Source organism: Rhopalosiphum maidis, chromosome 2 (assembly GCF_003676215.2).
Source record: "Rhopalosiphum maidis isolate BTI-1 chromosome 2, ASM367621v3, whole genome shotgun sequence".
Lineage (NCBI taxonomy): Eukaryota > Metazoa > Arthropoda > Insecta > Hemiptera > Aphididae > Rhopalosiphum > Rhopalosiphum maidis.
Window position 1 is genome coordinate 215555 of NC_040878.1, and position 144179 is coordinate 359733.

A 144179-nucleotide genomic window follows, 5' to 3' on the forward strand; every position below is an offset into this window, starting at 1 on the left:
AATTATCAAAAAAAAAACTACGTGGCACGTAGGGCAGTGGATATTTTGTTCCACATTAAAATTTAATATAAAAATATAATAAGTTAATCCATGTACTCTAATATTTTAAATCGCGGAATAAAATAATCCATTCAGAACGTAAAATTTGCTTTATTGTGCGTTAGACGTTAATAAGACGAGATAACACATGCGGTTATACCGTCCTTCTGACAAATAATATACTTAATTAAAATTGTAATACGTATCTAGGTTCTAAGTTTCTAACACATGTTATCAGACATCAAATAATTATGTTGTCGATCAGACCGATCTGTGTTCTCTGATATTCTCTAAAGGGTGTGACGGAGAAAAATATGAGCAACGAATACCACTAATAATAATAATTGATAATTTGGTCGATAACCACCATTACGAGTTACAATTATCATACATTCTGTACAACTTCTTTGCGTTACAGAATATATATAAGTTATCATCGTATTTTGCTGACCTCCGGGTATTTACTTTTATTATTTATAGTTTATACATATAGTATAATATATTAGGGGCATCTATATTATAATTTGTTTATCGATAAAGGTCATTACGGGTGCCATCGCCGATAAGATAATATTTTATATAATTAATGTTACCAAATTATATACCGAATATTATTATTATATAAGATTTATATAATAAGTTAAAATATGAAAAAGTATAGACAGTGTTGTATTACGCACGGTGAAATTTGTTATTTTATAATGTTATCTCTTTTTATTGCATCCGTATCATGGATGTGTTTATGATTTAGAAGTCATTGGGGCTATATCCCCGTTATTTAAAAAATGATAACAAAAAAATATGTTAGTAGTTAGTGTGTATAGTGTGATTAAATAATAATGTAAAAACTAAAAACAGTATGTTTATGTATAATTTCTAATTTGCCGATAAGTTGTGTACTTGTGTGATTACAGGAATGGCCTGTACATTTTCGAGTCTGTTGATTGTCGTGTACTTCCCAACCTTAGCCTAATTCCCATTTTTCGGGGATGTTAATAGGCGTCCTATATAGTATACGCGAAAAGTTGTTCTCTATCATGGCATCGTCATAATATACAAGTACAAATATACAGTAGGTAAACACGTGGTCAAATGATACACCGCCGCCGCCGCCACGTGTCAAATAATATAATAATTTGCTGCATGTATATCTATATATGATAAGTACATACCACGTTGACCGGTTGAAAAAGGTAATGGAAATCCTCTTAAATGGAATCCATTACATAAATATTCTATGTATTCCGGATAAGACATCGCCGTGTCACATTTGTCATTTCTTACGAACCGGTTGTTGTCGACGGATTGGTATTTTTAAAAATTTTTTTTTTGGGTGTACCGACTTATTAGGTTTTTCTTTGACATCATACACAAGATACCTGCAGGTATATATATATATTATTTTGATTTTAAACCATACATATTTATAGGCATGGTTAAACGATTTTAAAACGCCCACTTCTTTATTATACTTTATGGATGAAAATGTATACAAACCCACACGATTTAATGTCATATTATGACATAATTATACGTTATTAAACTATAGTATTAATCGGCGAAAAAAGTTTAACAAATTTACAATAACAAAATAATAACCAATTAGATGTAATTCAATTAGCACAAATTACCGAATGATTTGGTCGTCATCATATTATTACATTATACATATTATATGTATATGTATATAGCTATATATATCGCCGTTTAGCAGTTTAGTCGCTTTTTTGTGCACATTTCAATATTTCATATACAATAAGGATCGACATGCGATAAATTATTCGTTGATAGAAACGTTATCCGTTGTGTGAGATTATAATAATTGAGAGAATTTATTTACCTAAAACATCTCAGTTATGTAGTACTAAATATGCACATATTTTTTTTTTTAACGACGAGCTTAGCAGGTTATTTTGTAACAATATGAGTGAAGAAAATAAAGTTTTGAACTTTTGGTTTGATTAGTACAAAAGCACTTTTTAAATTATAATTATTTTTTCAACCGTATTTATCATTTACCACATCCTCCGTAATAATAATAATAATAATAATATAATTATTATTATTATAATTATAACTATTAGTGAAAAACAAGCAAAAAATTGTTTTTATTTACGATAATATTTTCAAAATATTTCCACTTTTTTTTAATTATCTATATAGGCATGAGAAATTTTCAATAATTTTTAGTCTCTTTTCTATAAATGTTAAAATAAATTATTCAATGTGTTAAAATCTTGAAAACTTAATACAAGATGTCAAGATCCCATAATATAGTTATTATTAAAGCCGAATAAAAATATTAAAAATATATAGACACAATTTTTTTTATATGCATTAGAGGTAAGAATTTTGACGAAATTCGTCGAAATCGTAAAAAATTACAAGCTATTTTGTAGTTAAAAATTTATAAAAACTTTTCTTTTTGTATCAAAGTTTTGAAAATTTAATGTACGATTCTTCATAAGTAATTTATACTGAAACTATAAAATCTAAAAAAATGTATACATAGACAATTATTTTTTATAGACATTTTAAGTTTAAATTTGGACAAAATTACTTATTTAAACGATGAATAACGATGTTATTTATTTTGTTACAATGTAAAAACATTATTTGTGGGAACTTAAACTTTTATTTAATTTATATTATTTTGAATTTTACTATACGTAATAACATTTTTGATTTATTTAAAAAAATTATCTATATACCTATTATGAATTTATTTTACTGTTTTGTGGACTTACTGTATTTACAGAGAGATGTAATTGTGGGTTAAATAAGTTGATAATTTTATATAACATAGTATATCGTATAAATATAAATTATAAATTATTATAAATTAAATACTTATAATAAATAAAATATTTTCGAAAACAAATTTGTTCAATAACCTAACTATAACTACTAAAAGTAAAAAAAATGACTTAAATAGCTATATTAAAAAAACATTATCAATCAGAATCGTTTTTCGTATATAATGATATATAACTAAATTCAAATTTAACAGACCTATAATAATGACCCATCTGATACTCAATGTACAGCAGAGCGGTACTTACTTACCTATTTATTTATTATTGACTTAAAAAAAATTGACTGCGACAGACTCTTCGCTCTATATCCATTCGTTGGACAACAGTTAACTTATTTTTTCTAGAGAGATAATGCTATGTAAAAAACTTGTATATTTTACAATATATATATATATATATGTGTAGGTGAAAAAACGATTTATACATGTAAACATTATTTCAAAACTCGATACCGGTTTTTAGGTGGCTGGATTGTGTAAGGATTTAATTTCGTGGTCAGCGGAAAAAGAAGTATAACTTCTATATTATGACCTTGAAACAAAGTTTTTATTATTTTATTTATGTTGGTAGTTGAACGCGAACGACAGCGAAAAAGTGTTGGGCCAACATAAATTATACATTTTTAAAATAATGTGGTTCTTGTTTTCGAACCGATTCAAAATTGTTTCGAAAGGACCGTCGACTATAGAGGTAAATAATTCAAGGCGCATTTTTAAAATACCAATGTACAAACAACTGGATATAACAATGACGACGATAACGGTTTTTGATTTTTAGTTGTGTAATCATGGGGGGATAACTGATAAGGCTATCGGGAAACCAGGATTTTCACGGTGGTCTACCTAATTTTTACGCATTTTTGGAAATGTGATATTTTCGTTGTTTGACACCTTGACGATTAAATATGCGCGGTCTTATTAATTAGTAATTACAGTGTTCGAATATTATATTACAATAGAAATTAAAAAATGTATTGTGTTTCTAAATATAGGTATGTTTTAAATTCTGAGCAGAACGATATAAGATATACATGCAAGTAATAATTAAAAATAAAAGTAATATTAAAATATGCAAAACATATTGGAACTAATATTTTAATATGTACTGATCAGGTTATGGATTTGGGAATCATATAATATACTCCGACACTATCCTTTGGGACTCATAATATTGATTTTATATCAGCCATCATCAGATAAAGCTCAGCGTGTACTTGATTTTGTGAGGCAGCATGCAGGGTCGGTTGTCTGGTAAATGTCTTCTAGCCTTATATTACTTGTTAGTTCGTTCTGTAATGGAATGTGGATTGATAGTGTTGAAATAGTTCAGGATAAATTACGAATCGAACGTGTACAGAGTTGCTTTTTTGGAATGATAGCTATAGCTCTACATATATATTATATAGAGCTATAGCTATATAATATAATATTAAAAATATATATACATTTAAGACATAAACCGCATGAATACGAACCCGTTATGTCCACTCTTAAACTATCAACATTATATGTAGAGTCGTAGGGATGATGTTGGACGTTGCTGTTAAATTTTCAAATAATATAGTTTCTGAATTCAATGATGTGCTAATGCTACTTTTTAGAATTGGATTTCGAATACCGCAGATGGTAGTGGGTACAATGGGAATTGTAAATTCCTACACGAGAGTAGTAGGTAAAAAATTACATACGCTAATTCCTACACATGTGATGTGTAAGTTCCTACACGGTAAAAAAGGCATGTACGTTAGTTCCTACACGGCGGAAGACAGGAGAGGTACGTATGTAAAAAGAATAAACATTTTTTTATATAATATAAATTATAAAACTGATGATATTGTCATAACCTAATTTACATATGTACCTATTTTTTACCATGTAGGAACTTACATATATGTACTTTATTCTTTAATGTATAAACTAGCAAATGCATTTTTTTTACCTGCTAGGTCTCTCGTAGGAACTTGCATTTATCCGGTACAAGAACTCAGGAGAGATACCCGGAATAAACTACCTATAGACTGATTTTTTAAGGAAAGCCGTGTCTCAGGCGAACCACCATGAACATTTTTTGTAAAATTGTATTTTTGTATTAAAATGTTTTTATGTTTTTATATATTAATGTCCTAGTATTTACTAAAAATTAAATCTGTATAGCGTTTATTAATTTAAATAAAGTAAAAATAATTAGTATATTAATTTTATAATAATATGTTTTTTGATTTTTTCTCGTATCTAATGTTACTTTTATTAGGAGAAAAAACGCTTCAATACTCAAATTTTTTCTGATAGAAAACTAAAAATGAATTAAATTAGTACTTTAGGAGGAGGTTAAATGTAAAAAATTCTCAGTATATTAGTCTTATCAATTGAAAATAACACAACAATAAAATTAGCCATGGATGAAGCTAATTATTCGTGTATAAAATGTTGGCGTGGGCCAATTGTCCATGTACTAAGTTTTTTTGTTTGGACCAAATGTCCAATTACTCATGTTATCAGCAACGAATAAATGAAGACTATTTGTGGATCCGATAAATAATGATATAAAAAGTTCACCACCTGACTGGTCATATTATATTTGCCAGTGGTTTCTAATAGTGTTGTACGTAGGTACTCTGTTTTACTTAAACGGTATTTAATATTCTCTATTGTTAATATAACTATAAGACGACTTGCGCATAGTTTTAGGTTAAAATTTCTGTGTATATAATATGCGTGTGCATAGGCATATCACGTTAAAAACGAAAATACCACACATAATATTAATAATATTACATTATAATCTTACCAAAATCACGCAGTCGAGTGTTATATAGTCATATAGACCTATATTTTAGTAGAATCCGTTTAATTGGGACACATTGGGGGGGAACTTATTTGTCCCCATTATCCGACTGTCCCGATTAACCGAATAACTAATAAACCGATACATTCGTTCGGGACTATGCGATCTGTCCCTATTAAGCGGTTATCTCCTTTATGTGGTGTCCCAAATAAGCAGATTGTACTGTATATTAATTTTGTTTACTTCAAAAGTCATAGTGAAATGTGGTTAAATTTCACTGTAAAATAACAAATAATATGTGAAATTGTGAAGTATAGCAACATCACGACTAAAATTTGTTCAGAAATATTTAATGAATTACTAAATACGATATACTTTATAATTACTATTATGTACATGACCGCAATTTATTAATAATTCATCAAGTATTTATAATACTTGGTGATATTTTTTAATATAAGTTTATTACAGTAAGAAATTGAACGTTTTGTTGAGTTGTTTGTGCACCATATAGTGTAGGTACAATCATGTTATAATTACAAGCAGTGCCATTATTACCCCATTGAAATATCTATTACCTATATTATTGTATTTCAAATCGATAATTTTTATAGACGTGTAAAAATGAGGATTTTAAAACTAGTTAGATTATGACTTAATTTAATTTTAATTGTTCTTTGTAATAGGCAACAGGTTTAGCAAATGAGAAAAAAATAATATAGGTATAGGACATAATAAGTGGTATACGTTTAAATATTTAATTTCTATTTCGACAATTTTTACTGGTTATTCTATTTGAAGATTTGCAGTAATTATACAGTAAGTTCAATATGTTTAATATTTATTAGTAAAAAAGATGTGCTAAACAGAAATGATTCTTGAAAAAAGTGCAATGTGACATTTCCTAAAGCGGCAGTATTCGGTGTTTAAAAATTGGTCGCATGGACGTTATGAAAATTGCGCTAAGTTCGAAAATATATCTTATTACCTATTTCTTGTAAACGTTATATGTCGGCATACAATTGTTCGACATAAACACACGAACCACACTGCGCCGATTGAAAATAACCAAACGGTCTTCGAAAAGGTCGTTTTAGCACTCGCTGTGACTGATACAGTTGGAATAAGTTTTTTCGTTCGCTTAAGGTCAGCAAACTACCGATAAGTGTACTTATCTTTGATGTCGAAGGTTGTGCCGTATTATGTTTTTTTATATTATACGTTCTGTCACGTACGGGGAAAATAATACCACGTAAAAAAAACTAACAGAACGGTCGGTGTTCTATTTTTTTTATTAATATTATCTTTATTATAAAAGGAATGATGACTAGTTTTCAGTTTGAATTAACAATATCCATAATTTGAATACAAGCAGAAATTAACAGCAGATAAATTTGTCGTCGGATCCACACGATGTATACCTATATTTTAATATCGTCGTCTGTAGTAACCTAACCTGACTTTCAAAAAAAAAAAAAAAATGTCGTTTTTCAAACCCGATTAGAAATCCGTCATCCAATTATGTAATATTATTTTGGACGTAGGTTATTTCATGTGACTCGTGGATTGCACGAAATAGTCGTTTTAGATGTTGTAGTATAAAATAATTAAATGTTATAATTGTAAATTGACTACAATTTCGAATGTGTATCATGTATGTATAATATTGTTACGTATCTATCGTTTTATTTAGTGATCAACGTACTTATATAAGTTATAATATACATTAGACAACGTAAAAGATAACGGAAGAAAACTTAGTATGATGCATTCAGGTACCTGAATAATAAATAGTAATAATAACGGGCAAAATATTATTCCGAGTGTTTGATGATGGTTATAAACTATAAGCAATAATAATAGTAATGACACGGTTACGCGATATTGTTATACTCTATAGTTTATACGATAATTATTTTCAATGAAATCTAATATTATATTTATCTATATAATACAAACACGGGGAAAAATAAAGTACTGTTCTGTGTGGCGGCCAGCAATAGTCGAATGAAAGAAACACATCATAATAATATTATACATATACACGCACACCAGTTGCATTTGCATTTCTCCGAGGTGGTTTTTCTGGATGACGGGTTTGCGGGCGAGCGGTGGCACACCAACACATGCACCGTGTAAGTATTGTAGCTGTGTATATTTGTGGAGGACGTTAGGGCCGGGCTCGTTTCGTATGCATATAATAAACCTGTGGCCAAGGCCAATAATAAACATTCATGGTCAAAACCCGTTGAGCTGGTATCCATCATCGTCACCGTTTAGCCTCACCGTACGTAGTACGTGTAATAATAATAATAATAACAACGATGACTAGAATCGTAAACCCCGTGCGAGTTCCTCTTGTACAATAATACGTATAATATACCTACAGGAATCACCATCGTCGGTTATGCGCGCTCAAAACTGGTAAGGTGGTGGTGGGGAAAAAAGAGAAGCTAAAAAATTCCTCAAGAGTCGACGACGATTCGTGTCGGATCGCTGTGTGGTTGCAAGACATCGTTTTGCATGTTTGGCCGCCGCACTCCGCTGCGGTATCCAGTGGTTTCCAACCACCGTCAAAGAAACCCGTGTTGAAACGAAAACTATACGAGTATAACTGCACGTCTCTCAGCTTATAACTATAAATGCTTGTGACGATCGTATATTATTCGTGTCGTCGCAGCGTTCGTCTCATTTCTTATCATAATACTAATAATATTATAGTTTCATTTTTTTCTTTGGCACTTCATTTTCAGTCTCGTTTGATGGCAGAGTGTATATAATAATAATAATAATAATAATAATATTTACGATATTGTTTCGTCTTGAGTGCGAGTATAAGGTGGTTTATGTGTCTTTGAATTATAGTAGTTCAACATTTTTTTAGCGATACGCATTTCGTCTTGCCATTTTTTTTTAGTCGAAATTTGGCGATTTTTGAGTACGTTTTACACAATAATACAATGTTGATACTACGCTGTCTAAGTTAACAATACTGTTTTATTGAATTTAATGCCTCTAGAAACGTATTAACGACCATCGTTACAGTTGTATAGTATACTAAAGTCTAAAATACAGTAATATTGGCTAGGTTATGTGGTTTTATCTTTGAAAAAAATAAAACAATTTATTTTATCATCAAAGTTAAACATTTCATATATTATCGGGTATTTATAATATAGGAATACATATTATTTTTTGAAGTATTCATTAGTTTACGAATACCTATGAGAATATATTATTCGAACGATAACCTTTATATTATTGTAAAGAACGATCATCATAGATATATTTAAACATAGGTTTTTAGCTAAAAAAATAACTTAAATAGTTTCATATAATATATATTTTTAGTATTTCACATTTTTACTCAATAAAATATTGTATCGGTAATTTATTTTTAACGCGTCATTGCAAAGGTATTGTGGACAAAAATAAAACGTCGTTTGAAAGTCACAAATTCCTATTAGGTACTATATGCATGTTAAAATAGTAATTTCGGTTTATATGTGTAGTAGTCTACATGATATAATGTATTATAACTAACGTCTATACTTATGTTGACGAGCGACATTATATACGTTGCGTCTCAAAATTCGATAATCGAATATACATAATACTATAATAGGGTAATATAGAGGACCATGAGGTCATTTTTGTGTTCGAATTTCGTGTGTATAGTTTTTATACAACTGTATACAGGGTGTCCGACAAGGATTTACCCATTGCGATATCCCCCGAAATAATGGAGTTATCATAATTCTGGTTTTTTAATAAGATTCACAGGAACAAGAACTACAAATACTTCATGTTTTAATTTATTTATATGTTTTGGTAAAAAAGTTAAAAAATGTATTTTTTCATTTAATTATTTAAAAAAAAATTGAGGATAACCATTTTGTAGAGTTTTTTTTTCTGAAAATATTGACGTTTTAACATTTTAGTTTCATCAATTTCCTGAATTTTAATATTTTATCCAGCCACACTGAAACCCGTTCGCCAGCTGTACGGGCACGCGGGCCACAGTTTTTTTCGAAATTAGAAAAAATATTAAATTGATGAAATTAAAATGTTAAAATGTCAATATTTTTAGAAAAAAAAACTTTACAAAATGGCTATCTTCAATTTTTTTTTAAATAATTAAATAAAAAAATACATTTTTTAACTTTTTTACCAAAACATAAAAATAAATTAAAACATGAAGTATTTGTAGTTCTTGTTCCTGTGAATTTTATTAAAAAACCAGAATTATGATATTTCCATTATTTCAGGGGATATCGCAATGGGTAAATCCTCGCCGGACACCCTGTATAGTCACTCATATTTACGAGGAGTTTGTTATGAAAAAAAGTAAAAGACTTCATTGTAGACTGTCTTCGATCAAAACAGGTTATCATTTATTATTATATTGATGTGCTCAAGGCGATTTTACATACAAGGTCAATAGAAATAATTTGTGTTCAACGGGATTTAATATATTATATTATAGTGCATATAGTAGAATAACGTATTTTATACATTACAGAAGATGTAGGTATTTGCTGCTTATTATACTCGTACGTTAATATTTAATATTATATTTCAAATATATTATGTAGAATAATTGTATACATAGTATAATTGAATGTTTAATAGGTATATAACGAATGTTAAGAAAATATTAATTTGTTGTTTTTTAAAGATAAATTAGTTTGTAATAGAATCATGTAGTAAACGCTTTATAGTTTTTTGTATATAATATAATTTAGTATAGTTATGATATAAATACTGAAGTCTTAGATATTTAGAGAAACAAATTTTAAAAGTATTTTATAATTTCTGTAAATGATTTTTTTTTTGATTTGTATTGATTTGATGAGCATTTCTGTTACCCTCTAAAAAACAGTTATAAATTATAACTATGTATAAATATTATAACTTATAATATTTATACATAGCCTAGCTTGTTTTCGCTAAAATATGATATTTTTATAAAAATATTTAAAAGAAATATTTTTTAATAACCATATGCAAAAAACCGTAGCAAAAATATAACAAAATGCGTATAGTAAGTAAATAACAATTAACAATAAAACATGTTCTAATCATTATATTATAATTGCTTATCACAATTAATAGAAATGAATTTTATTATTAAATATAAATTGGATTAAAAAAAAAAATACATATTATCACATTAAAGTTAGTTTAAAGTATTATACACTATAGTTAACAGTAAAAATATCAATTTTTAAAGTAGGTTTTATTTGAAGAATTTCATAAAAATAAAAGTCATATAATATGTAAATTATTATTTTTAAAAATCACACATCGACAATAACATTAATATTAACTAATTAAAAACTAATGTTAAAAGTGGGCAAGTGAATATCGCTCTGCTCTATGGTATATCATATATACTCGTAAGTAACAAGTTGGTCACTGTTGTAGTGATCTCAGGTCCTCAGGAACTTTTCATTATGGTTATAAGTTTCTGAGAGTACTAGTCGATCTTATGTTTGGATTTTAGGAGTTGGTATGGGCGAAGAAATGAATAGTTGATTGTAGAGTTTTCAGTATAATATATAAATATTAAATTTAAATTATACACTTATAGTGACTATGTTAGGTGGTTAGGTCGCAGTCAAAAACTCAACTAAGTCCAGCAAGCTAGGAGTTCAAACTAATTCTTATTCTGTAGCGTGAACCTGTATATGTACGAAGTATTTTACATCGATATTCGATATATTGTAAATACAAAGAAGGCGGATATAAAAAGGAGCTAAAAATGTGTTGTCACTGAACTTAATATAACATGGGACGCTCAATAAGTCTGCTAATTTATCTTTCCATAATTTTTCATATTATCTTCTACTAAATACCGCTGATATCACAGAATAATTCACAGAAAATAGGCAATAGATAACCTGGTTTATGATATACCTTTGCAGTGTTGATTAATTTATAATTATTACCTAATTACACATTTACACGTGCTCGTAATTACTATAGTTATAAGCTTATAAACGTCTGCGTGGAATAATTATAATAGTAAATACTAAATAGTAATTCATGATTTATTATGTATAATTTTTATTGATATAATATTAATACATTGAAAAGTAATTAAATTAGAAACATAAAACATATTAATGTATTTGTAACCACGTTGGACGTGGGTAATTATATTTTATTTTACTATTATATTATCGCATAATATTTATTATTGTATATAATATGTTATTTTTATAATTATTACAATAAAATTGAATATAAACTAAATTTTAAAGATTTCAAATTATGGCTATTCTTGTTAAAATTATACGTTTGTTTTTGCCTGTCATATATTGTTGGTATATTATTATTCTTTGGAAAATGAAAATTTCCGATTTTTATGTAACATAATGATATTGTTTTGGTGTGGGGTTTTCTTTTGAATCAAAGTAATAAAAGTAAAGCTGAATAAATACATTTTTTTGACTTGGTAGTACTAAATATTATGATAAATCATGTTCACTTATTTCTGAAATGTCATTCAATATTTGACTATATAAGAGTACTGTCACGTGGCACTAAGTTATGACATCACTTGATGGGATATAAGACCATCTCAACTTTTTTGAATATAAGAAGTACATGATTTTAAAGTAAGACTATGAGAAATATCTGAATTTCACTACAATCACGACAAAATTGTCAATGAATATATTGATTTTACAATAATGTGTGATGTGTGATGTTTTATTTTTGTGTTTATATGCACGATAAGTAATCGAAAAATGTTCAAGTTTCAACTTTGAGGATGATTTCAATTTGGATTTAATTGGTACTTTGAAGGGTTAAATACATGTTATATTTTTATATTTTGGCGCAAATTACATACGTACTTTAATTTACCCATTGGTGGCGCAAATTATAGGTAATAAAATTGGCGCAAAATACCATCTTCCAAGATTCCTCATAAGTAGTTCATTCTAAAATCTATAAAATTCAAAAAATATATAAAGTCAATTATTTTTATAGACATTTCAAGTTAAAAATTTGGACAAAATTACTTATTTAAACGATTAATAATATATTAATTATTTTTTTATTATTTAAAAATATTGTTCGTGGAGACTTGAAACTTGTATAATTATTATATTATTCATATTATGAATATTACTATACTCAATGACATTTTTGATATATTTTAAGATTTTACTTACTTATCCTTTTTTATTGTATTTACAGAAAAGTTTTATTACTCGTACATTTTTAGTTATATAAGTAGATATAATATGGTAAAAAATAAATCTTATTATAATAATTAAATATTAATAATAAAATAAATGCAATGTTTTCGATAAAAATTATTACAACCCCACGTAATATTTAAAATAAAATAAATTATTTTAATAGTTGTACCAAAAAAAATAATATCATGAAAATCAGAAAATATAATATAGTTTGTGATATAGGCTGGCAGATCATCTCCGATCAGAATCATTTTTCGTAAATAATGATGTATTATTGAATTCAAATTTAACACATCCATAATAGTAACCAACTCGACACTTAATGAACAGCAGAATAGTACCTACTTATCTACCTTATTTATATTATCTATAGCTACTTATTTTTTAGTCGTTTGTGTTTCACCTAATAGGCAATAATAAAGCAATATGCAAGACAACAGTGATTATTACTTATAAGTAGTGTTGATATTGAGAATAAATATTATTTAATATTATAATTAATCAATGTAGAGGCAGTGAAATAGTATTATCATGATAGTGATGTGGGTTGAGGCTGTTACTTATTGTTTATGTAATTTTTTTATAAAGACTAAAATACCTATATATATAATTATATTTAAAAAAAATAATAGAAAACGTAGGATATATCCCTTCACTCCGCTTGAACATTCCTGTACCTATAACAGAAGCTGAAAAATATATATTTTTTACACAATTCAATCATAGTTTATTTGCCAATTATTATATGAGTTAGCATAATATCACATTTGTGAATTTTGAATACATTTTTATTCATCGTCGGATATTTTAAAAATATTTCAAATAGTAGGTGTGTGTTTTTTTTAATTGAATATGTCATTATGGTTAGGTACGCATATTATATATTTATTATACGTAGCCATATAAGTATAATATATAATATATATAGTTGAATTGTAGGTATCACACGATGTGATATAATATAAAGGATAAGAATCGACAGAATTTGAATGCTTGTATGATAACTACGGGTGCACGAAAATGTGATAAGGCGGCTACTTACAAAATAGTATATTTGTATACTATATACATTATTATACGGTAATAATTAGTGTCGAGTACTCGAGTAATTAAAATAATATAATATCTGAAAATTTCGTTTTTTTTTTTTTGTTTTTGTCTTGTGATGATGTACCACAAAGCTGCCGACGACATGGTTAAAATATTAAACATTGGTTTCATAATAGATCTGAAGCCCGTTAACCGCGGTCCTGTTCTGACGGCAGAGATAAGTGGTAAGGCGTGGAGCTCGTTGAACCATAATTATTGTGTGGGTGTGTGTCTGTGAGAGAGTATGCAGATAAAATTCAAATGTTTACGGACTTAAGCCACGTGTGTTGATTATTCTGAGTTTTCTAATTAATTGCCATAGTCCTGTATTTGAAATTGTTATATGTATCTATATACCTATACATAGTATTATTATATAATACATAATGTTACACGTGATGTGGAATTATCATCTGATACGATTTGTATGCATACAGAAGGAAGAAAACGCCAAGCGCCGTGTTGACTGCAGACGCATCATGTCATAATAGACGTTTAATATAATAATACATAATATTATGTAGGTATAACACTGTAGTAGTTTTACCTCAACTCAATAATGTAATAAATGAAGTTACTATGTATACGTTTCAACAATACCCCAGTGGTATTTTTATTAATCTTAGACAACATTTCGAAAAATTACTCCTCAAAATTGTAGACATCGACATTGTACATTATTGTTCAGCAATTATTTTGCTACGTAAATCAGACAATACCTTAGGAAATACAATAGTTATTATAAATTGATTTTGTTTTAAACGTTATAAATAGTTAATATTTAACATATTTTTATAGTTATTAGTTTCTTAAAATTAAAAAAAAAACGTTTAAAAACTCCTTTCATTTTCTGATGCATTACTTGGTTCTTGATTCGTCTGAATTAAAATAAATTGTTTTAAAACGAGAAGAGGAAAAATAAACTGTTAAATCTTAATATTATTTAAACTCAGTGTTCTAATATGAATTAAAAATAATAAATTAGATATTTATAGTATTTTTTACTTCAAATTTAAGTGAAACTAAAAACTGAAACATAAGGTAATAAAGAAATTGAAAAGGGTAGGCACGTGGGTATCGTCTTGCTATGTAGTAGAGGTGAAGAGTAGGTCACTATAATGGTTGTGTTAAACTTGAATGCAATGACAGTTATTATTGTATACTTGTATACGAAAAACGATTCTGAACGGAGATGATTTGTAAGTCTAGGATATATTATATTATTACTTTTGTTTAAATTTTAATATATTTTTCTCAACTACTGGTGAAAGTTTCAAGTTTCTACGACTTATATTTTTTGAATAACAACAAATATTTTAAATCGTTTTAGGATATATTGTTAATTTTGTTCGTAAAAAATTACATTTTACACGCTCATCAATTTTTTTCAATATCGGCGCTGGAGTTTTTTTACAGTAATTTGAAGAAAAAGTTATGGAAAACTTTTTATTGGGTTTTTAACCTTAGATATTAATTACAACAATTCTATGAATTTTTAACTTCAAAATTACTTGCAAATGTTCGTGATTTTGATATATTTCGTAAACATTTGAACTTTAAATGCCTGTAAACAAAAATTGTAACTAACGATTTTTGATTTCTTTTTGCTACAATAAGTACTACTTATAATAAACCATTTATTAAATTTTAAAAAGTTTTTTGGAATGCCAAATTTGTTTTATCGGTATTTCAAAAAAAAAAAAATACTTAGAACAATCGAAAGTTTCAATTATCTATAAATAGCTTAAAAAATCCAAAAATATTCGGTAATATAAACATTTGGTGAAAATTTCAAGTATTTATAATGATTCCATTTTGAGTTACAGCATTATAAAAAAATAGATTTTATCAAAAACTGCTTATGCGTAAAAATTCCTATTTTTCTGTTATTTTTTTAGAGTTTTTCCTAACACTTTTGAAAACTACTGGACATTTTTTACTCTTAACCCCCTCCCCCCAAGTACCAACTAGGTGAATTTTCCTTTTCAAAGAGGGGCTGAAGTCAAAAATCAAAGTATTATTTCTACTCCAAAACGTGATGACAGACACACACACACACACACAAAAAAAAACAAACATCATTGTAAAATCAATACATTTCTCACTCCGTTCAGAATCTAAAATCAAAATGTATACATTAATATATAATGTGAATATTGAATGTAAGTTATAAAACAATAATCTAGCCGTTGATGCTGAAAAAATGTTGAAATGTATTTTGAACATTCATTTTATGAACCGATTAGGTTTGGTTGCGGGTGATCAAGATTGATAATTTACCCTTGGTTAATATATATATTATTTCCACTTTTCCAATGATAGTATTAATTGCAAACTATAGTGTTATCATTATTGATTTTTCTAAAAAAGTATAGATATCTTAGGCAAAGTACTAGTTTGATGAAGAAAATGTATATATGATATTTTAAACTTGCTTCGAATTCGACCTGGAATTAATATAACTCAATTTATATTCACGCCTCGATCATTCGGCCATGACGTATGGAATACAATTATAACTAACAAACACCTTTGCGAATAAGTATGTATCGTTCGTTGGCACTTGTACGTATATTTATAATATACCTAGTACGACTGTATGTATTTTCATACCTACTTTGAAAAATTTACACGAATGCTATCACTGTTAGGTGTTTAAATTTTTCATCACGAAATCGCATAATATCGTACAATAGTCGTAACTATTGCCGTCTTAAGAAACGCCTCGAGCACTCTGTATATACGTACCTAGTATATTTTTTTGTATTTGATAAAACTTTACGTCGGAGAATTTTCTTTTGAACGAGCTCGCGTTATGCTTGTATATTGTATAATATATAATATACCTTACGAGTGGTCGTGATTTAAAGACTATAATATTATAAAGATCCAAGCAATTAACATTGGTAAAATCATCACGTGCTTTGATAAGAATTTCTAGTAGGAATATATGTTATATATACGTATATATATATATTATATATATATCCTCTGGGGTCGTCACGAAGTATTCTGTAAATGGGATATACATATATGTTATTATTTTTAATATAATATACCTGTTTTGAGTACTGAAACAAGAATGTACCAATTTTATTTGAATATTGATAATAATATTAATACACAACAGGACCGTCTATCGGATACATTCTTCTTAGATCTATTTAAAACTTAGTCAGGAAATTGCATAGAGATTTTATACTAATATAAATCAAATATAAATATCACAAATAAAAATTACGATTCGTCAATGTACCCAAGACCTTTTTTTCTTTTTGTTTATGACATAGTAATTTTCAGTGGGCACTATATGAAGTACCTAATACCTATGAAGTTTTTTTTTTAGTCATTCATTCTAAAATGTCAAACAAATAGGTATAATAGTAATATAGGAGTCGACAACCTTTTGGAGATCCAAAAGTTACAATTTACATAATTTTTCAAATTTTAAAGAGCCATAAAAAAATGTTATTTCAATATTTTATTATTTCCTTATATGTATATAATTGATTTTTGATTTAAAATAAACAAATTTAAACATGAAATAATATTTATTTATTTACTTTATTACGATGATCTGTACAGGTATTTCATATTCTTAAAAGCAACAAAAATAGAATGTAAAATAATATGTAAGTATGTATATATTTTTGATACCTAATAAAATAATTATTTTTGCGTAAGGATTTAAAGAGCCGCATAATAGTTACATTTAATGTATAATATTATGTTCATTTAAAATGGTACCTATACTGTTACAATGTGGCGTCAGCGTGAGAATGGAGGTTTTAAACTTTTATATTAATTGCACCTGAATTTATTCTGTGCGCATTTGGTGAAGAATATTATAAATATAGTTTATATCAATTTACATGGCTTGCGTAGCAAATGAAAAACTCATACAAGGATAGCAAAGTTTGTACTTTTAAAAGAAGTAAGAACGATTTATATAACATTTTACATGATATATTGTTTTATTTGACATTATATCTCAGCAATTAAGAGCAAACTGGATTTAATTTAATTTAAATTATAATTACACATTTGATTTAAATACTATTGAATTAGCGTTGACAAATATTTATATCATTGCGTAGTATTATGACTTATATATAGTATACACTTATATATATGTATAGACTTATGAGTCAATTTAAATAACTATTAATAATAGTTGGATCGAGTATAAAGATATTATCATAATATAACATGTATGTTAAGCACATAGGATTGATTTAAGAAAAAGCAGCTTTATTTATCTAAATCATGTCAGTGAAAATTTATATAAAGTAAATGTATACTACTGAGGTATTGTACAATCCCGAGAATTTTAGAAGTGCAACTGGTACAAGAAGATTGATGTGAAAAACAATCAGTTTTACTTGTAAAAAGGTTATTATTTAATTTAAAACTGAAACGTAGATATTAAGTAATCTTTTTCTATATATATACAGACATGCAGTCGAGTCGCGACAACTCGAACCTTGATAACTCAATTTTTTTTGTTTATTCCCCTAGAAGTATAAAGTATGTATAAATTAATTAAATTCGAGTTAGATATCTTGAATAATACATATCTCAAATCGAATTTTTATCTTTATAAAATATAATAGATGCTTGATAAGCACTCAAAATTCGGTAAATCGAGTGTCCGAAAGTAGGCCAAACAATTATAAACTTTATAAGTTATAATTTGATATGAGTACATACACAGTTACGTATTATGGTTATCGTGTTTCTTTTTTTCCATCATGTTATTATTATTTTTTTTATCACATATTGGTACTGAATATATCGTTTAAAAAAAGAAAAAGGTTAGCATGATCGAAAAATCAATTTATATACATTGATTAGTTTCATTATTACGGGTTTAAAATGTTTAAATACAACAAAGACGTTCAAACAAGAATATGCAAAAATATTTCAAACTCAATATGTACCTATATGCAAAAACATGTTAAATAAAAATTATTCCTTTTCATCAGAATAATGTAAATCGTGGACATTACTGACTAAAACTTAATTTGGACGTACCAAAATAAGCAACTTGCTGTTACACTAACACCATAATTATAAGCAAATAAACATATTATGGTCAGCCTAAATCGCCAAAAAAATTTATGAATGTTGTAATTTATTTTTCATATTAATATCACATTGAAAGTAGATACTCCGTTATCACTTATCTTTTGAATTGATATAGTCACCCCTTGGTTGTATTCAAGTGTGATCAAATATCATATTAGTTATCACTTACCAATGTGGTAAATGCAATAACAATTTTGGTAGCCTCGTCAATATGATAATATTAATATTGAATAATAACTTAAAAATGGCAATATTGGAAATATTGTTATGGTTTTTACAATAATAAAAAAGAAATTGTGTTGAAATTAATTGAATACATACATTAAAATTGTATGCCGTTTAATGTCTCCATAAAATAAAATATTTTAGGATGGGGACTTCTATATTCTTTATTCAGCTTTGAATGGAACGATTCGTAAAAATGTGTAGCCCTATAAATATTTTTGTCAAATCTAGCCCAAACACAAACGAGAACCAATTCGGCTCAACCTAGTAAAATACCTTTTTTAAACGGGGACCAATTCGGCTCAACTTAATAAAATACCTTTTTCAAACGGGAACCAATTAGGTTACTCCCAAAATTATACAAGAATGTGTTCATATTATTGTTGTTTTAATATTTTATCAATTTATATATTTTAGTTTAATTATGCATCGGTACTAAAAGAGACTATAATATATGGATAAATATATAAGATATCACCGTATTTAGTAATATAATAACTGAATCAATTGACTAATTTTAACGTTAACCTAGGAAAATATATTCTTTAATGTATTGTTAGGTAGATATGTAGTATAAGCAAACAGTTTATAATTTTACATTAAAGTATTTTTGCCCAGTAATAATCGAAAAATATAATACATAATTTAATAATATAAAATATAATTTGATTTATGTTAGACTTATGTGTAATGCAGCGGCTAGCTCTAATATTTTATTTACGAATATATGATTTTAAATTATATTTATATTGACGATATACTATAAATAATATTAGTAAAAACTAAAAAGTGTTGTCAGTAATGGTCATTGTTTTATATTATATTATGTAGGTACTTTAACATCTGTTGGATATAGTCAATAATGTAATTTATGTGTATACTTCAAGCTATTGCGAATATTATATTATATGAAACAAATACTAGTCATTATTAACATTCTATAATGTTATCAACTTCAACTATAATTGATCATTCTAATAGTTACAATCTCTGAATATAATAATAATTGTTCTAAACCGATTCGGTTTAGGAAATTAATTTGTATGTTTATTCAGACACAATTACATCCATTATATCGGCATTTGTAGGTTTTTGTCTTATGAATCATAAGTTATGATTAATTAATATAACAAATACATACATAATATATATATTATATTATTATCTAAGAAAATTGAGATATAGTACATAGGATTTCTTTGAATTAAACATACATTTTTATTCGACATCAAGAACTGAACTTCTTCTGCTGATTATCGTTCCATTTAAAATGAAATTAATAAATTAATAGTTTATCTGATATTTCGATTTTTAATAAAATTATTTTATATTTCACAGTCTAGAATATACAATATTAAAAAAAAATGTTTAATAAAATTTAAGTTTTTTATACAAATATACATAATTGGCTTCAGATAAAACTAATAAAAATGTAATAATCGGAGGGGGGGATAAAGGATTTATATTTTTTTACGCTAAACCAGTTTTCGACAAAATTGTTCTCATTATTTTGTTATAATTCAAAAACGAATAACTATTTTAGTCTCTAGATACTAGATACTTATTTTTTTTACTAAGTGTTAACGTTTTCTACACATAATATAATTTTCGAAATATTTTGACTCTTTTTGAGCTATTTAAATATATTTTCCATTTAAAATAATTTTTGTGAATTTTAGTGCCTTTTTTATCCTATTTTTGTTATTTTTTTTAAAAATTTAATTGCATTTTGTTGTTTCTTCGGGCACTAGTCTTTAAATAAATGGAAGAATATATTTGTGTTTTCTGGTTGTTGGTTGTATTGATACATTTTGTAAAAATATTATAATTTACTGTAATAGGCATGTTGTAAAATTTGCATATTGATTTTTCTTCTTTTTTCATAAATTGGTTATACGTCGGTCATGTATGCCTTATACGATGTTTTATAATTATGATTTTAAGTGTTTATTTTCTGTTTAGGTTATTCATATTCTTAATTTGAATGATATTATTTAATTTTCTCCAAGTTTGTTTTAGATTCTGAGTCTATACGATGAATGGTTTTATTATGTCGATAGTTATTATGTTTCATTCAATATTAAGGGAGATTTCTAGTAGAAAATTGAGCTTATAGTTTAAATAATTCAGTAATTTTTAAAAGTAATCTGCCTAAACAAACATTAGATAAATCAAAACGCCTAACATAGCTTTTGAAATATATCAAATTTAATTATTGTTTATATTAATATTTAATGTTTAACATAATTTAAAACCTTTAAATAAAACACTTTTTGGTCAAAAACTTTATTCCAACGTGGTAATTGTATATTAATATTATGTTTAAATCTTGTTTCGTGTTCATGGAGAAAGAAGGAATTTAAGTGTTCAGATGTTCTTGTCTATAAAGTTCAATTACAGCAGATAGAATAGAATAGAATATACTTAATTTATCTTAAGTTTCTCATAGATCAAAGTGGTGTAGGTTTGCAGATAGATAGATTCAATGAATATTTAATAATGCAGTTTATAAAAGCTTATATAGAAAAATTATTATTGAAGGTTAATTTCCATATTGCAATACTATAAGAATATAATACACTGATTATACTAAATATATAGGTAAATTATTTTTTTATATGTTTTATTGAATATATATTTTACTTCTTTGATTACAAATAAGAATATACGTATACTACTGCAGTATTGTTTATATCGTTAATATAATTAATATGACTATCCCATTCAGGCTATAATCTATATAATAAGACCAAGGTATTTTAATTGTTTCCTATTTTAAAGTTCAACAAATTTTGGCTCACATGCATTATTCAAAATTGAACTGCATTTTAGAGAATAGACTGAAACAGTTTGTATTTAAAATAGTAGACTATATATTGTGTATACTCGTACTAACGTTTTAATTAGTTGTACAATAACAGATTAAATTGTTACAACAAGAGATAAAGATTATTAGAATAATAATAAGTAATAAGTATAGATATGAAGTATCAAGTAATAAATAATGTTTTAAATATTGTTTCATACGTCGCACATAGAAAAACACCGTTCGATTTTCGAGTGTAAGAGGTAGCCACTAAATAGGTATAAATAATTTAGTAAACAATTTTTCTACATAGATTAACTGATTGTCGTCTAAACGATCGGTCCCCATAATTATATTTCATAGTTACTTACATAAAAAAAGGCAAATGAATATTTACTCATCATGCATAGTACATTTCAATAATTTTATTGTATATTATAGAAAATAATATAATAATATGAACTTTTTATACTATCTGTCTTCCATATAACAGTTAAGTACACCACATATTATGTATTGACAATATCGATAATAATATAATAATAATTAATATAGGTATTAGGTACGTATTAAAATACATATTCAAAATGTAAAAACGATACAATTACTTAACATTTTTATCTTTTGATTACTTATAATTATGTAAAAGAAATATATTCAAAAACGTTAGTTGCTTTTGTAATAATGAGTGGTTTATCATAAATCAAATGGTATAATAATATTTTAATATATATAATGGTAAATTAACGTATACGGTATACATCATGTTAAAGTATGCATTCTTAGAATGGACGTTGTCATATTATGTGTGTGTAATTATAAGAGTTTGTAAATAGTTAATTTGTAGTTGATATTATATTATACCAAAAAAAAAAAAACCTTTTTTATAATATTTTATATATCACAAGCATGTTATTACTTACTATAGATATTAACATTAAAACATATAGTAAACACTCCCTACTCCCTAATTACTTGGATGTCCTAAAAGTTCCACATATTTAGGTGCACGTATATTATTATATCTTTTAATGTTGACCTAAAAAGTTGGCGGGACATTTCATAAAAAAAGTATTAAAATATTGTATCTGTATTTTATATAGGTAATATTATAAGTATTTTGTGGTACGAATAATAATTAAAAAATCAAACAAAACATTATAAACCAAACGCAAAATAATGTTAAAAAAATTGATAATATTAATTATAACATGGGCTTTATAAACTATATTTTTTAATCACATTTGCGGATTAATGAATGTATTGGTTTTACAATTATGTTTAATTTTTCTAACAAGTTTTTTTCATAATAGAAAAAAAAACTCCTGTCTTCAACTTTGAGAGTGGTTTCTGGTAGCATATTGGATCTATATAGTACTTTTTAGGGGGAAGGGGTTAATCGTAAAAAATTCCAAGTCATTTAAAATTAAACAGAGACAAATATGTCCATTGATAAGACATAAATATGTCATTTATATGTAATTTACAGCTCAGAATCGTTTTTTGTACTCAACAGCAAAGTTGTACCCACGAGATCATCTTTTTTTTTTATTATTTTTATGTAACGTCAATAATATCTCAAAATATTTAAAACATTTTTTAATTTTTAAATGCTGTACGTCTTAGTATATTGAAATCCCGAACCCTGATTATTATTGTATATATATATATATATATATATATGTGGTATATATGTAAATTTAATCATTAATCACATATAATATGATTCCGGAGAATGTGTTTACTGATTAGGTAGGAGGCGCTCGCTTTAGACTTTTAACGTTCCATAGAGGTCGCACGGACGACCTTGTGCAGTTTGGACTTTGACAACAATATTATATTCTAAATGGCTTATATACACAAAAACATGCTTGCTACGTGTACGGTAAAATACGATAATAGTTTTAATAGTATTCATATATAAAATGTTGGTTTTCTACTTTGCTCACCTTAACTTTAAATACTGATGTTAGATAAATTATAATCTAAGGTTAGGTTAGAACATGAAAAGTACGTTGTCATTTAAAAATGTTAACAATTAAAAGGATAAAAAATGTTAGGAATATGCATATATTTTTTTAAACAATTGTTTTTTTTTATTTTGTAAATCATTTTTAGAAAAATATTTTCAAAAACGTTAATAGTTTTTCTAGTAATGAATGTTTCACGATTAAAGAATTACCTTGTATACGTATGCGCATGTTCTCTGATAAGGTTCGAATGCAATGCATTTTAGTTTTTAAAGCGGTACACATACGTAATACATATTTTATACATGTAATACACTATGTTAATAATAATACCATAATATTATAATGACATATAAGATATGACATAATAGTATTTAATGCATAAATGTACGACTATTACGATTCACGGTTGTAATTCATAATAATATTTTCCGTGTACATAATATAATATATTGTAACATTTTAAGTATTTACTATTTATATGTTTATACAATATGTTTACGTATACTATGATATTGTGTTATTAACAGTTTTTTGGTTTGTATACATTGCAGTCGGATTTTGAAACATTATTAGAGTTATTACAGTTGTTTTTGTTCTTGTGTAGGTACATATATTTTGTATACAAACCGAGGTATCACCTATATGTATATTATATTTTTCCCAAGGAAAACGGAAATGCGTATGGTGGAGTATGCGTGTGGGAAATACGACGTTTTAGAATATATAATATTTTAATTGCTGATCGAGTTAAGTGAGCGGGGAGGGGAGCGACAGAACGTATGCGCGTGTAAGGCAAATTAACGAAACATAATAAACAATAGTAATTAAATTGCCAATTAACCGAACGCCTGTCGTTGTTCCCAAGAAGCTTCTTATTATTATAGTAATAGCTCCTATTTATGATACATAATATACACTATATATAAATAAATATACGACGTGTATATCATGGAGATTTGACATTTTCCATTAGGATTTGTACGTTAAATTGAATAACTGTCAAGTCTTCTTGAATCACGAAACACTCTGTATAGTCTGTATATAATATGCAATACATAATACCGATACACATATTGCACGATGATATGAGTAGTTCCGCTCGTTTATACTGCAGCCGTCAACAAGTAAAATATTTACCAAATTTAGACGAATTTCAACGTTTTGTAAATAGAATACATATTTAAATTTTATTTTTTAGTTATTGAAAGTGCATTGTCACTTAAATTAGGGATTGTTTTCACTATTGACAACGTATCTGTGTGTATCTGTATACCTACGTGTATTTGGTATTTAGGTCGCGTTCGGAGACGTGTATTTGCATTATGCATTTTATTTTAGCTGCTGTTTAGTGTTTACATATAGTTAGGCAAACGAACTGATATCGTGTCTAGAAGTTTTATTTTACTCTCTAATTTTGCGATCATCGTTAGTGTTATATTAGGATTAAGAATTTATAGAATCTAGTTCTCACCGTTCTCGGTTATATTTAAATTGATAAACACGTCAGAGGTGACTAATTTGCTGCTCACTGCTCACGTCTTATTCTTGCATTAAGGCGTAAAAACATTTTTTCTATAATATAAAAGTATCTATGCATTTAAAACTGTAATAGTTATGGAAATATAAAAATAAGAATATTATTTTATTTACAATTAATTAAAAAATGGTGGTTTTAAATTAAATTATAGGTATTTTGTTAAAAATGTAAACGTATTTTTTTGTGTTTAACTTTATTATTAGTATATTTTTTATTCTATGATGTACCTATTGCTCATGAGTTTTTTTTTGCTAGCCACCTTTGATATATAGGTAGATATATATTATATAGTAATCTTTAAAAAGTATTTACCTTATGGTTCAAAGTCAAAAGACAGTATATTAACAACTAAAAAGTACTAAAATGCGATATGTTGACCATAAATATTATACACCTTCCCCCTGAATTCGCTCACGGTAAGATTATAATGATATCATATTATAGCAAATAACGGCATACGGGTATAGGCCACGAATTCTTTGAGATGAAAAAATAATTTTCAAAAATTTTCAATAACTGACTTAGGTCTACGAATCGTTTATGAATTTTTACGACTTAATATTAAACTTTTTAAAAACTTTTTCTTCGAAAACTGCTTATGCGTAAAAATTCTCGTTTTTTCGTTATTTTTTTAGGGGTTTTCCTAATGATTTTGAAAACTACTGGACATTTTTTACTCTTGACCCCCCCCCCAAGTACCAACTAGGTGAATTTGCTGGAGTCAAAAATCAAAAACATTATTTCTACTCCAAAATATCATGACAGACATACACACAAAAAAAAACACACATCATTGTAAAATCAATACATTTCTCACTCCGTTCAGTATCTAAAATGTTAAATCTAATAATATAAATTATTACCAAAAATATGGTAATTTAAATTTTGCTTAAAGCTATATAATGAGTGAAAATAAAATAAATCTATGTTATATATTTTATTTTATTAGTTAGTTGCATAATACGGTCAATCGGACTAATCATCGCATAATTAGTTCGTTGGCTGGAGACATAGTATATAACATGAGATCTGGTGAAACGTTGCGAGACCGTTAAGAACAAACGGCATAGGACAATCAATATTTTTTATGAAAAACATTATACAAAAATTACGAATCAAATTTAATTTTACATAGTTCAAGAGAATCGAGAAAGAGAATATCCAAAATAGGAGCGTAAGAAGAGTGCGAAACACGGGGGATATTACAACGATAACAAAGAAAACCTAAAAATTTGTTTAGCACAGCTTTCAGTGACGATTTTTTATTGAAAGAGAATGATGACCATGTGATAGAACAATAATCAAGATGAATGGTGAAAGTCAACTTTTAGGAGAGGACTGGGTTCTTTAGAGACAACTGTACCTATTATCAGTGGTTGAAATAACATATACTAATATAACATGGTTTTGATTAGAAACAAAATTTAATTGAAGTAGATTAAGGTATGATAAATAGGAAATAAATTCAGATTCGATAAGACTAAGACATCGAGGAAAAAATCTGGAACAAGTTCATTATCAACAAATCGCTATCTCAATAGTCAATCTAGGCAAATTAAAATCACCCAATAAGAGCGTTTTGGCATTATTATGTGTGGATATTTAATTCTTCATGATCTTAAAATAAGTATTATAACGTGTAAGTTATTAAATAGTAATTAATTATATGTGTAAGTAATTTCAAACTCAAATGGAATTCAAAAAATTTTATCATTTTTATCACGTGCAGTATGTCTTAAAAGTGTTAAACTTAATTTTATAATTATCCAATCAATATAAAAAACAAAAAGTAAGAAACGATACTTACAAGGAGTGGTGTTAAAATGCTCCTTATTTATTCCACTGATATTCAAAACTATACTTAAGTGGTAGCCGGTAGGTGTAATGAAAACATTAGGAAACGTTTTATATTTCCTACATCAATATAGAAAATAAATAGATTTTTTTATTGAAACATTCCACTATGAACGTGCAAGACATAATTATTTAATTAATGAAATAAATACTATAGGTATACTTATTATATGCAACGTTGTATTTTTTTTATTATTCCTCTATTTACCTAGAAATAGTTTTATGCAATTCTTTTCTTTTTACTTACCTGGTAAACGATTTTACTCAACAATATTAATACACGTCAAAATAAATCATGACTAAAGCAGCGGCACGGGAATAAAATATATCATAATGCTGCAGTTGTTGCAACCGTTTATGCATACTTATATAGAATTTGTTATGTTTAAACAAAATATGTATTACATTAGTACACGTCATATTCGAAGTAATTTATGTATTTTTAGTATTGTATATTATAATGTATTTTATATATTGTAATTCATGTATAAAATATGTATTCTTCCAAGTATATAATATGCGAACACATTATGAAATAAATCATGTTTTTAACACTAAAAGTATTACAATGAAATAGCTAGTTATCATATAAATTATATATATATATATATATATATATATAAAAGCACAGACCTATAGACTATAATGTAGTTTTATAAACGGCTTTTCACTTTTATATTATATTCAATGAGAAAACGTTAAATTAATTTATTTTCCATATTGCCTGTAGTTGGTTGAGTCTTTATTCCCTTATATAATTCTTCATACTTATTTATATATAGGAAAATAATCAATATGATACAAATACATATAATTGGTTTTATAATAGCTAACTCTGTATTATAATATATAATATATTGTTATTTATACCATGTCTATGTAAGATACGTGTGAAATCAATGCTAATAGGAATTGGTTTGAAAATTGGAGGTTAATTATTTATAAATATAAAATGATTAAATAGTTAATATTATTATAACATTGATTGATTAATCACTCAAATTTATAAATATTTGTTCTTAGTTCAAAAATTATTTTTGGTAATTTTCTCTTCGCGCAATGATGATACAATATGGTGCAGACTGCAGATCAAATATTTTAAATATATACGTATCATCGTCATTGGCTGCTTTTTTATGTGTGCCTAGTCATAAAGAATACCCACTTACATTATTGTACTCATAATACTTAATTTCAGATTGTTTATTTTATAAATTAAGTAAATGATATAAATATAATATACACGTATAATAATATACTTTATAGTATATATCTACAACATCCCAAAGGTTACGCAACTGAAGGGTGAAGCTTTTGAAGTTTTGTAATTTGTTTTATTATAACGTGTTAACGTTTAGTGATAAAAGTCGACTTCAATTTTTCAGTAATCGTATTTAAATACATACAATAGTTTAGAAATATGCTATTTTATTAAAATAATGTTGAAGTAGTTTAGTGAGTGTAGGCAATACAGGTATGCACACAGAATACACTATATTGTATTTGCATTTAGGTTTTATTTTGCTTCATTAATTGTGGACGTAGAACATTGTGATGGTTTATATATATATATGTATATGGTTTATTTTATATGGTTCATTTCTACAGTAATCGTAGGTCACGACCGTCGCGAACCGATCGTGATATTTGCGTACACGTACGAATAAAATCAACTGAATATGTATAAAGATACTAATAGGTATACAATATGCAGATTGGATAGGTACTTGTATATTGTTCATTAATATGCTTTGTTTTTCACTGAACGAATAAACGATATGAAATTAATTTTATATATTTATTGCAGTGCTATTATTGAACTATAGACTATTATAGTATTATATAGGTTTAATCGGTTGGTTGTAGCTATGGGAGGCGGCATTCGAATTCTTAATATACAGTTTTATAGTTTATATAATAATATATCTTATTAAAATTATTTAACCGATGAAAATATATTAGGCAGATTATTGATAGACCATCGCGGGTAATAACTTTAATGAGACTCATATGGAAAAAAAATACCTAACACACCATATACATAGGAATATGAAATATGAATTGTCATCCCAATCAGTGACTTCACACATAATATTACGCAATAAAATATAAGAATACAATATTAATTAATGATGGAATTATAAACATCATTTGGACCAAGCAAACGATCTTATGAGAATTTATGAGATTTCTCCTTAAACTGAATACTCTTTATACTAATAGACAATATAAATAAAATTCTTGATACAGAGAAATATTAAACTTCTATATGAATTATTAACTGTGTTAAGCTTTCTTAAAACTGTTCCACCTTTACGAATCCATAGCGCCAGGGTAATATCATATGGTTCTAGGGTCTATAAAATTAGTGGATTTAAATGGTAAATGTATTCCATCGTGAGTATAAATACTTTCGCCAAAAAATGATCTTTTCGCTCATGCTTTCTTTTTGACCAAATATGATAAAGTAGTTTCCTCTTTTTGTCTTAACATAATATCATTATTTCACTCACAGTTTCACGTTAAATATTTTAGGATGTACTGTTTCAAAATGAATTCTATAAAGCCATTTAGTATAATCTAGAGATTATTACGAAAAGGCAACTTCTATTACTCTCTAAAAATGTATTGTGTTTGTGTATATTATTATATAACTAAACAAGTTATGTTTGTGTAGGTACATTAAAATTATTATTTTATAAGATAGGTAAGTATTTGTAACTTATTGTCATAACTAAAGACTGGGTTTTTATGCAGCTAAAATCTAAAAACGTGCAATTAAAATGAAGAACTGTGCAAAATCGTGTAAAAATAAGTTTTATTAGGAATTATATGATGACAAATTTTTCATTATACTCATTATAGGTAATTAAAATTTTATTTTTATAATATTACTATTGTTACATTGTTGACATTAAATATTGAGTATTATATTAAAATATACAATTAAAAAAAAATTTAATTTAATTTAAATAAAATAATAATAAACTAATTTACAATATTTGATTAAAATTTATGATCATGCACATTTCCAAGTTATTTTCTGTAATATTTTGTCATCTGTCACCTAATATGTATTCTAATTGTGAAATCACGAGTTAACTACGGCTGTTGCGGTCTGCGAATAGGCTGAATAATACTGTATATGTATATGTAATCGACAATTGCAGTAGTATCATTATCTTAATTACGTCGTACTATATATATATATATATAATATATAATTATACTATAAAAAATAAATGTCCTATAATTAATATTATAACAATTTAATATAGCAATGATAAAGTAGATATATGTTATAAAAGATTATAGAAGAAAAATATTTATACAAAAGTAATAGTTAATATATATACATTTTTATAAAAAAAACCTGAAACGTGAAATTTTGTGCGAAAACCCAAAAACTTGCAATTTTGTGCAAAGTAAAACTTTCTTTAAATTAATCTGCATCTCTTGATTTGATTTTGTAGCTTGTTTCTATAGAATTTAGAACACGCCATAAAAAGATGAAATTGTCCGGGAATCCGGTCTCTAGTAATAATACAGTATGTATATGTATGTATAGTTAAAACAATTTTTATGTGATGGATGTATCGTATTTGATTATTAATTAGAAGCCAATTCTTCCTCACCCTGGTGATCTACAGTTGGGTCATGGCTTACTTAGACTAATTTAAAACAGTATTTCCGAAAATATTTAACATAAAACGGTGGTTGAAAAAAATGTTGTGAAAAGAGATAACTATTTTATAATATCTGGTCAAAAAGATGATGAAGATGTGGGTGAAAAAAGTAACGTCTACCATCGTATTTCACCTTAAGTTAACAGCGCTGATCGAATTGAATTATACATGTAGGCTAATTAAAATGTACGAAGATGTGGCATTATAGGGTTTAGTCTTTATCACTCAACACAACTGACCTTTTTGACTTTCTGTAACGAATCCATCCGTTTATATTTTAATTCCACTATAATATACTAATACTACTTTCTAAATACAAACGTCCAGTGTTGATTTTTTAGATTTTTATATCTTATAAAAACAGTAGTAACTTTTTCCTCAGATTAAAATATAGGTTTACTGGTTTGTTGGTGGACGTTAATATATAATATAATTTATTATGTATTTATTATAATAATAATAATAATATATTGTTATCGATAATCGGTGCATACCTTTATTACGAGACAACGTATTTGGCATTTTCACACGGGTTTTCGCGTATTTGCATATAAACTGTGTGATCAAATTCTGATACAAACTATGTGTGCACTAGTATAATAATATATGTATACCATACGTGTATAGGTTATAGTCGCGCTCATCAGTCGCGGCGTATATAATGGGGTACGGCAGTGGCTGGTTCGATGATACGACGTGGGCATAATTTCATTCAAATTTGCATTTCAAAAGATCTGTACATAAAACTCGTGGGCCTACAAGAGTAGTGTATGTATTATAAGAAGGTATTTGCGTACACGTTTTAAAATTCAAATTAAAAAAACACGCGTACACATACATATCACATACCCGCGCGTATATATTATAATATTTGTATTTATAGTCATACACCTGGATATACGTATCATACTGTAAACACTATACAGCGTGAACCATCAAATTGTCTTCGTTTTGTACAGCGACACGTGGGAATACGGAAAAACTCGGCGCTCACATTGTATAATATAAATTATACATATTATATTTATAGAAGCGCGGGAACGGTGTATCGCGTGTGTCGGTAACGGAGGTCGCCGAAACTATCGGTTCGATTTAATCGTATCGTACACATTATAATAATGTACTGGACACCGCGGAGCAGACGTGCAATGTAGTATAGATTCGTCCAATCGGGCGTTCGCACGCAGGTCGCGGACCCTATGCAAATTCTTGGGCCACTTCCTTTTTCGTGACGCTGCCGCCACATTTGAAATTTGAATACGCATGACTCGGGTGCTCGTGACACACGTCATATCATATATTCATATATATTATGATACATAAATACGAGTCTATTATTATTATTTGTGAGTGTACTCGCATAATAATGTAATGTACCTATTACACTACAACCGCGAACCGTCGAACGTCCTACCATAAATGTCAATCAACAACTCATTCCAAATCGGAATTCGTTACCGATTCGTTATTGGCCATACAAACGTAATACGTAGCTACAGCTTTTGTAACCTTTATGAAATCTAAATGCACATTATGGTTAGTATAGCTAGTATAGTTGTATATACCTACTCACAAACTACTATAAGGTATTAAGGTGTATAATATAATGTATGTTGAAAAGTGCTGTAAATGATATATTATATCGATGTTAGTTTAAAAAAATTTTCTTTATAGATGTCACCTTTTGACTTAAAAAAAAACATTTATTTTTAGACATATGTGTTAATACATTCGGCTTATTTATTGATAATATTATATATTATATACATGGGAATCATTGGTATCAATAAAGTATAGTATCATGTTCTAATCTCTAAATCTTTTATTTCGGTAATTTTGCTTATACTTGCAATATTTATAAATATTATGTCGAATAAACTAGTGTCAATGTAAAGTTAGATTAAGTGAAGTAGAGGATGTATTAAATTTTAGTAAGAACGAAAAGCATCCTTAATTCATGTCTCATATGATACCTATTATAATATAATTAACATTTACTCATGAAAAAAGAAAAGAAAAATAATACGTTATCTATCGCGTAAATTACAAATTTATATTATATTCCTTATAATTTACAACAATAGCTAATACGGGCACTATATAATATAACTCGCAATAACATGCGTGTGGGCACAATGAGCGTGTGATGCCAGAGTGGTAAAGTTAAACGAATAAGTTATTCGCGTGTGGCAAATTGCCCGCCACTGTGCGTTCATTACGTCCTGACGTAGACGATGCCGACAACGGTAGCAGTAGTTTTATAATAATATTATACATAAATATACAACACAATATAAATTTAATAATACATAGTAATACAAATATTGTACAGTTATTATATGAGCACAATGTTTATTATTAAATGTTAATTGGGCCCGACAAAATCGATTTGGTTTGTTATGAAATACCAATAACTAAATTATTTCCATACCTACGTCCTCCATACAATATTTTTATCAACGATTGTCTTTAAAAACTATTTTTTCCATTCTGTACTCTGTAGTCTTATTGAAATCGAATCACATGACGCCTACTATATGATTAAATATACGTATTTCTGTTAGTAGTGTATTTAGAATTTATCTCAATGGGATGTACAATATTAATTTATAATACGTTTATAGTTGTAAATATTGTAATAGTTATAACAAAGTAATAACTAATAAGTAATAATTATTAACTATTAAATATTTTGCGGTGGGACTTATATTTGTTATTATATTATTATATTTCATGGCTCATACAAATTTAAAACTTAATACGTTTGAACACGAAGAGGTTTGATGAAATACTATGAGACTAGACAAATATTAGGCAGTACGAATTACAATATTTACTATAACAATCAATTTTTATCGTTATTATTATACGAATATATATACAGTATATATAAAAACAATACACATAACATAACATAATAATATTAACATGTTGAATTTTTAATTTTGAGATAAAAATTAATAATAATCGAGACATATAGAAAATATAAATATAAATTCAATATAATGTTATGTTTATTGTTTTTATTATTTTTTAATTTGCGCCGCATTTGACTTTATTTTTCAATGTGTCTGGGATCGCATGTCTGACATGCTTTTGTGCTTATATTCTATTTAAATATGCAATATAGGTAGTAACATATTATTATACGTCATATTACTCTTATTAAAATTTATCATCAATCTTTCGTTTGTATAATATTTAGCATAGGGGCTAATCGAAGTTGGTAAATTTTATAAACCTCTTAAAATATTCGGTGACTAAAAATGTTAGTTTTTCTAGAATTTCACATACACATAGTGCGAGAGAACGATTATTATATACACGTCTTATAAATAATTTCTTTTTTTCTCGTACTATGCACACATCGTAACACACAAACGTATACATACAAGCATACTACTGTTTTAGCTAAGTGGATTATTGTCCCCGCGCGTTCACACACACTCACACACATGCGCGAGAGCGAGAGTGGTTGCCGTGGCCGAGGGAAATCGTATAGGGCGTGTCGGGTGCGGGTCGTTGATCTTGGGCCAAGTGGCTGCTGCCGCTATATACAGGGTACACACACACATAAATACAAATAAACACGCGTTTGAGATTATTTATCTCTCTTCTCTCTACCACTGACTAACTGCAACTCAGTCGCTGCCTCTCTGCACGTCTCTCTTTCTCGACATTCGACATTTTATCTGCACCGAACACTTCACTAACAATATTATCATTCATACCTATATGAATAATTTAATAATATATATTATGTTCACGATAAGTCTACGAGCGTGATGGCATTGGTTTTTTAAACATCAAATTATATGGATGTCGGGTGTATACACATGCTATACTCGTGTGTGTATTAAAAAATAAATCTTCATAATAAATTCAGATGTTTATAATATATAATATATATACATACACGTATATTTAAGTAATATTATTATATTTTATCGCGTTTATGTTATCCCTTCTTTAGTTTAGGTCTTCCAAATATGAGAGATAATCACGCACGCAGACTTCAAGACCGGTTTTAACCGGCGCGGCGTGGTGTGCTTCCTCTCGACTATCTAATATAGGAATATATACTCTTAATATTAAAAGTATATCATACATCACGTTATTTTGTTTAATTGTAAACCTATTATAAAAATGCATTTGCGCGAGATCATATTTTTTTTAATAATGTACGTGACGAAAAATTGTAAAAAACCGAATGTGTTGCCCGACAATAAAGAATAGCCAATTAAAATTTAATATAATAATTTTATATTATTATCAATATTATCATACTATAATTATTATTAAGTGGGCAACCGGGCGTGATACTGTGTATCGTATGTGTATAGCTTACTCAGGTGTATATTTTTTGTTTCACTATACATGATTAATAATAATTATAATTATTTTTAAAATAGTTTAGTGAAACTGCGTGGATACCTGCGTACAAAATAATTTCGACTTACAAGTTCATCTGGAGTGCTGCTTGTCTACGTTAGATATCAATTATCAAAGTATAAAAGTATGAAAGGAATAATGAACACTATTTTAAAAATATTTTAGTAAAGCGTGTTGGTCACTTTTTATACATTGGCTATTTGTTTGGCCCAAAACCTATTAAAAATATATATGATATGTCCGCAAAAAATCAAATCTTGTTGATATTTTTTAATATTTTTAAATTGTTCAAAATATTTATTTTGCAATCGGTCGTTATAGTATTGTTAAAAGACCAAAGTAAATGTTGTTCGACAATAACGAATATCGCTTACTGTAATATGATGCGTATTTGTTTTTGATTACAATATAATATTTTATACGATATTATTATTAATTAGTTGAAATCGTTGAAATTAAATTGATTAACCTGTATAATGCCATAATAGCATTCAACATACAGTAACAATCTGTGGTTCATGCTGCACATAATATACTATTTCTCTTAAAATTAAATTGAAACACGTGTAGAAAAATGAGATATATTATATGTATATAATATACTTGTATGCTATATTATGGTAGGTACGTAGACGATATTATATGCATTTTGAATAATATAAAATATATTCTATACACAAAGAATGAAATTAAACGTGTTTTTCTTCAAATATATAATATAATAGGTAGGTATATCGTAAATAGTTATTGATCTCTGACATAACGTTAACGGTTTTGTACAAAGTACAAATCCCGCGATATATTATATTGATACTGTACAATATACGAGAGTGAGTTCACAAAGCTTAAACCTATAGTAGTATAATAGTATACCCAATAAAATAAATTTCGTTTCTTTGTATTAGGAAGTAAAAAAATCTACATTTAGTGATGAGTGATGACGTATTGGACTGTGAATTACCATGTCTAAATAAGAATAACATAATATTTAAAAAAATATATTTTTATATTATAGGTAGAATTTTATGTAATTTTAGATTCATTACTTTGCTCAGAATCTATTGTTTTTACAATGATGTATTCGTGTGTTTATTTTGTGCCTGTCGTCAGTTTATTGGTCAATAAAAATGATCTAATTTTAACTTTTAGAGGTAGTTTCTGGAAGTAAATTGGATATAGTCAGTATTTTTGGAAGGGAGGAGTTAAAATTAAAAACTCAGAACTTTTAATAATAAAAACCAAAAAAAAAAAAAAAAAATGCGTAAATGGATTGTTAGAAAAAACACACTTTTTTTTTTATCGCGAATGAGTGATTTTCATTTTTTATAAGCATTTAAGGTTAGGAATTTGACAAAATTCATTATAATTACAAACTATTTTGTAAAAAATGTTCTGCTTATACATAAAATTTTAAATCTTATTAAGTTTTCCTAACTATATTATACATAAATAAAAAAATTGTAATGGAAAGTCCAAATTAATTTTTTATGACTGTGTGGAGTTAAAATTGTTACGACATTAGATAACCTATCCGTATAATAACTATTTCTCTTCAAATAATTTTTTATTTTTGTTGTAATTTGTAAACGAATAACCATAGATACTTAATAGTTAATATATAATACTCTTGATTATACGCGGTCTCCACTGAGCTGAGTTATTTTAAGTGGACGATACGTATGTGTTTTCTCCGTATTACAAATGTAAAACATAGCAAAAACTTTTTTGTGTGGAATAGAACCATTCGGGCTGTAGTTTTAGTTACAACCAAATTGATATACAATATAGTTGAGAACATTATTTGTGATATATTGTTTCAATTTTTTTTTTTCTTAAGATAGGTTAAAATTAAAAATTTCCAATATTTAAAACTATATAGTTTTCGACAAAATCAATTTTTTTGAACTTAACTATAAAATGAATAGCTATAAATACTATAGATATTTGAAATGTTTTGCCAAATATTTATGTGATCATGTTTTTATATATGAAATAATTTTCATAATATTTTGACTTTTTTTTTGTTATTTATAAACATCTTAAATCTTTTATTGTTTTTAGTTTTATTTTTATAAATATCGCTTAAAAATATGTTTTGTTAGGTTGAAAAGCCTGAAAATTGAATACAAGATCACATATAAGTTATTTTCATAAATTGATAAAAATATTGAAAACACATAGATACAATATTTTAGCGACATTTTTCAAAATCACGACAATTTGTAAATTGCTTTGCAACTGAAAATGTATAAAATGTTCAATTTTTACAAGAATTTTAATAAAAGTTTTTCAAAAATTGTTCTACCTTTAATTTATTAAAAATAAATGTAACTGAAGCCATATTAATTTTTTATGAGCGTTCGGAATTCAAATTTTTACGACATTGCTGGATACTTACCAATATATAAATATATTTTTTATCTAAATAACTATTTTTCGTTTAACGATTTTTGATATTTTCTTGAAACTCGAAAATTAAATGATCGTAAATACTTGAAATTTTCGCTAAATGTTTATACTATGACCATTTGTCCAATATATTAAAATAATGTAGAGTAAACATTTAATATATACTCTACATATTCGCAATCGTTTTGTCGTAACAAGTGCATGTGAGTGTGTTCATGTGTGAATATAAACTGTAGGTATAGGTACTTACTAGTTTATGACAGTTCAATACAATATAATTACGTTTTGAATATGTAATTGGATTTTTTGTAAAAGGTTTGACGAAACGCTATACCTTCTCACGGTTGCGGTGGGTGCCGAGATTTGCATGTATGCCTACAATTACCCGATGGATACCCATTCGTCCAGAAAAATAGAATTTCCTCTTTTATTATTCCGATTAGAAAAATGTGCAACTGCAAACAAACGCCGCGGTCGATTTTCAAGTTTAACCGACTATATTATATACGTGTAATACATAGCCGTATTAAATCCCACCGTGAACCTACATACATAGTTTTGTGAAGCTATATTTGTAATAAATATATAATATATTCATTGGTCTGAAATAATTGCAATGATTTGCGCGTTATTCATTATTTGTATAAATTACTAAACGTTTAAAATCTCATAGTATCATGGTATCCCGTAGATACCAAAAATCAGTTGTCATTTAAATTTCAATAATAGCATAGTACCTATTACCTACATTAAATATTTACATGGCCGATGATAATAAGATAATTCGTTATAGAGAATGTTTTTCGCTGCTTATAATAATATATAATATTATACTATCAATGAGTTTTTGTATCACGACCAGTGATACTTTGATTCGTAATATTAGAAAAAAAATCATAATATTTAAATGTCAACGCATCACATTTTGGCTTTAATAAAAAACTACTATATTATAATAATAATTTATACGTTATACCTAGGTAAGTAGGTAAGCATCAAGTTGGAGCGTGTGTGTAAATATTCAAGTATTTAATGATGCATTATGTATAAATATTCAATTTGTAAAATCCGGAATAATGTACGACCATAGTTGTTTGTATACGTATATACAAACGTATAACGTATACGTATAAGCAATAATACCTATTAGGTATGTTTTTGGATAGCAGCTGCACGAGACGATAGTAATATTTGATTTGATATGCCAACTATTAGTTATAGGTAATATATTATATTAATATATTTGTGTGTTAACAATGTCTATACTTCTCTAAACGAATTGATGTGATTTTGAATTTCATTTATTTAATGTGCTATGTAAAAAGTAAAAATTAAACACGTTTAATGTGTTTTTATTAAATAGTAAACTCAATTATTACTATATAATGTTATAAAAACTCATGGTAAGTGCTCGGGACACGATCGGAAATTTGTGTTGCGAAAATGGTAAGAATTGTGTTAAATATAGAAACCAATAATACGCAAACCCCTCCGTATATTCTACAAGCATAATATAGAATCTTGATCTCTCCGCGCATAAAACGATTTCCTGTTGCAGATGACAATTTTGATATATACATTCTATTTATTGCTTTACGCGTGCGTTTATCAAATAATAAAACCACATAGTGAATTTAGACACACTATAAAAATATATTCTTATTAAAATTATACATCGTACAGTATTTATTAAATATCGAACATGCAATTTGTTTTTAAAATATGAGATTTTTGTTGATAACTTATAATGTAGAAAAAAATATTATAATTTCCTTACACCATTTTCTTTCGTTAAAGATTTTGAAACGTTCTGTAAGTATACATATGCTACTTAATATAAAAACAGTAAGTATAGATATACTACGTATATCCACGAAGTTTTCCATTGATTTCGTCCGTAACCGTGTAGGGGGTGTTCTGCTTTCTGCAAGTATAAATATATATACAAATATGTGTAAAAATAAAAATAAGTAAGGGTTCTTTAAGGAGTACGCGTTTTTCACGAGTCATTCTTGGTCTAAGGTTATCTGAGGTCTCTCCCTCTCTCTCTCTCTCTCTCTTAAACTATATTCCAACCCCTTCCCATCTCCTCATAATGCACAACTTTTCATCCCCTTCCGACGGGGGGTGAGATCTGGCACCACGCAGCAGCTACTCCACGCACGCATTTATATATATATATTATATTTGAATACAAAAAGGGTCGCACGTTCTCGTCTCCTCGTACGAGGCCGGTCCTTATATTATCATACTGCTATAAATATATATACGCTATCATCGGCATTGTCATAAAAAATAACGCTCATGAGTTATGGCGATAACAAAAATGCTGCAAAAGTCTCTTTCACGGAAAATATAAAATACTATACTTATAAGTTATAAATGATTTACAAAAAATGCGCGTATTATTTTATATTATTATATTTTATTTTCTTGAAATTGGGATGCGTCGTCACGTCGACCTTTATAATATTATTTTTTTACGGCACATTATGCATTTTTTAACCACAGGTAAAGCGAGAGTAGGGATAGAAAGGCTTTGGGTTCACATATACACCTTTCGTCCTAATAATATTATGTATTCTTATTATGCCACTCGCTTTATGTGCGCGCATAAACACAATGCTGTATTAGTGCGCGCTGCGACTGAGAAATATTACTCGTCGTCGTATAATCGTCGCGGGGGTATCGAGTATACTCACATGCATTATAATAATATCGGTAGACTGCATAGGTACCTGCATATGGTATAAATATATCCACGACGTACGTGAGAAACAAGCGTTCATTATTATTATTATTATTATTGCCGCCGGCTGCAGGGACGTGCATATATTTGCATGTCGAAGGGTCAAAAGACCGCGTCGTTGTCGTCATTTCGTGTGTATATATAATGAATTATAATATATTTATATACAATGTCTATGTATTATAAAGACGATACCTAGTTATAGGCTACAGTCGTCTACATGGAGCTCTGCGAGATTCAGTTTCGATTCGCGTTTCGGATAATAATATTATAACATCCTATAACGATAATAATAATAATATATTGTATAGGTCAGTAAAAAATATTTTATATTTATTGCTATATATCCGCTAATTCATGTTAAATGTAAGTATTTTGAAAACAGGGTATTTATAATATTATACTCTTATAATATTTATTTATAATAATTGTGACATTGTGAGTAACATAGTTTGTATTACTCTGTACATAGAAGCGCTCGCACCTACACGATATTACGTGCAGAGGTGCATGTTGTACAGGACTACTACATCTGACGTCGACACACCGTGTCATTTCAAAATATATTACAGGTACGCTAAGAATTTGTTTATATTGTATATATATATATGTGTGTGTGCGCGTGTGTGTTTGCGTGTGTATGTTTAAACGGTTCGTCCGAAGTTTGTGCACATTTAAAAGAAGTATTTTATAGATTTGTATACATAAGTTTGATCGTTATCATAAACTTGAAATACGTACGCCATATTATTCAATTATAGTTTTTCATTAAAACAATATTTACTAAATCTGAGCTAATAATCTGAAACATCATTAACTATTATTGACGTTTCCCAAATAATTAACTGTTTGTGGTTTACTGTATGTACTGTGTAGTTTTTAGTTTTCTATCAATTAAAAGAAATATTATTTTTTTTTGCCACACCAAATTTTATATAAATAGACAAACTCATTTAATGTTTGTTTATTACTATAAAAAAGAAACATCAGCATACTATGAGAGAAATATTCATTTAATATTATATTATTATGATAACCATTTTATTCCTTGTGAAGAGAGTATACTTTAAATTTGTACACATATTTTAATTCGAAATGTATATTTTAGTACATTTATTTATACTTATGTTTAACAATTTCACTTCCTTGTACAGAAATATGCATAGATAAACTTTAGATTTGATTTTTTAGAAGAGTTTTTTTCTTATACACAATTTATAAAAATAAACTTATATACCTATTATACTAGAATATTATTAGCTTTCGTACTGTAATCATTCTGTTTGCATCACGAATAGAAAATTTACTACAGGCAATGCGAAGTTTATACTGGTTTTGGATTAAAACTTAACTGTTAAACTGAAAGCCAACCGAAAGGGATAGATCACATGTTGGGGGAAGAAATAATGACCCTCGCATGCTCATTTATAATTCAGTCTATATAGTATATCTGGCCGATGGCGATGGCGATGGATATTTAAACATTTAAATACTTTCTAAATAGTAAAAATCATTGACGAAAAAATCGTCTCACGCATACAATTATCAATTGTTTTTATTAATCCATGAGTATGTTTGATATATATATATATATATTGTTATGTTATATAATATACACTCTACAGAAATTTTTGTAGATCAGTATGCTCATTTCATTGTCGTTACTTATGGACGAGGTGCATTGCGTGTCGGAATGAAATTAACTAATTTAATTGTTTATTCAGTGTAGATTACAATATTAAAATAATTAATAAAATTATACAGCATTAATTTTGGAATAGGTGCCTAATTATTTTTAATTTATTCAGATCTCAACAAGTCTTTCCGTTTTTAATTTATTTAACTCAGTACAGATTGGAATTTCGTTTTTGTTTTAAATTCTTGATTTTATAATGTATGTTTGTTCGAACAGAATATTAACAAAGTAGGTTGGCGAACAACGTATTTATTCAATACAAATGAGCATTTATTTATAGATTTACAATATTTCAATAATAATATTATATTTATGCACGTATAATATAGAAATTAAAAATATATCGGAAGTAAAGATTAGTTTATTCGCCTTTTTAATATAGGGAAGTCGGTTGAAACACAAGTTTAGATTTTGTTTTGTATGACTGGAAAGTTATCAATTTCTAGCAAATCTCAATGTGATTGTAAAGTATTCTTAAATTATAGCTTTTGAATTTATCTGGAAACTAAATAAAAACAATTAATCATATTTTTTTTTTATTTAAAAAAAAATAATATAATAATAAATAAATAAATGAATAAATTGTATTATGTTATAGTGTTGTTGTATAAAGATTTCAGTATTAAAGAATTAGTTGAAAACTTGTTGTTCTAAAATGTGTCACAGGTCAAGATAATAAAATTAGTTTTTTAAATTTAATATTATTATAATTAACTTATATATTTAACTAAGCGTTATGTAGAATTATCTGACGGATAATAAATTATTTTGTGCCGAGTCTCTCTATATACCTATACATGAATATATACCAAGGTTTTGCATCAAAACACTTAAATATATTGAAATGACAAATACAATTTTCACCGTCGTGAATAGCTCAGCGATAAATTTTTAATGATGTAAATTTATTTTATTATTATGTAACGTGGTATCTTTTATTTATTTTCTTAAAATATTTGTAATATGTATCTTAGTGGATGAAGCGAGAACAAATTAGATGTTTCAGTATTTATTTTTCGTTCATAGGTGGTTGCAATAATATCATCTTAAATTTTAGAGGGTGATAAGACTCTTAACTTAACCTAACCGTATGTTTATTTATAGGTATTATGTATATAGTGTATGTAAATAAAGTGTATAAGATAAAGTCATAATATAATTATAACTGTGTTATAAAAATGTATCATTATTCATCCTATATAATATTCTCAGGTATTATATGATATATTTATTATTTAGTTTAGAAAACTTAACATTTCATGTATTATTAATTTATTAAAATATAATAATATAGAAATTGTTATTAATTATTATTATGATAATCGTAAAATCATGTTAACTATAATATTATAATGTATTATAATATATATAATCAATACTTAGTAATTTAATTTCTAAAACATTTTTAATTGATTTATTAGCTCCATAATTTTTATATTTTTAATTTTTAAGACATTTCAAGATACTACAGATTAAATTATTTTAATTTCGAGTTTCGGTACGTCTTACAAAACTAATAATATTATACGTCTATACACCATACTATAACCATAACTAATTTGTAGCATTTATAAATATTGTAATTCTTATATAGATTTTATTAAATATAGAATTAGCCACGTGTGTAAAAAATTAGGAAACAATGGATGGAGTATGGGAGTATAATATAATATTATGTATATCGACGGCGAAAGACGGCAACGGCATTACAGGACCCTTGAAACGGGTGCGTTAATGAATCATTAAATTTTTTTTTAAAACAGTGCCCCTATGTTGAATGTTGATGTATAATATTATGCGTGCATGCACTCAGCACGTATTATAATACGACACGGACGTTTGCTTGCAGTTAATGAGTGGTGTTTATATTATTATATTATTATTATATACGAACACGGATTACAGTTACTGACGACGACGGGTGGTTAGCGTGGTGCGATCAGCTGGTCAATATATATATATATATTATTGTTATTATTATTGCTTGTGAACTAATAACGCATACTGGGCTATTATGCTATGTATATAGGTGCGCAGATTTAAATTATGAATATACGCACATTGTAGAGACTGTAAGTCTCGTAATATTGTTTCGGTCGAGTAGAGTGTAATACACGCAAAGAGATTCATTATACATCTTATTTTTTATACAATTTCGTGTGTTGTACTTAGGATTTGACATACGATTGAAGGAAGACAATACTGATTGGGTTTCTGTCAAATAATTGGTCTGTAGTTGAGTAACTGCAGCAATAAACTATTTATCATATCATTGTTCATAGACTTATACCTTCCAAGAGACTATAAACTGCAAAAAAAAGCTAATTAAAAAGTTAATATCTCTTACAGCATTGTTGGAATGTACGATAAAAATTCTCGAGGGTTATTATTGTTAAAAATTAAAATAACGTTTATAACCGCTTACAAGACCATATAGCTCAATTATCGAATTTATCTGTGTGGTTTTGGGTGCATGATGTTAACTTTAATATATAATATAATCTGTTAGGTTATCTAGATTATTAAGAAAAAACTAAATAAACTCGTCAATGAGTTGATTAAATAACTTATATAGATTCTACATATAGGTACTATTATTATATTAATAGATTGGTTTCAGTAAATAAATAGAAAATAAAAAAAAATCATTTAATAATATTAGAATATGAATAATATGATTACATATTGAACTACAACATAACAACTTTTTTTATACGAAGTAGATGGAATTGGAAAGGTTAATGTAACTTAAAATAACATGTTATTTTAATTGAATAATATTTAATTGAAAATACATAAAAATTAATAATTATACTGAAGACAATAGGTTAGGTATGATGGTAAGTGTATTAATTATTCGAAGAAATTGAATTTATGATTATTAATTATTGAATTGAATAATTCAAAATCTAATATTATAATAAATTAATAACTGTTAGTAATAGTTAGTAAATAGCTAAATAATATAACATAATTATTTTTATTTAAAAAAATATCGTAATATTAACTTCAGGAAAAATGTATATCTGAAACATTATGTTATATACTTATATGTATGTCAACCGTAGAGAATTGCAAAAGAAGGAAAGAAAAGAATAGAAACATTTGAAATGTGTTGCTATAAAAGGTTTCAAAAGTTGAATTAATAGGATCACTAAGGAAGAAGTTTTAGATAGGATTTTGGAGAGGAGATCAGTGGAAAAGTATATAATAAAAAGAGAATTGAATGGATAGGCCATGCTCTTAGATATGGTGTGTTGTTAAGACTAATTTTGGAAGGAATGGTTGAGAGATAAAAAACAGAAGAAGACCACGATTACAATATAAATATATATATATATATATATTAGCTAGATTATAGAAGACCCAGAATGTATGTAACTTATATCAAGACATAAATAAGAAGGACAGTGACAATGATGCACGGAAATTGCTGCAAACCAATCCTTGTAGATTTAAAACTGCAAAAAATGAACATAATTTTCTGTATAATAGTAAAGGCACATTATTTGTAGAATCACTGTAACTAAAACCATAATCTGTTTTTTCATAAAAATAACTATATGATGTTTAAATATTGGTGCTATAATCAGTAATATAATTTCATAAATCAACGCCAACATATATATATAAAATATATAATACTTGTATATTATATAGGCATAAGTTAAATTAATGTATGTGGGCGTTATATTTATTCTATATATATATATATAGTGTTGAATCATGGCGTCGGCATCACTAGCATTATTTATTAATATATTACAGATATATGTATAATGTATATATAATATGTACTTATTATATATTATGTAAGTTTGAGTCGTGTGCAGGGTTAGAAAATGTCTACATATAATATATATATTATGTATACATGATATGTAGGAAATTCGATTTTCGGGGAATGACTTTTGCGGTGTACCGTGCTACGATATACGGCGAGGGTGAAAATGCACACGCAAACACATGCGCGCGCACATGCACTACACATATCGTCGCAACGGCGACGGTCGTCACATGCACACAGTGGCGGAGGGTTTGTAAAAGTCCCAAGAGACTATATATATATGATAATATTATACTCACCGCCACCACATGATGGCCGGGCGGCTGGCGCGTCCCGCCCACGAAAGCGTCCCGCCGACGTCACACAAGATGGCCGCCGCAACCCCGAAATCATAATAATATTTTATAATATAAACACACAATATACGTGGTGGCGAAATTAAACTGACGTCACTAAAGCCGCCGACGATTATACATTTTTATGGATTTTTTTTTCGGTCGCACTAAACGAAAAACTATAACAATATTCTATAATAATAATTCGTATAAAACCACCAGTAGTGTGGTGTTATGTATAGGATATATCTGCCGCTGCTATAAATAACTTTGATTGGAAATTATAATGAAAAACAAAGATAAAAAAGAAGAGAGGGAGACAGAGATAGATAGATAGAGAGAGAGAGAGAGCAAAAGAAACCACTCACCGCCGTTGCGTGGAAATTAAACCGCACCCTTGACATAATTTTCGGCACCCCGCCGCCGCTCATATCCGCATCATCAGCGCAGACGTCATCCCATTAATATATATATATATATGTATATAATATGCGCCGTTGCACCCGCTCTCGTTCGACTCAAGTTCATTAAACCCTCAGGACCGTCTGCTGACCTTGGTCCTTGTTTTTACCCCACTGCCACAATCACATTCCTCGTCCATCGCCCCGTGATTATTATTATTATTACATCGCGCGCGTCGCTCATTGACCAACGCAACAATCATTTCCGTTACTATAATGAATAAACTACTCAATTGCTGCAATATACACTATTGTTCGTGTAGCACAACTTGTATATTAGGTACATAAATGTACACTGTAATCAGCATCATACCTTATGCATATTGTCCGCTTTTAATTAGTACCTATACCTAAACACCGTTTATATCATGTAATAAAATAGAATATAAATTTATCAGCTTAGTGCGTCACATGTTAATTATTGATGTCACAAATATGATATTAGATTCAGAAACAGTAAGTTTTGTTGTTTTTAAAAGTTAAATTGCACTTTATTGTATTGATAATTGTAATTTCAAAGTACTTGTATATAGAAAATAGATTAACCTTGATACATGGATATAACTTATTAATGAAGATAATTTAACACTTTATTTGATAGACTTGAGTAAAAAGTCTTCAATTTGGGATAAAATGGACTTACAATAAGTAATAACCGTGTAATGGTATATATGGTATCGTATGTATACTATATAATAATTTCACGTCACGATAATTATGTATACTGTGGCTTGGTTCGAAAATGTGTATAATACATTATATCCTATAAAAATCGTGTGACTGTGCGATTGGTTTAGATTAAAAGAACCGACAAAAGAATTGTATATTACTTGATTATTTACATATTTAAAAAGGTTAATTCCGTTATGTTAAATACAAATGCTAAGTAGGCCTTACCTTATATCGGATTTCGAACCATTGAATATTGATGTGATACAGAGACACGATGTTTATATATACCTATTATATAGTATGACTACACTACGTTTACTTACTATATTATGTAAATATATAATATTATTATTGTACTTTTATCGTCTATTGTATATTTGTATGCTTAATTTATCCTAATCATATTTAATTGCACCTGCGGGGGATGTAGATTTTTGTCTAAACGTATACAATTGACATTTTGATATACAGTAATAATTAAATTATTATATTATTGTAAAATTATGTTCTTTGTATAGGTACCTATAAATAGACAATCGACTTGAAGGTATAGCGATACAAGATATATATTATGTTTATATGCATGCAGTGAATATAATATTATAACTATATGATATATTATTTAAGTATATGTGTGAATATTGTTTATGTATATTATACTTAAACGTGATTTTTCATTTCCTCGCTACCAGGAAATATGGAAATGTAAATTATCCAGTATTAATGCACGTAATGACATTTAAAAAAAAAATAAGAAAAATAAGTAGTGTGTAGATATATATTATTATCAGAGCTCTGAACTTTACGCACAAAATATACACATTTGTTTTGGAAGTATAAAATACAAATAGAATAAATTTTATTCGATAAATTTACATTTGTTTAAAGTGTATCTGAATTCTAAATGTTAAATTTAAGTTTATAGCGCAAATAATTAAATTAGATTTAATAACATTTACAAATTAATTGTATTGAGTAGTAAACTTAGTAGGTATATATATTATATACTATGTATTGCAATATACTACATAATATTTATATAATATTATAGGCACCTAGATATTATCTACTATTTGTTATTTATAATAGCCAAGTACCTATATCGTCTAGAATTTCGTACGATTTGGTCTAGTCCCAAATATTAATATTATACGCCGTACAAATAAGTTCCAAATTTATTCTCGGTGGATGAAATTAATTTGTTTGATGACGATATATATCTATAGTCTAAACGAATTGTTTATCATTTACTGACTTCGTGTTAACATGTTTGGAGACCTGCAGTGTATGAGTTCATATATTAATTCTATATAATTTTATAATACAGTCTATTCGATACATTTATTATATTGCAGTCGTTATAAGAATAAATTATTCGCATTATATTATCGTTATAACACAGATAAATCTTTTTTTTTACCATGGGCGTAACGTTCTTTTCTATTTTTCGATTAGGTATGCATTTATAGTTATGGATCCAATAAGATCAAGCCAAATGACACTTCGCAATCGAATCGCGTTGACTAACGTCGTCAATAATGTTCTAATATTACAATATAAATATGACGCCTCGTCGATGTCGTCGTATTTCATCTATCATATTATTATCTAAATGCACGGAAAACAACACAAAAAGTCACTTCAGCCGTTGTTGGATCGCGATGCAATATGTATCTACTGTATATAATCTTATTGCTAACTAAATGTGTCTATGTATACTAACCACATAAAACGAAAACGCCACGAACTCAACATTATCATAAGAAATAAGTACTTACGGGCTACTTAATGTAGGATACGAGAGATGCGAAAAAATGGCATTTTGAGTTTCGGTGTAGTTCGCATTTTTAATGGATTTTTTGACGACGACGCAACGTTGCGACGTTCGGAAAACTAAATTATTATGAGGTATATATATATATATATATATTATATACACGTAAGCCTTTGATGGAGTTTTCGAGGAATACGTTTTATATATCAACAATATAAATATATATTCGTACATTGTATAACCCTTAACTACCTCATTCTTATTATATGGAAGTATATTTGATTTTGATTTTATGTTTAAACTACATACTTTATATATATATATATGCATATTTGTACTTTGTAGTGACTCGGGATAAAAGCGAAAACGCCTTCATCATGCGCCGAGTGTTGAATATAATATTTTTTGATGGTGTGCAAAAATATTGCTGTGAAAAACTTCAATGTAATAAAAATATTCTTTCGAGTTATTACATTCGTGTTTATCACACATAGAAAAAAAACAAATTGAAAATAATAAAATACTTGCCATCAAAATAATTTTATTCGTCATTATAATATAATATAATATTTTAATTTATAAACCTATATGAGTTATAGTACGTCGAATATCATCATATAAAAGCACAATTATTGTAAACTACGCTCAATTGCAGACTAATGGAATCGTCTAATGATCTAGATTCTAGACAATGTAAAATGGTATTTTAATATTATATAGGGTTTTATGTATGTCCAAGAAAAATATATTCAATTAAGAACTCGAATTGTTTAAGTGTTTTTAGTTTTTACGTCTAGTGTGTTTTGGATGTTTTAGTTACGGAAGCGAGACAACGCTTACAACTTCGAAACAGACTAAATAGAGCATACGTGAAAACAAGGATTTTGTGTATACAGATATATAAAAATATATATATATAAAAAATTATAGACTGTAGTTCTTAGAAACTATACATGGACTGTTGATATATAGTCATGAATCATCAGTAGAGTGATATAGATGCTTACATTTCATACAATTATTTTATACTCATAATATGTTTGCATCAAGTTATACTTACCATATCATGATGTTTTTTAAATAAAATTAGAATATAATAACATAAATGCATTTTAATTAAAAAAAGCCAATTTATGTATAACTTTGTCATTCTCCACAACCGCTATTTTTAAATTGATTATTGGTTTTCTATTAAGAATGTAAATTTTCTCGAAAAGTTTATTCTGTCACATTAATAAATAAATAAATTATAATAATATATTGTATTAAATATCATAAGTTTATTCAAGAAACGTATATAAATACATATTATATAATAATATACGTACATGTAAGAGTCGACATGTCTTATTTACATTACCTCCCTTTGTGCGTACTGTTCGTATAAGCTAAAATGGATACAGGAATATATATATATATCGTTATATAGATATCTATCTAAACTTAACACCATGTTTAGAAATAATTACTGGTTAATTTAAACAGTGATAAATTTGTTAAAGTGATCGTTTCTTAATAATAACTATATAGTACTCGTATACGCAGATCATCTTGTCTGTTTGTCCTCGTTCGATTATTCTCTTACTATAACCATGTACGTTCTATAATAATATATAGGTATATAGGTACACTTGCCATTACCTGCCTATTAAGTTAAAATTTATACTTAAATTTACATAAATTGTAGTTAAAGTTTAAAGGTCAATTTGACTTTGATTATTATTAATTACATCGGTTAATTCAAAATTAAAATTAATTTTTTTAATAAACGTTAACATTTAAATTGTTTGCATTTCAAGTTCAGGCGAATTAAAAAGTACTATAAACTGTTATTATTGATTATAATATTACTATAGTATTACACGGTCTATACAATAAAAAAAGTTTATATTAAAGAAAATTAATTTACTGGCACAAACATGGTGGAACCCCGTGTATATGATATATATTTTATTTTCACATGCATATAAAAATGTAATTATTTATACAATATACTATGTTATATAATATAATGAACCTACCTATATTATATTTTTACTAACGTGGGTAAATTATTATGGTTTTTATGTGAAAATGAATTATATCTGATTATATAATTATTACTTGTAAATAAAAAACACGAAAAAATATTATAAATTCCTTTTGTGAAGTTTTTCAAAAATTATTTTTTACACTTTTTTTAACAGAAAATATACATGTATAATGTATATATTATATTTTTATACTCGTCATATGCATATCCAAAACTAGGTATTATATTATTAGCTACTTAATGTAATAAAGTCTTGGGTTAAAAAAAACATTTATAAGAATCAAATAAAATGATGGTATAAAACTAAAGTGGCTTAAACAGTGGTTATTTGGAATAATGGATAAAAACTAAAAAAAATATATAATTTTTATGTTTAGTTGTCGGACAATCGCGATCGAATTTCAGTTTCAACATTAAATGCGTCTCGTTTACACAGAAACACTTTGCAGGGATATTCGTCGGTTATCGAATAACACAACTAAACTGCATGTAAGTATGTAACACATTTCAATACATAAAAACGTAACATACGAAGCGCATCGATAAGGTGATTATTGTTATTTGAACTCATTTCAATATTCCGAGATGATAATTATAATTTAATATCAATAATAGTTTATCAAAAATTTTCAGTATTGAAATAATTACAATTGTAAATGCATATCCCCCGAGCGGTAGGCATTGCAACTTGCGAGTCAGCGAAGAAGAATCATTGACAGAAAAAGAATAATTAATGAAAACGTATTGCAGTGGCAGCAACAACAAAATCATTGAGTATTACGTTAAATTATATATTTATATGTATCTACAGAGGTAATTTTATAGATTTTACTCGCCTTAATTGTTGACTGTTGTACATCATCTAGTATCATAATTACTAACCAAACAGCCATGTAACAAAAATTCAAAATTCGCATTGACATTAATTGGGAACCTTACGTCCATCAAAAACTCATTTAAGCCCCAATATAAATAATTGAAATCCAAGTTTCCTGAGATTGTCCTCGTCGTTAATGATTACGATAATAATATGACGTTACTATACACTTGTTATTAAATGTATATCTACTGTAGAAGAAGTTATAATATAGTAGTACCTATAACTGAAGTAGTGTTTAGTATTATGTTTGTGTATAGTATTATTAGTGATTGTATTAGCTGTAGTTTTTATAGAATCCTGTTCGTCGATGCGATACCAACTCTGACTCGTTTGAATAATTGTTTTAATTACTATAAAACCTAGCTCATATAATAATAATATACGACGTATGGTGTTGTCACACGCTCGCTAACGTTCGTCAGCTGCAACAGCCGCTCGTAATAAAAAATATGATATGATGTATTATTATTATAACTCTCGAGACACACGCAGAGCGGTCACATATTATACTGCGTAACACTATAATGCGACGAGCGCTTTTGATTTGGTAGGAAAAAATATTTGATTGGAGCGCAAGAAAGAAACTAATTTTTTGCCTTCCTTAAAAGATGCTCCTGCGACCACCGGAGAGATTGTCTTTGTCACCGCCACACATGTGTATCACAAATGTCAGCGGGAGAGCTGTACGGGTCTGTTTTTTTTTTTGATCTTGTCTTTTATTGTGATGGCATTTTTTTTAGACGATTAATCGTCATTGCTCTCACTCACGCAAAGAAAATACATGAGATATGTTGATGTTCTCGGTTCATGTTATATTGTTTGTGTATTTGTATGGTGATTTCTTTAAGGATGCTCGCTTCATGGTTCTATAATAATATACCTATTTATTCTCCGAATTCCGATTTTTTGAATTTTTTAGGACACTTTAAATATCTTATTTTCAACACTATTGTCTATTTAAGATTTGACCTAATATGATTATAAAACTACATATCACTAAACAAAAGCAAATATTTTTTGAAATGTCAATGTATTAAATTAAAACGAATTCCTGATTATTTTACTGTATATGTTAAGGTACAAAAGATAATATTGAATATTTAAGTTTAATATTATAAAAAAGTGTAATTCAAAAATGTCCACGAAAAACTTCATAAAGCAGCTGACGGAGCACTCCACTATAAAATTGGCAGAAGATCCACCAATCTAAGATTAAAACCATGGCTACCGCAGGATATTTTACTTGAATCTAAAGAAGACACTTAGGATTCAGATTAAGACCTAGACTTATAAGTCAACTAAAATTAATAACTATTGTAATTATCGTAAATATTGTTGTAAACATAATTGTGAACATATTAATCGTAAATTGTAATTATCATTATAAAAATACCTGGTGTAATGACACAATTAAATAAATAAATAAATAAATACATAAAAAAGTATAAATTTAGAACCTCTGGCTATAAATAAAATATATTATGTTAATCACTATTAAATATTTAATCAAGTTAATTATCTTAAAATTACCTATGTTTTATATTTTTTAACCATTAAACCAAAAGTTTTAAACATATAATATTCCTAATTATAATTTTAATTTATTTTAATTTTCAATAGATTTATATGTTTAAGTATTGCATAAAATAGATTGACTCGGATACTACACGCTTTAATTTTGATTTCAATATATTTAAATAAATTAAAAATTTAATTTAATTTTTTTTTAATTGCTTAAAAATTCGCAGAGAAGGGGAGGGGTTGGGGTTTTCGTTTAATAAGGATGATTGTCAATAAGGCCGTGAACAATCTAAGAGGCTACAAAAAAGAATCATCGAGGAGCGCATACTTAAGGTTAAGTTAGGTTAATTAAAATTCTAAAAATAATTTTCCAAAGTATTACTTATAATTTAATTGTGAAAACAGGGTGAGCTAAAAAAAAATCACGCTGTATAATATAGTTCGTCGAGCAGTAAAATTATTACGGCAGCGTTTCCGATTGTCCACCGAGTGGGTTCGAACACCTCTATTTTTAGAGGGATCACGCGAGATCGAAACAGAGCTGAGTGACTTTCACCACAAGTTTTGCGCGTGCACCATACTGTTTCTACCTATATACCATATTATTGGCCATCTTCCACGGAAAACCGCTGCAGTGGAGAACGGACACGTTCCAAAATTGGACTACGTACACGCACGTATACGTCGTGTGTTCACATATATGTATAATTTTATACGTGTTGAGAAGAATCAATTATATCTGTATACAGCATACATACATAAAAAGCATATGCTTTTTAGGTCAACCTCGACGTGCTCGTGCAGTAATCTTTAACAACGACAAAATATCCAATCGATAGATCACGTTGTGTCTATGTACCATATGCGTCCCTCCTTTATGGTTAAGAATGTCGATTTCGGTTCAATAAAAGAAAAAAAGGAAAGAAATAAAAATTAGAAGTGCAGGTAAAATGTATACGTTCTAAATTGCTAACATTTCATATATTTCATGATTTTGAAAATAAATTATATATTTGTATAGTATAGAAATTACTTATTTTTAATGTAAATGTCTTTATTAAACCTACAATTCGAAAAAATAAATTTTATTTGTTAATAAGCATTTCAATTTTAAGTTTATATGAGCAAAATAAAATGGCAAAGAGATGTTGCATTTTAAGTACTAAATTTATATTTGTGGTTCACTTAAATAGGTAACAATTGTAATAACTTTAAATTGTATTATTAATAAAAAAAAACCGTGTGCAATATTCGCGATATTTATACATCGACATCATTTATTTTTTTAAATTGTCTAACTTCTGATTACGATATAAAAATACCTAAAAAAACACCAAGAAATTACATTTTTTGGTAACATTGTAGTGATCATGAATAATTTTATAAGTATACTTTAACCGTACAAAAAAATCACTACTTTGCAATATTACGTATATAATATAATAAAGGCATTATTTCTGTCTAAAAAACCTTTTTAAATAATATCTACTAGCCTTGTGTAGTTTTAACTAACACCCGTGTTTCTCGCATTTGCGCCATTCAATATAGTGGTACTACGTCACGCATAAATACGCATAATCTATGCGCACATCATATCATAATAATATAATATATAAATCGTGTTTCCTATACAGTATACATAATAAATATTATGATATAAACTACACATAAAACAATATGTACCTGCACATTAGGTGATACAACGGTTAATAAATTATACTTATAGTAAATACGAGTAATGTAAAATAGGTATACGTGTTCGTGTATAGCCGTGTGTGATGAAGATGATCAACGAAATATGTCGATATAAAACCCAGACTTGTAAACGCCCCCTCCCCCCTATCCTCCACACCATCCAATTGCATCATGATTATTGTTTTGTCAATACTCACACCATGCGTGTACGAGCATATAACATTTAAAATGAGAGGATGCGACCAGAGAGAATAAAATTATTATTATTAATAAAAGGTCAGAATATATTATTTTATAAACGTGCGACGGTCGCGGTTGTCGTCTCGACTCTCGAGGGAATAGCGCGAGTCACACTGCAACGTCGTGCGCATGTGACTCGGAAATAATTGTAATAATAATTATCGTTCAATTGGCAACGGTTCTTTCTTAACTGGAGGGCACCCGCTGCTCTTAACGAAATGTCGCTTTTTAAGTATATTGTATAATATATGTATATTATATAGGCTAATTTAAAACTGCCGTGACCTCGAGTACTGGAAATATCACGGTCAATTCGTTTTCTGCGTATTATGTCGCACTATTATTATATGACGATGAATACAGAGTGGTTCGAGAATTTTTATTCGTGAACCAGGCAATATCTTAAAAATTTCAGGAATTTAATGTGTAGAAGTGCACCTATAAAATATTTAATTTGTAACAATTATCGGCGAAATAAATATATAATAAATTAGCCACGTGCTCATAATATTTTCATAAATAAATACATAATATAAAGTATCGTATATATTGATTTGTAACCGTTTTTTCGCAATGCACAGTGATTTATTCTTATATAACTTTTGAATCCATTATATCAACGCATAAGTAGGTTTTTATAACAATTCATCTTGTTAAATTTAAATTAATATAGTAAATGTATTCGTTAAAGCGTGTCCGTGATTTGGAAACAGTAATTATTTATACTTATAAAGTTATAAATAATAATAATAACACTACACACAAAGCATGTAAATATATTAAAAATATTATTTTATGTATAGAGTAAACATTTTTCAACGAAATCATTTTACGGTTTCTGAGCGCAATTATTACCGTATTATTATATAGAACCTGTGTATAGGTATAGTATGTTAATACAGTCATTAAAAACGACTCATAATATTATTATAGCTTATAATATAGCTATATATCGTATATCTAGCATAGTATAGTATCAAATTGTTTAATTATTGTTAGGAAATGAGAAAAGAAAACTAATACTATTTTGGTGAGATATGATATTGTTGTAAGGTGAACACACTGTATGCGCAACGACGAAAGGCGTTGCACATGCATGTTGCATATTATAATATATATATACGAGTAGGATCATTATAATTAGTATTATACAATGACGACTTAGATAGTAAAGTTTTACGAGGACTCGCCCTTGAATGATAATCCGTTGATTCTTACGTTTGTATCGCATATATTACACACTATAGAGTTTGATCATGGAGCGATAACGATTAAATATATTATGACATCTTTCAAGAAAACAGCAAATCTCGCGTTCCATGTACGTACATGTGTTTTCATTATACTTTAAACATTCATATTTTTACCGTTTCCGTTTAACCTTAAACATATTCGTTGCGCACATATACATGCATGATGCATAGGTATACACACCCAGAACGACAAGATTAGCAAGCATGCATACCATATTATTGTGTTGTGCTTTCTCGATAAATAATAAAAACAGTATTTTTCAATGAGGTTCTCAAATCGATTTTTGATGAAAAATCGAAAATAGCAATACATATAATATATAATTATAATATTAACATATATAATTTATATTCGTGATGATTGCAATTATACTACTATTATAGTTGTATATTATTTATTTTTTATACCTAACAGGTATTGTATTCAGTTGATTTTTGTACTCGGCACTTGTGGGTTGGAGTGGTGTAGGTGGTTTCTAATTGAAAGTAAATAAAGATACGCTTAATATAGATAAACTTGTACAAACGCAGACCGATTTCCGCAAACTAATGAGGGGTTTAAATTTTAACCTTTTTGAAAAACATCGCTTCTTGTATGCGGCCACGTGCGGACTGAATACGAAAATCGCAGATATGGGGTCTACATACATCTCTCACGCGTATATATTTAGAAGGTATATACTTAAATTGTTGCATTGACTAAAATAAATAATTAATTAAAACTAGTTTATGTGTACAGTTTTAGGTGCACAAAGTGTACTACTATCAACCTCAGATCACTCAGATCACCTATAAATTTTACTTTAGCCACGAATTATAACGTAATAAAAATAGGCACAATCTGCTAAAAATGTAGTAAGAAAAGTGCTGTATAATATTGAATAATTTAAAATTTTGCGAGTATAGGTAATTAAAAAAGTGGAACTTTCAATTTGTATTGTAGTAATAAATTGATGAAATTCGGTGACTAGGTAGGTGACTTCTTCATCCACGCTTTCTGACTCTTTTCCCTATTTTATTATCACATTTACTTATTGTACGTATTGCATTTTGTACAGATTGTACATTTTCATATTTAAAAAAAAATAAATAAAGTAATACATTGTGTAATTCTAGTTTAATTGTAAACAAATTACCAAATTGTTAAATTTAATTAAAATTTAATTTTTCGGAGCAGAACCATAATCTATGTTAAGATCTTTGAAAACTTGTAAGGGGTTCATTCAAAAGAAAAAGGAAAATGACCTACATAATATACGTGCTCAAACAAATTAATAATAGTGTCCCAAATGTTGGTAATACTATTTAATAGTTTAATCATAATATTGTGGTTCAATTATATTGTTGTTTTATCAACGATGGCTGTCGCAGGCTATAAAAATCGTGTTCATAATTACGTTTATAATTTATATATTTTATGTATACTATAAACAAATTATACTTTCGTCTTTAAAGTACTCATAGCACATATACTAATTCAAATATTCACAGTGGTATTAATGCGATGACTATATATTACAATTCAATATTATTGTTAGTATTATGTAAATCGTTATATAATTATTTTAATTCATACTTTATCACGTATTTAATGCAATCGTATTATAATATGTCATCGTAGTCGCCATCGAGGTCCACCCTTTTTCGTGTAATAATAAGACAGACAAAATCTATTTTCTCACGATCTGCCATTATCGCTTCGCGATGTATACGAACGCGTATATGTAACATAAATAATATATAGTACTATAACACAATAAAATCAGCACGTCCACAGCGGCCGAACAAAATCGTATACATATTAAAATATTATTCAAATTTGGCGACGGTGAGTAAAAAAAACAGCCGTCAGATGGGTGTTAAAACTTAAAAGGCACCATCATATAAGTATACCACACCTTTTTTCCATCTAATCCTTCTCATTTTTTCACCTTTATCACGCCGTGAGCGATGTTTGCAATATATGCAAATGTGCTACCTCGAATGTGTGTGACGACGACGCTAGAAGGTTCTCAGTTCCCACACGTATACGTACCAACCACGGAAGTACAAAGGCAATGTCACACACGTATAATATGTAAAATAGTATACCTTTTATAATGTGTATATGTATATAGTGTATACATATAATATTATACTGTGTATAATTGTGTGAATCGAGGTCTTTTTAATAACATTTTCGTTTTTATATTGCCACTCGATAGATGTATATAGATATTCGTGTATAATTATAACTCATAATATTATATTATTGCGGAACGCGGTGTACTCGCGGCTAATATATAATAATTAATATTATTATATATAGCTACAGATACCAATATGGAAATATATATGCAAATACTCGTCCTTGATACATTTCCAATTGCGGCTTATGTGTTCACGGTGCATTTATTAGAAATATTAATATTATTGTGTGTCTGTTTTTTCTTCCACTACACCTTAAACATTCAAAGAATGAGCTAAAATCGTGGACAACTATTAAAGATGTTAAATACTTAAATTTGTGTTTAATATAAATAGTATTAAAATTAATAATAGTATCCTGTATTTCTCCGAACTATACTATAAAGTATAAATAGTATAGCGTAATTACAAATTCTAAATTATATAATTTATAGATATAAATACAATAACGATAATTATTATTTTTACGTGGTGAGATCCTCACTGTCCAACGTATGATTGACTGCAGAATGTAACTACAGTGTCTTGTGAGGATTTACCCATTGAGTTCTCCTAGAATAAAAGATACATCATATTTTTTTTTTTAAGTGTCTCATAAGGACAGACCACAAGTATTCCATACTTTAGTTTAATTTAATGTTATGGTAAAAATTAAAAAAAAAAACCAAAGAGCTATTTTTTAGAATTTATTTTTCTGAAAATTTTGCCGTTTCAACATTTTATTTTCATTAATCTCATGGTTTTTTTAAATATTTTTTTTAGTTTTGAGAAATTATTTAACACCATGTATGTGCCAGAATAATTATACAAAAATATTCTCAAAACTAAAAAAAAAAAATATCAAAAACACGATGTTAATGAAAATGAAATGTCGAAACTTTAAAATTATTTTCAGAAAAAAAAACTATTAAATGGCTATTTATGATTTTTTTGAAATTAATTAAATAAAAAAATATTTTATGTTATTATCAAAACATAAAATTGTATAAAAATATTGATTATTTGTAGACCTTGTACCTGTAAATTTAAAAAAAAATATAATTTATGATATCTCTAATTTTTCAAGAGATATTGCAATGAGTAAATCCTCTTGGGACAGGCGGTGTATAAGTCAGATCTATCTTCAAAATTCATCTAATCATCACGGAATAATCTGACTTGACTTAGAGTATCCACCAAAAATCTATACTGGACTTATACTACATATTAATAATCTAATCTAGTCATACTATAAAAAAAAGTTAATATTAATCTTGTATGTATTAAATAGTTATAACTAATCGTAAGACTCGTAGTAAAAAATAACAGCCAATTTATAAAAAATATTATTAAATCCCAATCCTGGCATGGATGGTATATGCGACGATTGATTGCAGAATAATATAAAGAAACTTAATGATGTTTAGATTTATTAGGATGATAAAGTCACCCTGGCACCCTCACAGAGTCGGGCCTATGTATATTGTACAAAGGTAAACCGATCTAATATTATTACAGGCCCCGAGTACTTTAAAAGACGTTTGTACAATTTATATAGGTTATAATTAGCGCCCAGGCTTCAATACAAAATGCATTTTTTTTTGGTTGACCTTAAACAATACTTTCCGAGTACCTACATAACTCATTTCATGCAACGGGCGATTCAAATCGAAAACTTTTATTTCGCATTTTTTAGCATTATTAGGTCATTTTTTTGGGTTTAATGCATATTAAAATTTGTTCAATATAGTATACCTATACTATACAAATTTAGCCTATTCAAAATATTATCTAAAGATAAATTGTTTTATTTATATTTAAGTTGTTTTTAACGTTTTCGCTTAATAAAAGGTTTATCGGAGATTTCCATGCACATTGGCACATTATGAAAGTCAATCATTCAATTCAATTTTTATCTTATGTGTATTATTAACTACGGGGCATCACCCATACTCGAACAAATAACAAATAAATAGTCAGTTTTTTTTTTTAATAACATAATAATTATATCTTATTTATAAATTGTCGAATTGTATAGAGAAAAATTATGGGGCATTTTTTAAGGGTATTTTTGGCTAATTTTTAGAGCATATTTGTATGGTTTTGAAGACATTATTCAGGTCTTAGTTGTAATATATGAGGTGTTATATACGATTATCGGAGTATGTATTTAGACATGCATAAGTCATACTCAATTCCCGCTGAACGAATACATAATCCGTTCATCATCTTCTACAACGACGAAAGCTTTTATTTCGCATTATTTAATTATTACTATCTTTTATTTGATACTCGTGAAATGCGCGCATGTCGTTTACCTGTTTATTTAAATTATAATCTACAAAATACTACAACGAACAATCGAGTATTTTTTTTATGTCTAATAACATACTCACAGATATTGGTATAGGTATTATACGTCATAATATCATGTTCTGTATAATGTACATTAGATTGTAGACCGTCGATTGAAATAATAAAAAAAAACGGTTCCCTCCTTTTATCACGCGATCATTGGTTTCTCAATTATTTTAGGAAGTCTACGTTATATTTATCGCGTCATCTATATTTATGTATTATACATTAGTATATATTTTAGAACATAATTATTTTCTCCTATCGCAGGTAATATAAGCTTTATATAGGCTTACACAAATATTAAATACGAATGTTGTATAATATTAAGATAACATAATAGCCAAATTATTTTTTGGTTGAAACATCGCGCTATCTATGCATAATAGTATACGCAATCGATACATTATATTATTTATACTTCAAACTATTATATGATAATTCGGTGATGGATTTTATACATTATAATACACACGGTGTACAAACAAACTGTATAATAAGGTATATAGTATAATACATGTGTATACGCATAATTAGCTTCTCAATATTCGTTTTATTTAAATTATTCATTTGGTGTATATTATATTATATATTTGCCTGCATAATAATATGCGCTAAACCAAGCGCCGTCGAGTTTACAATATTATAATATAACTTCGTGCACGAGCACGACCATGACTTACATATTATTACTATATTTATAATATCACGTTTTTGATGCTCAATGATATTATTATTATTATTGTAATTGTATGAACGAATATAAAATAAAAGTGTTTTTTTTTCAAAAGGTTAGTAAAAATTCTGTAGGAAACCTAAACGTTTAGCTTGTGGTATAGATTGTTAAGCGTCTGTAATCCGCAACAGCACGGAGATGATTGTTATCTGTAGCGGTGAATATATGCTAATTTACTTATTCATCAGCGGACGCCGTATTATATATTTATTCTGTCAATTTTTCAAACATTCCGGTGAGTTTCGATTTACTTCCATCATAATTTTTCTTTTCATTTCCTTGTGTTAACGACTTCCGGACGATAACGACAACGCGCGACGTTTATAATAAACACCATCGTCGTTATTTTAGACACGCGATAATTCTGGGAAAATTTCTATACCATTTATGAAAAAACTCCTGCGTCACGTATATATTATATTTATACAGTGCGCAGACCAATGTGCGTCTCCACTGGAGATGATCTATACAAGAAGATTTTCAAGCAGTAGGGATGTGAGACTACGTGGGAAAAATGATCTAAAACACGGATCGTGCATTATACGACAATTTACTGGACTAGAATAATAAAAAAAAACACCCTCGAAATAATTTATGTATGCATACTTATATATCATATATAAGGGTTCTAGAAAAACGAACACCACCATCGGCATCCCTCGCCCGCTTATTGTTCATCGTGCCGACGGCAGCAGACTTAAGCGTTTTATTAATCCGTCGTAATGACATCGCGAAGATTTTTGTACGGCGACGAAAATATCATAACGCGCACTCGTTTCTGGGCGATGAAACTCGCTATAAAAATATATATATCTTATCGGTGGCAGCTATGAAACCTGCAGTAGTCCACGATTTATATCTGCACATTCGCACCCCAATGCGATCCAAAACATTACGGCCATAATGTAGATTTGTAGTCTTTATATTATATTATTATATTCACGCGCCAGCCCACACACACACACACACACACAAATATATACGTGTGTGTGTGTGTGTGTGTGTGTGTGTGTGTCGTATGTGTATAATATATATTTTTGGTCGTCCTCTCTGGAGGTGGTCTCCGCACGCGAGTACGACATTCCCCTATTACATCTAGACCTCACCCCTAACAGATAATTGATAAAACTTTTATTTTATAACTTATAACTCACAATATTATAATATATAGCACAAGGGCAACTAGGAAACATTTAGCTGGAAGATGCCGACGAGTACGATTGTGAAACTATTCACGATAATTTGGATTTTAATATTATTATATTATATGTGCGACGACATCTACTTTATCTCGTCTACTCAATGTGTTTTGGGGTTTTTTTAAGTTCATAGAATTTAATTATAGAAAATTGCATTTTTTTTCGAATCCTATTATTGATTTTTTGGTGACATTATTGATTTTGGAAAAAAAAATTGTTTATGATTTCAAGTTTGTATGTTAATTTATTTTGGTTGTAGATGTAAAAAATTATTAGATGGTTAGGTAAAAAATTAAGATCGCGCAGGATAAATTGTATATTAATTTCGTAACAGGGCAATTATTTCAGACGATCAAAGCCAAACAAATTTATTTAAATCTAATTGGCCTGATGTCAATGTATTGATTCCTATTCAATTACATACTCTATGGACTTTTCAGTTCGGTTACACTTTGTGCAAGACGACTAATGTGTGTTCGTCTCGTGACATCGTAGGTATATCGATTATTGTATATATTACGTTATAAATCCCGATCGGTGTATATGTGTTTAATACACGAAATTTATCGAAAACAAAACGCGTATCGTTTACCAACGATTCATACTATTGTTCGACTGATTATATTATTGCAATGTAATTACACATAATACTACAATACATGGACACGAGTCACAAGTGCGTATCGTTTCCAGATTTTCACCACAATACGATGTTCAATAATATATAAACTACATAATAGTATTAGGTACGCGAATACAGAAAGCAAAAAGACTCAAGATGCATGTAATAATAATAATAATAATAATAATAACAATAATATAAAACATAATACAGCCGACACGATATAACAATAGGTCTCTCGCGGGTATACCGAATATTGCGCTCGGGCACCTGCATCGCACGGTGCACATAATATATATAAATATAATAAAATATTATACTCGGGACTAGACACTTTAGAACGGCGCGCGCCGCTGTATATAATATAAATATTGTACACAATACCTTTCTATACAACTATACGTACGTATAATACGCGGGTAATAATAACAACAATAATAAAAAACGTAACACTACAACACTGTATAATATAATACAGCTATAAAGATATTAGTTTTGTACACATAATATAATAATAATATTAATAATGAAAAAACCCGCGACGGCACGCACACTCAAGCGGGAAGCAGAGACGGAACGAGCTAGCGAGCCGAGGTCAAGGATGTTTCGAAAAACAGTTATAACGTCGAAGTCTCCCTGCTGTGCTGTATGTACAATATAACAACATAATGCACACATATATAAATACTTTAAGACGTTGTGTAGAGCGTTTGTATGTGACACGCGAGTAGACAATGACACACAGTATACATATATTATACATAACATATATACACGATTATGGGGTAAATGAGAAAAAAATATGATGATAATAACAAGTAGAAGAAATTCGTAATAAGCTTATAAGCCCGCGTGTCTCGGTCTCGGGCACGCATTGGTCGGTCTGCAAAGCACACGCACTCCTCGTGTATAAATGTATAATATATGTATAATGTGCCACAGTGCGCGTATTCATTGTTATTGACGTTGATGGAATATAATATAAATTTCAGTTAAACTAATATGTATCTCACTAGCGCGTGCTATAGCTATATAATCTTATCACGATAAAGCCACTTATATCATAATATACGCGTAAATGCGATGGGCAGGACGTATGTAACCATTGTTAACTCGGCGAGAAGTTGAGTCTTTATAGTGGACCAAAGAAAAGATCGAATTTTTTATATACACACTCGTAGTTTAGTAGTACGTATATACAATACACGCGCGTGTGGTGAAATGATGATAAAGAATAAGGATGATACATACAATAATAACGACGTCGTCAGTTCAGGGTGAAGAAGTGTGATTTCCTGCGGTGGAGGACGGTGAAACACCGGCGGCGATAAATGCGGAGAGACGTACAATTATAGGTTACGACGAAGATCTGTATCACATTTACGTCTGTGATGGCTGTTATTATTATTGTTGTCAGGTGTAAGTAAAATACGGCAAAATAAATTGTATAATATAATCATACGTTTTGCGGAGTTGTGTATGTAATCAGCACCGTGTAAATTGGACGCTTTTCAATTATATACCAACAATATTTTGTGTATGCGGGTTGTGAATAGACTATGAGAATCGTCAACTTTAAATCCAAAATTATTTACTTCAACTACTTGGGAAAATAAACACCCAACCAGAATATTTGAAAATTTAAAATTTGTAATCCAAATCTCACTCTCCGAAAATAGATATTTTTATACAATTGTAGATTATAGCGCAGATTGCTATAAACTCACGAACTTATGGCATACCGACTGCTGGCTGTTTCGAAACCAGGGCAACACAGGTAATTGTTTATTACACCACAGATACAGTTTAATTTTGAATATTTATATGTAATATATTTTGCATTTTTAAACGTCCACGTACCCGTTAATAGAGTTTTATTAAACTGACGAATTAAAATTAAAAAATTTCAAGTTCGTGGTTTTTAATCTTAAAATTTATATAATTATTATATTATGATTAACAGTAAAATTGTTTTCATGTATATTTTTTAAACCTCAGTAATATAAAATATTATATGCAGTTTATACAGTATATGTATTAGGTAGGTATACTGTAAATTTCAACATTAATGACATGTAAGATATAACTCTTTACTTCTAATTTAAGCTCTGTCTAGGAATCAAACAAGTATAAAAAGATATTAAACTTATGTTTAATTAAAAAAAAAAAAAAAATTATCATGTATGTCTATAGGAATCCTTAGCTTGAAGTGAAGGAGACTCAAGTCGAATATTGCGAGTATATTACGAGTATATTGTAATCCATGTATATCTATATACTAGAAGTGTACGCGTGCATTTTTTTTACTGTATACATTTTTTGGCTCTTGTTATTACTATCGTATGAACAATAATAATGGTTATATTATAAATTATAATTAATCGGGAAATTCTCATATTATGTGTACGTCGGCGGTATTTGTATTTTTGTGCTACAGTCAGCCCCGCAGGCGTGAATTAACGTTTTTTTCCAAATGCAAAACGCCTATATCGACCTATACATATATTATACGATTAGGTACCGCAACTATCCTTAATAATAAAACCCTGCCACAGGGCGTTACCGGCTCGTCGGGTTATAATAATATATAATATTATGTAGACGGCAATAAATTGCGGACCCGCCAATAACAATATTTTATTATATTGGATATACGCGCATACAAACATACACACACACACACACACACACACATAGAATAATAATAATAATCACCTTTTCAATGATATTATTATCGACTCGTCCGCAAGTCACTACTATCACAGTACACAGTCGCTATTATTGCGGTGTGTGCGTATATTATATTATTTATATATATATGCTAATAGTATCGCACATAATATACGATCAATGTTAGTGTGTGTGTATATGTATAGATTATAAAGGAGGAGGCACTCACGTGCATAATAATGCACGTAGGTATACACCTTTGCACCTACCCGGGAACAATGCGATGGGTTTGAAGACGAAATCGTTGACAGTATACATTATACAGTATACTTATATAATATATATCTACCCGCGTGTCCAATTTTGGGACGCGTTTTATCTCGCTTAGTCGTAGTATTGTATTATAGGGGTAGCGTGTGTGACTTGTCGCTGTGTCGTTGTCGTGAAATATGCAAATCGGCCTCAGCTCTCGCACCTTTTTTATTTAAAAAAAAAACGACAATGTAAAAAACATTCAAGGCACTCGGGCGCTAGCACGGCGATAATAGAAGAGAACGTATATGCACACAGACCCAGACGATTCTCCGCAGTTAAAAGGGTTAAAACTCCCAACTCTACTACTACGCCCGGCTTCTATTATATATTTATGTAATATCTTTTGTAAACAAAACCACGCCAATGGTTGTGCGTACCTATACATTATTGTTACGCGTGTCTATAGTTTTGAATCTTCACGATTATCGTAATATATTATAATCGTTTCTGACGTATAGACGGGTGTACACTGTACATAATGCGACAGTGCTCCGTGGGGAGCCTTTACACATAGTATCGAAAACGCGTATTATTAATATTATTATATATAGGTACAGTGCAGAAATCAATAGGTTATCGGACGCATGTGTATAATATTAACATATTTTATTTTATCATGCATTTATGCATAATTATACAGTTATACCCATACACATCACACGCGTACAGTAATACACGTGGTTATATATGTAGTGTTTAATTGAAAAACAGTGGTATTAAGTATTTCGCCGAGAAAAACTCAAAACGTAAAGGTTTACAAAGATTGACTGTCCTCAAGAAGGTATACCTCTGTGGTAAAGGTGAGCTTATGTCCTTGATTTGACTCTCTTGACCCTTACGCAACTTCATAAACACTGTACAACCCATATTATCGATATTATTTTCTTGTATAATACGCTATATGGTGTAGTGTTATGTATCATACGGCATACCTATTTCACCCGTGTGTGTAATTTAAAACGATTGTTATTGAAATAAAAACATAACTTCAACCTAAATATATATAGTCTTATGATCGTAACGAAAATACTTACCCAAAATTTAAGACTCAGTGCTTAATCCTTTACGTTGGCCGTGGGATTAAAATCTGTAATCAAAATCCATATGATATAATTATGACACTACTATCACATCGATTTCCATCAAACTCGATTCCAATAAATAATTTAAAAATACAAGTACAATAATTTATTCCATTAAACACGTTAAAACAGAGTTTCTATTTATAAGGAGGCGGGTATAGAGTAATATAATATCACTTAAAGTTCTATGTCTATACATAATGGGTGGGCATATCGCATATGTACTTACATTTAACGAATAATTATTATGATCACAAGATGTATAAGTATAATGTGTACACGAATTTAATGTTATAATAACACGTAGGTACCCATATACTTTGTCTGTAGTTAGGAGGTGTACCTACCGCATACGTTATATTGTCGTCGTGCTGCCGAGTAACGACGAATTAAAATTCAATTACTATATTTACTATACTCTATACCTACTATATATTACGGTTTGATGACTATTTAATTTCCCGTCGTTAGTCAAACTATATAGTATATAAGTATATAGTTATACGTATAATAGAACGCCGCTCCGGCGCCAAATTTGAAAAGAACCTATCAACACACTAGTCGTTATAGAAGGCTATGTCATTTCATATAAAATATTACACTGAAACAGTTATCACCACGTTTTTAAAGACCTTAAATTGCAATAATCCCTTTGTTATAAGTGTTTATAACTTGTTTATAATTTTACTAGATATTTTGAACATTTTTCGATAAATTGCGTATAAACTAATTATAATATCTGTTTCTTTATATAGGTTAAAATTGCTTGACCAGCAGTAATAGTTATACAATCTACCCAAGTTATTGAAGTATGAAAATATACAATTAAATATAACTCTAATTGTTTTTAAAATATTGTTTATATATACTACTATTAAGTATTCACTGTTTGGGTAATCCCATAGGTACTCGTCGTTTTTTTGTTGTAAAAACAAAATTTTCGTTGTATTTTTCAGCCAAGTTTTAGCGCATATAAATCTATTGATAAGTCTTAAGTGCGTACTACATGGTTATAAGTCCTAAACATGATTTTTTTTGTCGTACACCACATCACGGTCTAGATGTTCTAAATATATAGCATTATTATACATTTTGTCGACGTCTTGTATATCACGGTATTAAAATATTATGTCAGACGATGTCGGTCACATTATTTTATATGTACATCGATGTGCTGATGATAATAATATTTATATTAACCTACAAAATTATCGTATACACAGACGTTCTGTAAGCGCACTAAAACTCTTATATGACATTATGTATATATACTTTAAACACTCAACGGGCTTCACGATTTGAATGTTTAATGTGCTTATAACAACTCGCATAGTTGTATTATATAGTTACTATGTATAGATAGTTATATGTATTTGTATATTTGCGTTTAATGTACACGCCGAGAGAGGAGAGAGGATGAGATAGTGAGAAAACAGAATAAAAAAACGTGATTTTTGTTGAAAATAATATGTGCCGAAATCCGCTGTTATATAAATAAATACCTATTAATCAATGGCCGATTAAAAAACACATGAACGTATGATGTCATTGACTTCTGCGTGTCTTCCCTTACATTATTCTTGCGAGCGTTCGCCTTACTCTTGAAAAAGTACACAAGGCCAAACGGAATAAATATATCTACGTATATAAAATGTACTATCTTCAAATTCGTTTTATTATTTTATTCCGTTTTTTTTTTTATACATGTGTAAAAGTATAGCCGTCCACTCTTCCCGACGGTGACAACATATTTTTCATATTGACAACATTCATTCATTTTCATTACTTAATTTTTTATTGTTACTTCTTTATGTGCGTGTATTTTGTATTGTGTGTAACGAAAGTTTTTATTTCGGCCCGCACAAGATGTAAGCTAAAGATAAAAAAACAAAATATATTAAATATTATCAGACTTTCGATATCCACGCATGTAGAAACGATTCGATTAAAAGTTCCTATATCATAAAAACATGTTTTAACGATAAACAAATAATTCTATTACTCGTATTTATTTTTGTTTCATAGTAAGCATTTGTCGTATAAATAAACAAAGGATTCTTTTATTAGTTGTTTGAACCGTTAATCAAATATCATTTAATTCGCGTTTACATAATTATGTTATATTATATATTTATATATATATATATATGGTATTTAATTTTAGTGAATTCATACTCTACACACTGCACTATTTACTATTCTTTTTTTATAGTTAAGAATGTAAGATATATAATAGGTAGGTAATAACATATTAGTCGTATTACTATACAGTCATAATGGATCGCAAGAAGATCACAGTGGTGAGTTTACTTGTTTTCATTAATTACCATAAAAAATGTATAAGCAAAACGTCTAATCTGTTGAATCCGTGTGTATTCATTATTTATATTTAGTGTTAAAAAAGATCCAATGGGGATAAGAACATAGTATATAATGATTAACATTTTCAAAATCCTGGTAAAATATTGGGAAGTTTTCCGATAAAAATGGTTTTTTAGGATTAATAATTATGTATATTTACCTGCAATTCGCAGACTACAATATGATTTAGTATAAATTAAAAATGTAAAATTAAAATGCTGGTGTTTTTGATAGAAGATTCGATTGTTTTTTGAGTTACCATGTGGGTTTCACTGAAAACATCAGAAAACGAGCTATAAACGTGCTCGATAAAACTTATTTGCGTATTCCAAATCGCTCATATTTATACCAAGGAGGAGTGCATCACGCACAACGATGGTTTTACATATCACATTATTATAATTATATTACACGCACACGCACACTACATATATTTTATGCACGCGTATATGTATATAATATTATGATGACAACAATGATGGCTCCCGTCCATCCATTTTTGCAGTTCGTTTATATTATTTGTTTTTCTACCCCGCGTTTCAGGCTTTCATTGTTACGTCATGTTATAGACCAACGTTTCATCGGTGCACCCCTACAATGCGGCCACCGCGGAAAGTCCGTCGTACGACCAATGCGTATTTACTGTGAATATATAATAATTATACCGTATACATATATGTTTTATACAGCATGTATGATTTGCATACAATGCGAACGGGACTCGTTGCAGTGTATTGCATAATATCCGCTGCATAAAAAAAAACGCGTGTATCGAATGTATACAGAGCGTTTACTATGTCTACATATCGTAACACGTAAGTACAGTCAAGTTGCACAATAAATAAAAAGATACCGATACTTAATAAATGATTTGGACAATACGATCGAGTACATCCGTCTCATTTCTATACAATATATATATATATATATATATATATAGGTGTGCGGATCGCTCTGTATATAAACGCACGCACACATGACATAATATGCATACAATATTAGCCGCCATTTTTGCACATGTTGTACAGCATGTGATACGTATTATATATATATGGGTTAGGCATACACGCGCGTACATATACTTAACCTATATTTTATAATATACAGTATATTATGTGCAGTATTGCACAGAGACTTTGGCCCTGTAGTATCGAAACACGTTACGAGCCTGCAGCAGGCGCGTCGTTTTATACGAGTGCATTTACAGTTTTACACTGCTGCAGTTAGTACTGTGATGCATCATGAATACAACATTGCAGCGGCACCTTAAGAATTAATTATAATATAGGCACGTTGAAAATACCGTTCGCGCCAGCGTTTAAGCGTACTATGTGAATATTATACCGGTGTGTATCAAAATGTCTCCCACGCTGGGAAAGCACTCTGCAGTCATTTTATATTATATAAATAGGTATGTGAAGGTATAATATGTAAGCGTAAATATTTAGGCACACATACTAAAATATGAACCTAGAAAAGTAAATTATTTTCAAGAAAATTTAAGGATTCCCGGTGAATGTTGTGTAGTTTTAGGTACCCACGTGGGCCGACAGACCGACAATGGGGTTGTCCAATTATGTATTTCATCGGTAAAGTTGTAATGTATATATATATTTTATATAATTCTATTTTATGCGTAAACAATAATTTGTGAGTATTAGATTAGGTTAGGTTATCTAATACCTATATTATATGGAGTTTAGCACTGTAATTCTGCAATAAAAACAATGAGAATAATTTAGTCTAAGAATAATGTCTATAAAATTTGCTTTTAAGATTAATCTTTAATTTTACCATTAAAGTTTTTTTTTGTCTTTAAATTTGAATGTGTATTTTTAAATTTTAACTTAATTCAAGTATTATTATTTCATAATTTATTCAGCTTATTGTTAATTAAAAATAATAATAATCCCCATATGAAAATTGGTAGATTCATTAATAATTTATGGCATACATTATTTTGAGTGGGATTACTGTTGATCTTTCATTATCGCAAAACGTTTAGACTGCTTACTATTTAATATGTACATCTATAATATTTTATATAATAACCAATTTGCAATATCATCCTATCAAACAGAAAATGTAGCTTAGTAATAATACAATAATACTTTCTCATTATAACAATGTAAGTCATAATTTATTCCTGATCGTGAATACATTTTTCTATTATTAATACATTTTTAAAAATCGTGAAGCTGCAGCGTTGCAACACACGATCACTCAATGTTGACATCGTCCATAAAGCATTAAATTGATAAAAATAACGAAAACGTATAATGGTCATTGGTCAATGAAATATACATATTATACTATAAGTATAGGTACTATGAATAGCTCAAGTAGGTATGCAATAATAATAAACATTAGACATTAGAAAAAAACTTATTCTCTTTCCCTCGTCATTCCGAGGGCTCGTCGTTTAGTACCCGATCTGCAGAAAAAATAATATTATATAACTCCTATTTTATTCACTATTGTTATCATTATCATTGTTGTACTGCTGTAGTAGTGCGCTGATCGAACATTGTTGCGGTCGGAAAAAAATACTGTATATTAGTTATAGGTACGCGTTTATTAATGCGATGGTTGGTAATTGGTATAATCATTTTTACCTGTAAATACAACAATATAATGTAATATTATTGTTATTGTTATATAAAAAGGGCGTTTTAAACTGACGTCGTCGACAAAAAATGATTTTCGTTCTTATCGTATTATTATACTTTATTATTATTATTAGCTGTTACGGAATGATATTTTACAAACATCTCGAACAGTTATCATCATTATTGTCATATATTATAATTGGATTTTCGTCTTCGGATAGTAGTATTCCGCAATTCTGTCCGTTTATTACGGGAAGGTAGGCAGGTGGGTATATATGCACATATAATATACCGTAGTTATCATTAAAATAATATATTATAATATATTATTATATACGTTTAAAATGCAAGTCATACGGTACGTTATAGCAATGACGGCGTAAGTGCAATATTATATATTATACGTCTTTTTTTCTCACAATTAAAACGTACAAATAAGCATTTCATTTAAATTACGGTGTAGTATTAATGTTACGACGTAGGTACCTCTATATGGTTGTGTTTGTTACTAAGAAAATGAGGTTTAGTAGAATACATATTATATTATATTTTATTATACTGTACGCGCGTTTAAAAAAAAATACTGGAAATTATTATCGATTATTTTTATAGTAATTATTATTACCTTGTCTGTCCATACGTTTAAGTACATACATATATTATACAATATCATATTATAATTTTACTGTAGCAAACGTACTCGACATGCAATTAACGATGCAGTCGTATTATGAAAAACGGCGATAAAGAGTGCAACATGAGTACATGACAGTCTACTGCATTTTTTGGTGTTCAGTAAAATATATTTGTACGATTGTACTGCAATAAAGTCAATACATTATGGGTATTATACGATACCTAGATATTATAAACGCGAATAAATTATGGATAACGTAAAAAAAAATAGATAAACATAATGATAATGTCATTCTTTTTCTGAAGCGTTCCTATACACTAATGTGCAATAATATATAATCAAATACATAATAAACTGGAACACTATGATTACTGTTCAATGATTACGTAGGGAAGTTAATGTATTAGGTGGATAGCTCATTTTCGATATGTGTTAGCCATCAGTAGATATTAAATTGTGAGCACGGCGACATTATCGGTTTAGCAGAGGAGGATGGGGTGTCTGCGATCAACTCCGTGGTCGATTTTTTTCATCGACGCAGCTTGATATATGCGTATTCTGATGATGGAAAATGAGTAGGTTAGTACGATGTGTATACACTATACATAGATGATACAGCGTGAGCTATAAGTGTATATAGTACCTAGTGTAAATACATATGTATAAGACAAGTATGTTATTATAATTAATTGGAGGTAGTACAAAAAAACGAATATTTATTAGATCATTTTGTTATCAATATGTATTATGAATTATAACAGAAGATCGACGACTATGACTACTGGTTATACAATATACATATATATGTTTGTTTATAGTGTGCATACTCATATGGTATATACACCCTGCAATTACTGTAGAAATGTTATTTTTACTAGCACTATTAGATACGTGACCGATTGTTGTTATGTAATAATGTAAATGAGTCTACAACAGTGGTTCTCAAGCTTAAAGAAATTTAGTTTAACGTGTGAAATCATAAAAACGATTTTGACGTGAAACAAAATTAGAATTTAAAATATGCTTAAACAACTCACAATGTTTATTATAGTTTATGGCGGAGTCATCAACTGATGAACCACAGACACATTTTTTGACGGACTCTGGTGATCACGTAATTATAATATATAAATTATAGTTTTTCGTTACATCTTTACAACATAATAATGAATAAAAATATTTATTTTGGATCTAGGAAAGTTTGATCCAAAAAGGACCCCCATATAGATCAAGTTTAGGGCTTTAGCCATACATACCAATGTACAACGTGAAAAGTACAATATGATCGATAAATATAATAGGTTTAGCGTACGGGTATAAGACGATGGCTCTACACTAAAATCGAAATTGATCGTTATTTAATACAATAATTACAATATACCTTCAATAGAATACTATACGTAAATCAGATAATATGTATAACGCATTTGTAGATAAATCACATGTATTTTGTGGTCTTAAGCGGCGTCTGTGTTAGGTGTTGGGCTACCTATACAGTAATTATTGATAACAAAAATTATTAAAGACGATCTGCCATATGAACTTCTCTTTAACACGTGAATCCCCGAATGAAAGTATATTTTTGGATTTCATTTCACCCATCGTCGTCTCGGGATTAATGCTGCGTGTAGCAAATCGGCAGTAGACCTCCTGAGCGCATCGAAAATAATTAAACGCCACACGCCACAAATATAATACACATACCTATATAATATATTTGCCGCAGTTGTATATAATATGCTTAAGTGTATAACGTTTATTATACGTATACATATATATATATATTCGTAGTTATTTAGTCAAACCTGACTGCGCAGGGAAAGGGTGATGGTGGCAGCAGCGGCGGTAGAATTAAAAATGCGGGTTGGGCCAAGTTCAACAAACTCTGTACCGGTGCCGAGCTGTTACGTGTGTGTGTATGTACGCTGTATTTAAGTCGGCCGACCGGTTTTCTCGAAGAAATTCTAATCGAACCGCACCGTCCCAGACCCGCACAGTATGCAGCGCAATATGTACACGATAGACGAGACTATAATAATATCGTACACGTCAAGTAGTAATATGTAGAAAAAGACGATGAAGACGCGTATATATAACCCGATATGCGTTTATATATTATACGAAAATAACAGTGAGAAAGAAGAAGACAAGGCAGAGTGTAGTAGTGGTGAAGCGTGTGGATGCTGCTGGTGAAGATAGTGGGGGGGGGAATCGGGATTGTCTCGTGTTTTGTTAGGACCGGTTCGTTGGAATTTCGACAGCTTTGACCCTCCGGGGGCCCCGAAACCGAACGATATTTATGTGTGCCTTAAAACATTAACGAACCGTCGTCGTATAGTCATAGTCGCCCTATCCTCTACACACATCTCCGATGCTGCAGTCGCCAACTCGTTTAATATTTTCCTTTCGTCTTCCTCGACATTCATTTATGTACATATATATGTACATAATCGTGCATATTATATCCCTCACCGGACGCATCTCTACATATCGTCTCGTTTTTCGTATAAATAATACACGTATGTAATACGCTTGTTCTTATGCACATAGACGCATATTTCTTTATCCTATTCTTATAGGTACGAAGTCACTTTGGGGTGGAGTCGATTGGTTCGCTGTTGAAAATTAGTAATAAAAGAATAATAGAAGTTCAGGATTCGTGGTTAGTGAATTTAATACGTCATTAATCTATAATCGATATATTTCATTATTTATTGAACTTTTTTAGTGTATTTGAGACTTTTTCATTATCATTTGCATTTCTTTAATATTTTCTAATTCATAAAATATATTATTAAACTTAAACGCCCCCCCCCAAAAAAAAAAAAAATATATAAACCACAATTGGATTGATTATTAAATACATGCCAAGTCACTTATCGTCTACCGAACTAACACGCATATGCAACGTTGAACATTCATAAACGAGGACTTGGAATTTTCTTTTTAATCTGATTGTTTTTTACTAAAGATTTATCAGTATTCATTATCAATTTTACCGTCTATGTTATAGACTCTAAGATTTATGAGCTACTGCTCTACTTAATATAGTATAGATTGGACTAAAAAACATTGCCGGTATACTACTTATGTGCAGGGTATACCGATAAAATAAGTCTTCAATCATAAATTATATAATACACAACTTTCTGTACCACCACTGTGTGTCATGTATATAGTCACACAATCACAGACCTTTCAAGTGTTTCGGACGTTATTGTTTTATCTATCGGTTTTCCACTGAAAGTTAACATATTATGCATTCACGCATTTAAGTATAATATATTATAAGCGCGCTCCTGTTCTATAACATAATATTATAATATGTTTTACGTGCTTATATTAATTACGTCACGTCGTACAGCTGCCGCGCACGTTATATCGCGACCATGGCGGCGTCGCGCACGATCATTTTGCGTATACACATTACAATATACATCACATAATATAACGTGTTATTGATCGCATATAGTCGTGACCGTTATGAGTTTTTACGTTTTTTTTTTTTATTTTATTTATTTTGAAGTGCGTGCACAAAAGGCCTTTTCAACCTTTTGTTTTAATATACATTCGGGAGAGAAAAAATGTGTACAAAAGAAAAAGACCCGCCAGTGGCAGAACTCTTGAACCGGAGGTGGGGAAGGGGGTTCGTGTTCGTAAAAACAATGCTATGCTGTTGTCGCCGCCGAATGTACCTACCGACGACGTGTTCTATACATTATGTACGACGATATAAGCGTATATTGCCATTGTGTCACACATAATTATCTGATCACAGTCCTCGCGCGCGCGTCGCACAGCTGCTGCTGTTGGGTAAAGAGTCGCAATTTGGGTGGCGATCGCGTTATTGCGATACGAGTTTTTTTAGCCGTGAATTGAGCGTGGTTGGACTGAAAAAAACCTACGGGGCTTACTGCCAGCTCAAAGACAGAGGATGGGGGGAGAACTGATGAGGAAAAAAATTCGTCGAAAATTAATGCATTCACGCGATGGATGAAAAAAACGAATTTTAACGAAGTTTTATTCACATTCGAAGGGCGGCTAGAATTTAGCAGCGGCCACGATGTCTAGGAATAATAATAATAAAAAAAAAACTATCACGACTTTTGACACTGACGAGGGTGAACTGGTATTTTTTTTTATTTCGATTTCAATTTTTTTCTTCTCGAGGTGTTGGACCATAAAAGCGTCTCCCACTGAGAATAGTTGAAAAAATAATTATAATAATAAAAAAAGTCCGAGAAACAATGGAAAAAAATTAATAATACTGAAAATAATAATGCGCGACCCCGACGACGACCCCCCCGTTTTAAACGTCTCTTTGTCGCGTATCGTCGTATATAGTCGTCGTCGTCGTTAAAAAAAACTAGGGAAAAAAGGGTTACCGATTTTCGGGCTTAAAAAAAATTCTTTGAGCAGATGTGTATAACGCGCGCATGGGTCACATGATTTGCATATATCCGAGAAGTCGACCGAAGTAAAAAAAAAATGTTAAAAAAAAAACCAAAAAAACATAAACAGGAAAACAACAATAGATTAGATCGCGTGCGTGCTGCAGTCGGGCAGACAGACGCGCACACGTCGCATTATATACGCGTTATACGCGCATAGGTTATAATACGTATACTATGGTGTATATAAACACATATATAGGACCTGGTAGTGTGGAACCTATATAGTATATATACCCTGGTCGTGTTTAGATTTTCTTTTCTTTAGGCTTACAATTTACGCCACCCCTGAACGCATATAGCTTACATATACGTTTTTTTTATAGCTACATACATGATCAAGCTATACGATAAATTACGTTAGTACTTATATATATATATATATTATAGGGGACAGAAAGATCCATCAAATTCTATTATTCTAAAATTTTTTTTTGAAAACGACATCATTCTAATGATAAGTACCTAATCAATGGATTAAAATTCATTATATTAAGTCTTTTTTTTTAACATTTATTTAATATATTATAAAATCGGTAAAAACGTTTGATGATAACACTCCAATAATTCTTTTTTTTATTCGCTTGAATTTTAGTAATAATATGTTATAACTATGCATAGGTACTCTAACAGCTAAGCCCTCAGTGCTATATGTGTGTTTGCTTTTTCATAATGATCTATCAATTAACTGTAATAGTTGTATATAAAGCTGTAACTATACAAATATATGATTTATACAAACATTTGATAAATACTAAATAGGTATATAATATATAAAATAATTAGTTTTAATTTCATTGACAACTTATTATTAAATATATATTAGATATAATCTAGATGTATAGTTACACAAATGATAAATTTTAAACTTATGAGTAGGTTTTTGAAATAAGAATATTCAATATTAATACTTATATTTATATATCGTAATGAAATAGTATGCTTGAATAGGTTTCAATATTTCATAGATATTAAGTTTTGTAATAATATGCTTAGTATATCTTACCCGAATTTTGTTTTTCATTCAATTAAAACGGAATTTTGCTTAAATATGCTAACAAATCGATTGATTCGACATTAATTTGACTACAAAGATCCAGCTTAAACCAATAATACTACTGTACTTTCAATTCAATCCACTAAAAAACATGTATACATACTATGCAGTTACTACTAGTTTTTATTGTAATAAACTAATAAAATTATAAGTAATACTTGTAATGGATGACTAAATTATTTCCAATCAAAGTTTTAATTTATTATCATTAATTTATGGATATTTAACAAAGATTATATTTTGTTAATGTTCTTGTGAATTATTTATATAAATGTTTTTTTTCTAACCGTAGATGATGGGCTCAAACACAAATAATAACAATTGTATAATCAAAATGTCATAAGCTATGTTTTGAATAATATCATTGAGTACCCCCTAAAATCAATGATACTAATATTTATAATTTAATAATCATTTTATTTTATTTTTAGCCAGGAAAATAAATAGCTTCACGGTTCTTATAGTTTGCAAATTTTTGTTATTTCAATTTTTCGCTTACAAATCATACAGCCAGTTTCTTCTTGTCATGTCGGTATACAGCCAGCTAAGAGAAAGATACTAAGATGAACGTATTAGTCTTATATTGTATTTATTGCGAAACAAACCTAAAGGTAGGTAGGTACGTGGCAACTGGTGAACACTTTTAAGTTTTCACATATATAATATTACGTCTTATACTAAGTCGATATAGGTAATATTATTAGAAAATTGCTACCCTTAATTTCATTGCTCAGAGTAATTATTTTGTAAGTATGAAATATTTCCTGATATAACTTATTTTTCTTGACTTATAATAACAATAATTTGATTTATTTGTGAAATTATTTGATTGTAAGTTAAAATTATCATATGGTGCAACAGTATAAACGTTAATAAATAATTGTTTTTTTTTCAATTGTAATCTGACGTTTTTAGCTTTGATATTACTATAGATTAATAAAACTATAAAACCGTTTTAACTAAGTTTTCAAATTTATAGATTGATCGGTAATATACGCAGTATTGCACGTATCGACTTATTTAACGACCGGACCATAATAAACTTTACGTGTGTGCATTCATAATAATTATATTCGCATTAATAGATCGTCAAAAATCTCTTTACAGATGTGTACAATAATGATATTATCAATGTACACATATAAAATATAAAATGCGCGCGTGCGAACGTTTACTAAAAATAATATTGTCGATAACGTAATGCCAACTAAGCAGACCTCTATAATATATATAATATATGACGTGTGATATTATTGGAGTGTTGTTAGGGCTATTCGAAATGAATTCCCACGGTTTATCGTCGCCACACAGTCCTTCGCTGATGTGATTAAAATATTGATAGTATGCTAAGATTTTATGACGGAAAGACTGTTAGCACGAATTAGGCGACGAGAAGCTAGGAAAAAATTGAAAATTAGAGTTTTATAGTCACTGTTAGTAATACAAGTGTGTTTGATTAGGTTTGATCTCTCATCCATCACGCACCCTATCTAGCAGCTAGCCCTTTCATAATAAATAATATTGTATTATGAACTACCGTTTTCACCTGCGTGGACAAGACGATGACGTAATAATAATTATTTCCCTACTCATGCATGCACGTCATATTAAAGAGTACAGTAACATTGCTGCACAGCATTGTCCCCACACAGTTTTAAATTTTAATTGAACCCGACGCCACGTCTGCGTTAATAACAATTTAATTTTCGCCGCTCACCCGTTGCAATAAACAGCCTAATCGTCTTGGCGGCGATAATTTGTATGCGCCAGATGTAATAGCACAACAAATGAACCCGGACACTTCGCCGCACTCACCACCCAACATTTTGCATGCATTCGTCTCTGATTGACACACTTTCAGTTGTGAAACATCAATTTTGATATGTTCCTCAATTTAAATCAAGTACTTTTTATCACCCCAACGCGGGAATTTGCAGCTTTAAGTTCCATTTGTACACAAATGGGCAGGGTATAGGTGTGCGCATGGGATATGCAGCTATGCAGTATTCCATACTCTGGGGCAGACGAATTTTTCAGAGGGCATAATATGAAAAAAATCTCGCGAAACAACATTTTTGGCAAAGAAAAAAATAACAATATATTTTGTAAGTACGATCTATGTTTACGGCTTAATATTTTGTTAATTATGAAATTATTATATGTTTTTAATTTTCAATATGGAAAAAAAATTTGAAAAATGTATAAATTTTATAGATAATAAAAATGGATATCATAAATATTTTAAGGCAACACTATGACTCCTAAGCATTAATTATATTTTTGAGAAGTACATTTTATTAGCCATGGATAAAAGACTAACAGTCTACTAGAGTCTGTTAGTCTGTCTGTCTGTATGGTACACCTACATTGTAAAGTTATATCTTAAACTAATTTTTAGAACGGGATAGCCCATCCCCTGTTGGTGGTTTATAATTACATCTATAAATGTGTATAATAATCTGACCGTTTAATGTAATTATTAGTTCGTAATATTTAGCTTTGTTGAACATGGCTCATATTATTTTATAACCTATGATCTGTAGTACTGACGTTCAAATGTCTGTAGGTCCAAATCCAAAATTAAACTTTATTCATGTTTGCTACATAATTACTTTCACGTAAGAAAATAAGTACTATTCACTACTAAATCACTACGGCTAAATAAATTGTGCAGAACTATGCACATAATAAATTTATGCTATAAAGTCAAAATAAAAGATGCAAAAGTGCAAACATAATATTAGAAAAAAATATTAAATAATAATAGTTAGTGCCTACTCTGGAATTCTAAATGATCACTGTCAAACCATCGATTATTTACATAATGAATTATTAATTATAAATACAAAATAATTATTTTATGGTTATGTATAGTAAATAATGGTATACGGACAATTGGTCGCTGTCATAATTTTATACTCGGACAATTAGTCCCCTGCTTAAAAGTTAAATACAAAATATTTTTTAATCATTAAACGTTCTTTAAAATATATTTTCAATAATATAATACTTTTGAATAACCTTGCATTTAATTTTTAATCTTTGAAGCAATATAAAATTTAAACAATTTGGGTATTTTTAACAACAAAATAATTTTAAAATATTTGTCATTTTGATGTATTTTGTCAAAGTTTGGACTTCAAGCGTTTTGGAACTCAATTATTTTCTCGATATTGTATTCAAGCTAATATTATAATAGTTTGACTTGATTATTTTAACGCGTTCGAGACTAAGTTTTACAGTTATTTTTTTGTATTTTTTCTTTTTAGTTTTTATTTATTTCATTGTTGATATAGTTAAAAATCATTAAACAGTGATATATTATAAGTATTGTATGATGTATGATACCATGGTTAATGGGTCACCAAATAAATCATAGATACAACTTGCCTATGTTGTATGCTGGTTATTACAAGGAGTCTTAATTTTATGTATTAATCAATTTTAAATTTGAATAATAATTAATTATGTGATAGTCAATGGTTTAACAATTATCATTTAAAATTCCAGAGTAGGTACTAGTTATTATTATTTATTATTTTTTCTAATATGTTAATACTTTTTAATCTTCTATTTTGATTTTGTAGCATATTATAGTTTATTACAGGGGTCACCAATTAATATTTTTTAAGAGTCACACATTAGGAATCTGAAAATTGTTCGCGGGCTATCAAGATTCTAAGTACATATTCACATTTTTTAAAAACCAATAATATTTAACAAAAATAATAATTTACAATAATAACACATATAATGTTGTAGTATGTGTTATTTAGTCTTTGTCTGCGGGCTGGATAAAATGTGTTCGCGGGCCGCTATTTGGTGATCCATGGTTTATTATGTGCATTGTGCATAGATCTGCACAATTCATAAACAGTGAATTGGTCATGGTGAATTGTCTTGAACCAGGAGTCGGCAAACTTGCGGCTCTTATGATCTTAAATCGCGGTTTTCTAGTCTTTTAAGTCCATACACAAATATAATAATTATTTTATTAGGTATCAAAAAAAAAAAAAAAAAATGTATTATATAAAAAAAATATACATTATTTTAAATTATATTTTTGTTGCTTTTTAAGAATATAAAATATTCTGCCAGGCCATCGTAATCAACAAAAATTAAAAATGTTTAACAAACTTTCCAAATGCATACAAAGGGAATGCTTCCATTGATGTAACTATATAACTATATCTATTATTTGATAACTATATTATTTATTATTATTATAAATAATAATAAATACTCGTAAAATAATTTTTATGCTAAAAATATTTATATGTTTTTACATGAATTAATATTATTTCGTGTATAAATTCTTTTATTTTAGATCGAAAATCAATTATATATAAGCAAATACTAAAATATTTAAACAAACATTTTTTGTGTTTCTTTAAAAACTGGTAATTAAGTAAATTGTAACTTTTGACTCTGCTATGTCAAAAGGTTGCCGACCCCTGTCCTAGACCCTCAAATTACTATACATTTTTATTACCCACCTGTCTCATTTTAAATCATTATTGATCACAATGACGACAATTTATTATTATTCTTTGTATTTCTGTATTATAAACACGTCAATCAGATTGCTGTATTGGTATACTGTTGCATTTTAATATTTTATTATAGTTTTATTACATTAATTCCCACTTTATCTATAATATGCTGTATCAATTCGCCGGCAATTAGTCGTTCGGCCAAGCATCACGTTTATCATATGTTGTCTCCCTGACAAGTAGATTTAATTTCATAATCTAGTTCCATAACTCATCTAAGGTTGGAGAGAGGTGGTTTAGGGTGAACAAACGTTACTTATGGATAAGGGATTATATATATTAATATTTAAATATATATAGACATTCATATCAATTCATATATATATATATATATTATATTTTCATAATACAAGATTTGAATATTTGATATATGTGTACCATGTACATAGTGCAGATGTATATGTAGTATTACATTGCATCACTGCATACATATAACACAGGACCAGAGTATTTATAGATTATACATAATCATATTTAGGATAAATTACAATATATTCAGAACGACAGAACTATTGAACACATAATATCTGTAAATACCTACTTATACCTACCAATATCTGCTACGACATTTCAATTGACAATTTCTACTTCTACTTGTCAGTATCTGTTTTCACTTGTTGATACTTAGCAATATATTCCATCACTTATTGCCTTTTGGTGTTAAGATGAAGTGTGAGCATGAGTTCATGTCATTTTTTCGAGTATAGTCTAAAATTGAAAAAAAGTTACGTGACATATTATTTTGAAAGTGGACTCACTAGGGAATATTATAAAATTATTATATTTTTATTATTTTAAGAAATGAAACAAGATGTAACAAAATATAATAATTAACAGATATACTTAAGTTATTATATTTTCGTATACAATTCTACATATTATACGATTCTAATTCTGGCAACACATTTTCTTTATACACCTCTTTACTTTTTATTTTTTTGATACCTCAAAAGATTTTCTGTTCATTACGTCTTTTTTCTGTATATATCTAACCCCGTATACAAAAAGTACTATAACACTGCACCCGTTTCTTCGTACCTGCTATCGCATCCCCTTGTGCGTCAACCCTTATATTATATTTATTTACTGCCTTCGAAGTTAAGTTATTATTGTTTGCTTACGCCCGAGACAACATTCGCGTTTTCGTCAGCCACCGTATATATTTTCTGTATACAATGGTATAATACACGGTTTTCAGTGAAATTATACTGTCGTCGTCGGAGAAATACAACAAAATAATATATATAATATACTATTCAACTATTGATACAATTTTTTTCTGTTACGTGGACTGCATTATGATTGCAATCACCACGCTTTTCGTGTATACGTATACTGTATGTCGGATGGGGTTTCACAAACAAATCGTTTCTCGTCATACAACGATGACACAATTGTTACAAAATACTATACTTATACTGCATGTAGACATAATCTTTTCTTTATTTTCTTCTCTCGGCGTGTTGATACACCCATGGATTTGGTCGTGTAATAAGAAGTTATGATACGGATGTTGTAAAACAGTAATACCATATGGCATGTACATTATCAGCTGAAGTTCTATAACGAAGTACTAATATTTTTTTTTTATAATGATATACATACACGCAGCATATTATATTACCTCGTAATAATAATAAAAACCAGGTAATATCTCGGGAATTATATGAGAAATTGAGAAATTATTATTTTTAACGCCCAATTCATTATATTATTGTAATTTATGTTATTATAATTTATTATATTGTCTGGTTCAATGATAAAATAATCACCCACTGTACGACACGATCTGTATCTTAAAAAGCACGTATCGATGTTTAATTATAGTTTAATATAATATACTCTTTGGCTCTTATAGGCTATAATAAGTATATATTTTTCGTAGTTTAAATACTTATATATAGTACGCGAAACCATTATTGTCGGGATGAAAACGGTGCATAAAGTTTCAACGATTTTCGAGTTAAACGTATTACGTAACATAATTGATAATATATTATACTTTTGAGAAAATTGAACGAATAACGTCAATTTAGCGAGAGTGATGGAAGGCAAACTGCAGCATTATAAACGAGCTTCGTATATCCCCAAACCTTGGATCAGAAGTCATCGTTCGTCGGTATTACAACAGCAGCAGAAGGAGTAATTGAACGCACATATATGTATGTATAAAATAATATAATATATTATATAGTGTATGGATGCTAGCGGGAGTCGTCGTACTACGCTTGTATACGGTCTATTAGTATGTATACGTATTACATGTAATAAGTGTACACGTGTTGAACGGTTTTATACAATATATTATGGGAGGACTATGCATGCGCGTGTATACATTTTTTAATTAAAATCAACTCGGTCGACTTCGTACCGGGTGCGTTAATGAATAGCATATATATATATATAATAATAATAATAATAATTATATACGAATATTTTATTTTTTATTCCTGCTCACCGCTACAGTAGGACTTTGGATATTATAATATTATTATCATATTATACACGCGCCGCGCGCTCGCGCCTACCTCCTGTTTATTATTATTATTTAGATTCCCAGACACATTGTAACACAATGCGGCTGTACACCGTGTCCGACTATACATACATATATACAATATTAAATATCTTTATATAGGTACACGTCGTCGTTGTCGTTCTATTAAATAGTATACACGTCCTCGTCGTATATGATGCTTTACGTTTACGACTAAAATAATAGGTATTATATATAATATTATACTTTGTTACTGTTCATCTGCTAATACGCGTTTATTTTATATAATAATAATATATTGTATGTGATAATGTATAATACACGTGCGCGTGTATATTTTTCTGTCTAAACTCTTTTGTTTCGACTACCGCCTTCGATATAGCATCGTCGTATACTATAAAGTAAATACAATGTTGGACGCGATATATACATACTACATAGTGTATCATGGATATATGACATTTTTATATTAAAATTACATTTGAATTTTTCAGATTAACGTGATACACTCTGTATACATACCACCAGATAATAAATTATTAATTATTATTACGTACGAGCGCCTTTTGTATAACGTGATTCGGCAGGATGGTAGAGTGCAGGATGCTATATTATAATAGCTAGTATACGTTTCACGTTCTTATACACAAGAAATTACATGTATAATACAAGTACACACACGTGTACGTTTTCTTACCCTTTATGGTCAACATTTAGTTAATTCTATCAAATGTTTACTTTATAAAAACATTTTAATATTTTGTTTTTACTTGCATTTTTTTTTACCTAACCTTGTTCGGTTTTTTAAATAACATTTTTCAAAATAAATATACTATATTTTTATGTCACATAACTGCAATTAGTGCTGTTGCAACGAAACTATTAAGCAGTAGGTACCCTCAAAGAGCCTATTTTACCATAATTTCTACTAATAATACCTACTGTTGATAAATTGCAACTGCATTTTATTATTTGATCTGCATAGACTTGTGTAACACATATCATAATAAACACTATACAGTGACACGCGTCAGAAGGTACACTTGGTCAACGCAATAAGAATTCCAACGAATTAATAACTATTAATGCTGGAGAATGGCTTACTATAGAACGTGAAAACTTAAGGCACGAATATGATTGCAAATTGTCCGATAACGACTCTGTGCAATGATACACCATTGAAGTTTCATTATTGGACTGTTTTTATTAATAATTATATAATACTAGAAATTACTTAGCTTCAATAAAAATTATTATTGTTACGTAATGGCCATTCAATTGTTCTTTAGAATTAACTAAAAAAAAAGACGATCACAGATTAAACGCTTAAGTTTATATTTTTATTAAACTCTCTAACGCCGTTGTCCGCGGGGAATTAGAAATCCTATTTCAAAATAAAATAACGTTCACGCAACCCGATAGGAATATAGGTATAATTTATTTTTGAAATCGTGTCTATATCGCTGTTAAAACGATGACTACGGAGCTGGTTTCAAAATACGACATTTGTTGCGTACAAAATTAACGACGATGCGCGCGTTGTGTATGGTATAATATTGTAGAAACGGTTTCGAAAATATTTATTAGACACGCACGTGTTGACCATAAACCCATAACTTTGTAGTATATAAAGTACACACCACATCACAACGCACTGTATTTAAATGGTATTCTCAATGTGTTTAACTTGTCTTTGTATCTATCCATGTGGTACTTTTATATATCCGTATACAATAGCGTGATCGTTCTGTACATCATCGGGTCGACAAAACATATGTCCGTTCAAACCAAAATATTGTAATACTAACAATATTTCTATAAAGCCTGCGAGTTCGAAATTCGTGTTCGGTTTGTTTATAGTGTTTATACACAGTTCCGCTACAAGGTTCAGCAATTAATCTGATGTTTCGTCAAAATCGCGATATCACGATCACTCTGCCGTTTTGTTTTTAAATGCGCGCAAAGAATCCTTATATTATGCATATATTTATTTTTCGTTTAGTTGTATGTGTAAGTTAATCGCTTCAGTTATATCATGATTTCAAAGAATTCACTTATACTAACCTGACACGGTATGTGTGTGAAACTGATTAAAAATCTTTTTTTAATGTTTGTTTATAATATAGTATGACTTTATGATAGGTGTCGCAGTTGCTAAACAATCCAATTCGTCCTTCCCAACGACCGAAGTAGGAAAATTTTTTCCACACATTGTGTCTTTAAGAAGTTAAGATTTTATACACTGTTATTATACATAGGTACATCAACTATGGTCACTATATAAATGTAATTACATACATTTACGAGTTGGCGACTATCGACTAAACTAACAACTATATATTTATTTTATTAAATTTTCAACATAAATCACTATGTTATTTCAACTATACGGCTTAATAAGAAATAAATTAATACAAAACGAAGAATAATATTATTTAAAGTTTATAGATTTTAATGTTGAAATCGGTATTCTATTATATGGAAATAAGAGCCAATGTAATATGATAATATAGTTGTATTTATTATTTTTATTTTCCTAATTACTTTACATTTAAAGAAAACTACTCAATTGAAAAAGTTATACACTTAAATGTTATTGCTATAGCTGTTTAGTCTTCTCAATATTGATCATGTTATAAAATGATCTAACCTATTTATTTTATATTTACTTATACTTATTATTAAACTGCAAATTAAATCTAAATAACAGGAAAATCGTAGTTTTATTTACGATTGTTAGGGGAGCTTTTTGGATCTGCAGTACCTAATATAATGTATTTTGTACTACAAAAATGTTACCACAGTAGTGTCATATAATATAATAAAATAAAATAATTCCCTGCAGTGATTTTATAAAACGAGGTTGATAAACTAAATAATGGTCAACCAGTTTTTGTCTGGTTTATTAATCGGTTTTACGAACGTCGTTATCATCGTAATATATATTTTATATGTTTTTTTATGTATACGTCGTGCACGTATTATTGAAAAAAAAATAATATATAATCGATTATTAGGCCTATGTATAATATATAAAATACAGGTATGTACTTACCAATCTACCAGTTTATATACCTACCCACAGTACTACTTATCTACCTGCAGCGTATATTATCCCGTACCCGGCATGACAAGTGTATAATAATATTATACTAGTTTTTACGATGTGCATCTCTCGTAGTTTCGTCTATCATTATATAAAATAAATATATCAGGTGAGAATTTTTAATTTATAGGTATAGATAAAATAATAATGATATAATTATCGCGTGAAAATCAAAAACCAATTTGTTGCATGCGTTTTATGAGTGTAATACGCACCACCCTACCTACTTGATAATATGGCTCTAATACACGCGTTATTTAAAAACGAAATGTAAAAAGTAAAATAAATAACGAATACTAAGTTGTTAAGCCGTCATGCAAGTACACGTTGTTCATATATAAATTAATATTATACATGTGTATGTGTGTATTTTAATTTCGCCAACATTGTGACGGGGTTCTCGTGGGACACATATAATTGTTATCACATGTCTTAAGATAGAGGGATACCTACTTGAGTGTAATTCTCACATTATTTTTTATACTATTAAGTTTTACTATGCTGGTACTCTTATTTCGATCACTACGTTATAAACTCCTACATTTAATAATTATATTTATACAGGTATCGTGTTATACACTTATATTTTCACGATTAATATCCATTGAAGATTATAGACATCTATCTACTTAAAAGATGTATACACGGCAGTATTTTGAAAAGCCACTAGAATTAAAGAAATTTTAATCATAGTGTATTGTTACGATAAAAATGTTATAATTGCTTATATAGTTTTTAAACTTTGGTAATATACAGTATTATTAATAATATCATTACTGATATAAATCTATCAAGATAATATTGTTCGAGTCGCAAATGAAGAGTAATCGCGAAAATTATCATGTTATTATTTAAATTTAATTGACACAATATGAGAAAGCGCCAGTGGCCTACGGTCAAGGTAAATTAGGTGAACTGCAAATATCCGGCCAAAAAGGAAGAAAAAAAGTTTATTTTTTATTATGTTAATTGATAATGTGACTTATACATTGAATTACTATTCACTAATTCTTATATGAGTATTCAATTTAAAACAATTTTTCAGATTTCTTTGAAAAATATTAAATTAATTTTTTTTTGTAAAGGTAATTTCTTTACATAAATGCTCGTATTTTAAATTTGTTCAGCCCGTAACGTTATGATAGGATGACTGGTTGCAGTAGACGGGGATATCCACAATTTTATATTATGGTGGTTGAAAGCGCTGTCGATATTTTTAAAAACGTATTTCCAATGTTTTGCCATTGTAGGATATCGAATAATTATCGTTATCAATACACTTTAATTATATTACACAATTACTACATTAGCTAATTTTTTTTGGATTTAAACGAGTATTATCTTTCTTACACCAGAGGTAACAAAATTATAATATATTTACAACATTATTTTGTCTATTTTTTTATGATTTAACTCTAAGTTTGATTTTAGCGTTTATTCTTACTCAATTTAAAATATCACCGCACTCCATACATACTCGAAAATTACACAATACCCAACTCTCGTCGTGAATTATTTTTATTTTAAATTAATTGTTCCAGTTATAATACTTTTTTATTTTATCAAATAGAATATTTTTGAATGTCAACAAGCCATTCATTAGTATTTGTTTTATTCTAACTTTCCTAGCCTGTATTGATGATAAGTTATAACTTATAACTTATAACGTATAGTATAAAGTAACGTAAAACTTTTCTGTATGATATATTCGAATGCAATTTGGCAGCTATACCACCATACGCGTACATACACAAAATACGTATTTAACCGGCCTACAATAACCTAACCTTCGTTAACACAACGTATATGCATTCATCTTACACGCAATGATTGAGAAAACAACTCTAATATCCTGCATCCCCGCACCACTGAGCATACCTGGACCGTACAAGCGTAAATTAATTTTACTTTACGTCCGATTGCTCTAATGTTTGTAATATAGTATAATATATTATATTATAATTTATAATTATTGGTGTTTCTCTAGTGAATTTTTCTTAATTCGAGCACTGAACTTAATCGTGATATAGAAAAATTCAGGAATAAATTAGGCTTATCCAATGTCTATTAAAATAATTAAACAGAAGTGGCTAAACCATACTTTGGATTGTCATTTCTTTTTTCAAATGAGGTTAATGACTGTTTTATTAATGATTTTACGTTATTAATTCATAATTATATAAGATTTAAAAAATATTTAATAGACATATATATCAGCGAAGAGGCTAAATTTCCGCCAATTATTTACGTCACTAGCTTTCACTACAAATGCTTGCGAATCATAACATTCACGATTTAATACTGAGGTCTATCACTCATATCCTAATATTTATCGCTTTTTGGACGTACCTACTGAAAGGATTTAAAACAAAAATGTTAATTAAAATTAAAAGTATACATTTCAAATAACGGAATTCTACTATAAATAAAAATCGGTTCGAACAAATATAATAAGATGATTACAAACAAAAAATGTATTAAAAAACTTAGTTTCATTTTTAAGTTACTAGTATAAAAAAAATATGAGTAAGTATTATAAGTATATTATTGGTGTAATAATTAATAGGTATAGGTATTATTAAAAATGTATAATGAACTTGAATGATCAATGATTTAAAATACAATATGTTAATTTGTAAAAAAAAATACTATTTACTTATTTAAAAGTGGCGCAGATGACATAATGCCTTGTTATTTATATTTTTGTGATGCAAACTACAACCTTAAAATGTGGCACAAATTACCAAAATTAATTTTTTAGATGTGATGGCGTAAATTAGACCGAAGACAGTCTGTTCATTTACCTACTATATGTTTATTTTTATCATATATTTTTACTGTTATTAAAGTAATTTGTTCTACTGATAGTAATAAAATGATAGGAGTTAAACACTATCAATATAAGCAATAGTTTAAAATGAATCTAAATATTTAAGCACCCGATAACCTCCAACAGTACAAAAGACGTTTATCTTGTTATCTCTTACATTAATAATTTAACAACTTTTGAAGGGTTTTATCAATAGATAGTCTCCCTCATAAAATTAAAATCTGTTGTCATATTTGTGTGTACACAATCATAAATATTTATGAGTTTTCTACACACAATAAAATTTTTAAATATTTTGACTCTTTTTGAGCTATTTATAGACATTTAAAATTAAAATTTTTGTTTTGCTTTTATAAAATCAACCTATGTTTAGTATTGTTTTTGGTATACAATGATAAATCATTAAATTCAAATTTAACTCGTCTATTTTTTTTCAAAGACCCACTCAACACCTAATATACAGTAAAGCGGTAATCACTTGTAATAAGTCCACCTTTTAGATTTAGATTGATCTTATTGATTTATAATCATAGATTAAAATTATGTGTGTGTTTTTTTGTATCTATTTTGAACGTTGAGGGTGGTTATAAATAGCAATAAGTTGGATCTAGTTTGTTATTTTTTCCTACTTATGATATAATTTTAAAATATTTAAATTCTTTTTAAGTTATTTTTAGACATTTGAAATTTTGAATTTTTTTTTTATAAATGCCAATAAAAAATGTATTGCTAAATAAAATGCTTGAAAATTTAACTTGAAATTCCTCATAAGATATTAATTTAGATACCAATTAAAAAATATCAAAATTTATAGCCACATTATTTTTTTTATGTCTTAAAAGTCAACAAAATTTAGACATTTACCGAAAATTCACATTCAATTTTATGACTATTGGGTTATTTTTACAACATTCGCCCCTAATATAATAACTATTTCTAAAATGCTTATTATTATTTTCTTTTTTTTTCTTTTTATTATATATCTTGTGACATGTATAGTATACTTTTATTGTATTTAAATATAATTTACTAGCTGAATAACCCGGCTTCGCCCATATGCAGTTTTTTCGGTAAGTATTTTATCTTTTTCATAATACGATTGCGCACGTCTTAACGGGACATTATAACATACATTTTGGGTAAGATATATTATGTACGATTGCGTGTAAAACTTATTGCGACATTGCCAAATTAGGCATAATGGTATCATTTAATTTTTAACCCATAAAGTTTAATTTAGTTATAACTAGTTAGTACTAATAAATATATATAACATTAAAAAAAAATACAAAGTCATTTATGACTCGAACTAAGAGTTATTTATTCTTAATGCTCTAAAATGTTATCCCTACAATGTTAATTAATGTATATTAATACTATCAACTTATAATAAATAAATAAATAAATTTTATTTTAATGAACTTACTTTACGCCATAAACATTGACCGTAATGAAAACGACAACCAATGTAACTCTTAAAAATACATTGATAACTGCTTTGTGTGCACTTTTCTTAATTTCGCGCGTGAAATTATTATACAGTTAAAGATTAACACAATTTATTCAACGTATAAATTATTTAAAACTCTCCAAATGGCCTCATAAGTGTTTTTAGTTTTGTTTAAAAGAAAAAAATATAAACCAAAGGTAAATAAAAATCATTTTTTTATTATTACAGCAGATATTAGTAGATAACTTAACTACATATATGTGAGTGTATATATATATATATAGGTGAGAAATTCAAAATTACAATAAAAAAATTAGGTAAATATGACATTAATTATCTTAGAATTTATATTATCGTGTTATTTGACAACATTGCACAATCGTGTAATCGCGTGTAACACGCGCAATAATATTGTACCTGTTTTTTAGTATTTAAAATATTTTATTGCCTTAGAGGCTGCCTTTAAATCATTTTATTTATTTTATTATTATTATTAATTCGATTACACAAAAATCTTTGTATTTGGATACTCATAAAAAAAATGTTTAGGTCTTAGGAGGTCGTTATAACAATAGTATTACGAAATGGCGAAATAAAAACTCACTAACGTCTAAATTGATTAATAATAAATTTCTTATAAATTGTATAACATTTTAATCCTGAGACATTATACAAATTGGTAGAATAAAAATTTATCTATAATATCTTTATGATACAGTTTTTATCAATCACTATTAGATGGCTGTTACCAAGGTTCATGCCCACGTCGCTGAATCTAAATTCACCGATATCTCAGTTCGCCTAACAGATAGGTAAACTGGTTTTATATTATTTTGAAAACTTTCCCATTTCGCCGACGTTTTCGTTTGTCGATATCTTAGTTCGTCGAAGAATATACTGGTTTTATTAACTTTTAATAATATTCTTAATTCGCCGACAAGAGCCAGGGTGAATGTAAGTTCTTAGACATATTGTTTTGTAATTATGTAAATTATGGTACCAATAGTAATTATAACACATACCTATTTATTATTTAAGTATGCTTTACACGATCAATGTTACATTTATTTTTAATTCTTTATTTCAAAATATAACTTCGTGATTCGATTTTTATACATATAAATTCTTCAAATAATATTCTGCTTAGTAATGTGCAATTAAAAATGTATTTTATCATTCAAAATATTGTATAATGTATAATATGTACTACTCATTATATAGGTACACATAATCATATGTATATTCACATAAAAATATATAATATAATCGTATACTCATAGATTTATTTATATTTAGGTAATGTTCTTTTACCAAATAAAAATATCAATACTTATGGAAGATATTCAATATAATTAAGGAAGCTACCTTGAGAAATAATTTGACTTTTAAACCAAAAAATTTCAAATTTATTTTAAAGTAGGAATGATTGTTACCATTAGAGACTCATTTGGATATTAAGTAGAAATACAAAAACGCGGCCCTTTTTATTTTCGTCAAATAATATAGTACCAAGTACAACAATTTGGACTAGTACACGATTACAACGACGAAATAAACTATTCGAAGATTTTATATCTTAGCACTGACGCCTATATCGAAAGAATACATGAGTGTTAGTCAATTATTCACGACGAAGCACCAGTAAATAAAAGTAATAAATTTAAAACAATTTAATACTATTTTTATAAATATAATAAAATTAATAATTATCTTAATATTTAATTTTTAATTTTAGACTATTAACTGCAAAACTTGTGTCTATCATCACGTTTTGAAGTAGTAATAGTGCTTTGATTTTTGACATCAGCCACTCTTTGAAAAGGAAATTGAATCTAGTTGGTACTTTTGGTAAAGTAGTTGGTAAAAAATTTCCATTAGTTTTCAAAAGCGCCAAGAAAAACCCTGAAAAAATAACGGAAAACGGGGATTTTTATGCATAACTACTTTTCGACAAAATCGATTTTTTGATTTTGCTGTAACTCAAAAACGAATCATTGTAATTTGACCATGAAATTTTCACCAAATGTTTATATTTGCGTTATCTATTTACGATTAAATTTTCGAAATATTTAGAACTTTTTAAACTACTTATAGACTATTGAAATTTTCGATTTTTCTAAGTTTTTTTTTTTTGAAATGCCTATAAAAAAAAATTGGCAAACCCAAAAATCTTTAAAATTGTATATAAGGTTTATTATAAGCTGTACTTATAGTAGTAAAAAAAAATCAATATTAAATATCGGTTCATTTATTTATGATAATATTACTTAGTACTTAGTATTTATTTACTACTGTTAAATGTCAGTAGAAGTAATAGTCTTAGAAGTGCAGTGTAGTTTAATATTTAATTTAATATTGAATTTACAACAATATTTAGCCAGAATGGCAAACGATTTATTGTATTAAACAATTTTAAATTTTAATTTAAATATGAATCAAAAATAAGTGGTTATAAAAAATGGAAATCCTCAAAATAAATATACAGGGCCAAATTGGATTTAAACAATAACAATATTACTTTACAAGAAAAATCATTTTTTGTAAATATAATCATGAATCATACTCTATGATTGAACGTCAAGCCGTAAGTAATAATATCAAACGAAAAATATCCGAAGTCAATATTAAAGAAACGCCATCTAAAATAATTAGAAAAGAATTTCGTAATTTAGGAAATTATACATGATTACTGATTAATGATATTTCATATATTCGTAGACATTTATATAATAAAAAAAAAAAAACTAAATATCAGCCACCGTTTCCCAAGAATATTAATGAAGTACATGAACTTCATATGCTTATGTATTTATGAATATAATACATAATGGTCTTACACAGGCACGGATACAAGGGGAGGGCCATGGGAGCGATGCCCCCCCCAAATCACGAAAAAAAAATCAATTTACTTAATTAATATGTCAAACGATGAAAAAAATTAAATTTTTTTATGGTTTAGGATCTTATATTTAGTTTTTGTTTACATTAAATAATAATAAATACGTTGTTTAGCAGATAGTTTTATTTATAATTCTGTAATTTCCAATTGTGCCGACTGACGATGCTACGGATGCCGAACGAAGTATCAATTTTTTTTTTTTAATAACCCTAAGTATGTGCTTAAGAAGATGGTGTGATTTAAAATTAAATATATCTTGTTGTTGAATATATATTATAAATTATAATTTAGTAAAATTATTGAATTCTCGACTCACGTTGTATTGCCGCGCAAACCAAGTTTTTTCATTATTATTTAAAGTCTGCATTTCTTTGAATAATTAGTGATTAAGTGCGAGACCCACAACATTTTATAAATAATAGATGTATTTTAGTCAACTTTTTTCACACACAAACACAATAATAATTTATTGATACAGAGACAATTGTATAGATAACATTTACAATGAAAATTTCTTCAAACAAACATTGAATATTTCGAATCAATAAATACAAATTTAACAAAATATGTCGAATATTTTTCATAAATAAAAAGAAAATTAGATTTTGCTTTATAATTATTGTTGGTTTATTAATATTCAATAGATTTTTAATAGTTTTTACTAATTGTTCTTAAATAAAGAGTGTTCTTTTTAATGCACCTACCTAGGTTTTTTTATTAATTTTTAGTTATAAGTTAATTCCTTTAAAAATTAAAGAAATATTTATAGTAAAAGCATTGATTATGTATATAATAAAATTAAAATAATACATATATGATATATATATTGTACATAATCGATGGTAATAACTATAATATAATAATATAATTATTGTACAATATATAATTCAGGGGTGGCTAAAGTGCGGCTCTCTTCATCGACGTATGCGGCTCGCGGTCTTATTTACAAAAACCAAAATTTTAATTTTTTTTGCATACATTAATAAAAAAAAATGTTTTATTATTATCATTATTAATATTATTTTATAATTTCATATTTCGTAATTTGATATGTTTATCGGATGTTAGCTATCTTTATTAATTTTGTGGTATAAAAGTACAGATTAGATAATTTGGCTCTTGATATAATTGCATTAATATATGTGGCTCGCGTACATAGTCATGTTGGCCACCCCTATTATATATAAATGCCCCCCCTAATAATTACTCTGGATCCGCGCCTGGTCTTACAACGTAATATATAATATAAAAACATAAATTTTTTAATTCTACAATCTACATATATTTAACATATTCTCTCTCTAATTAGGTACCACTTGGAGATTGTTTAAAAGTAAAAATTGTTTTTTCTATTGTCTAAAGGTGTAGTTAATTTTATTGTTTTACTCAGACATATTTATTACAAGTGTATAGAATATGTATAATCACTATAATATACAACGATCTGCGGAGGTACTCTAGTTGAATGTTTTCATTATTATTATTTAAAATGTATTTTATATAGTGAAAAAAAATAATTTAATACAGTTTACAGCATTAAAATTATAAATGCATGTCTGGTTTCAAAATTATAAAAAACAATAAAACGTTTTAATGTTTGTCACCTTGTTTCCCATTGATGTTCTTAAAATCACCAGCTTATTATTATTTTTTAATATTCAACAATAAAATATTTGATGCTATACTTGTATAGCTCATACATTTTACTAAAAGTATTTCAACCTACCTATTAATATTCGAAGTACTATTATAACTCTGTCATGATTGGTTATGCACGGTAAATTGTTGGAAGTACAAATAAATGCAATGGTTAAAGTTTAAAAGCTGTTAGTGAATTAAACTATAGTAGTATACTTGTAGTTCTACACTTAGCAGTATGGTATACAAAGTACATTATTGTTAACTTGGATATTACTGTAACTTTTTATTTAGTTTTTATCCAGTTTTACAATATAACCAATTTATATAAACTGAGCGTAAAAATAATACCTTAAAATATGCTGTTACAATATTATGAAATTGATTACCTGATTTTACATAACTATTGAAATACCTACATTATACATTGATTTTAATATTGTATAACAAAACGTCAAAAAATTAACTTATGAATAATACATGGACCAGAGTGTCAAAATTACGTTAAACGCACAAAATGTAAAAATAAATTTCATTTTTCTTAGGTTTATATATATAATAATACGCATTATGTGACTGAGTTATTTAAAAATGTTGAACAGTTATTGGTTGCCTTATTATTCACATTTCAATGTTACCTACTATTATTAATATTCATATTACTATCCATTACTTTGTTATACATATGTATTGTGTATACGTTGTTCTACAATGGAATTATAATATTGTTAAAATATCACAGTTTATTGATTATGTAATAAACGAAATGTCTGAAACAAGAATTTGAATTCGAAAAAATATTGACAGGAGGTAATATATTTCAAGTGATTTCATGACTTTATGTAACACACTAACATGAAAAAAATGAATTATTATTTTTCTTCTCCTTAGAACTCTCTAATACTTATCTTGAGTTATCTATAAGTTCAGTATATTATATTTCAAGAATGTTTCTTGTGGCGTAATTATTATAATATTTCGGTATAATGTTGAGATAAATATAATAAAATGTTCAATTCTGCAGTACATATCTATAAAGTTAGGCTAGGTTAAGTTAGTGAAATGAAAATTTTATACTTCTAAGCAGGGAGAGAAAGCGTTTTTAATGTTCCATTTCTGTTATTGTTTATTGATTTAAAAAATATAATTACGGTTAAGGTTTTCGATTAACGTTTTCAAAAATGTTATTTTTCTATAATGTTTCCAAATAAAGTTTTGATAATTTCGTTTTCGTTATCGTTTTTATATTCTAATAAGTTATTATAGTACCGCGCAATATATAGGTAGATCGTAGATATTCGTATACGAATTTTGCGCGTTAAAGCGATCTGTAGTCACAGCAAAACTTTATTGACAATATTCAGCCATAGCATTGACTGTGTTTTCTTTTCTATTTTAATCGTCACTTCAATGTTTGTGTCCGATAATGTGTGTGTGTTCATATAATAATGATATTATTCTTATTATCATAATGTCATTATCATCATTATTCACGGCGGTATTTTGGTTTTCTATTTAAGTAGTCTCGGTAACGTGTCCAACGATCCGTGCGGCGTACACACGACAAGGCCCGTTTCGTATATGCATCGCGGTGTAGACTGTACACATATTATATATAAATAGTGTAGCGACTAGGAGTACGCGATTAACCCATTAGCAGCACTCTTCGTACAATTTATCGCGGCAATTATCCCCTCGTCGGCATCACACAGAATACACACTCACACACACTTAGAGTTATTTTGGAAATAATATACACCCCTGCTTACCTCCACAACATATTCGTCTAAAAAGCGTACTCACGGTGCACTTAACATATACTCTGACACACAAACACTGTATAATATACATCTAAAATGCACCGTGTTCAGGTAAGTGTATTATATTATGCAATATATAACACTTAAATGGTTACTGTAAATAGAGTCTTAGATCAGAACTGTCGAAACTTTGACTCTCATATAAAACACGTGCTTTCTGAATAATGACTGTAGTTGTTGAAGTATATAACTAGGTATAATACTATTAATACTTAGGTATCGAGTCGTGGCTTATTATCTATAAATGCGGTAGGTCGTGACTCTTCAAATTTTCTAAGTTAATCAATATTAAATAAATAAATAAATAATATACATACGCTTGTGTCACAGGTGTCACGAAAATATTTTTCTAAATCATTGGTATGTGTATTGTACTCTTACTCAATAGTATGTGTAATGTACGACCAACATAATTTACAGTATGGTCCATCGAGTTTTCTCATTTTCCTAAGGTTTGTCTAATGGAAATAAGGAGAATAATGATGATCCACTTTGTCACCTTACGATTAAAAATGTTGCACTTATTCCGGTTAACGTGAGTTATTACTACATTTTTATGTATTCCCTAAATTTTATAGACATATAAATATGATATAAATATATGTCTAGCCACTAGCCAGTATTACCGACTATTTTGTATTACTAATTAATAATTAGGATTAGTTAGACTACAAAAGTATAATTCTAAAACATAAAACATTAGTTCTAAATTAACTTTTCAATATTTACTAGGCTATAATGATATATATCATAGACAAATATATAAAATCAGGAACTCGTTTGTCATCAACAATAATATATCAATACAAATATAAATTATATAAATTATAATAGTTTAACTGTGTTTTAATAGATACATATAATCAATATAATATAATCCACTGTGCAAAAGAACTGTTACAAATATTCCAGTAATATATAGGTAATTTAATTCCATGGTAACATAACAATAAATAACTATTGAAAGTTTTTGGTAAAACATAAATAATTGAATATTTGGACCTAAAGCTTCAGACTGAGCTGATCAAAACTAAATTTAAAAATAATAAAATGCTGCTCACAATATGCTTTTTGTTGAAACCTTATGTGGTCAAATATCTAAATAGAAATAAACGTAACGTATATTTTATAATTTTTATAAACTTTTAACTGTATGTGAACGGATGTCGATCGGTAGTACACACTGAAAAATTACGCAATGAACGCGCGCGTAGTTTGGTAGTTCAACACAACGAACAGCAGCTACAACAATTTTTTCTGTCACTGCATTCTATTTTAATGATTAAAATAACATTGTACTAATCTTCCTTTCCAGACGAAAAGAGCGGTGGAGACTAAATAAGGGAAACTGGCGTGGCAGAGGCAGGACAGGTGTACGATCAGGAGACAACGCAGTCGGATGCCCATTGACGATCTTCTAAAAAACCCAGTATGGGCTTCCGCGTACCGTCGTGGCTAGGAAGAACGTACAATGGACATTCAGAATTCATCAAGGCAACCAGACTGCGACATCTCCTGCATACAACGCCCGATGCGCCGGTAGAGGTTACCATGGCGTCGGGGGAACCATGCATAACTGCAAAAACAAAGGTGCAAAAAATGAAGACCTATTTTTATTATTTTTTTTAAAAACATTTTTTTTAAGCTTAAATGATTATGACTAAATATTGTGTTATTGAATATTTTAGTATATTTTTCAAAAAATGTTAGTTTAAATGTAAATGATTATGATTATTGTTTTATTAACACTATTATTATATTTTTTAAACAATTTTTATTTTATGTGTTAATATATTGCAAGACTGACACCTTTTTACAGCAATACGAGCGTTATCATTTTTTTGTAGGAGTTAACACTATCATTTGTAGGAGTTAATACTATTTTTTGTAGGAGTTAACACTATCTTTTGTAGGAGATTACACTAAATTTGTAGGAGTTTACAATTCCCTATATAAATAGCTTAACATAAGTCAAAATATTTACTTACTATTAATTTTTTCCCGGGACTCAATTTACCGCTTTCAAAATGTACCAAACTTATCTCGGACTCAATTTACCTAGCCCCAAATGCGACAAGCTGAGCATTTGTTCCGTATCCGGTTGACAGTGTTTTTCTGCTCGTTGGTGCCGATGCGCAACGGCTCGAGCGTGTTCACCCTTTTTTCAATAAGCTTGGAAATGTTAATTAGACTAATTGGTTCTAATAAACAATAATATGACATGAGGTTATTAAATGTTTTACATTATAAATATACAGCAGTGTTATATATTATTGCTTATTGTAGGTATTAAAATATGCATACAGTTATTAATACTTTCCAAACTTATTGAACACCTTATATACAAAAATATAGTAGACATGTCATTTGATTTATATTATTATAATCAGGTATTAAGGATGTAAATTTAATGTATTCAAATTTCGAATGCTTTTTTTTTATTATTAGTACAAATATATTTTGCATAATAATTGTTGAATCATTGCGATAGGTTCTAATAAATAGATGATTATACTGTCATTTATTGATAAATAAAATATGTATAACTATTTGTAGGTAATTATTGCTTTTGATTTTTATTAATTTTAAACACCAATTAATACTTTAAATAATTACATTTTATTAATTTGAATGACAATAAAAGTCCTCTTGACAATTGGTCTTTCAAATTATTAAATTCTTTCTTTTAGATTCTAAGCAAAACGAAGAATGTATTGATTTTATAATGGTGCCAGTTTTTTTGTGTCTTTCATCGCCCTTAGAGTAGGTAGTAAAAATTTTTGATTTTCAACTTGAATACATTTTTTCTGGTAAGAAAGTGAATCTAGTTGATGATTGTAGAGTGGGGAAGTAAAAAGTAACTGAAAATAATAATCAAAAATTAGGAAAAAACGGAAATTTTTACGTAAAACCAATTTTTGACAAGAAAATGTTTCTTGAACATGAATAACCAAAATACATGAAATTTTTATCAAATGTTTGCTCTTTTGATGTTGTTTATTGCAGTTTTACATAAACGATTTTTTTTTAAATTTTCTTTCTATATTAATGTCAAAAAATTGTTCGCTCAGTTAAAAAGCTTGAAAATTTAATTCAAGGTTCCTCATAAATTGTTATTATAATTTTTTAACAATATTAAAGAGACATTGGTGAACATTTTTTTTTTATTTAATTATTTGAAGTTGAAGTTTTGATGAAATTAGATATTTAAACGAATGTAAATGGTTGTAATTCAAAAATATTTTTGGCGGAAATTTAAAACTTTTACATAAATATTATTAATTTATTATTTTATTTTACTCGTATTAAACACAATGACTTTTTCAAAACTTTTAGATTAATTTTATGCTATTTAAATCACGAACCTATTCAAACTGCTTTACGATAAGTCGTTATTAACTCAACATTTAATAATTATATCATTTAACAGAAATATATACCTTAATAATTAAATATTAATGATATAACAAATGCAATGTTTTTGGCAAAAAATATAAATCAACATACTGTAATACTGTAGTAGTGAAATAAATTGCTTTAATAGCAATATAAAAAATCATAATCATGAAATGTGCTTTAGTGATAAAGGCTGACAAACCTACCGTGCCTCATGATAGGGAATAGTCCGGGTTTATAAGTCGGTGGATTATAAGGCTCCGTAGTCGTTTATGTGATAGCCTGTTTCGGAAAATAAATCGTCCTAACTACTCTTTACGGAGATAGAATCATACTAAAAGTCGATGAATATAGTTTGTTTACTTTTTTATAGACGAGTGGCGCGCAGAGATCAATTTTCATCATCTTTCAGCAAGCTAAGGTAATTACAAAAATTCTATTACAACTGCGTTTTGGAACGTATACTTATACGTCTTATTGTAGTAGAATAATTTGTAACCAATACCTTTTTTTAAAGATTTTTTTTTTATATTTTGTAATTTTTATTTTATAATTTTATAATTTGTAACCTAGCACTCCTTTTCTAACCAAATAAACACATAAATTTCCATATTATTTTTTGAACAACACCAGTCCAGTCCACATGTTACTGAAGTTGACCGCTGACAGGATGTTTATTGAAAGAATCATTTCAGATACAAAAATGTAAAAGGTTAAATCACGTTTTAGGTTTTAGATCGGTCGATGAAACAAGTATATAGGAACGGGTGAATTTAGTCATCGGCTACAGTACACAATACACATGATGTAATATTTTAATATATTATATAGTTATTTATGATCGTGATGGTGTTTTTCCCCGTACGACGTGTCTAATTAAAATGATAATCGTTGAGTGTGCGTGCCATCATTTTAATTATTATTATTTTCACGGACTTCGTTCTGAGTATATCTACCGTTATTATAAGTGTATCGTGTAGGGGTATGGCTTAATAAAATTTAGCCAATGTAGGTATGTATAAAAACAATCGAAGTAGGTGTATGCTCGCAATAATATCGACACGTAAAAATATAAACTACCGATTTCAAAATTTTATCGACAGACGATATTAATCATAACAATGCCATACAAACTGTTGGATTCATTTATTTCCGATGTTATCACATAAGAAATAGATTGGCCATAAGGTAGGTACATTTAATATGCCTATAATATAAGCATATACTTGTACACAGACTCGCAAGTCGTTAATTTATTATTGTAATAAAAATTCATCTGAAATGTGTTAGATGATTTACGAGTCTGCACTTTTACTGCAATTCTTTTTCTGCAATCGTTAAATTATAACGTCAAATATGAAGGTATATACTATTTTACAGCGTGTGTGGTAAATAATTGCTATGAGGGTATATATATAATTATTATGTTATTATATTATATAGTCACTATAAGTGGACGTCGCAGAGGAAAAAAACTGACTGCGTGTTCAGCGCGGAATGTAATAGTTCAGAATATTATCGTAGCTATCAAGTACTCAAAACAAATACGATGATAATTATAAAAAAATATGTTTAGGATGGCTGAAACCACGTCGCCGCCACCGTATCGAGTTTCGTGACAAAGCGTACCGCCGCCGGCGCAAAATAGCCGACTCTAGCTGGTATACAACAATATTTGCTTTGTACATGTCGCTGTAATCTCGAACGCGCGTTATTCTTGTCAGTGCTCGGCATTATTATAGAAATGTGTATGTCACATTAAAGTTGTCATCAAAATCGCACTCTTTCAAACAAAGAGGCCGACCGTTAGATTTTCTTTAGGTAATTTATGAGCACCGCACATTTTCCCGAAATCTTAACAAACAATATACCAAACAATCGGCATTAAAAAACGAAAATATCTTATCTTATCTTGGACATTATTCATACTACCGATATTTTCTAAATATTTAATAGTTTTGGGATTTGTGCGGGTACGTTCGTTTGAGGGTTGGCTAATGGTTGATTGACCCAAACTAGTATTGGTATTTACTTAGTATTTGTATGGTTTTAAATTTTCTAGATTAATACATTTAAAAATATATTAAAGTTATGTGTACCATTGGTTATAAATGTTACCTATTATATTTATCAGCATCATGCCATCACTCGAGGGCTTAATTATATCATACATTAATTAAAAACAAACAACCCATTGGCAATTTCTATATAATTTTTTACTTTCGTAAAGTATAGAAAATAGTATTAAAAAAATCAAAATTTATATATTAACTTACTATTAATAATACATTTTTAACAAGTACCTATAAAGGAAAAGTAGCTTTATGCTTACCCATACTTAAATTAAAAATAACATATTTATACAAGTGCAACATATAATAGGTAATATTGAATAGTTATTAAAATATAATAATAAAATAAATTAATAATAATGTTTCATAAAGGTACAAAAAAACCCGTGTTAGCTACTTCTTTGATGCGTACCTAAATATCGTAGACAACGTTATTGTAGGTATAATTGTTACGTACGTGCACGTATTAATTTATTTAGTAACAAAAAACTCGTATACATATTAAATATATACTATCATATATATATATATATATATATATATATATATTATAGCCTATAGGCTCTGGTACGATATCACATCGTATAATACTTATGGGTGGGTCTATACGATTCTCCGCGTCGTCTCGTCCATCGTATGTGCGTGGAACATTATTTTATTTATAAGTATAATCCGACAGTGCTTTTTTAAGAACGCGGCCGCACCCAATACCCCCATGAATAATGCTAATGAACCCGTTGGAAGGAGAACTCGGTTCATAAATCATACACATGTTGTGTATAGATATATTTATATGGACGCAGTCGTGTTTTGACCGCCGACGCCGTCGGCCCCAAGTTTTATCTTATATATATTTATACATATATATATTGCGCGCGTGTGTGTGTATATAGTTTTTATTATTTTTTAGTTTTTTTTTCTACCTGTCTGACCCCACCACCCCTCCATGGACTCCTCCCAATCAACCGTTCTATCGTCATATGTACCTATATATTATATGTCTAAGCCCTTTCACGCGAGACTTGTAGTCGTTCAGCGAAATTATATTACACACGCGCGTCATATACATATGCCTACTATACTATCTATATCTCGTATACTATCGCTGTATATTATAATATATTTCCGACAATAATTGCTCGATGTCGTTTCGTTTATGCACACATACATATATACGCGCGTACACTTTTATACGAGTGTCACGCTAGCCGCGACCCACTCGCCTTGGGAACACAGTCGGGCTGACCATGTTTATATGATAGGTATAGGTATATATATATATATATATATATACCAACGACCTGGTGGCATATAATATAGCACAGTTGTATGGGTTTAAATTTCATAAAAATACGTAAATTGCTGCTCCGTTTGATAGCCGTTGATTTGTAGCCAATGTCGCTGTATACCATTTGGTCGGAACTCGGCATACAAAATATAATATAATATTAATCTCCTCTTCTCCGCATCAAATAACCACCAAAGTCGTATGGCGTTATTAATATATTTTCTCTCTGAAGACTATCCTTAGAAACTGATATAATGTATTTTTAATTTTTAAACTATTTAGCTATATTATAATTTATAAAAAAGTCAATAAAACCACTCAAATATAGTTCATTACGATATTTTAATATATTAAACGTAGGTATTAGATAGGTAAAAGGTTAGATCAATAATTATACGCAACGAACGGTTATCCGCGCGTTAATATATTATTTCGTCGCTTTTGTATATGTATACTTAATATTTTTAAGCATTTCTAGGAATTTTAATATAATAATGGAATTTTCTTAACATACTGTATTTCAAAATAAATTTAAAATAATACTAGTAAAGTGATATACTCGTAATTTGGTATAGTTTTTTCAATATAAATTACTATTAAATTTGTAAATTTTTCCTTAGCCATAGTAAAACGTAGCGATATTTAATACTTTCCATCGCGAATAAATGCCTTTCACTGGACATTATTATGCATAAAGAAAATTAATTCAATACAGAGGAGTTTATAATAATGCAGAAATATACATTGATCTACATACCCACAGCATTTCTAAATGTAAATTGTACTTTTAATAAAAATATTTAGATGTAAATAGATTTTTTTGCTACAGACTAATTTTTTTGTTTTTAGACAACGAGTATTTGCATCAATATAAAAAAGATTTTAAAAATGTATTAAACTAGGTGAAGGGCTAAGTCACCACCCATTGCTACTTCTATATTATATAATATATTATAGCTATACTGCCTATGTATCAATACAACGAATCACGAATTCACGACATAAACACCGAATAAGTCGCTTTGTATCGTAACAATATTATTTTCGTTGATCATAACATCGTTATATATACGCCTCCCCCCGCGAAGAGTTTAATATATGTAGTTCACGTGAGCAGTGTATAGGACATGCAAGAGAGGATACCAAGAACCGAGTATCATGTATCCCCTTCGCCGATCTACAACTGTTGATGCTGCTGTTTCTGCTCACCCCGAATCTTTCTTTGGGATGGAAGTGTAGGGGTCGTTAGAGTCGAAGTGACAAAGAAAAAACCCCTTTACGAGTTCGAGTGAGGGAAAACTTCGTCAGAAAATAAAAAATACCCCTATGCCTACCCCCGCTCGAATAATAATAAAGTCTGCCCGTTCAACAGTGTGTGAGGAGTATCGTTAAAATCCCATCCATAACGTGTACGAATGCGGTGCTAAAACGGTGACGATGGGCGCAAAGGTCGAGGAGGAGAAGAGATCACGAAGAGTCGCGCTTAAAATGGGGTTGCAGGTGGATTGATGGGTGGGCGGGTGGTTTCTGACTCTCGGCAATGACGTGTATGCGACACACGAGAAGACGACCTTTTCCGACGTTTATATAGACTGACGGGAGCGGGAGAGGCGTGAGCGCAGCGGCGCGCGTGTGTGTGCAGCGCGAACTTCGGAAAAGAAACGGGAAAAAGAAATGAAAGAAGAAAAAGTGAACGAGAAAAAGTTAATATGTATTCTGGAGCGGATGTCGAAATCACGACTGAAGCAGCGTGAGGGGGCCGTTTACGTACAATATTGTGTATATATAGTTATAATAGCGTAAGTTATCTTCGTCGACGATTTTCGTTACAAACGAGATTGCTGCTACAGCGTGCGCTATATCTATACGTGAAGATAGGTACTAGAATATTCCAATTTGCATGTCGACGAGTATTATACTCGAACTTTGACGCTGTAAAATATAATTTTTAATAATATAACGTCATTGTGTATACTCGTATATCTCGAGAGCGCATACAAATATTAATACAACGGTACTGAAAGTCAATTTTTTTCTTTATCTATTATTCTAGTATTTTCGGTTAGTATAAAATATCGCCCATAAATCAAGGTGGATCTGGTTATATTATAATAATAATAGTATATATGCATCATATAATATACTACTCGATACAGATATCAGTCAATTTAAGTATGTTATGTTTCCAGAAAAATTTAAAAAGCTAGTTTTTGAAAACCAACCAAATAAAAACCACCTCAATTGAAACGAAGAACGATATCGACTTTTTTACTTAATTCATTTATGTATGGCTAATATATTTATAAGAATACATTTTTTTGTTGGTTTCCATACTATTTTATGATCATTATGACTTCATGTTGTATCTATAATATATAGAATATAGATAAGTCATATAAAATATATTATTCTATATTATATTATATATACGCGTATTAGATGCCTACAATATGGCGTTATTATTTTCTTTTCCTTAATTGTCACAGTTTAAATGCTGTTTTCTATTTTTATCGCTCTTACAGAAACATGGTAATAAATACGCCATATGGACATAAGCGACGTTGATCGGATCGAAACAGTTAATACATTATTAACGTACATCGAGGTATAATCATAATGCATCATTATGTCATAATTTCATTCTTTGCGTATAATAACAGAAACATAATTTTCATACACAAACGATGATGTATATTTTTTAAGTAAATGCCCTCGAGTATTGATTTATATTATTGTATGTATTCTATATATATTACACAAAATTATTATAATAATAAATTATATATATTCGTTCGGGATATGAGGTGAACAAGTTACATACACGTACTTTATTCCAGAAATTATTTAGTTTTGACCCTCCCCAAGGTATGATTATATACAATATAACAAAAATAAATATTAGTGATCTCGAAATAAGGATCATGTAAGTTTGTTTATTTTTCGTAGTATGCTCTAATGAGCAACATGCAATCGATGGTGCATTAAGTGTTTGTGCGATTATGTTCATAGCACTATATTTATTATCCTCCTCTACTTTAGATTTTCAAAAAGAAACTTACGCCAATTGTGCTTTTAATATTGTCATTTGTACTCAATCCCTTTCCAAGTTGTTATACAACATTAAAAGTTTAATACTAAAATTAACTTATAGCTACTTTTCCTTTTAAACAATTATTTTTTCTCACATATAGGTATTTTTGATAATAATGACTGTCCATTTATAATTTTTACCTCTCTATGGTTTTAAGTTGCTTAATATTCACTTTATCAAAAAAAATCAAACACATGTTATATCCACTTATAATCAAATGAAAGTTCAAAAGTTTTCATATAGATAAAAATGTAAAATTATTACAATCTTTTTTAATATGTTTTTACATTTTTTAAAGAACTGATCATGGTACTTTTAATAATTTTCAATACCTACTAAAAGGTTTTTAGGTCTAAATTGGTGCGTTTATATAATATTCTTATAATTTTCAATTCTTATACTATAGTTATTTAATTTAACAAATTTACATGTTTCACCCTGTAATAACTGTGGGATAATATGTAATATTGATGCGGTGGTCTAAGAGATATTTTACCTCTGTGGTTTATAACTTTTTATTTCTCTCATAAAATTGTATATATTCACGTCACGTCTATCTATGTATCTTAAAATATTGATTCATTCATGTTAATGATATTCTTTAGAATTTGGTTGTTTAATCTAATGCTAAACCGTTTGAGTTTTTGTGATACGGTTATTTTTGTGCAAGTTAAACTAAACCAAGATTATTAATAATGAAGACATTACAAATATAAAACTATGTGATATGCGAACATTTTTATTTCAACTCCTACATTTATGGTAATTTAAATATTTTTAAATAATAAAAGTATAAATCAATTGAAAATAAAAATATATTATTGTTTCATAATAATAAATATTCAAAATATAAACAAAATAATATCAACATACTCGTAGAATCAGCTTAAAAAAATAAATAATATATAAAGTACCATTGGAAATAAGATATATTTTATACAAATATACTTGTTTGTTATTTAAATACATATATTATAATGCCTATACTTAAAAGTTTAATTATATACAAACGTTTAAAACATAAAAATTATGGCATATACCATTAATATAAACAATATAGCAGATGTTAAACAAATAGTATAAAATATCAATGCTGTATATACAAATAATAAAATATCAAAGTTTGGGGAGGGTATGGCTGAGCTATACACATTACACCTATATATATTTTATAATATTGTACATGGTAGAATTTTAGTTGAAAGCCTGTGTATTTTTTCTTCTTTAAAAATTTAAAATTTCAACCAATAGAAAATTTTTGAAAATGTTGTAAAATACCAAATATATATCTTCTATCCTCCCAATTTATACTTACGCACTTAAAAACGTTAGATAAAAAAATAAATGAGTGTCTATAAACAAATGATTATCATTGTCAATTATGTATTGAAATTTCCCGATGAGATTGTACAAATAAAAATATTTTTACTCGTTTACACTGTACTCACTTACTAGCTGCCCGAGCCTTAACATTAGGATTTGACGCTATGTAATTCCGTGTTGGTAATCGCTTAAATTATTCTATGATATTATTATTATAATACTAATTTTTGTAATATTTTAATATTTATCTTAGTATGTTTCTTAGGTCTTTATGAATTTTCTAAGAATTGAACTGTCTAGCCTTTATGAAATTTAAATTGACGCCATTATATGTATTATGTACCGATGTAACCAATTAAAATCGTCTCTGTATGAATCGTATAATGTAATAATGATATCCAACTCTTTTTTTTTTACAGCGTTGTAAAATGTGTACTTTGTGTGGTTCAGTAAAATGGACATTTAATATGGACATTTTCATCACTACATTGTACTTTTTTATCATATATCGTTTGGTGTATAACGTAATATCTCTTTTTGTTCTGTTATGTAATGGTAATATTATCTTCAATTGAGCAGCATTAAAATTATAGTTCAATTGAATGATGACATAAAAAGTATTATTTATAATATATTTTACAGCAAACGAGTATCTAAAAGAACAGATACTTTATCGCACGAAACTAACAAAATCAAAATAATAGAACACGATTATTCTGATTTAATTTAATTTTAAGAATTGATACGACAAAATGCAAACACACATTTTACTTTAAATTATTTAATATATACAGTTATTTTCATTTAATGAATACGCGTACATTAAAAACGAATTATTATTATTATTACATAGGTTTAATGTTATTATTATAAATATATAATACAATGCGTATTACCGTTATTTGTACCATTGACCGCATACCACTGTCGCGGTGTATAGTCATCCAAGTCGTTAGTACCTATAGCCATATATAATACGTCCTAGATTAAAATATCGCGCAAAATATAGTATACAAATTTATAATATGTTATTATGTATTACATTACGTTAATAACGAAAGTACGTGTATGTACTCATACTTAGAGATAATAACGATATTTTCATCATTATTATTGACCGACTGAATCGTGATAAAACGAAATACCGTTCGCCATGTAAGTACTCTACTTATATTTTTATGTATAGGTAGTATCAACAGTCATTATTGTTTTAACGCTGCTGCACGCATATACTGTAACCCCTCGGGACTACGTATAAAACAATAACCGGTTCGTACCGCGCGTGGTATTACCGGTAAAACGAGTATACCATATAAGAGGCCGCCGTGCCGCCGGTTTATAACCATATCTGTAACGTCATGTGCATCAATATGCCGACAATGCATCGTATGTATTAGCCCGTGCACTGTACGACGCGATACGACAAAAAATAAGAACGGACGTTAGAAAAAAAAATTCCCAACAATAATAATAATAATAATAAAAACGCACAACGACTACGATATATCAGACACAGTAATTCACACGAAGGGAGTTTTTATACTCTATATTATATTATTAGTTATTATTTATTATATATTTATATGTATATCAGTAGGTACGCTCGTAGGTAGCGCATTTGGATGATCGACCCGAATGTGTATTACTTATTAGTCATTAATTATGTACTTCGCGTACATACTCTATACTTGTTGGCTATTACCTATGTACATATACAGTGTACCTACGGATGATAAGCATATATTTTTTTTTCCATCTAAAATTATTTTATGCACGCGCAAAAGGATCGCCCGGATGAGAGAAGAGTAAAAAAATGTGTTTCTTGCTGACCATTGAACATTTGAACTACACACACCTAACTTAACCATACTGATCTTGCACTTAAATTTTCTTTTGAACTTATTTATTATATATATAACACTGATTGAAACAATAATATTAATAATGATTTGTATAAGAAGATTTTTGTACCCTAAAAACTAATATAAATGTTCAGCAGCCAATATTATATTAGTTACCAAACACCAATGTTCTTACTTTTTATTATACATCACTTTAAACGGACAAAAACACATTTCCTGTCCCGCGTAACTATATTGTGTAGAAATCACGGAGTATTTATTGTTATAATTATTGTACTATAATTACTATGCGTATAAGTAAGCATATAAGTATATGCAAAAACACGTACTTGTCGCATATTTTTCAAAGGTTTGGCGCAATAATGAAAAAAATTTTATTCTTCAATGATTATAATACATTATCATTGTGTGCACGATATCGATCGTTATTTATTTTTTCGCGTACACATACTACACATATACATAATATTATAATATATATAGAGCATGATAACGAATTATGCGCTGACGCATATAGTTTGTTTGTTCCCGTCCGAAGTACGCATTAAGGTACACCCTGCCGTATTTTATTATGATACATATAATATTTGTGTATGCTTATTGATCGTACTTACAGAAATAAGATTGCGATATCAACGTAATCATTATAATTAAAAAACATCGTACAAATAAAATATTCTACACAATTTAATGATATCAATATCTCACAAGTCGTCTGATGATAAATATATCTTATGATTTATCTCAATAAAAACGTTTTAAATACAAGTATACAATTATTTCAAGAAATATTATTTGATAAAAGGAATTTACTGTACCTATGTGAATTTATATAGTTAATGTATTTTGTGTATTTTTAAAATATTTTGGAAGGTGTTAAGATATGTTCAAACGTTTAGTGACTTATCTTAAGAGGAAAAAGACAAAATTTTATTATTGTATCTATTCTAGAGAGGACAATTGCCTTTACTCATCCAAAACCGTGGCCTATTACCGTTGACTAATGCTCAAAATAATAATAACAGTTATTATTAGATTGTAAAGCTGTAAAATGCAACATACAGAACTTATTTCTGTTATTAAAATTAAAAATTATATTTTATATTAAATAAAAAGTGTTTGTAGGTTTTATCGAAGGAAACATATTATCATCAGCATGACGTATAAATGTATAATAATATTATGTCCAAATGTCATTGAACAATTATTTTAGTTCGTTTTTCTCTCGTCATAAGCATAGATCACAATAGTTTTCAATTACTTATGCACATATTATATACATACAAGGAGAATTTCCAATTTGCCAATGAAAAAATGATGATTTGACAGTTCAAAGGAGAAATTATGAGCTTTTATGTGAAGCGATCGGATCGTTTAAAATTAATTATAATCGTTGTAAATAAATAACTGTTGTGTACTCTCTACAATGGCGTGCATTTATTGTTATTGTTTTTTTTTTGTTTTCGAATAGTCTAGTGTATAATCTAAGTATATATTATGTATAATAATAAAAATAATAATATGTTATTTTTTTGTAATAATTATATTGGCCGCACGGGTTTAAGCACTGAAATTATTTTATAACGACAAAAACATTACTATATTAATGTAATTTTGTTTTTTATTATTACATACACGACCAACCAAGTTATAGAGTTTTCATAATATTTTGGTATGTTAGATTTACATGTAACTCGTAGATAGATCATACATAGGATATCCGGTATCCTATATGGCACATAGTGTCATTATAAGTATGAATTTATTTGTGTAAATTTGTAGTTTGAACCGATTTTGTTACTGCGAGACAAATAATAATAATAATAATATAATATATGTATTTTCGAAATCACTCAAGAACTTTTTATGTCTTGTAATTAATTTTATCCTCAATATTTTTGTGATGAAATGTGTATTGTTATTAACGTGGTCTAAACCCATACAGACACTGCACATATTATGTATATTATAATATAGTTGACGTACATCAGTTTGTCTAAGGTTTAGACAACATTTAATTTCCTAGTTCCGACGTAACATTTACGTTAACGCATGTACGCTGTAATATTATACGTAAAAAAAAATATGTTTTGTGTCACTTAAACTATCTATGGATCTTTATATGTTTTAATATTTAACCATAAATCATAATAATAGTACATTAGTACATGCTGTAACGCTTAAATAAAATTGTTAAATATTAAAAGTCAAACTGAAATGTTTGTTACGCCACTGAAACGTTATATGTTTTATATTTGAGTCCCAACCTCCACTACCTCTATTCAATACATAAACTATACAATAAATACATTGATTCGGGGATAATATTTCGAATTTACGTGCTATTAACGGTAGATCGATTTGTTTAATATTATTACATAGTACGTACTACACTAACGACGTGTTTTGGATCTTGTCTGGATGCGTTATATTTCAAAGGTCCGGACACACATAATACATACACACACACCCATATATATATATTACAAATATGAAATAGGTTATTTCACATGAATTCATATGCTTTTTGCCGGTTAGGTAGTTATTAATTTATTACAATCCTATCATTCCTATCTAACAGTCATAATACGGCTAAACGGAAAAGTATTGAAGTATTTGAGAACGCCTCGTGAAGTGCCGACATGGTTTTGGGGTAGAGGTATTATCGATGAGGAGTGATTTTGATGTTATACGTTAAGCCGAATTACATGGATAATGTTTTGACGATCAGGAAAGTGGCGGTGTGGTGAAATAGCTTTCGGCGGGCGTGTGCGGGAAATTGGTCATTTTCACCGAAAGCGACGCTCGAGGCAAGTGAGCGACAGAAGAGAAGGCGAGCGTGTGTATTTTTTAGCGGTTGGGTGGGTGGGTGAGTGTAAGTGAAAACAGAAACTGATTCGAAAAAATAACTGAATATATTATTATTATTATTATATATATATATATATACTCACATACCGCGGGTTAGAGAACGCGGCCTGGGTGAATATCAAACTATATAGGTATAGGTATATGATATGTACATATAAACTTTATTAAAAATAAACTGAGCGAAATTTATAAGTAACAATAATATAACAATGTCGCATATCGTCGATGCAGCAATACAATACTTTTGGCGCTCGGGGCGATAAACGATAGCGTACACGCGACAGTGTCGAATTGCCTCGGTTTGGTAGTCTCCGAATTACGATAATATACTATTATACTTGCGTTATATGCTATCTTTTTTTTTTTAGGTTATTCACGACTGTCAAACATAACACAATCTTGAAAGTTTGATATAGCGGAGATGACAAATAGTGGACTTTAGGTAGTGACTATTTACATTGGCAAAATTCATCTTGCATTTTATTTGCAATTTAAATCAAATATAATAACATAATACATGTATCAAAAAGTGAGCAAGTAGTTGCCGTTCTTAGTATAGCAGGTGTAAAGTAAATCAATGAAAAAGGTGTGTTAAATTTTTATTCAAATTTTGCTCAAAAAATCGTATCTATTTATTATATTATTAATATTTAATTATTAAAAAGATAATCAATACAATTTATACAATATATTTAATATATTATATTATATTATTTTTATTAATTCATGAGTCAATACCACCTTACAATAAAACATAATATGTAAATAGGTTTATGCTATAAATAGGTATTAAATCTGAAAATTAATTTATATATTATAAAAATGTAATTATGTGTAACGTAAAATTCATAATTTTTATAAATATTTTAAGACCTAGCAAATAATGATTTTTAAATTATATTTAAATAATGAATATAGTTATTCATTGCTTAAATATATAAATTCTTCTAAATTTGAACTAAATGTACATGAAAAATAATTAATTTATTATAATATGTATTTTTTTTTAGTTTTTAGTTCTAATACGAATTACTTATGAGGAATATTGTATTATATTTTCAAACTTGAGCTATAAAAGATTTAATATATTTTTTACTATAAAATACTTGTAGTTTGTAAATTATTATGAATTTTTGAATTTTGTAAAAATTTTAATTTCAAATGAATATAAAAAAAGTTGATAATATGTCAAACTAATTGAATAAAAATAGCTCAAAATGTGTCAAAATATTATCTTACCATGTATAAAAAATAATAATATAAACACTTGGTGAAAATTTCAAGTTTCTATAATAATATTCGTTTTGAAATCAGTTTAACGTCAAATTTTAGTTTGTCATCAACTTGTTTAATGTTTTTCCTGATTATTAAGAAATGTTCTAAGAGAGTTTTATTTTTTATCCCCATAGCTTAGATACAAACTAAAATCAATTTTTTTCCAAAAACTGCCCCTAAAGTTGAAAGTTTAAGCATTTTTATAACCCCAAAAGATCATGACAGGCATATAAAAATCTGATAATTTTAAAATCAATACATTTATTTATTGCTCTGACCAGAACCTAAAAGTATGTCAACAATCATATTAAATACTTTTTATTGTTATTTTAATTATTTTAATGATAGTTTAATCATTAAATGTTATTGATATATACTTAATCAATAATAATATTATACTTTTGGTGTTTTCTTTATTAAAATTTAAGCAACGATCGTTGTTTTAAGGTAATAAATAATTTAGAATAATTGCTCAGTCAAAATTAAAAAATAGAATAGCAGGTTTCTTATAATTATTGTTATTGTAGCAATATTTTAAATATTAAAAAAGATAGATGACATGGTTTTTTATAAGCATCGAAAGTTAAAATTTTGACATAATCATAAAAATTTGTAAATTTTTTTGTATTTAAAAATTTATGAAATGTTCAATTTGTATAGCCTAAATTTGAAAATTTAATAAATTTTTAGGAACTCTAAATGTTTACGTTTAATATTATATTCTACTAAACGTATAATGATATTTTCAAAATATTTAGACTAACCTAACTATTTTAAACTATTGTCTAATTATAGTTTCGTCAAGTTAGTCCTTACACTTTATTAAAATAAGTTATGAATAGTGCCAGTATTTTGTAAGTGTTTAGCAAAATTTGCAAATCTTATCCCGAAATGGGTGAAATGTACTAGTTAAAAACAAAAAAGTTATAAGGGGTTAAACCAAATATAAACCCAAGAAGCGCTAACTTCACGCAACCCTTACATTTTTTCCTATACTTTTCAATCCAATGTTAAAATATTCTAAATATACCTAACCGTATATTACTAATATTAAAATAAAATACTTTAATAATGAATAGCTTTATAAATACTTGATTTATCATTGAATTCAAATTTAACACATCCATCACATTGACCCACTTGACACCTACTATAATATGTCTATATAACATAACAATATCCACTTTCTCTATTTTTAACTCCCAAGTTCAAACTAGATTCAATTTACCTACTATATCAGAATCCAACTCAAAGTCGAAAGTCGAAACATTTTTAATACCTTAAAAGGTGTTGACAAACAGAAAAAAATATAATTGTAAAATCAATACATTCATTGCCTCTCTCAGAATCTAAAACACTTTATATTTTATACAATTGATATAAAATAAATATTATTTTTATAATATGCATCGAGATTTGAGCTTACACTCAAATACTACTAAACAGTAAAGCAATTGCTAGTTACTTATATATATTTTCCCCTTTTAAAATTTAATTTAGGTAAACTATACAGTGTATATAGCTAATATAAGATAGATCATATGCTATGTATTTGCTTATATCTATATGAAATACAATTAAATTAATTTAACGGGTATAAAAATTATTGTAAAATTGCAACTTCCGAAAATTAAAACTATAGTAACTAAAACTTATCCGACAAAACTCTGGTTTTTTTTTATTGTGATATAATATTTTTTCAAAATATCTCTTCCATTTTGTCTCTTTTTTTTTTTTTGGTTCTTTCAAAAAATACCATAGACTACTAAAAGTGTTTTTTTGACTTGAGTGTGTTATAATTATTAAATTTTTAAAAAGTAATGGAGTACGAATTTTGCAAAATATACTATCACGTCTATTAATTACATTTATATACTAATGGAAAAAAAAACTGCGAATAATACCAGTCTAGATCAGATAGTTATGTGAAGTACTTTATATTTTATATTATCATACATATAGTTCGATAGTTGAGGATCGTTGACGCTGCGATGGCGTGACTTATCGCCGTCGATGACAACGACGACTACGTGAGGCCAATTCCGATCAAAAACCGTCTGCCGCATGTGATTACCAAGTGACGAGTGTACAAGCTTACACTTACATACATTTATAATAATATATAAAACCGCAATGACCATCGTTGTCTAAATTATGCGTAGGTCTTTTTCCCTTTCTCGTGGGTTTCGACCGGATATCCTTCGACTCAAATTTTCTCGTCACCACGTCGTCTAGGTACGACAACGACAATTGAACAAAAGTCCATAACATACGAGAGTTATAATAAAAATAATATAATTCCGCCCTCGCGCCGCGTCCGACTTAAACGATTGCATTGTGTACGTGCGCGTAAACTTATGATAGTTATAATATATTATATTATTAAATATTATTGTTGTTGTTTTGTGCGTCATCCACACGTTGATTCAAGCCGATGTTTGTTTCAATAGTCTTAACTTTTTTAAATTGTAAAGACATTTTTTACGGTGATAACTTCCTTCAACATTTCAGTAACGTTTTAAAAATAATCTTTTTTTTCGTGAAACCAATAGTGTGCGGTCAGCGTAAATTATAGGTAAGCGGTGAATGGCCGGCCAAAAAGGAAGAAGAAAAAAATTTTTAAAATTTATTATGTTAAATGACAATGCGACATTAACATTAAAATAACGACTATTTATTAATGCTTATATGAGTATGAGTATTCAATTTAAAATAATTTGTCTGGTTTTTTCGAAAACAATTAATTTTCTTTTTTTATTTCTTTACAAAAGCACTGGTATTTTAGATTGTCCTGCCCGTATCATTTTTGTAGCAATGATCGGTTACGGTAGAAGGGGATATCCACGTTTTTATACGGTGGTTGCAATTGCTGGGCCGAGCACTTATTGATATTTTTTAAAAACGTAATTCCAATATTTTGCCATTGCATATCGGATAATATTATCATTATTAATACACTTTTATTTTATAAATATATTTAAATTGTGATTCTCACCAATAAAATACCTCTTTTTTTTTCAAGAACAGTTTAGAAGTTTTATTTTAGAAATTATCAATTATCCTTATATTTGTAAAATGCATTTTTTATGTTCCAATTTTGTAATGACACTATTTAATTTTTTTCACATTTTTATTTCACAGATATGTTCCAAGTACACTTCTGAGTGTCACCACAAAACCAAATTTTTAATTTTTTTTTTGTCTGAAGAAAGGGAGAGGGTGTATGTATTTAAAGGTTAAGATTTTTTAACAAGTTATTTAAATAATTTAACGATTTCTTGTTCACTAGGGTGTACCAAATGAGCCTGCAACTAAATCATTCTATTATTTCCAATTTCATTTTATTTATAATTTAATAAATATAATAAATTAAGTTAAATTATAAAAAATATATAATATTATATGGCTAGGCTTAAAATAGTTTAATTATAATAAAAAAATTAATTTATATACGAATCAATTATTTAACACACGAGTGAAGTCGGATTATTTAACTAGAAAAATATAACCGCATACCACTGCTCCTGCTCGAAACAGTCATATTAGCGCACTTATATCGAACCATAAATGCGCAGTAGCAGTACAGTGCTATATTATCTACGAGTTTATTATATACGCATAGTTTAATCTTTCGGTATATTGTTGTTAATTCAAAATATATATTGAACAATTTTATCACGTGAATAATATAATATTATAAAATTATTTAAACCGGATTCTTTATACGTATGTTTTAGTCGTCGACCGTGAATGTCGTCATACTGATAGGTAAAATGTGTACAAATAATGAGCGTTGCATATAATATTATAAGTTATAACTTAAAATAATATCACTCAATGCTGTAAACATAAACAAGATACCGAATTATTCATTTGTATAGAAGTATAGGATAGTCATGTATATATAGTTACATTTATAACTTATTAGCGTTTCAATTAGCATATTGTATGCATAAATAAATAAATAAAAATATTACATATTTGTGAGTACGTAGAATTGAAAATAAAATCGGTTAACCACGTATATTGTAATGGCGAAAAAAAGTTATTCCGTTGGAATTCTTACGTTAAATATTCTAAAACTACTTTTTTCTCTTTTGAATGGGTTCGGTACACTATATTATATGTATATGTACACTGGCTACCTATATAGCTGCAGGTATATAATATAAGCACGTTAATCCATTTATGGGGTGCGACTATAACAGTGAATAAAAAATAACGAAAAAAATGAAGACCGCTCTGTAGTACCTATATAGGGAATCTCTAAAAGTGTCTCATTTCACCATTTTTTTCGGACAAGAGGCTTAAACTACACACACACACACACACACACACACACACACACACATGTATATTGTGTATACATGCTCCGTGGTATCTGATTACCGATGCGGCACGTTTACAACGCTAAGCTAAGTTATAACCACAACACATAGGTACACATATACACACATGTGCACACACACAAATACACATTGTCTCGAGAAATGAAACTTATATGTATATATCGCATATCGTGGGCTGCTGAAGCTTATTTAGTTTTATACCTAAATTACGTCGACATCAAACTTGTATACAGAGTGATTTTGAAACACTCTTTTTATATAATATCCTACTATATATGAATGGTGTACTTACCATGTACATTTATTTTAAGTTTTTCGGTTTTTGGTGTTTTAGTGGGTTTAAATTAAAGTTTAAGACCGCATTTTAAATAAGTACTTAGGTTTTCCCCGAATCTTCTAATACAACCCAAACTTTTTCATTAAAACAATTTTGTTTACCAGAAAATTTTTTCAAGAAAACGTGGGCGTATTTATATTAAAATTCAAACAGCTAGTTGGTATATTTTCTACAGGGCGTTAAGAATAATAGTCTATTAATATTTTAATGAATACTAAAATAAAAAAAAAATAGGTTTATTATTGCGGTTTTTCCAGAAAATAGTTTCGAGTTTCTATTGATATTACTACAACACATCTGATCGGTAAGTTATTTTTTAAATAAATATTACCAAAATTGTAGATGATGATCAAAATGTTGGTGTGATTTTTTATTTAAAAAGTATTTAAAAGAAATTATTACGCGCAAAGTCTTATTTAAAAATATTTATATTAAACATATTGATTATAAAGTATACGACGTATATTATTATACAGTTGAAAGATTATTGTATGAGTCTGTTATTTTGTACACTATTTTAACTGAGCCCAATGAATTTGATATGATACAATATAAACTATAAACAGTAAACACCCTAAACAGGGCTAGACTAGCATAAATATAGTATATGTTTACTGTATACAGAGTGTTTCATATAGGTTTTTATAAAAATGTTGAGAATGATCTTATGTCAATGAGTAGATTTGTAAATCTTTATTTTGTTTATTACGAATGTGTTATTTTAATAGTATGTACTTATAGTAGCTTTAAAAACTTAAATTTTAAGTCAATAAATTGATATTTTAACAAAAAGTAAGATTTCCTCTAAAAAGTATTTTAAAAAAATACCGAATTTTATATTATTCAAACATGGATTTTAAGATTATTTGATGGCGTTGCGTGATTATGACATAATCCATTTTAGTACTTACTGAAGTATTATGTTTAAGATTAAATGAGAAACTACTAATAATGTCATTTGTTTAACGCAAATTATATGTTTTCATACTATATTATAATACAGGTATAACTAAAATCGACGCAAGACCATTCACAAAGTTTGTACTGAAAAATCCGAAACATACTGTATACCTATGATATATTATAAGGTTGTAAGTCACTCGTAGTCCTGACCTATATTATTATAATTTAATAATATTAATAATATTATACTCGTGTTTATACATAGGACACTGACATTTATTTTAATAATCTAACTCGACTTATCTATATTTCAAATATTTAAGCCACTTTATGTTATAATATAATTTACAATTTAAACACTAATACTTAAATGCATAATTACGATATGATTCAATATTCCAGAAACTGTAAAATGTATTCATTTTGGTCCCTCCTAAATCCCACTGCAGTTTTATGCGTTTATTTATAAATATTTACTTGTACACGTTTATTTTGGAATATTTTTGATCAGTAAAGATGATCTTCGGGTCATTAAAGGATTTCAGTGTTTTCTTTAATAAACTGTCTAAACTGTAAAGTAATTAAATTTGTTTTGGTTGTTACATAGAACAAGACTGTAATATAATAATAATATATATGTATGCTGAATATAAAGTCTCATTTTATTTGGATAAAGTTGACTACTGTTGAAATAAAAAAACAACTTCAAAACAACACAAATTAATCGTGTGACTGACGTTTATGAATTAGGTGTTATCCACTAAGCTGCATAATAGTCGTAGAAGAATTGGTCAGGCCAATATTATCGTTTATTACGTCAAAAAAATAAATACGAATTTCATTTTAAAAATACTAAGTTATAGTATTTATATAGTTGCGGACATTATGTTAATAATAAAAACCACGAGAGCACTGAGTTGCGAACACAAATATTTTTCTTCACCCCCTTTTCAGGACTTAGGATAAGCTACAAAAATATTGGTAGATGGGGTTAAAAATATTTATATCTTATAAAATAGCAATAGTTGTATAAAAGTAGTTATTCTTGAAATATTTTTTTTATTAATATATAGTGTCATTATACATTTTGTGGAAACATTTTTTTTATATTTCTATACGTATATTAATTTATTTATTTCACAACTTAAATATTGCAACATTTTATTATTGATGAATGCCTCCTTTACGAAATTTTTTTTTGCTCGCTTTAAATTTCAAACAGTAGTACAATTCACAATTTGTCTGACGTCCGCAATTTTTATGATAAAAATAATAATTGGAAATTTTTCCACCATCAGTATGTTATATTTGTATCCACAATAATTCATATACTACCTTTTAGGTTTCGTAACCAATTCCTGTGGTTACTTTGTCCCCAATTAGGAATCCGCCGATTGTAACCTATATTGATTGCATCTTTCCAATGTTTCAATTGTATTCCTATAAGACAGGTAATTTAAAAATATATAGTGTGTTTGTTCTTAATGCGTGTATTAGGCTTGAAATAAACATATTCAAAAAGTAAAAGATAATAATTTATTAACAATCAATTTAAAATATAAAATTACATCCCCTTTACAGTATATTATTAACATTATTTATGTCACTTTATACCAGTATTTATTTTAAAATAAATAAGTATTATTGACCAAATATAATAATAATTATTCAATACTAAATGAAATATTTTTTATATTTTTATTAATATTATATATTTTAATAACATTCACAAAAAAAAATTATTTTAATCCTATATTTGACTGATTTGTGTTTATAATATTATAATATAATATAATTTTATAATGTTAATTTTCCAGGTATTTTCGCAAAGTATGTAACGTGTACCGTACCAACAATAAATTTCAGGGGAGGGGGTGAACTTCTCATCTCCCCAATATATGCCACTGACCTATAGTAAGGGTATATTCAAGTAATTATTTACTCGTGCTGCAGCCTGATTACTATCAAATCGATGTATTATAATAATATGTTCTGTATTATAACAAATAATAATCTAGGAAAACAACGACCCTGGTAATGGTGGTTGTAGAAGCAAAGTTGTACCACTGCACTTCAACGTGCGTATATATTATTATCGTACACGTAATATATGTGTGGTCTCTCGAGATTACTCATATATCTATATTAAGGTGTGGTTATGGTGCAGTAGCAATAGAACTTTTACATTAGTGAGAGAATAAAAAACAAGCATGAAAACTTCGCGACGCTTGGTCTTCTCGCTTACCTATATTTATATGCATAATATACACTTCACCGGGTCCACCGCCGAGTAAAATTGAAACCCGACCGAAAAGAAAACAGTCGAGTGTCACTGCAGAAAACGAGTATAATAATAAAAGAGAAGAAAAACCCTTCACCGTGACCTGTTCAAAAGCCTATCTGTATCAGATGCACTCATCAGACTCGTTCCTTATTTTTAGTTTTACCACTCACTCATTGCTCACGTTGTGTGTACTTACACGCGTATATAATATATTAATATACACTTTTTCCTTCTCATTCTTCTTCTTGTTTTTTTTATTTCCACTCCCATACACTCTTTCGCGATAAACAAAGTGTTGTTGTGGCAGCTGCAGCATCGTCATCCCAGTGTCAAGTTCTGTCTTTTGTGCCCGCTTCCTGATACGATTACACGACTGTGATTATTAATCAAATCATGTACGCTTCTTGCGCCACCAAAACTGATACGCACCCGCAGTTGTACGTTAATCAAAATTTAAATCTGCGTCCCGGTCATCTGATATCAAATTTTTCATACTATGTAGAAAACTCGATGTAATATACTAGGGGTGGTCAACTTGCGATTCACGAACTGCATGCGGCTCTCGTTAGTTGCGATCAGTTAGATGCGGGTCGTGTTTTATTTATAAAATCAAAATTTAGTTATTATTATTATGATTTAAATTTTTTTTTAGAAATTTATAAACATTCATAAAATTATATTATGTAGATGTATTTATAAATATTTTGGCTTTTGGTATCATTATATTTATCCATGCAGCTGATGAACATATTCGTATTGCCCACTCTTGTCTGTAATGTATACTATCAAACCATACAGTAGGTGTTGAGTGACTCACTGTGATAGATATATTACATTTGGATTCAAAAATTACACATGATAGTATACGAAAAACGACTGAGCGAAGATGGTTTATTAGTTTATATAACTAAAAATATTTCATGATATATATGTCGTAGGCCATATGGAAAATTAGTTTTTTTGCAAATAGACTAGGTTCTTTGAAAAGGGGTAGGCCGTTTGCGAACTACTTTAATTTAACTTTCATTTTTATCATTTAACTTTAAATTTTAAATCATTTTAAGACTTTTGTAAGCGACTTGTCATTAATGACACAAACAATATCTGACACCTTTTGCACATATTACTTAGCTGAAATAACACCCACTAATTTGGTTTCATAAAAGTCAGAGCTATCATACTATGTTGATTAATACATACTATTTTTTTAAACTAGTTAGGTACCTAGTATCTACTTGGTTTATTAACAACTTTGAAAAGAACAGTTTTATAAAATATTACCTATGCAAGAAAATCAATAAATAAATCTATAATAAATTAAAATCTGAAACTATTTTAATATTTTAGTAATGGAGGTATTATAATAATAGAATAATACCTCAAAAATTATTATAACTTACTATGTGTAGGGAATACTAAGTCAAGTATTGATGTTTTAAAATTCAAATATGTTTATTAATTATGACTGAATAATAATATACTGCAATATTATACCTACTGTAATAAATGTGATGATAACAATATAAATCCCTACTATGAGTATGATATTAATATTCACTTACTCTTACATAATCTACTCGTATATTTTTATAATCATATTTTTCGTGATTTGAAGTTTTATAAAAGAATGTATTAGCAGAGATGACATCTCTGCAGCATCTCATAAAAATTTATACAAGAATAGAATTTTATATAATGGTAATTGAATGTAATAATATTTATAGGTAATACATTTTGCACATCAATATAATATGTGATAATCAAACAACTAGTCAAATAGTCAACAACTGTACAAAATTAATAAGTAATAACTTATTACTAATAAGTAATGAATAATAATGTTACATGTTACATATATTGTACTGTGTTATTATCAATAACCCTTAAAATAAAATAATTAAAATGGATTTTACCATAAAATGATTATAGTTCTTAAAAGGTCTAACTGCTGTTAGTTTGTATGCAATGAGCCTGAAAAACAGCAGACTGTTTGGAAAAATAATAAGTAGTTCGCAAACGGCCTACCCCATTGCAAAGAGCCTAGTCTTTTTGCAAAAAAAACTAATTTTCCATATGGCCTATGACATATATATATATTATATATGTGTTGTTTGAAATTACTATTAGATAAAGTAATTTATTTTACTAATAGTCATATAGTAGGTTGAATTCATTTATACTGAAAACATAGTACTTGAAAATATCATTGTGTGTATGAAATACACATAAAAGTTATATATCCCTATAAACAATGTTTTTTTAATTAAAACGAAATAATCAATATAATTGTTCTAATTTAATATGTTATATTGCTTAAACTTAAACTTGAAATATCAAAAACTAAATTATGCTTATCTATTTTTTTAGATTTTTGGGTTTCAGTATGAATTACAAATGAGAAACTTCATATTAAGTTTTCAAGCATTTTTTTTAATTAATATATTTTCATCTACATTTACAAAAAAAAATTAAAATATATAAAATGTCAAATGTTTAAAAATAACTCGAATTGAATCAAAATATTTTTAAAATTATTTAAACATTTGGTGAAATTTTCAAGTAGGTGTCTAGCTATAGGATTACTATCGATTTTGTCTAAAACTAGTTTTACGAAAACATTCTTGTTTTTCCCAGTTATTTTGAAAAGTACAGCGATTTCCTAATTTTGATTTATCCAAAGTACTAATTTGATCCAATTTTCTATTCGAAACCACCTAACCTAAGTTGAAATTGTATGACTGTTTTTCTTGTATGATGTATAGATCTGAAAAAACATTATTTTACTCGTAAAATCATTACATTTATATCTCGGCTCATAATCTAAAATTACTTGTATATTTTATGGTTAATATTAGATGTACGTTTATCGGTAACTTTCAGATATGATAAAAATAACTTCTTTTATATTTTAACTTTAACATGCTAACTGTTTTTATTAAATATTTTTTCTTTTTGATGAAATAAAATATTCACAATTTTTGTACTTTTTGGGCTTTTATCGAAACTATTATATTATCCACTTTATATTCTTTATACTCGAGTTGTTAACGAAGTGAGATTAAATGCTCGTCAATTTCTTAGTTAAGGCCTAAATTAAACAAAATATATAATTTCACGGATATGTATATTGTAAATATAAAATATATACAGTAAATAATAAATTTCAAGCACCAACTCAAAAAATTAGATGGGTTTAATAAAATAAGAAAACGAAATATATTATGTGAAAAATGTCTTTGTACTGCACTCATCAAATTATCATTATACGTTTACGAGATCACATTTTAAGGGTTTCCGAAGACATGGTCGTGTTTTCTTTTATCGCAGTTATATTATAATAAATATATGCTAACACCAATTGGTATTTTTAATGTATTATATATATTTTTTAATTTAAACTTTGGAAACGCGTGAAAAGTAAACGTAGTACGTATATTTTTGACAGGATTCAATTTATACCCGCGTGACATGTTTTGACACTGAATTTCATAATCACATCATTATACCTCTTGACAAATTAACTGCATTCAATTTGCGCAGTACGTAATAGTGTAATACACGTGTAGGTACTTTATTTATTTACTTTTGTACCAATTACCTATCAATATTATAATTATGTTAACATTTTAACTGTAATAATAATATCATGAAAGTCGTATGAGATTTTAACTGAATAAGAATATCAATCATTGGTGTATTATAGTTTCCTGTACGAATGGTGGTTGATAAATTTACATATAATCGAATGGGTAGCTGCAAAAGCAAGTACAAAGACCAAAGCATCGGAAGGCGGTCTTATGAAGCAAGCAGATTTGAACCATAGTATAAAAATATATTAAAACATCGAATGTCGAGTATATATTGAAGATAGTGTGTACGTGTAGCATAAAACGTGTGTATATTTTTACTATATATTATCTAGGTACTAATGATATTATTATTATATAATAATATGAACATTATTGTTTTCGGTATTTTACAAATAAACTCAAGTACGTAAATTACTTACAACTTACTTTCAAGGATCGAATTATGGACAACTTATTATGTTATTATTAGTATTAAGTAATTAGTAATATTTATGTAGTTTAATATATAGTGATGATATATACTGTGTAAGATAAATATTACAGTCGAAGATATAGTCAAAGTATAATGTTGTTGTGTGGGAGAGTGAGGGATTAGTATTAATGGATCCACTGAGCTTTTAAGCTTCAAATAGCTCGTTTCCTTATTAATGAGTTCTGCGCCCATATTAGATAGATTTTTCTTTAAAATTTGAAAATCACATGATACATATACACGTACGGTTCGTGTTTTTTCTAATATCTTAATGATAAATAACAATATTCAATTGTCTCTGACTTTTATCTGTCTATATACGCATTTTTTTAACTGAGAAAAATCCTACAATAAATGTCCATGTATACATATTATATATTATAACATAAAATAAAACTTTTCGTCGAGGCGTAAACAACAACTCAAGGGTTAAGCTAATAATAATAATAATTTCAACTTGTGTCACACTAAAATATGAAAATTAAAAAAATTTAACGATTATATTTTTTCAGAACTAAGAACGTATATAAACATATTATATTATAATTTATGAAATAACTGATTAGCGTATTGCTATAACCCACATCGTAATAATATTCGTAAATGGTGCACGTGGTCTTGTGTGTAGTAGGATTTGATTCATTTCAGGGAGCGGCGTAAAGAGAGAGATTCAATTTATATTTTTAAGTAGTCGTCCCGGGAATGTCGTAAACGCATTATAATAAAGGCACTGTCGTCGCTGCTCAATGACAGTGGCGGTATAGTGGCGACCGGGTTCTCCCATACGTCAATTGAACAGGATGCGGGTCCCGTCTATATATAAAAGTTCTATATTATGTATGTAATTACAAAAACATATATTATTTATATTATTATATACAGTATATTATTCACCACTGTTCAAGTCCCCTCGAATTATCGTCACCGCTACCACCGTCGTTTGGTCGCTATTACTATAATAGAACTTTAGTATATTTGTTTTTTATATTATTATTACGCATTCAAATACTTCTTTAGTTGCACTAGAGCCTGTGTCATGAATATTCGTTCATGTCTAAACATTCATACAATAATCGTTATTCGTTTTAATATTATCACGCATTCATGACCGGTATTGCGCCAGATATACACGAGTACGAAGTAGCCATGCAGTACATACATCGTCCTTCTTGTGAAAACATCACTTAATAACGATTTACAGCCCGATGAAGATACGTGTGATAAGACGATAATACGATATAAATAATTGCATACAATATATGATTCTGAGCGGAGACGGTCTGTCAACCTATACATTTTTATAAATGTTCAAAAAAATTTTAATTCACAGGTAATAATAATGATTTAATGGATAAAACGCGAGCCATATCTGATTATAACGAGAACCGCAAGTTGACCATTCCTGGTACATAACATATCTAAAAAGTGTATGAACGTATGTAAAAATGAATAAATAAGTTTAAAGTAAGGTAAGTTAAAGTATTAAATAGTAATACATCAAACGACTACTGATCGTTAATATTCATCTCGTGTGTACAGGTGACAGGTCAACTATCGAATAATATGTTTGCAACAGTTCATATTAAAATACTTAGGTGCACGATATCGAGGATTTAATATCGAACAAATTCATATTGTATAATAACAATTTCACACAACAGTAAACGTGTGCTATCCTAGTAAAAAAAAAATTGTCAGTAGGAAAGTGGTGCACTGATCTAACACTACAGTTAAAGATATTTTGTGATACCTACGAATTTTTCTGTAAAATTTGTGACTTACACACAACTAGTATTGCTGGTTAATGGTAGACAATGCTAATTTTTTGTTTACTTTATGTTTGATCTATAGAAAAAACTTACCAGAAAAGTAAGACCGTGAAGCTTAAAAATATTAATGCAATACTGCATAAGTAGTTCTTACAACTGCATGAACATTAAAAAACAAACGCATTTTTTTTATATACATTTGTAGTTCAAATTTTAACGAATATACATATTTTAACGATGTTATTTAATTTGTTATAGTTCAATGACATTATCAATGGAAACAAGACTTTCCGAAAATATTGTATTTACAAAATTATTAATATTTCATCATTATAAAAATTTATATTTTCAACATATTAAGTCAACCAATATATACCAAACCTGGTAAGTAGTAATATTAACACAATATTATTGGTATATATTTTGTTTAAATGTTTAATGTATATAACATTATAGTTTATAATATGTTTCGGCATCGACTATATTACTGTGACTACAAACACTGATATGTGCATTCTGCAGTATAGAATATACTTTATTTCCATGTACTAATTGTACGAGTGGTCGGTTTGGTCGTTTAGTGTTATACCGATTTTCGATTGTTAACGACACGTGTTCCCGAAAACGATAACAATGAGCAGTACTGATGAAGATCGTGAGAAAACAACTTTAAAATACAACTAGCTAAATTGTTGAAGCTCAATTAGCCCCTCCCCCTGATTACTGATAAAAGCCGCCCTTGAACATAATGTAATATACACGTTATGTATTATATATTTATATTATGCTTTCGTACCCGTCACCATCGCGTGCGCTTATCATCAGGCCCATCGTGGCTATTTTGTCGAGTTCGTCGGTGCCGGGTCTTTTTCTAATAAAGTACTAAACTTTTTCGAAATCGTGTGGATTTTATACATAATATCAGTGTATTTATTTCCTTTGCACCGGAAATATTATTCTGTTCGACGAATCTTGTTTTACCGGAAGATAGATAAATGTAGGTATAGGTTAGGTACATATCACGTACATATACGCCATTTTCAGACACGCGAATAATATACAATCTACAAGTAATGATATTTATATAGTGTATCCAACTGTCATATTTACTGATTACTAGTTTTTTGTAGAGGCAATGATACGGAACAGATATTTTAAACAGTTTTTTATATTTCTCAAAACCGTGCATCGGATTATAATTGTAGTAATATTATCCAACACTGATAACGTATAGTTTAAGTATGTTAGTACGTATAAATGATTTTACAAAGTTTGAAATAACAATGTACATATTACATATTAATTAATAGAAAATTTAATATACTCTTACAACAGTACTCTAGTCATTGTCTTATGAAAACGCGGCATATTACGCCCGTCGTGTATATTATAACTACTCCGATATAAGACAATGAATCTTGAATTCGACGAAAAACGCGGCAAAATACACGGTGTTCGAAACGCGATGGAATACGCCGTGTATAGCCCCGGCCTTAAAATATTGTGTGAATGTTAGAAAGCAGTTATGATTTATCATGTATCAATTACCATTGATTATAAATATAATTAAAATCTATACTATTAAGTATTAATCATTTGAGTATATTGGCCTCTCCCTTATCTTGATATTTATAATATATTACAGTGAAAATACTCTGTGTATGTACTATATATAGATGATGGTGTATATTTATACGTTTAACGTACATGCAGGCACATATAGTGAGCCACTGTATTTTCATTTAAATAATACAAATACAAAAAACTACTGATCTATATTTGGTAAGTATGATTTGTGTAGAGAGTTGGGATCGATTTTCACACAATGATATCTTTATAAAATAACCATTTATCTAATGTTATATTATCTAAATGAGTAACTATTTAGTTTAAAAAATATATGAATATTCTTTAATATTTTAAACATTTGTAAAAGAAGATTTTTTTTAAATACCTTCTATATGAGGCAAACACCACAAACTATATTATTTTTTCTCTACTATTATTATTAAATAAGACACATCGATGAACCTATAATACACCACATGATCTCAAAAAAAAATAGGTGAACAAGTGAGTACCGCTTTTCCATACAATAGGTATTGAGTGGGACACTATTATTGCCTTAATGAATGTGTTTAATTTGAATTCAATGATATAACATAGTTTATTAAAAAATAATATTAAGCGGAGACAGATAATCTGCCAATATTATTATAATTTTATTTCATAATATATTTAACTATTATTATTAGAAGACTAAAGAGGTTGATTTAATTTCCAATGAATAATATTAATATTTAATTATTATTATTATTATTATTTTATTATATTATTTTTATATTAAAACCTTTTAAATCAATATCGCTTTACTGTAATACATTGTGGATAGGTTTTTAGCATAAATAGCATAAATATTATATATAAATTAATCTACATATTTTGAAAATGTCATTGTATATAGTACAATACATAATATACCATATACGTTAAAATTGTTTGTCTTCATGAGTAATATTTTTGAACTGTAACAAAATAATTGATAATGTTATTCATAATTTAAACATGCAATTTCATCCTAATTTTTAATTCAAGCGTCTATGGTCTATAAAAGAAAATTAATCATACTTATATATAAATTTTTTTTTGAATTCAGTATGAAATACTTATGAACAACCTTGTATTAAATTGTAAAGCCTTATATGTATAGCTATATAAATTGAATATTTTATATATTTTCAATAACAAAACAATTTGTAAATTTTCTTCATGTTAATAAATTTTGTTGAACTTTGAAACTTAAATGCTTATAAAAAAAAATTGTATATGTATTTATGTACATTTTTATAAAGACATAAGGAAAACTTATGTGATATTGTAAATTATAATATTTTAAAACTTTCTGATCTAGTGATCTAGCGAAAAAATGTATTGACATTTATTGAATAAAACTAATAAACAATTTTAAGTGTCTATAAATAACTCAAAAGCAGTTAAAATATTTTCAAAATTGTATTATATACAGTAAATGATTTTACAAGCTTTTGGTGAAGATTTAAATTATTTACAGTTGTTTGTTATTGAGTCACACTCAGATTTTATCATAAATTGGTTTGCGTAAAAATTGCGGTTCATCTTAAATCTTTGTTTAACCTGATAATTTTGAAAAATACAAGGAATTAATTTTGTCGATCCCTGGAGTATCAATATAAAATTCAGAAAACGATGTTTCCTCTGGACCAGCGTATGGATTCTGTAAATCTATACGACCGGTATGTGAAATTATTTTAGTTGTGCGTGACGAGGTTTTCTGGGCTCAAACTACCTGAGAATAATAATATAAATTTAGGGAGCTACGACGGTGGCGGTTGACGTTTGACAAATTTCGCGAGACGACAAAACCGGTAGATACAAAGAGAGTGAAAGAAAAAACATCCGAAAAAAAAGGTAATATTGTCGTACTAAATACGTTTAGTCGGGGTACCGACGAGTCTTTTTTGTATTGTTTGTGTATTTTTTTATTAATGAAATTTCAATTGACCATTTTTACACTATACACACGTACATGCATCATGATATATATATACTTATACTGTGCAAGTTACCCGCAGGTAAGTGGAGTATGCCCGTAAATCACTGTGCGTTTTTTTTTTCAATAACCATTGTCAGACCCGTAGGGACACGGACCGATAGTCAATAATAATCCCCAGTTTTCGGTAAAATAAACACCACACCACACCCGATATAATATCATAGCACAATATATAATATCATAATAATAATAATACTAACAACAACAGTTGTAGCAGCAACAACAATAATGACCCAAACGATAACAAAAGGGTGCACGACACGTATATAATATAATATATAGCTATAGTAATGATATGATAAAGGTATATTATGTGCAGTAGGTTTATAAGTTTTTGTGGTATTTTTACACCTCGTTTTTACCCTCACCGACAATGAACGGCGCCGCAGTCGATTCGCGTGTTTTCAATCTAAACATTGAGATGTCATTTCATTATTATCATTTTCCCCAGTAAAGTCGATACGATTATTTACGTGCAATTTTTAATCAAACTTACATGTGAGTTATTATACGTATTAATATTTAATACACACACACACACGCGTAAATCATCGTTTTATTTTTTATGTACAGAGTACAGACTACAGGGTAAATTATACCCTGTACAATATACAGTATACAATATACAATATACAATATACAATATACAGAGTACCCTGTTACTCTGGACAATATATACGTTTAAGTTAGAAATAGAATAATATTTGAAACTTTTTTTTTAGTTTTCATTTTCCTTTGAAAAACAGCTGATACAGCTGATCGATATGATCGTGCTACAACGATAATTTTTGACCGGAATATTTAATGCATTAGACTTTTAGTACCTGTTGCCTCATTAGGCCATTACGCTTAGTTGATATAGTAAAATTCAACAATTATTCCTTTTATATATATAATGTGTTACAGTAAAAGTAGAAATATCGGTAAATCCTAGGTCTTATCGATTGTAGTCACATACAAAAATAGTTTGATTAATCCACGAATGATTTTTGTAGTTTGGAGTTTTACAAACGAGATTTGGTAAATCTTAAGATTAACAACCAGCGTTGGTAAAAGTTCGAAATTTTTTACCAATTATGTGAATATTTTCCCCTCATTTTTACTCGTAAGTAAAAATAATAATTATTATTATTTAAATATATTAGCCATTAGATACTATGTATATTTGCAAACACCTACTAGCTTATTATATAGGTAAATACAAATTTATATTATTATTAATTTTAGAAATAATAAATAGTAGTTTAAATAACACAAGGTGACTATTTAAGAACGACAAAGTATCATATATAGATATAATGTATAATAAAACTTACACAATCGACGTAATCCGCTCAAGAGTAGTAGCCAATGCTCAGTAGGTACACTTTTATTAAAAATTATAAAAAAAAATACATTCCATTTTTAATATTACAATATAAAAGAAGATTTGATTTTACGATATAATAATATTTATAATATTTATAACAGTTTTTTTATTATCAAAAAATACCTTAATATTCTGATAAATTGTATACGGGATAACTGGATCGTCGTCATATTTGCTCCGACAAATTTTAATACTTCTACTACTAGTTAATAGTAATTCCTCACATTTCACTATCAAATAGTATCTACTTTTTAACGGGATTGCTAAATTGGGTTCCAAATGACTTTATCTCGGTAAGTTGAATCCCGGGAAAAAAGGTACATTTATCCTATTTATTTTTTCAAATATTTAATCATCTTTATGAAAAGTCAAATTTTATAATTATGCTACTAAAATTGTATAAATGGTATAAATTAAAATATACATGTTGATAATATATGTACTAAATAAATATACAGTATAAATAATTAAAAAAAATCTTATGGTATAAATTAAAAGATAAATTTCATTTCTGTATTATAATTCAATTAAAGTATATTTTTTTTTTATAATATTGTGTTCTTGGTAAAAACTTAAATGATAAAGATTTAACAAACTCAAATCGGGTTATTGTATTAATATAGTGTATTTTTTGTAATTTGTTCTCTTAAGAGTTGTTTTTTATCGAGCGTACTTTTCTTTTTTGTTGTGTGCTTGATAATTTTATATGCGTCTCTATCTGTACTTCTAGGTTCTAATAGTTTGTTAGCAAAATTAAAAATATTAGGATGAGGGCTATTAAAACGTCGGTTTAAATATGATTCACAAACTATTTGTTGTACGCACGGTGTTAGCATCAAATTCAGACTAAATATTTGAGAGAAATATTGTAGCATTGGTGACATATAAGTGTCTATAGGCCGTATATCATTTGGGCATCATCTGATTACCTACACCAAAGTTAGGTTATTTGGTTGTATGATCATTAAATCTTCTACAAAACATTTTTCAACTTCTTCAAGTCTTAGAAATGGCAAACTATAAAACATATTAAAAAACTGTTTTTTTTCTGTGATTAAACTTTTGTATGAGCTAAACATCTAGGTAGGTAAGTGGGTTTATAACCGGGACACAACTTACTGCTTTAAAAATATACACAAATTATCAAGGATCCAATTTACTTAATCTATCTCGAATAGTAGTAGATATTCAAAGATTAATAGTGATTTTTTTTTTTTTTAATATGTTAAACTTAAATGTTATGTTGTCCATCGAATGTCGAGGATATTTTCCATAATATGTATAGTGTAGATAACATTTATTATTATTCTTTATTTTTTATTTTTATTTTGTGTCAAAAAACTATTTATTTAGTAATTCTTATACTTTAATATAATCTAAATTGGAAAATTGAAAGACATACAATATTACTATTTATAAAAATATAAAAGATAATTATAATTTTTATTTTTATATTAATTAACGTTAATCGGCTTTTGTAACAGTATTGAAGCAAAATTAAATAGCCTAATTGTATTTAAATCAAAATTATATACACCTATACATGACATATTTAATAAGGTTATCAAGTATCTTACATAGTACATATACAGCAATGTTATCTGATATTGTTGTATGAAGGTATTGCAATATGCATACAGTAATATTAAAAGATTTCAAAATTTTTGAACATTTATTGTAATTCATAATACGCGGTAATAGAACATATAAAGGCTTTTCTTAAAGATAATTCTCATATAAATATACACTCGTCGTGAATCTCATCTGAAAAATGCAATACTATGGTGCACAAAATAGGTATATTATTAAGATGAAGTTGTATTATTCAATTTTTGTATATTACAATTTGTATATATGTATTATTCATAATATAATAAAAACTCCAATTGAATTTACCAACAAATATATTTTAATACGTATATATACGCAACAAACACCTTTGTATTCGACAGCATTTTGTTGTTAATAATTTTAAAAATAAAATTTGATTTTGAGAAACGTCATTTCTCTTTTTGTGGAAGGATTTCTTTTCTCGTTGCAAATATATTTTCTTGTATAGAAAAATATAAAATACTTCTCCCGCAGTCGAAGGAGGAAATACGATTTTTCTTTTCTTCCTCTCGTTCACTGTGCACAATTATATTATGTGTATATATATATATATATATTATAACGACCATAAAAACCATTTAACTGTGCAGAAACGAATGGCGGGTGGGATGACGGAGGAGATATTATTGTTTTTTTCGTTCACGCTCCTTACACACACATATTATATACCTATATTTTATCAAATTTGAAATTATATTATATATAATATGTGTCAATGTTTTTACGACGGAGACGACGACGGTGTTCCTTCGTCCAATATTTCGACGAGAATTGACATGCGAACGTTTCGATTTTGTTAATACCGCTGTCAACCCGTCGTCGGAGCTGTAGTAATTTAATCGAAAATGTCTATATACTATAAATAATAAACAGTTGAGCTTTCTTCGTTCCGTCACTTCCCGGTGTATGCCGTACTAAATAATCTAGTATATATACATATATTATAATATAGCCGATGAATAAAAGTCACGACAAAAGGGGTACGACAGTGAAGGGGTGAACTATTGAGGGCTTTTGAGGAGAGGAGGGTGAATTATTTTGCGTGGGATGTATGAAAGCGTGCGTGGTCCTATAATGTAATATATTGGATAGAATGGCGGCAAAGTAGTCGTCGTGATTTTAACCGAAGAAAATCATAAATCCATAAATAGTAAACACGCCTGCGAGTGTGTCGTGTAAGAGGCATCAACCAATGGAAAAATGATAATGTGAAAGTTACAAGAAAATGGTTATAACAAAATGTAGAGTATAATTAGTATACATTGGGTGAAAATGTCAAACTCTGACATACTCTGTATGAAAGTATGAAAAAATAAAATTTACGTGGAACTATTGTTGTCTTAAATATAATATATGACTAATTTATACGCATGATATAATATACTTTATATAGAGAGCTGGTTTTTAGAAAAAACACATAACTTTTATGTCCACTTGTGCCAAAGATGTGAACTACATAATATATTTGTAATAGAAATAATTTATCATATTTTATATAAACACAGGAATATTATTTTCTATCAGAACGTTATTGCGGCATGGCGTATTTGCTATGTATTTACAATTTTTTGTCCTTTCTTTGCGTTTTTACAATATGACATATTTATATGAATAGAGCACATTATCATATTAGTTAAGAAATCGTGCACTAATCTCAATCGGTAACGTTGTTATTTTATAATATAAAAAACACATATTTATGTATGGATATTATGTGTATATTTCTCTCGAAACTTCTGTATTATATACCTTATTTTATAGGTATTATGATAGTGTCGAGGAAGCTATAGAAGATTAGACGTTTAAAAACCTAAGTGTTTCATATTATATCACGTCAATTATGCGCTTTATCCTGAACTATAAGGAAGGGGGTGGGTATCACAGACCTCAGTGATATTTCGTTAACAGTTATATTAAGTTTATCAGATTTGTACGAGTGATTTATCCCCAAATCATAGCTAATTTTATCTCTTATCACCGCTTTTTTTTCTCTGTTTTAACTTTCTGTTAATATTTCGTACTGAATCTTTCCTACATATTAAATTTAAATAAATAAATACTTTACTTAACACACAAACTGTTCTTATTTTTTTAAGCAGTTACTAAATTCCAGTCATATAGATCAATGTTTTTTCAACAGTTTTTTCAGTATAGGCGTAAAAGACTGGTTATATTAATAATCATATCATTCATTATAGGGTACTACTGCAATTCAAAAAACATGTTCATGATCCAATTTTTTTCGTTTCCCTACATGAATAAGGTTGTAATTTTGTTTTTTGCATCTTATGCCATTACTGTTTTACAAGTGTTTTTAATAAATAATTTGAGAAAGATCACGATTGTATAACACATTATAATATAGACTTAAATTATCAAGCTACGTACGAAAATTAGACGTTAAAGACATATGCTATATGAAAACATACTCAAAAACTTAACCTAATGGTTAAAATTTAAAAAAGCCATAGTTTATTATCACGTAAAAATAAATAATTATAATATAAAAATTTAAATGCAATTATTATAATATGATTAACTAATATTGTTTGAAATTACCGTAAATCTTTGCTAAATAACGTTTTAAACTTAGTAAAATATTCTTTATTAGTTAAATATATATTAACGTCAATTGCTGGCTAATAACGTTAATGTAAATTTAATATATTTTACTGTAACATATACAAATAGTTGATATCCATATAGAAGGGTGGGCCACTGTGGCTTCGTATAATATTATATATGCACTATTTTGTATATTATAATTATAATATGCAGTATGCGAGTAAAAATAATAATGTATATTATATGATTAATCGAGTTTTAGTGCTTTCAAAGCCAAACTGATGTCTACGGTGAAATACGTATAATTGTACATAGGTAGTATTATAATATGTACGATGAAGAGTTTTTCTACGTCTCCGGAAGTTCGGGAAAACCCCACGGCGATAGACTTCGTCAACATTGAAGTGGAACCATTGTACACTGGAGACGGGTATTGGCCTTGAGGTGCAGACTAACAATGGTCGAAAAAATAAAAAATAATAATAATACGCGTTCCGCACACACACAAATCAGATATACGCACGCACACATATCGCTATTCGAGGGAAGTGCTGCGACCCGGAGTGGAAACTCATTCGGCGTGCAGTGACAATATGACCGTTTTCCGAGAGGAAAATAACACTGGCGGATACGTTTTTTTTCTCGAGTAATATATATATATATATATATACGTATGTGTGTATATGTATGTATACTTACGTGTATACACGTATCGGATAAGAGCCCCCATTATAGACGCGAATGCGTTACGATATTATACACCCCCCGTCTAGAACAAGGGTGTAGAAAAAAAGAGTTCTCGAGAGCACATTTTCTACGAGTTTACTGACTGTACGTGTATATAACGAAAAATCGCCAAGCTTATTCAAATTTGTGAAACAAAAATGGAAATGTAGTTATGAGTTTTGTGCCAAGGAAAGGTATAAAAAATATATTATATACTCAGTAGAGGTAATGTATACAACATTGTACTAAACTGCACGCGTGGATAGTGGGGCGCGAAAAATAAATAAATAAATAAATGGAATGTAAAAAAGTAAAACGATGGAAAATAAAGTTTTTAAATCTAAAAACGACACGTGCGGGGCAACGCGTGTGTACGAGAGTATACATATATATTATTATAGGTGCAGTATATACCTATATTATAGTATTCAATGGTGGTGGTGGTAGTTGTGGGGGTATGTGTGCTCACCGACTAAGGAACTCGTGAAGATTTTCTCTCACTCTTATACACATACTATATATAACTCTCGCTGGCGTAAGGGCAGGTTCGAACAACTTGTCTGAATAATTCAATAATCCGTTTAAGGGGTCTCGGTGGGTGGTGGAGTTGCGGCGCATACTAACCTCATACTTTTTATATACGTATATATACGCGTTCCCCGACGGGGGTGAGCTGTATACTCACAGGCGAGTTGTATGTGTGCACTGCGGGTTAGTATTAGTGTGTATGGTGGTGAGGAGGGAGTGAGTCAAGAAGAAAATTGAATTTTGTGGAAATAATAAGAATACTCCTCTCCGCCAAGAACATCCTATATACATATAGTGCCATGGCAAGTCGCATGACGTCGCTAGGGCGGATTTTACACTCACACATACACACACATATAATATAAGCGTATCTGCGTGTATAAAAGTACCAAGAAGAGGCGACGAGGAGAATGCAATTACGTTCTTCTTCTAGATTCCCGTATCTGCGTACGTGTGTGCGAGTACGCCCGATGAACAACTATAGATACTTAATATATACGTATATACTTTACTGTATATTTTTGTATGTATAAAACGGTAGGTTAGGTATATATATATACCCCCCGAATCCGTCGTATTTATATCGTATACCTACAATATATAATATTTTACATCACTAAGGTTATTTTACCCGATGGCGTATATTTAGGTACGTTTTTTCCCTTCACTGTATTCTACATATTCTACATATCCCTTTCGAATTTCTAGCTCTTCCCGACCTTTGTATTCTAACTATAGTGTGGAGAGAATGGTTTGGATTACCTATAATTATATTACTATAGTATACAGTTTCAGTGCATAATACAGCCACAAAAAATATTATAAGCTCACAAGTGTAGCTGTAATGACACAAAAAGTGTTTTATATTCTATGATGTGTACCTAATATGTTTCAGTGATAAGCGATCTTAAAAAGTTTTTATAAATATAATAATCCGATGTAATGATGTGTATGTTTATAATTGTTGTATTGATGTATCAATTTTTCAATGATATGACTTTTTATGGGAAGAGAGAGAGGTTATCATCACTTTTTTGGGGCAGAAAAAATAATTCGATTTTCAATTTTTGGATTGTTTTTTTCTGGTAGAAATTGGATCTAGTTGATACTTTGTAGAAATTTTCAGCACTTTTCTTAATAACGGTAAAATGAATAACCGAAGAAACATGAAATTATCACTAAATGTTCAAGTTATAATTTTCTATACAATATGATAGAATTTTCAAAATATTTAAGTTATTTATAGATAATTGAAAATTTTTATTTTTAACTATTAATAAACAAAATGCCTAGTAAAAAGTTGAATATGTATTCATTGTTCTTCATAAGTTATTATTAAAAGAAATTTTTACAAAATTGAACGTAGACTATTACACCATTTTTTAGTGTTTGAAGTATAAGTTTTTGAACAAATTTGGTCAAAATCACGAATATTAGCAAATTATTTTGTTATTAAAAGTTTATAAAATCTTTAATGTTTATAACCAAGGTTTGAAAATTTAGTAAAATATTCTTTATAACTACTCCATACTAGTTTAGAACTTAACACCTAAAAATATATGAGCTCAATTTAATAGTTCAAATTTAAACAAAATTACATATTTATTTTCGATTAAAAACAATGTTTATTATTTGTTATAATTTAAAAAATATAATTCGTGGGAATTTACTTTTACGGAATTTATAACTTATAAATAATAATAAAAAAAAATTCATTTTTAATTTTTAATTTTACTTTAAATAATTTTTTTTTTTTTAATATTTCCTTTTTATAACATGAACATATTCACACTATTTTGATTTTAAAGTTAATAACAATAATATTATATGATATATTAATAAATACTCGTATTATTATTGTTGAATATTGATAATATAATAAATGCAATGTTTTCGGCATTAAATTAGTGTATGATTATTGATCGAACTGATTTATCAATATATAATTATACATAATTAGTTAAAATTTACATATAATAGTGTTATTATAATATAACTAATTTATATTACTTGTTGTAAAATATTATCTTTGGTGTATCACTAAAGTTTGACGTTTTATACATAAAAGTTATATCTAATATACTAATATAATATCTATATCTTTAATATTTATGGATAAATTAATCATTATTTCTATATTTTCCACAAACAATTTGATATCGTTTAGCAAAAAAAAAATAAATAAATAATAATAATAATAAAAATATTGTAAAAGTTGGATATACTTTCCCACAAAATAAATAGATTTGAATTTTATTAGTTATAAAAGTTGTGTATTTTTAAGTAATTTGATATTACTTTAACAACTTTAGCTGTAAAATTTGTAGCCAAACGTTTAAAACTGTACGAATAATTTTGTGTTATTATTTTAATAATGCAGTTGCTAGTTTGGTAAGTATATTATATCAGAATTATTATTAAATATTTTAATAATATGTTTTAAAACAACTTTTAAATTACATAAAACTAGGAGATTTAAAGTTTTAACAACAGAAATTGAACGCTCAGAAAAAAGTATTTTAATATATTTTATTTATACTTTGATAATAATATTAACAGTTGATGATTTTACTGACTTCTGTACAGAAACAATGGAACATTTATAAACGGTAGTAATATGGTAAATCAGATAACGAAACAAATATAAATTGTGCTGTTGTGTAGGATGAAAAGAATAATATTAATAACGGGTTGTCCTAAACTTACAGACAAAGATGTTCAATAGTAATATATTTATTTATTTATATGCTTCTATAATTTATTATCTAAATCTCGTTATGTTATAAAGACAAATTGTCGTATAATTGGATTATAATGAGCACAACCAACTATAGTTCGACAAATCT

The 144179-nt window shown here is 28.2% G+C and overlaps 1 protein-coding gene and 1 long non-coding RNA gene across 3 annotated transcripts; one reads left to right on the plus strand and one right to left on the minus strand.

Annotated features, from left to right (window-relative positions):
* Positions 1–10890: 10890 nt before the first annotated feature.
* Positions 10891–12853, minus strand: LOC113551870. The gene is made up of 3 exons (XR_003405147.1): positions 12824–12853; positions 12503–12596; positions 10891–11323 (listed from the first exon to the last, which is right to left on the minus strand). It is a non-coding gene; the product is annotated as an uncharacterized LOC113551870 (long non-coding RNA).
* A 28037-nt stretch (positions 12854–40890) lies between these two features.
* On the plus strand, positions 40891–101487 carry LOC113551869. Of its 2 annotated transcripts, XM_026954418.1 has the most exons (5): positions 40891–41027; positions 41134–41233; positions 51796–51907; positions 52052–52192; positions 101376–101487. In XM_026954418.1, exons 1-4 carry the CDS (start codon positions 41019–41021, stop codon positions 52146–52148), a joined length of 318 nt encoding a protein of 105 aa, XP_026810219.1. In that variant the 5' UTR covers positions 40891–41018; the 3' UTR covers positions 52149–52192; positions 101376–101487. The 2 variants fall into 2 exon arrangements, with proteins under 2 accessions (XP_026810219.1, XP_026810217.1); XM_026954416.1 differs by lacking the exon at positions 101376–101487 and having other exon boundaries at positions 52052–53741.
* Positions 101488–144179: the final 42692 nt, after the last annotated feature.

Bases quoted from the DNA above. Each gene is read 5' to 3' on its own strand.
- LOC113551869 (XM_026954418.1), top strand. The intron at 41,234-51,795 runs GTACGCTAAGAA...TTTTATGTTTAG, and splicing joins CATTTCAAAATATATTACAG to TTGTCGGACAATCGCGATCG. The intron at 51,908-52,051 runs GTAAGTATGTAA...AAAAATTTTCAG, and splicing joins ATAACACAACTAAACTGCAT to TATTGAAATAATTACAATTG.